Here is a 120,622-nt window from a genome sequence, read left to right as displayed (position 1 = left end):
CTTATTTAATCTTAATCTCCTAACAATAAAATCCAAAATTTCATTAGAACCAAAGTAATCATTTCATTAAGATCTAAATAGGTTTCGCATTTGGAGGCTGAACAAAATTCAGAAGCATTACTAAATATTAATCACTTGTACACCGACATTAAAAGTTTAACTTTAATTAAAAATACTAAAAATATTTATAATATTGCCTTAAAATTTTGTTCATAAGAATTTCCTAGAGTGGTTAAGTTTTAATGACCTGACAAGTGACAAAGATGTATCAAGTAACCGAAAAGATTGAACAAGATTTTGATGGGCAAAGCAGCTTAATTGGATAAAAGAGAAGCTATTTGGAGATCTTCTGACCCCACCACTGAAGCCGCACGCATTGAACTGAGAGCCCAATAACATACAACAGAACTAAACGACTTAGAAGTGATTTTGAACATGCTCTTATATCTTTTCATTTTCATTCAACTGCTTTACATGGTTATGTGCATCATTAGAAGTGATTTTCTGTAATGATTGATTTGATTGATTTATAAGTCATTTGTTCATAATTAGCTATCGCATGGTCCGGCTACTACTATATCAGATAAGAAATATCGCATCTTTTGTGTGTTTTGCCAATTGCCACGGAAAATTATCTGTTGCGATTATTATTTTTTAAATGTAAAGTGGATGGAAGAAAGGGCATAATATATAATATAGAAAAAATTTTAAAAAATTATATGAAAAGATAGATTGATGTAAAAAATCAAGACTTTTTTTTTTTATCAATCATTGTCAGGTAATATGAACAAACTCTAAATTATATAATATATTTTTATTAATTCCAGTAATAATTATATTTATATATTTGTTTAATATTTTTATTTTCTTATTACATTGTTTTTTTCGATTTTTTTTCTTTTATTTTCTCTCTTCTTTTCATTTAATACACTCTAAAATTATAAAATACGGTAAATATTATTTCAATCACAATAAACATGAAATAGTGAGTGCATACTCATGACTAATTATTATAGGAACGAAAATATTAAATACATCTTAAAAGGCTGATTGAGTAGAGTATAACAAACTCTCGCATTAAACAAATTACAAATCATCCTGTTCATCCTTTTTGAATTCAATATCTTTCTATGTCTTGAAACTGGGCACACTTTCAACTATTTGTTTACCTACTGCAATATGGGATTGTTTCAGTATAGACAAAGCATTCATATAGCTCCAGTTAAGTCTTCTGATGTTTTTCTTTTTAATCGTACTCAAATCTTTGCATTGAATGTAAGTTTAACTCGAAGAAAGAAAAGGATCGATTATATTATTTGAGATAGTTTATGTGACAAATTAATTAATCCTTATACAGATAATGTATTTGTATCCAAATTAATTAAGAAATCGGCCAAATTGTTGGAAAAGCTTAATTCCAAAAGGGAGTTCATCTTAATAAATTGAATCTCAACATTTTAAATTCTAAATATTTGTTCTTGATTAATAGCACGTTCATATGAAACTAGAATTGTTATCAAGAGCCAATTTAACACCTTGTTTTCAGGGTCATTCAAGTGATATTTAGGGAAGAAAACGGTCAGAAAGTATCAATGGTTGGATTCTTTCAAAACGTGTAAACTAATAAATGAATAACAATAAATTAAGAATCACTCAACTAACTGAGCAATTAATTGTCATTTGCATCCGAGATTAATCACTTAAGTGTGATTTGACTCACTTAAATGGTTAGGTACGTTATATATGTATATATAAACAGTGTGCATTATTTTGCTCTCCTTTTCTCTCTCTCTTGTGCATATAAAATATAATATAATGTAAAAAATTTGATCAATTGGATCTGCTTGTATAATCTTATCATGAAATGATCTAAATTTGGAGAAGTAAATTTTGCCATGTATGCGTGCGTGCATGAACAACGTCTATAAGTTAGGAATTCAAGATATTTGTCGAAATCGTGTTGTTTTTGTGAATTTCAACTAACTCACTTGAATTATTAGTATAAGCGTCACCCTAAGATTGAGAGAGAGAAAGAAAATAAAGAAATTAAGATGATATGGGAGGCAATGATGAAAAGAATATGGCTCCCTATAACAAATTAAGATTGTGGAGGTTGCTATATATGATGAATATTCATGTGGTAGAGAAAATGATATATCATAGCTAGATCTCAAGTTAACGTGATGAATCTTTAATCCAAGAGAGAGAACAAAAGTGGAGGGATCATATGATAACTGTGCGGCTACTTCGGCCTGTAGGGTAGAGACAAGTATCAAACAAAGGGCTCACAAGATATGAAAATTCGTTGTTTAGTTTTTATATATACGGAGTTATAGTAAAGTACACTTGTATTTTCTTGCTAAAGTCACTTCTCAAACGCCATAAACAAATAAAATTTAGCATTATTGATTGGAAAGCAATGAAGGTGATCTCTTTGCTGAATAATAAACACAACCCTTAACCTTTGGTTAGAATCCAGATAATAAATATAGATGACAAAAACATTATCTCTAGAGAAGAAATAATAAGATCTAGATAGTTTGTGTCTTTAACGTACTGAATAAATGGGTTTGAAATATGAAGATGGTGAAAATGACTAGTGGTCTATTGTCCTTGAAGGAAGTTTACATGACTACTTCACTTGGGCTCGTCTCCGACACAGAGTACTTTCTCCCAAGTATAGAAAATCAACGAGTACGTGAGATAGGGGATCTTTTCTTAATTGTTAACAGCTAAGAGTGTCAACTCAAAGTGAAGGCCCAAGATCATGTCACTTGATGTGAACGTTATTCACTTGAACTAATAACAACTAGAACCAAATATATTTTTAAAAAAAAATTCATGTTGCTAGCTGTTTAATTTGCTGTACATGGCCTGGCTAATTAATTAGTACGTACTATACTAAACCAAAATGTTACGTAGAAATAATATTTTTTTTTTAAGATTTCATACAATTTTGTCATAATCATAATCATACTCTTCTCTTTAATTTACTGTTTTTTATTCAGTCATTAGCATTTGTTTTGTGGGTTTTCATTTCTATAGTTTATTGAAATAAGAAATGTTCGGGAAATTAAAAATTAATATAATTAAAACAATAGAAAGGTACGTCTCACTCTACAGTGCGAAAATTCAATAAAGAAAGAGAAATAACTCCTACCAAAAATTACGTCATTTTCTCCTTAATTTCCAATTTAAAGGGACAAATTTGGGGTTGAAAAATTCAATGAGGGACCTGGAAGTCCCTCCTTCCCATGACACTCTTAACTTTAGAAAACTTCCATACACATTTTACAAATTTTGTAATGTTATCCTTCATTGTTTTATTTATATTCATTAATCCAAATAAACCTAAAATAAAAATACACAAATGCAGGAAAAAAAAAAAAAGAGAGAGAGAAGATAGCCATCTAAAAGTGATTGAAAATTTTGGTACTTTATTTAAACGTCAAATTTTTACAAAATTTATCTACATTCATATTTCTTTTACAAAAAATTAAGGTATATTGAAAATTTAACTTCTATGAATATTCTACTGTCGTGAACAAAATAACTATTAAAATTAATTTAGTTACTCGTGAAAACTTTTGAGAAGTTTTTGTATAAAATAAATGTGCGTATTATTTTTACCAAAACTAGCAATAAATCGTGTGCATTATAATGCCATTAGTAAATATACATACAAAAATTTATAATAGGAATATAAAACGTACATGCAATAAAAATTTGATTTAAAAAGATCTTAAAACATAATGTAATTAAAAATATATTATTTTAAATAATTTTAAAAGTCTTATTTAGTAATTTTCTAAATGATCGTCGATTAATATTATATATTATTAAATTTATTATAAAATATATTTTTGAAAATTTTTAAAATTAAATATGTTTTGAAAAATATACTTTTTATAGTATTAAAATAACTCAGTTTAGTCATACAAAATCTCATTTAACGTAATTTCTTTAATTACAAATGATAAACCATTTTTATTCTATTTTTAAATATTTCTACAATAAATAGTAAAAACAATACTGTTTTATTTAAATCTTTAGAAATTAAAACGATAATTTTTGGATTAAAAGTAAAACAAAAACATAAAAGATTTTTTAAAAATAAGCATTCATTATTTTATCATCAAATTAACATTTCGTTAAAGTTGAATCTAAAGCAGTGGATTAAAAGTGGTGATAAAATAGTCTTTGAAGAATTATTTTGACGATAAATTAAGCATGAGACAGCAACTAGGTGATAAATTCTTTGACTAACTATTTACTTAGTCATTTCTTAAAATAAATTGCATAGATAGTGAACTTGAATTTATTTTAATTGACCAAAAGAAGAACGTAATTTTGAATAAAAATTAGTTAGTGTGTAATAAAAATTTACATTAATTAATTAATTAATTTTTTATTAATGGGAAATAATTTCAGAATGAAAAAATATGTTAATTTGCTGGAAAAATTAAGAAAAGAAATGAAAAGATTACATAAAATTTATTTTTATAAATTTGAAAACTTACATTTTAAAAAGCTTTTGACGAAAAAAATATATCACATACTGTTTTCTAATCAACATCTAATAATTAATACTTAAAAATGAATGCAAGGCTGTCACAAAGTATGGAAAACATTAATTAAAATGGGTGTCTAATATATGACTAACGTTTGGAAAGGGAATTTTTGCAATGGTGTGTGTATCCATATGAATTAATTAAGGGCATGAATCTTCTTGGAAGATGTAGTTCCAATGGTGACACGCCATGGGGGAATCTTTGTTCTAATCATGATATGATATTATGTCTAAGAGAGAGATAAGTACAGAATATTGAGTAGGTCGAACGTTAAATACACTCACTTGCATTACCCTTAGTCATATTAATATTCAACCTTCTGTTTTTCCTTCCTCCTACCTTCCATATCCTTCCTTTTTATTCCTTTATATATATATATATATATAAATCTTTGAAGTAGTCACTCGCATATCCATTTTCATATGCTTAATTAATTTACATGCACTGCATATTCCTACCGTGTTCGTACACACGTTTTTGTGAATATAAATTATAATACCCTTTTCAAAGTCAAAGTATGGACTATGCATCTTTCTGCTCAATTAAAGAGAAAGGAAAATAAAAGTCTAAGTATGGCATTCCAATCTGCACGGACACGGACATCATTTGTCTCTGACTCTTCTGCATGTTAAAATCTCGCGTACGTACGGTGAGCTGTTTGGGAATAGCGTATACTGAATTTCTATACTCATAAATTATCTGGAAATTAGAATTTTAGAAAAAGATATACTAAAAAAATTGCATTTTAAGAATATCAAAAGAGATTAATATAAATATATATTATTTTTTAAATAATATATAATTTATTAATTACAAAATACAGAAAAATTATATAATCCATTTGTTTTATCTCAAATCTAACTTCATACATGCTTGTGTCTTCGGAAGAATTGAGTGCGCCTCCTCTTCAAGGTAATAATGTATTTCGTTCGTTTTTAAAAATCAAGGGCAGAAAAAAAGACATAAAAAACAAATTTTCTGTATTTATCTAGTTGGGTAAAAGACCAACAATACAAATCTATACCTGTGTAAAATAATGATTATTGTTTTCTATTCTCACAAAAGTTAGGTCTTTGAAATAATTTGGCAGCTTTCCATTAGTTTTCTTTGTATATGTAGGAAGAGTATTGGTTTCATTGCACTTTTAATTGTTATAGTTATTACTTGTTTTTTTTTATAAAGTTTGATTATTTAAATTAGTTGTTGCCATTTTTTAATGGTTTAGATAACTTTTTAATTTAAAATTGTCAAATAATTAATAAAAATAGAACATATACTTAATTTATATAAATTTTTTAAAAATTGTATATAAAATAATTATATATATATATATATATATATAATGTATGACACATTTATTATGTTTTTATTAATTATAAAATAAAATTTGATTAAAACTTATTTTAAATAATAAAAAACTTAAAAATTAAAAATATGAGTATATAATTAATTAATGAAAGCAAGAGTTTTCTTCTGGCGGAATCACCATTTTTTAGTCCTTCTTTCCTGCCACTACTTCGCGGTTCAAACCAAGGAAGTTCTATTTTCCAGCCACGTCCACCTCTCACCCCTTAGACATTTTTTATTTTATCTTTAACACTTGTTTTTATTTAATGAGATCTTATATATATGATCCATGCGCGCATGCGCACTTATGTGAGCATGTAAAATAGAATATTTAGTTATTAGGAGAATTAAAAAAACCTATTAAACATTAAATTAAAATATAAGCATAAGCAACTTTTGAAGAGATACGTGATAATTAATTAATTTTTAATCTAGTATGGGCATGTATGTGTATATATGATTTTTGTTTAGCTACAATATATTTTTTTTATTTTTGTGTTTTTTTATTCAGTTTAATTTAGATCCAGAATTTTATGTATATATAAAGACTCAAACTAAAAATTATGCTTAATTAATACTGATCTACTTGTTACTCAAACTAATTTAAGTTAATAACTATAATACTTTTATAATAAAAAGTTATTTTTTTATATAAGGTATATATTTTACTTTTAATTAATATTAATATTCTTTGAATAATTTTTAATATTAGTATTGTAATAAAATTGATGTTTCGTTATTTTGTCAAATAACTTATAACTGAAACCACGTAAGTTTATTAAATTTTGAATAATAAATTAGATATTAATTTGTAATTATCCAACGGACAAGAGTATGAGTATTAAAATTGTTACTACTATCTAAAGGTTTGGATCTGATTATATATGTTTTTAGGATTTTATTAATTTCAGTCCTTAAAGCGAAGCATAATCAGTTAATAATAATAGAATCTTATAAAAAAAGTATTTATTATATTTTCATATAACTTAAATATAATAATTATGTAATTTTTTTTATAAATTTTTTTATTTATAGATAATTAAAATTAGTCAGGATTAAATTTAACAAAACTCATTTTTTTAATAAAAAAATTAAATAAGCATTATGATTTTACACCTAAACTTTTCTTGCGGTATGTGTAGAATAAAGTTAATTATATGTAGTTTGAGGATATATGAGATGGAAATAAGACGAGATAATATATATAAAAGAAATAATGTAATGCAATATAAAAAGTAAAAAAAAATTATATGAATATAATTTTATCATGCATAAAATTTTATAGTAAAAATAGTTTGTTAATCTCAAAAAAAAAAAAAAAACATTTGCAGTACTAAAATTAAAATAAATGATTGAAATTAAAAGGGCCACTTAAAGGGCCGATCACGTGCCTCCTATCACCAATGTTCTCTCCAGACTGATCAATCTTTATCATGACCAAACCAAACCTAGCCTCCATATATATTTTAGTTGGAATAAAATCTTAATAAGCACTTAGCCAAAAATAAAATAAAATTAAAATCAATCAATCTATTTTCTTATAAAAAATATTTATAAAACAATTTTAAATTATAAAATATAATTTATTTTATTTTGTAACAGATATTTCATTTTGAGATATTTTTAAACTTAAGACATAGCTTGTTGCATTTCTAATATACCACTTCTTTCACCATAAGCCAATATTAAATACTAATTAATGTCTTAAAACATTAACTAAATAATTATAAATATTTCTTATTGAAATACTATTTATATATTTTCTTATGACTTTTAATGACATTTTTTAAAATTCATTCGCTAATACCTTAAAGACATTAATGAATAAGACTTTTATTTTAAGGATAAAATTCAAAGATAATTTCATATATATTGTTGCCATTGCATATACATTAAATTGAAGATATTATTTAAATTATACGATAATATAAAATACATTTTTTTATTAAAATAAAAAGTTTATATTTAATTAATAATAATACTCATAGAACAACACATATTTTTTCTCGTATTTTAAATACCTTTGATTTTTAAAGTAGAAAATGTGTTTATTAATTGGCCTACTGGGGATGTGGTAACAGTGGCGGTGTGGTACTCTTGCCGGGTCAAATCTGGGCCCATTAAAAAAACTTGATGATTTTCGAGGAAGATGCTAAATCTCTGATCTATTTTGTTTTATGTTGGCAGAGATTATTTGTGTTTTATTTAGTGATTGAAACCGTGTATCAATTACGTAACTTTCTGCCGATTTTTATTTTAAAAGGAGAGACACATTATTAAATTTTGAATAAAATATTAACCAAATTCGGGTAAATAATTATTAATAATAAAAAATTATTAAAATATAAGTATTTATTATAATTTTAATATAATAAACATGCAATTTTTTCATAAAAATTATTTATTTATAAACATTTAAACTCAAATTTAAGAACTGATGCTAAATCTTTTATAATTTTATATCTTTTTAATTTATTTTATATTTTTTAAATTAATAAATACATTTTATGTTTTTAAATATATTTAAATTATATTTTTAAATAAATTTAAGTAAACTTGTTATTAAATATTTTTATTTTAATTTAATCCTTTAAATTTTTAATTTATTTTAACTTTATTTTTTTAAAATTCGTCTAATTCTATTTTATCTTTTAAAATTTATTAATGTAGATATACATTAACGACAACAATGATAAAAAATAAAAATTGTAGACATAAATATTCAGTTGATAAGTTGACAACATAATAAAACTAAAAATAAGTATTTGGGTAAAAAATAATTAAAAATTAGTGACAGTTTAATGGTAAAATATGAAATAAAATAATTATCCACAGTTATACTATTTTAAAAGTTTTACTAAAATTAAAATATTTAATCAAGTTAAAAGATTATTTTATTTCAAAAATTAAACTCATTAAAAACATATAATTAAAATAAATAGAAATATTTTTTATTTTAAAAATATTTATTAATAAGAAACGTATTTAAAACTACAACTCTTCTCCCGAAAAACAAAAACAAATAATTTGTCGAATGATTGAGCTGAGGAGAAAACGCGGATTCTGACGCTTTACATGTATTGTTTTTTGAGTTAGTGAACTTTTCAGGGTTTCGGAGTTGGTTCTTGACGGTAGAATTATAGATTGAAAATACCTTCTTTTAATATTTTATTTTATTTTTTAAATCATAAAATATAAAATATATTATGTAATATACTTTTTAATTGTATTTTTTAGAATAAATTAATAAGTTAATTTATTCAATTTTAATTATTTAACTTTTTTTTAGTTTTATGTGAAGTATTTTGAAAGTTATATGATTAAAATAAAATTAGAGAATTAAACAAATCAAATCAAAATTCAAAGCATAAATTTATTAATTTAATCTATTTTATTATTAATTATTTAAAAAAATTTAAATAAATTTTATTGCTAATATAATAATTTCTATTCGTGTGCTTTATATTTTTAATTGATAAATAAAAAGTATTCTATTTTTTATTACTATATCATCAATAGTTAATAAGTAATGTAAACGTTAGAGTAAATATATAATTTATTTACGAAACTAATAAGCTGTATTTAATTAATTTTGAAAGGTTTGCATATATATAACTTAATTTTAATAAAAGGGGAATCGATTTCTTTAAGTTTTATTCTCTTTATTAATTGACTCTTGAATTCTAGTTTTATTTTAATTGAATCTTCAATTTCATTTCTTTTACAATTAGATACTCTTGATTTTAATTTTGATTTAATTTCACTCTTATATTTTATTAGTTTAATAAATATACACTCTAAACTTTAATTTGTTCCAACTAACCCTTAAACATACATTTTTTTTTTCAAATTACTCCTATAGATAAAATTATAGTTAAATTACTTATAAAAATTATTAACTATATTGTTATCTTAAATCTTAGCTGTTCAATTTTTTTTTTATCATACTTCATTCTTGTAAACATCAAAATTAATAAGACTTTACGTTTAAGAAAAAACAACAAAAACCAACATAAAATAAAAAATACATTGAAGAAGAATACTTAGTTAAATAATACATGCTTATGATTTTTTTAATGCTACGATGCTTATAAAAAATGAATTATAGCAATAAAAAAAATGAATGTTTAAATTAATTTCAAGGTAATATAATGGTTAATTAGAATTGACTATTTACAAAAGGTATAAAATTTAATGATTAATTAGAACAAAATTAAAGTTTTAAATATCTAATTAAAAATAGATTAATTAGGAAATTTTAAATTTGAAACGCCTATTAGAAAGGGTATTAAGATAATTGAATACTCTTTTTGGTTTTAATTTTTAAACTTGTTATTTTCATAACTACTTAGTCCTTCTAATATAAAGTTGACTTAATTTAAAAATTAAGTTTATCATAAAGTTAACATATATAAAACCTAAATTTCTATAAAATTTATAGATTTTGAGAGAAAATCGATAGAAAACGTTCCAAGTAGTCATGAAGCTGATAAATCTAACTTTAACTAAATTATTAATTTTGTAATAGTTTTCAAAATTCATCAACTGCTTGATGAAATTATTATTTGATCTTGAAGTTGACAATTTTAGAAACTAAATCTTATGCACATAAAAATTTTAAACTCATGCAACACTATACTTGTGAGATGCATGGATTTATTCTTATTTAACACGATAAGGAATAATATAGATATAATTTAAAACAATTGACTTTTACTTGAAATAATTTTTAAGTTGCAAAGTTTATAGTTTTTTTCTTGTAGATAAAAGAAAACTTAAAAAAGCAAACACTGATAGTAGGTTTTAGTAGAATTCAGGTGTATCAAAAGTGTTGATGCTTGAGATGGAACAACAAAGTCCTAATTTTCTGTAAGATTTTGTTGTGCCATTGAATCTGCACAAGAGATCGCATTTCTAAAACTATGATTCAGAGAAACATCTCAATCTCTGATAGAAGAACAAAAATCTCATTTACTATAAGCCTAGTGATTAACTAGTCTCTTAGAATTCTTATTCAAAATATACCAAGCCTCTAAACTAAATAGCCTGTTTCACAGGTGATCTTCCAATAACTTAATTTACAAATCATCAAAAGACTTTTACGAATTGCCAAAAACTTTGCCTGGTATATGTTTATAATTTTAAATTTACCCTAAAAGGTCGCAATCTAATAACCTCTATTATTTCTCATAACACCACCAAGTGAATATATAACTTTCAAAATATACAAGTTTATGATCACTAAACTAAAAACATGGAAATTTATGATCACTAAATTGTTACAGCTATCTCACAAAATAATATTTGAGGTATAATTATGAATCAATTTTTAAGATTGAGTTGGAGAAAAAAATTAGTATTTTTAAAAATATTTTATTATTTTATAATTTAATATAATAATTTTTTCAACAAAAATTATTATTTCTAGATATTTAAACTTAATTTTAACAACTGAGATTAATAGATTTATAATTGTATTTCATGTTGGATCTACTCATTTTTCAATGAAATCACATTTTCCAATTACAGAAAAATGCTTTATCCACATGCAAGATCTTTGTCCAAAAAGAAAAAGAAAACAAGAACACTAGTGTTGGATAAAGGTAAAGAAGACATTCGCTACAAACCACAAAGATCAAAAAACCGTCCGAATGAAAAATAAATAAATCTTATTTCCAATAGATTCAGCGCATTGAATGTAGTTCCTTGTATAGTGATAAAGATACAAATTTCTATGCAGGTATGGATATGACAGGTGTTGAGGAAAATGATCCTGCAAATCACTAGCACCCATACGAGCATACACAGATAGCCAACACATTTTTCTACTTTCAATAATTAATTTTACAAATTAACATATTCTCATATAGAAAGAGCAGAGATGTACAAAAAAGAGATTCGTTTAATAGTTTTGCAATAGACAGTGGATGCAAAACATGGACAATGACTCGAGCATTTTGTCATACGGGTAATGAGCAAGAACTGAAACGAAGAAAAACAATGCACTAAATAACCAGCGTATTAGCATATACTAAAGTCAAATCAGCATTTTAGAGTAGCAAAGAAGATCACTATTGTTTCAGCACGATTTTAAACTAAAAAAAAATTTAACTTCATTTTATTTTCTTTAAAAATTTAATATAAAAACATCTTATTCTTCTAACTCTATTATTCTTTGAGTTATATATTAAAAGATGTATATTCTCTCACTCTTTCTTGTCGTATTTTTGTGTTTTAATAGGCTAAACACGTTTAAGAGACACGGTTAATAAGTGTTAATTCAGCACAGAGGTTAATGGGAATTTTAGAAAACAATAACATCGCTAAAATTATCATGATTAATAATTCATAACCTTATAAAATATGTTTTCCAAACCTAAAGATTGAGAGATAAATATAATGAATCAACTATGTAAATGCTCATTACAGGTTGACTTTATAACCTATTTAAAACACAACATATTTTTTAATACACAAATTACCACCTTTAACCATTGCAGGGGTAGTTGTTGGAATGTCACAATCAATACAAGAGCAAGCTATAAACTACTAACTTTGTCCTTTAAAATAAATTTTATAACTCATATTTAGAATCTTCTTTGCTGAAATGTAGGAGTAGTCTAAAAATTTGAAAAAAAATCTCTATTAATAAGTTATGAATAAATTATATAAAAGGCTCGACATTATTTTATTTATTTTTATTTATTATAAAACTTTATTACTCATTGTTACTTATTAAGTCAAGTAAAAAAATAAAATAAAAATTCACATTGTCTAATATTATAAAAGGTGACTAGTAAATATGAAGTAGAGTTCCACTATCTATTACTTTAATGTTTTAAGGGAATGTAGTGACCTAACCCAATTGTGGTGGCTTATTCCATGAAGTATGGTGAATGCTCTTCCTTGATATATGAATATAAATCCCTTTTCGATACTCTGATACAACAGGAGGATCATAGTCAAAGTCGATCTGAGTGACAGAATTTGGGGCGATTGTTGAGTCAAATGTTATTTTTTTTCATATAAAAAAACTCCTCCAATCTTGTGTCACACTTTCTTAATCTAAATATTTAAATGAATCCATAATTAATTTTGGTGTTAATGTAAAATTTTTAATTGAAAGATTTGCTTTTGAATTTACTACTTCAACCATTAATTTATTAAAATTTGTGAAAAATATTAAATTAAAAAATACGGTATAACTACCACTTTTTAAATAAAGTTACCTGAGAGCTAAAGAAACATAATAAAAAATAGATTAACTCACTCAGACAGTAAAAATTAGAAAATAAAAAATAAACAGAATATTAAAACATCACACTTAAGAGAATTAAATTAAAATCAAACTAGTTTTAATTTAAAAATTTTAAAACTTAAAAATTGAAAATGAGTAATAAATTAAAAAAATTATGTGTGTTAAATTAATATTTTTAAATTTTTTAATAAAATTTAGGCACAATGAAGAGTGTGATGAGAGAGTGAATTCCTGTCATTCTGCCGAAAATTATCCAAATAAATCCGAATTTGGCAGGACCGAAAGTATATTCTACGCTCGAATGATCGATGATTGACGCTTACATTCGATTGCAAATCAATCACCGTAGCAACAGCTGTACTGTGCCGTACCAGGGATCGGCATGGGGTCATCACTGTGGCCCCCTAAAGTGACGATGGAGCTTCATCTCCGAAACCGAGAGAAGCTTCTCACATCGCTTCGCCAACACCTTTCTCTCTCTTCTCGTCCGCTTCATGGCTTCGTCCTCCTGCAGGTCTGCACCTCAATCTTCCCTGCTTCTTACATTCATCTCTGTACCTTCATCTTCCATTTTTCTTAAATTTTCCACATTCAATTTTTTTCTTTTTCCGTCAGGGTGGCGAAGAGCAAATTCGTCACGACACTGACCACATCGAACTCTTCAGGTACCCTATCCTTACCTAATCCCTCTATCCTCGTCATCGTTACAGTAATTGCAATTCGATGCGTAATTGATTCGAATTTGGATTTTGCAGGCAGGAGAGTTACTTTGCTTACTTGTTTGGAGTTAACGAGCCTGGATTTTATGGAGCTATTGTTCGTTCTTATGGTTTCTTTTTTTTTTTTTACTTTTTGTGATTCTCACAGATTGAGTTTTGGAAGTTAGTGGTTTTGATTTATGCGTGTTATTGGTTTTGGAAGGACCTTGGAACTGGGGATTCTATCCTATTTGCTCCTAGGTTACCTGCTGAGTATGCTGTGTGGTTGGGGGAGATAAAGTCTCTCTTCTATTATAAGGTGATTTTTCCCAAATAACAAAATTTTGATGGATTCGCATGTCGAGTGTGCAGGGTTTAGTGTTTCATGTCTATGCAACTTCCTTTGCAGGAACACTATATGGTTAGCACCGCATGCTTTATAGATGAAATTGCAAGTGTTTTGCAACAACGTTACTTGGGTTTGGGCAAACCTTTACTGTTTCTCCTGCATGGCCTTAATACAGATAGCAATAATTTCTCTAGACCAGCAGAGTTTCAGGTCCATTTAACTCTAATAATTCATTTTCTTCCCTTGTTAGAAGCATTCTTTATTGTTGTTTTGAGCAGGACAATGAGTGTTTCATTGGATATGTATTAATTCTGACCCCAAACTGCCATTGGATCGGACGCATCTCTTTAGTACAAGTACTACTGTGTTGTTTGTGATGGCATGGTGGGACTTACCAATGTCTTTCTTAGGGATCTAGATTCGCGGAATTAGTATTTTATGTTAGTATATTAAAATATGTAAAAATATTTAATTATATCATATATCTCATATTATCCTCTAGTATTGATTTTTGTGTTTCCTCGTCTTTTAAGATTAGCTATTGAATATCCTTTTCATAACTTGTTTCCTTACCTGGTTAGAATTATAATTAGTATAAGGATGCATTTAGATATATGATTTAATTAGATACTTATTTAATAAGTTATTTTTATATGATGATTTATGCTATAAATTTAACTATTAAAGTATTGAAATAAGTCTGAGAACAACTTATTTTGATAAATTATACCAAAGTAATTAATAAAAAAAAGATAAAAAAAGTGTATGAAAATTATAATTTATTTTTTGCAAGTTATTTATAAGCTCTTCTAAATAGATCTAAATAGAAGTTAGTGTTCCAAATGTAATAAAAGTATTGCATGTATCTCTCATTGCAATACATTAAAATATCAATCGATGTCTCTTTTCTCCCTATTCCTTCTCTCTATACCTAAATTTCCTTTATTCAAACATGGAATTAGAGTCACATCCTTTGTGACAAGTCTTATCTTTTGGTTTTTGTCGCTATTGTTGCTTCACTGCCAAGACAATTTTCTTCCATAATCCATGTGAAGCACTAGTTTTTCACTGCTTTCCATTCTCCTTTTGGCAATTAAAATAGCATCTTCATCCACTGTATGATAGTTTTTCACTTTGTTCATCAATGTTTCCCTTTCGTCCAACAATGCATTTTCCATAGTGCTTGTAATCAATTCTGATTCATCCCCATTGCCTCTTATTAGTTTCGTTTTATCAATTTTTTTTATATATATGGTTAGCTTCACTTGATTCTATGGCTTCTAGTCAGTTTCGCTTGATCCTTGTTTCTTATGGTCAGTTTTTTTTTATTCTTGTTGCCTGTGATTAATTTACCTAACCCCCATTGCGTCTAGTCAGTTTCACTTGGTCCTTGTTGTTTTCAATTTGTTTTGTCTTATCCTCTTTTCTTCTAGTTAGTTTTGCCTGATCCTTGTTGTCTCTTGCCTATTAACTTTGTGGTTCTAGCCATTGTAAATGGTTTTGTCCTAGATGTAGTTAGGTCCTTTCATAAAATGGTTTGGTCCAATATGCAAATTGGTTCTTCTTCATCTATTGTGCACTCTTGTAGTGATGCTTTTAGTATATTTGATCATAACAAGCTAAAAGCTTTAGCTTAAAGAGGAGCGTTAAAATATATGAAAATATCTAAAAATAATCATATCTCAGATATCTTCAATTTTAGTCTCCTTATTTTCTCATTATCTCTTAAGGTTCTCACTTTTAGTCTTGTTGACATGTTTTGCCACTACTCTATTGCCACGTCTTATCTTTTGATTTTTGTTGCTGCTGCTACTATTTTGCTAATAAGGTTGCTTTCCAAAAACCTTCTTTCAGTTAGAAGTCGTTTGAAACACCACTTCTCTACTTCCTCCATTATGTGCTCCTTTTGGCAATGAAAAAGCATCTCCACCCACCTTATGGCAGTATTTTCCTACTATTCATGGAAGTTTGACTTTTGTCCAAAAATATGTTTTCCCTCAATTCCTTGTTGCCTCCAATCACATTTTGCTTTATTCTTATTTCCTTTGGTTTGTTTCAATTGATCTCAATTGCTCCTAATTAATTAGTTCTGCTTGATTCTTGTTGTTTCTAATAAGTTTTGCCGTATCCTTGTTGCCTCCAGTTGGTTCTTCCTGATCCCTGATGCCTTTGGTCCAGTTTAGTTGATCCTTGCCTTGGATTAGTTCCAATTGATCTACATTGTTTTCGGTTGGTTTTGCAAGATCCTTATTGTTTCTATATAATTCTGCCTAATCCTCATTGCCTCTATTTAATTAGTTCTTCTTGATCACTGATGCCTCTGGTCTATTCCAGTCAATTCTTGTTGCCTCTAACTTGAGTGTTAGTCCAGCTAAAGCTTTAGTTGAAAGGGAGTGTTAAAATAAACAAAAATATTTTATCATAACATATCATATCTCAAATATCCTCTAGTATTAATTTTCCTATTTTCTCATTATCTCTTAAGATTAGCTATCATATTTCTTTATCTTGTCCTGATTTGTTTTCTTAATTGGTTAGGATAATTATTATTATTATTATAAACAAGGATTAGTGCTCTAGGTTTAATGAACACATGATATATATCACATTGTAGTACATCACAATAATATTCAGTTTCTTTTGTCTCTATTCCTTCTCCATACTTAAAACTCCTTAATTCCAACAATGTAGATTTATAAATTTTATTTATTTAGGGCATCGATAAGTTTGATAAGGATTTGACAACTTTGCATCCTATATTGACTGAATGCCGTGTCATCAAGTCAGACCTGGAGATTGCTCTTATTCAGTATGCCAATGATATAAGCTCTGAAGCTCATGTTGAGGTAACTAATATTTAACATGACAAAGGTTTACTTGTTTCTTGAGTACTTATTTTAAAATTTATGTGAAATACTCTATGAGGCGTATCCGGAATGTGTTGGAGGAAACAAGACTTATATATTGCAAGTTTTATAGTTTAATTTTTAGTATTTTCCCAATTTGAGGCAGTTCATTGTAGTTGTAAAACGAAAGGTGATTGTGGGAACTGGGAGGCATCTTTTAGCTTTCCTGTAAAAACTATTTAATAGGTAGCAAGACTATGGAAAGGAAAATAGCTTCAAGTATTGAACCGAATTGACAGAAAAGAATTCTAATGCTGAAAAATATTTATTTTTTTGTTTACTAAAAATAGTACTACTTTCCTTTACCCGGTTACCTACCCATTTTTTCACAGAAAATTTTGGTATTGTTTATTTGAGTTAGGAACAAATGAGGTACGCAGGTACATATTATCTATCAGTAGAACTATCTGTAATCGCAATGATGAAGTATGAATGGTTTTATGCATATGTTTTATGAAAATACTTACGTAATAGTTGCAATACACATTACAATAAAACAGGTTATGCGAAAAACTAAGGTGGGCATGAAGGAGTATCAGCTTGAAAGCACTTTTCTTCACCACACCTATATGTATGGTGGATGTCGGCATTGCTCCTATACATGTATTTGCGCTACTGGTGAAAATAGGTATACATTTACTTTTGGTTTAATAAATCTTTACTCAATGCCCATTTGTAAGGATGACTTCTTGGCTCCATTTTCCCCAAGAGAACTTAAACTGATTTGCGAAAAAAGATTGTCTGACCTGACTTACTGCCCGTTCTGACTTGTCTTGCAGTAGCAAGTTTGACAATAATCAGCATTTTCAACATTAAAATCTGTTAGTAATTTTATACTACCGCCATAATTTTAAATAGTAGAGCTGGCTAACATGTGTGTATTAATGCAGTGCTGTTCTTCATTACGGGCATGCAGCTGCTCCTAATGACAAGGTATGGTATAGGAGTAGCTTTTCTTGCCTTTGTAGGTCATCATCATTGCAGCTAATGTCATATAGTTTATTGGCTATCATAATGTTGCAGGATTCAGTTCCTACATCTTTCTAGATTGGTGATATGGCTTTTCTAAGTTGTTTGCTGCATTCCACCCCTGGGAAATTGAATTGGGCATAACTGCTCTTTGTTACCTATATATCTATTTATTATTTTCTACATTGATATCAATCAATACCATGGGTAATCATAAGTATTACTGGTAGGAAAACATATTTTGTTTAGGAATACATTAAAAATTATTGAAAAAAAACAATGATGAGCAATTCTTGGAAAATAGGAAAGTGTAAATTATTGGTGCTATTTGGTGACTTCGGATATGGCCAATCAACATATTAAGAATAGAAAACTTGCTTCATTTCCTTTAGGAAGAGACAAAATAAGATGAAGTTATAGTCTGAATTAGATGATCAATCTTTATTTACTTTTAGAGGTGTTTTATGTTTTCTTAAAAACATGGCTCTTTTGTAGACTTTGGAAGATGGAGACATGGCACTGTTTGATATGGGAGCCGAGTACCATTTCTATGGGTCTGACATAACTTGTTCTTTCCCTGTGAGTCTTCCCATTAATAATTAGTTTTGAAATTTTTACTTGGTTTCCCTGTTGCATACACTGTCATTTTGAGCAATGTTGCTGAATCATAAGGCATGCCTCTGCTAAAATTGCGTCACACTTGGTTCCTTTTCCTGTTGATGTATTGATTTTTTATGTTGCCATAAGCATTTTTATCTTTATTCTAACCCAGATGGGTGCCAGGTACTAGTATTTAATTAGGTAGTGCTTAGTCCAGCTTTTTTGGGCTTCTCTTCTTAAAAAGAGATGGGCCAAACAGAATTTTACATAAGCTCTCGAAAATAAAAGTAGACTTGTCAATGGAGAAAAGGTCAAAATACAGAGCTTCTATAGAAGCTAATTGGAGGCCATTTTGCATTTAAGGAGAAAAGAAACCCAAAAAAGCTCGGTCAATCATGATCTTAGTAGTATCAGTATGAGTTATCATTTTATTATTTTATAATAATCATCTTATGCTCAACTCTTTAAATCTGTGGTGCAGGTAAATGGAAAGTTTACAATTGATCAATCTTTTATATATAGTGTAAGTGATTCTAATAAAACCTTTTCTTTTCAAAGGGAAAACAAATTTATGTGTTTTACTTAATGTGCAAACTGCACTGGTACAAACATTTGCAGTGCAAATCCCCAACAAACATAAGTCGTAATTATCTCTGGATGTTCATGTATGAGTTAGTGTAGCCCAGCTAATGTACCTTTAATATAGTTCAATGACTATATTTTTATAGCATTTCTTTAACTGTTGTTTATTCTCTCTTTCCATGTTCTGCAGGCTGTGCTTGATGCTCATAATGCAGTTATATCTGCAATGAAACCTGGAGTAAACTGGGTTGATATGCACATGTACGATTGAATGCCAGTATTGATTTTTTAATGCAAATAAAATGTCTATCATACTCGATTTCAACATTTAAGTGTTTATAGCTGTGAGCAAGTTTATTATATCAGTGCTTTACTACAGAGAAGCTTCTTGACTATTTAACTTTATTGGTAGATTGGAATACAACAGAGTTGTAGCCTACGTAGTTTGTGCCTATGCAGTCTCAAGTTTTTATTTTACTGTCTGAAGCTTGATTGAGAAGTTACAGTCATTGTCTTGAATGGAAGACCTAAGAGTAAATCAAGTTTGATAGCAATCATTAGACTACATTATGAAACCAAGACCATTGGTGTCTAATATTTATGAGTTTTTTTATAGGAACAAGTGTGTGTGTGTGTGTGTGTGTGTTTGTAATATAGTATGCTGTTGTTGACCACAATTAAGGTGAAAACAATATCAAGTTATGCAGGAATAATAAGAAATCTAAATAAGTTAACCAGATGTCCTTGAGCCAACTAATTTTCGTAAAAAAAATCTTTTATTCAAACTACTAATTTACACTTTTGTCAAGGTATTTGGCATTATTTCTGCTCATTTACTCTTTAAAGTTGCAGATTAGCAGAAAAAGTGATTCTGGAGTCACTAAAGAAGGGACACGTAATTTTGGGGTAACATTATCTGTTTTTTAATTTCCGCTGGCAAACTTTAGTCTTAGTACAATCTCTAGGATCCTTTATGGAGTTGCATATTTGTGAATTTTGCTGTAGTGATGTTGATGACATGATGGCTGATCGCTTGGGTGCTGTTTTTATGCCACATGGTTTGGGGCATTTCCTTGGTATTGACACACATGACCCTGGAGGCTACCTAAAGGTAGCTGTGTTAATTTCATCAGCAGTTACACGCCCCCTCCCCCCTCCCCCCTCCCCCCACCCCCCCAATTAATGGCTTCTAAATCTTACGTGGGCAACTCCTTTTCATATAATGTCTTAGGAATTCTGTTCTGGTTTGCAGGACCTTGAAAGAAGAAAGGAACCTGGATTAAAAGCTTTGCGGACAATCAGAGATCTCCGGGAAGGAATGGTTGGTTATGGCTTTCTTCAGTAATTAGGACTTTTTATCAGTAGCAACTGATATGAAGCGTAGCAGTAATTGATGTTTTTCTCTGGGTTAACCACATTAAAATTGGAACAATTATAATGCCTCTAAAACTCCCTGATTTATATTGTGTTGATTTTTTCAGGTATTGAACCATCTAGCTGTCTTTACATGTTGCTAAGATAAAGTCCTCATTTTAGTCATTAAAATTATAAACTTCGGTCACTTTAGTTTCTTAACTTAGCAAAATGCCTTTTCACTTTACTCCTTTACCATTAGCACGACGTACTAAAGTGAATAATATTTTGCAAAGTCAAGAACTAAAGTGAGGGTGCACCGATAGCACACAGACTTAAAATTAAAAATGATGATTATTGCAATTTGTGAACCCTGGTTGCTTTGGTTGGGTTTGGAATCCTCTCCTTTGATCTCTACTAGTTAATGCTCTGCTTTATTGAACTAAAAATATGAATTTGATGATGAGGTAACCTTCTCGTTTATACACTTGTAGGTTATCACTGTGGAGCCTGGATGCTACTTTATTGATGCTTTGTTACTTCCTGCAATGAATAGTCCAGAAACTTCCAGGTTCTTAAACCAGGAAGTGATTAATAGATTTAAAGGTTTTGGTGGAGTCCGAATTGAAAGTGACGTGGTATTTCCATTTTCTGAACTTCATTAAGGATAACCCAGTTTTTAGTTTTATCATTTTTATCTTGTCATTGATGTTTTTCTCAACCTTGCAATATTTGCCCTACAATAGATATATTCAATACTATATTTTGGGGCCCTGGGGGGGGGATGCTAACGTACTTTCCTACTTGGTTTTTAAGGATTATCTGAGCAAACTACAAGTTTGAATTTGCTAAATGTTTATAAAGATATATAACTTATTCAACATGCTCTTCCTAAAAACAAGTAAAAATGTTAGTAACCCCGTATGTATGTGTTTCAAATGAACTTTCTTATTTGAGAATGAGAGAATTGAATATTAAGTATTTGATCTTATCATGAATGCTTAAGATTAACATATAAAAGTTTAGTGACTATTTTAAAAAAGTGATTTTTCAAAGTGACATGACTTTAAGAAACTTCTAATTTATATGGATTAAAAGATACTCATATAAAGTCATATAACTTTTGTATTTTCATCTTGATCATTCATAGTAAAATTTGAGGGATGGTATTTTTTCCTCCCACTCATAAATTCAACCTGTTCATTCGATATGTCTCTAGGGTGAAGAATTTTAAACTCCTCACCCATTCTAGTTATCAAACAATGTCATTAGAAGAGTGCATATATAGTTATTCTGGTAGATGAACTTATTTGATTATTGGTTTATTTCTGTGATGTACTCAGCTTGTTACTGCCGCTGGGTGCTACAACATGACCAAGTGTCCCAGAGAAATATGGGAGATAGAGGCAGTGATGGCAGGGGCACCATGGCCAGCTAAGAAGATCTCTGCTCATGTTTGAAACGGACAAGAAAGCTTAGTTTGACTTCAATCGTTCTTGATATGAACAGTTCTGCGTCTTTTTGTAACTGTTTTTAATTTATATTAGAAAATAAGCCGCCCACCCCATCCCTATAAGCATTTTATTGCAAAGCTTATCTGTAGTTACGCTGTACTTGACAAATGTTTCTACCATGTTGAGGTGGAAGTTCTCAGTTAAATTAGAAGTGCTTCAATCATGAGATTGCTTCTAGTCAGCCTATCAATCAAATATGGATCCTTTATTTTCTCGAGTATTTAGTGTACGTCCACCCTTAAACATGACGTATATAGTAGGCACCACCAAGCAACACATAAACTCAATTTGAATGCTTTATAAAGCACACCAGCGACATGAAACAAAGCAAGAGAAACATCACTGGCACTCATAAAAAAACAAAAAGGAAAGGATGTGTTGACTAAATTATGACAGCCAGACTCAATATTACAAAACAAAAAAACCACTAATATTTATGTATTTCAATGAAAGGGGACACAAAAACTGTGTACGTCAGTTGGATTTGGTTCCTTTTGGGTCTTTCCAAAATTTTCACACGAGAATACGTGGAGAGAGATAGGGGGAGACCCTACACTGACAAAATTAATGCAAGTGTAAGAATATGGCCATGTGAGGCCTGGGCAAGCTCTGTCAGTGTCCACCTCATATCTTCACACAACCTCGTGTCAATTGAAAACTCACTGAGATGTATGAACGTCAGAATGTAGTTTACCTTAGGAACAGGTGGGGGAAGTATGTTTACTGTTTAGCTATTAGAAGCCAATGTAACAAACACTTCACTGTTCTTCCACACAAAATCCACAGCAAATGCCAGGAGGAAAGACAACGGGAAAAAGAAGCATAACAATTTCAACTTATAACAAAAATTCTATTAATAACATATCATACAAGATGTAACACACATTCACGCAAACATTCTAATGTACTAAAATACAAAATCGAGGGAAATCTAGATGGGAAAAAAAAAACTTGGAAGCGATCTCTAATTGTTATGGACTCGATGATACAAATGCATGGCGACCTTCACACAGTTGGCCCTGATGTAGGGAATGTCTTCCTTCCTGCAGTTCTTGAAGCAGTTTTAGAAGGCAAGAGAGGTTATGTTTGTCGAAAGTACTCATTAACTGGTTAAAAACTGAAAAGTAATTCTTAGTTGAAAACAATTAAACTTATTAAATTAGAAAGTGTTTGATAAAATTAATTGTTTAATTAGCTGATAAATATAAAATGATATACGGGATATTTTATTAAAATAAATAACATAATGTTGAAACAAATAATGAAATTTATAATAGTGTAAAGGGAAAAAAAATAGAAAAAGAATGACAAGTCAAATACTATTTTGTATAACACGAGGTATTTATTGAACAATCAATTTTAGTCAAATAAATTTATAAATTTACTGAAATAACTTGTAGAACACATTTAAAGTTAAATATTAGAAAGTAAAACATTACCTTCTTCATCTTTCATAAACTCCTTTTTGTAACTGGAGAACGACAAAATATAGCAATGTATCACTTTTCTTAGTAAAAATTATCATAATATCAACTGAGTGATTTAACATGGAAGGCAACTAGAATCAATGCATGCGCATTTGCAATACTTTTAGTTGAGAGATGATAAGGTAGGTCTGATCTTATTTTCGATCAAGAAAATGAAAGGTAACACGTATCAAGGTTTTTGTATTTTCCTAAACCATCATGGTATTCTTTCCTCTACACCCTATTTGGGGTAACAAAAATTTTCTAAGTTATAAAATCTTATTAGAGAATATACTTTTTAAGGTGATTTTGAGAGGTTTTTCAAGTCCTTTACACCTAATACTGCTAAAAAAATAGGACTGGTAAGAAATTACGTTAATTCTACAAAACTGGAAGTTTTTTCCGAAATGTTTTGAGTAGTTTTAAATCCCTTAAGTCCAAAACTGCTCAAAAAATAAGACTAATAAGAAATTACGGTCCACAAAATTAGAAGTTTTTTTGAGGTGTTTTGAGTAGTTTCAAGCCCCTGACATCCAAAAATGCTTGAAAAACAAGAATAACAGAAAAAATATTTTAAGTTAACAGGACTGAAAGTATTTTCGAGGAGTTTTTAAGTCCTTAGCAACATGAAATTGCTCGAAAAACAAAAAATGGCCAGAAAATATTCCAAGTCCACAAACCTGACACAGCTTCAGATATTCTTTAGAATTGCTCGAAAACCAGGAAGTGTGAAATATTCTAAGTCCACAAATCTGGTTGAACTTCATATTCCCTCCAGACTTACTTGAAAAACAGGAATGATCAGAAAAAATATTATAAGTTCACGAGGCTAAGATAAGCTCTCAAACTCCAGAATTAGTCGAAAAAAAAGAAGTCAAGAGGAAAATATTTTAAGTCCATAATGCTAAGTGAGTCTCCTGGATTGCTTCCAGAAATGCTCGAAAGAGAGAAAATAAAAAGTCATGATAAGACTCAAAAGCTAATGTAAGATTCAAAAACGACCACCAACAGTTACCAGTAGTTACCACCAGACGAAGGTTCAATAACATGAAGACAGATTGTGGGCGATAAGAGTTATAGGAGAAGTCTTACTAACAGCACGATTACAAGCCATCATAGATAATGGGTATCAGCAGTTGAAGACAGTTATTAAGAAGTGTCTGTCAAAGGAGGAGAATGACGATGATCTTTGCTAATAAATACTTTAAAGTTTCATTTTTCAGGGGATGACTTTTTGGCATCCAGACACCTATATCCAAAACTTCTGCAAGTTGAAAACCTGCACTCGCTAGACACCAGCTACTAGGAGACTTACAATGTATTTATTGTTAGGAGTACGTTTCAATTTCTGCACATTTACTTTTTCGCATCTTAATTCCAGTCTGTTTGCTTACTTCTTTTCTACAATTTAGTTCTTGTTTTAGCACATTATTGTAAAATAATTCACGTTTGACTTAGTTTTACATGTTTCACATTCACCATTCTTGCTAAATTATTGATTTTGCTACGTTCATTTTATTGTTACGACTAATAACACACTTAAAAAAACCTAAAAAAGATCTAATTCAGTCTCTAGATTATTCTTAAATTATTTGTTTGCAAATTGTCATTTTTCACTGTAAACACAGCCAATAAAAAAACCTGTCATGGTAACAAGTAAGACCAAGAATTAGGTTTTGCTAACAAGTATTCCCAAGTATAAGGTATATTTTTCAGATACATACATACTATATATATAAAATAGGATACACAATGTCAATTCATTGAAGCTAAAGTAATGGAACACACGATGAAGTTAGAGGTTTAAAGCTTTGTTATGGTATATAAGTCATTGTAGGTTTGGTCACTTTGAGGTTCACTAATTAACAGATTCTGAAAATAAGATTAAATTTGTCAAGTCAAAACTCGGATCCAATCTGCTGCAAATAAATAGCGAAGTGGAAGTAGAGAATGACGTTGAATTTACCTAATCTTATCCTGTTCGATAGATACCACCACTGTAGGATGGCAATGAATAAAATAATTGATGACTACCATAAAATTTGCTTATAATAAGTATGTATATTTATATGCTGTATAAGTATTGCTATGGGTATAAATAAATACTCACAAATTTTAATAGAGATGAATACCAATACGAGTAGCTAAGTATTTGTCCTGCCTCATACCTGCATATATATATATAAATTATGCTACTTATGTAAATTTTGATTTATGTTTGAACTTTATTCTACAATTATATATTAAATTTTTGTATTATTATATTACTTATGTGAAGTTATATAAGATTAATATATTTAATAATAAAGTAACCAAAAAAATTATTTTAGTTTATAATTTTAATAAAAAAAATTATTTATTATTTTATATCGTTTAACTAGATTAATACAATTTAATTATTACATAGTTGATATAGGATTAAATTTTTTTAAAAAATTATTTATATATGACACACATAAAATATTTTTCACACGAATATTTTTTTAATAAAATCATATTGATATTTAACTTATAAAGTGAATGATAAATAATAAACATATTATAAATATTTTATAAATTTTACAATCACCTACTATTACCTTAAACTTATTATTTATTGATAATATTTAAATTTTATTTTTTATATTTTAATTTAAAATATTTTTCTATATAATATATGTATTACAAGCACAACTATAATCTATTAAATTTAAATAACATTATTCTTATTATTTATTTACATTTAAAGAAGTTTTTAAAAAGGTATAAAATATAAAAAAATATTGTTAATTTTTATTTGTTAATTTTTTCTTCAGATAAAAAAGTATAATTTTTTTATATACACGTATATTTTTTTATTATAAAATTTTATTGTGACTATTTATCTTTTATTCAAATTTTTTCTTTCAAAATATACATCATAAATATTTAATTCATTAAAATAATTTTTTAAAAATTTATATTTTTGACAAAATACTTTTGTATAGAACATGAGTTAAAATATCAATATATATATATATATATATATATATATATATATTATTAATTATATTATATTATTGTAATTAAATTCGTTATTTTTTTTACAATTACAGATTCAAAAGTAAAAAAAAAGTGTTATGTGTTCATTTCTTATTGTCATTTTATACTTGAACTTTTTTGTCCTAACCTACTCTCATTCTCAATGTTTGTCTCATTCAAACTTATTATAGCAACCATAAATTGTTATTTGTTAGAGTTAGTTATCAATGTTATCACAAGAAACCACCCATTGTGCACTATCTTGTCGTCATTCTGTTATTGTTGTTCAATTGAATCTCATATAAGACAGGATCATCACTGACAAATAACTGAAATGTTTAAGAATTTTAATTTAAAAAATTGTATTAAGATACATTTAGCATTTGTAATATTTGAATATTTGTTTTCAATCTATGATTATACTTTATTCAACAACTACGTATTGAATTTTTGTATTATTATATTACTTATATAAAATTATATAAATATATTTTTTTATATACATATTTACTTTCTCAAACAAAGATAATAAGTACCAATATTGGATATGCAAGTACTCAAACAATACAGGTACAGGAATTAATGTTCATACCCATGCAGACATAAGACTAAGTACGAGTATTTTTTTTTTAAAGTGTGTATATGAATGGATACTATAATACTCTATCCATTGTCATTCTTACACAAAGTAAGTATAGGAATAGATACTATAGTACCCTATCCATTGTCATTCCTACACAGCTACATGTGAGGAATAAAAGAAACAAAAATATTCCAATTCCAATGGTTATATGGGTAACATGTAAATAAAGGGATTATTGATTGATCATCACCATAAATAAATGGAGCCATAGTCCAAGTGAAATTTACAGATACAGCTCAATGATATTCCTTTATTGAAGACAGACTACAAATGAATCAAGGCAACTCCTCCCTATAGTTTTTATATATTCTCTCCATTCCCTTGTCTCCTATATCTACAACCCCTCCTCCAACTCTAACCAACCTCTTCTCTATCCGTCTTTAAAAAATAAAAAAATTTGAAGCAAAAAAATAATAAAAGAAAAAACTGCTTTCAATTACAAAAGTCAAAGGTTTTTTTTGTTCCCTGATATCAAACTTCCAATGAAACACGAGTCTTTATAGGCTTTAGCTTCAATCCCATGCTTTCAGGAGAAAGGAGTTCTGGAGAGATGCAAGATGGACTAAGTGGGCTCCTTGGACTGTCACTGAATTGGCATGGCCTATACAACCCATACCCCATGAAAAAGTACTCCATAGGTATCAGCATTGCATGTGGCTGTTCCTCTGTAACCATTGATCCACAAGCCTGGACCTGCAAAATAAAAACTCACTCAAACCTATTTTTGGTATGCTTATCCATCTCCTATCATCTATTATTAGGTATGCTTTCTTGACATATTCACACATGCACATGCTTAGTACACCCTTACACATACCTCAACCAAGGCACTAAATCTCCTATCAAGTTTTGAAGTCATGTATAGAGCCTCCGAATGGAAAGGAGAACTGTCACCAACAAAAATAAGCGTACGACATTTTAATCTTTTCAATCCTTCTGTAATATCAGCTCTCCTGCAATTTGGCAAAACAAAGTTGTAGCACATAAATTTTCCAATTCAAGATCAGTATTGCAACATACACAGAACGTCAAAGAAAATTAAAATGGTGGAGTAAATATGTAAAGGATTTACTGATTAATTGCTTCAAGAAACCGCAAGACATTTGTTCCCTTTCTTTCATCCAGCAGCTGCAAAAGAGACAAAACCAACACAAAGCAAGATGAATACAACAAACAAGGAAAGAGTGATAAAAGGGATAGCAATCACATTCCAGCTATAGAGCAGTACAGGGGAAAGAAACTAAATTGTCTTAGCACTGACTTTTCTGCATGCTTGAACTATCTCTGATTCTGGAACCTCAACATTGCCACGGACTTCCTGTTAAAGTTGACTAAGCAAAATCACCATATGAAATAAAATAAGGAATATGGTAGGGATACGAGCCTCGCATTACAGTACCGTGCTGAAGTATCTCTGAAGCAAACACTCCTTCAGCAATCCACACATGCCATAGAAATATAACAAATTTGACATCACCTACACATTACAAGTGGTTCTGGGTAAGTCATTAGATTATATAATTCACAAATGGACAATATGCAAGGATTTGAAAGGAACCTTGTTGTAAAACCATTCCGTCCAAGAAGGTGCTTTGCATAAGGGAGATACAAGTATTAAACCAAGAACACGCTCCCTATATTTCATCTGTAAAAACATACCGAAGAATAGCAGATCAATAAAAAAAGTGGCTTCATAAGTTAGAATTAGAACTATGGAGCATTAAATAAATAGCACAGTTTTTCCATTCAAAGAAAAACGTCAACTACATACAGCAAAAAGAGTAAGGATATAAGCACCAGCTGTCACTCCCATACACATCACTGCACCAAGCCTGGACAAGAAAATAGCTCATGCCATTAGTAAATATAGCAAAAGCATTGAATTTAACCTCAAAAAAAGGACAGTGCTCTTCAATTCCGAATTTTCAAAATCTTGGGTCATTCATGAGAGAAGCAAAGCAAGAGATCATATTAAATATTGATTTTGTTCACAAAAAAGAAAGAGTTCCAACCAATGAAAGCCAAAAATATAAATCATCAACACAATAATTATGTTCTAATTACCCAAAATAGTTGAGGACCTCAATTATTTGATCTGCTAAGTCTTCCACAGAAGGAGCAGGATCATCAGGACAAATTGCAGCTGCTCCCAACTGCAAGAACTCTTGTGGTAGTTCCAGAGGAAAAACTATGAATAATAATATTCAGTTCTAAATGCAATAAAAAAACATATTCAAATCGATCAACTTACAAACCTCATGTCCAGGAGGACTGATATGATATATGCAAAAGTTGTGAAGCAGTAAAGAAGCTGCCTCTGGACAAAAAAATAATCCTTGGAAACATGACATATCTGCCCAATACATAGAAGTGAAATATTGACTCATATTTCCAGATTAAATAAAAGGAACAGGGTTCAAACATACACATGTACAATGCAATCATTAATGTAATAGAAAGGGAACTCACACAAATTTCAATAACAGAAGGTGAAAGAAATCAGAAGCTTGAAACATTGAATTAGATAAAAGAAAATATAACTGATAGTTCTTACAATTTAGTGCTAAATCTGGATAAGTGATCAGAGCTGGTTTCTCATGATCCCCGTACACTATGACAGACACAGAACCACAGCCAGTTCGAATATGATGCTCCTGAAATGGTAATCCAAAATGAATGTAGTCCACAAAGACAAATACGACCACAAAGATGGGGAGGAAAATGAGAACCAGAATTGAAATTGGAACTTTTAGGAATGAAAAGAACCTTCACCTAAAGCAAAAGATATCCTTTATTTAGTATTTACTCCATTTGAGTATTGTTAAATTTCATAAGTGAACCTTTTTCTAACATGACTCCCCATGTGCCCTTACCCCTTTTTTAGGCAACCCAAACTAACAAGCAACAGCACATTATTATCACTATCTGAACTGAAAAGTGAAACAAGTCATCCTAGATGCCAATGATTGTATGCTCCAGAAAATTAAAAATTGAGGTGAAGGCAGTGAAAAAGTGGACAGTATCTTAGGCTTTTAAAAGAAGAATGATTGGAACTCATCCAATAACTAACTAATATGTGCATTACTTATAAACCAGAAAAAAGTAAAAATAAAAATAATAATTTCAACCCCCCCTCAATATACACAAACAAAGGAAAAAAAAACCCTGAAAAACAAAATAATGCTAAATTCACAATAAACTATTTCTATGACATACTGACAAAGTCTAATTAGAAATATAACAGTAAGCCTGCAAAACAGCTTAAAACGAAACAAAGAATCGATGAATTTTCAACAAATGAAAATGGAGGAGAATCAAGCCAAGAGCCTCACAAATGGACGGTGGAAGCGTAAAAGAATACTTGGCAAATAAGGAATGCGCAGATCCGCTATTTTACGTGTTCAAATCTTCAGAAAATAAGACATACAATACATTCCAAGAAAGAAAATAAAGAAAGAAAAGAAAATAGGCATGGAATTTTCAGAGTAAAAAAAGAGTTTTTTTTTGGGTCTATTTTCCACAAAGATCCCAACAGCAAAATACTCCCCAATCGAATTCTCCGTTGTGCAAGACACTAAAAATGCAGCATAATTAATGCAATCTTGTGAAAGAGACGATGGCAACAAAAGCCAAAAGAGGAAAACAAAAAACTTGTACCCATTAAACACCGAAAAAGACCCAATTGAGAAACACTTGAAATTGATCCATTCCCCAAAGAAAAAGCAAAAAAAGATTAAATCTTGAACCCCCTCCCCCCAATCCCCAAAAGAAAAAAAAAAAGATGAATGAAATGGTGAAGGTGGAACCTTTCCACCGAGGTAGATCTTCTCCATGTCGAGTGAAACGGAATCATTGGATTCTTGCATGGCTGTAGCTCTGGCGAATATGGAAGCGGTTCTTGTTCTTGATGAACTAAGCCTCCACCCACCAATTTCTTTTTTTATTTTTCTCTCTCTCTCTCTCTCTCAGCTCTTGTTGTTTTATGTTTATGTTTGTGGGGTTGAAGGAAGAAATATAAGGGTCTCTTCTGCTGTGTCTTCAATGGCTTATATACGAAGCCAATTTCGATTCTTTTTGTGTTGTGTTACTCTTCAATATTTTAACCTACGGTTAACATCCACCGACGCTTCCTTTCCGTACCAACTGAATTTAACCTCCCTTCTTATTTTTTTACCTTCCACGACGTCGTTTCTCTCTCTACTCTACTCTACTCTACTCTATCTACTCCTATTCTAATTTTTTTAAAAATATTTAAATAAGAGATCTCTTTGATTATTTTCTTTTATTCTATTTATAAGAGATCACTTTGATTAAATCATACTGATCAAACAAGTATTAAAATTAATTATAATATTTTAACTTTTTAAATTTAAAGTTATATTTTACTATCATATTAATTGTTGAGAAATTTAAAAGTTTTAATATTTTTAAAGAAAAATATGAAAAAAAAATTAAAATTTTGAGTGACATTACACATGCTTAATAAAATAAATAAATAAATATTGTACATATTTTAAATGTTCATTTTATTTTTTCATACTTCACTTTAAGGAACTGACATATAAATTAAGGAATAGATTTATTGTTCTTACTTTTATTAAAATTATTATTCAATTTCTTGTTATACCTCTTTACCTTTCATATTAATTAATTAGTTTTTATTTTAATTGAAAAATTAATTAATAAAATATAATGAATGCCACCTTAAATTTTTTAAAATGACACAACTAAAAAAACCTTCTGAGAAATGTGACAGATAAAAAAAATAAAAAAGAGTAAATATGAATAATATATTGTAGTTAATTTATAAATATAAATCAACTTAATTAAAGATACTTCTCAAAACTTTTATACTTGTAGTAATTGAAAGTAGAATGAATTGGATCTTGAATGAATTGAAATCTCTTATTTCTTTTTCTCTTGCCTTTTTCTCAATACAAACATGGCACCTAATCAAATAATAAAAATTCCCCTTTTTAAAACAATAATATATATATTTTTCTATCTCTGTTAATCATTTTTCTTTTTTCCTTTTACTAAAATGATTTCAGTGATGATGGATACCAAACAAGATCTAAAAGGGTCTGAAATTGTGGGGTGTTTATGGCTTTCATCACTCTGACTATAGCAGTGGCTCTGGTTGGCCCCATCATTTTCCTTTTGACTCCAAACCCTATTGTGCTTCCACACCTGTCCTCAAATGCCCCAATCAAAGGCTCCACCTTTTCTTTTCTTTTTCATTGTTCTTTTGTTTTCTAGTTTCTGTAATTACTTGCATTTTAGACGTCGACATGTATTTATCAAAGAGGGATCTTAGAAGTTAAAAAATGGTAGGTTGCTTGCCTTTCATTTGACTCCAATCATTAATCATGCCTTCCTAATCATCTTCCCACACATTGCTTTCGCCTTTTCCATTTCATTCATTCTTTATTTTCTATTTTTCTCTCACATCTTCACCAAACCTTATTACTAAACAAATTTAAAGAATATTTTCATTTAGCTTTACAGAGTATGTTCCAATTGTCAATATTCCATGTGTAGCTCTCTTTTAATATCAATCTTTGCTTTAATGTATTCAACTAAGTTCTATCTGAAATGAAAATTATCAAACAATTCAGAATGGGTATCTCTGCTTAGTTAATAATTACATAATTTGAAAATTAAAATTGACATTTATTTGAACCGGAGAAAATTAACAATCACTATCAATATTCTAAAAACCTTTGGGATGAAACGTGGTTTTTATTTTAATATTTATCAGTTAGATGGTTTTTATCAATCAGTGTGACTAATCACTCAAAATGTCAATTGCTTTTATAGGTGGGATATTTGGCAATGACATTCTTGCTGACACTGTTTTTCATTCTACCCATAGTTTATAGTCATTAAGCAAATTATTATTGTCAGTTTCCTCTTTTCTTTTCTTTTCTGGTAAAATTATTATCACTGGTTTAAGTTACATAGCTTTTGCAGCTTTTTTACTTAAAAGTTATTGAGAGTGACATGAAACACACGAGAACATTGCATAAGACATGCCTCATGCTCTCCATCTATCGTCGAATTCACGGATTTCATTCAATAGATTAAAATTCAGAGATTGACATTAACAATATTTGATTTTTTTTTTATAACAGCAATATTTTGTATTTTTAATTGTAAATGTTTGAAAAATATTAATTAAAATTACTTTCTTTAGTATTTCATTGAAAATAATTACAATTGAAATTGTAAGATCAAATTTGGACAGGTATTTCCGACAATTTCGAAATCTAAATTCTTAATGTTGTAGATAAATTTTATTTAGGTTGTTGAATAAAAAAATTATTTAGGTTATAGGTCACTTCACATTATCTATTATCTGAGAAGCAGTAAAAATATATATAAACATAATTTTTTTATCATCATTCAAAATTGTAAAAAAAAAAAAAAAGTCATCTTACAAAGTTAAAAATAAAAAATTAAAGATTAAAATGTCTAATACATATAAATTCAATAAGTAATTTAGGGATTTATTTTGAAAAAAAAAATCACATACTTCATCATCAAATATATATCCAGAGTGAATATATTATTTCGTGTTCACATCATCTCCTATCTGTATACTTGTCAATTGAGTAAACTTTAATATATATATATATATATGATATCGGAAATTTTGGTTACTTTAGTAGTGGAGATGATTAAAATTCAACATTGGTCCCCATCTTATGCCGTAAGCTCCCTTTCTCCCTGTCCATTACCAACCTTCAACAGCTTATATTGCTTCCATGAAACCTTGTAGACACCCATTCCCCTATTACACTGATTTGCCTATAAATACCCATTAGTAATAGTAATTTCCACAGTCATGTCATTATCATATTTGACCAATACATGTCTTCCATATTTGCTTCCACAATTTGTAGGTTGAATTTAATGACCACTTCACTGCATTTTCAGTGGCCTCTGTGTGTTAATTTTTATGGATTGTAGCCTTTTCTTCTTAGGGGTTATATTGTGCACACATTAGATAGATAGATACAATCATTATATTTTGAAACTAAATATTTTTATTGCATTTTATATTTGAATTTATATTTTGTTCTAGAATTATTTCTGTCAAATTGTTTGAAAATGTTTTGACTATAAATATTTTTTAAAATTTATTTATAAATATACTTTTAATCATTTTGTATTTTACATAAAATTCATCTTACTAGCTATGAATAAATCACTTTTAATCTTTTAGGATTTTTTACAGCAAGAAAATTAAATATTTGTATTTTTATTATTAGCAAAGCAATGCTTTATCACTTGAAAGGTATTCTCAGCCCCTTCGATGCACGCGTCCTTTTTTGCAATTGTTTGTACTCCTTCATATTGTTTGGGCTTGGGCCCTTTCACCCCCTTTTTGTTCATTTTTTCCATAAAAAATAAAAGAAAATAATAATAAAATTCTATAAGTGACAAAGCAAAAGCAAATAAAGAGGGAAATAAAACAGAGCATAAATTTTTTAAATATTGGATTAAATATGTCCCATTTTTTTTACTATATTAATTTTTTAGTGTCAAAGGGCTGTCTTGCTCTCTCTCTCTTTTTTTTTTTCAAGTGCATGTATATTCCAATCCTAAATTTGATGCCATTAAATGGTACCTCTATCCATGATTCAAGTTTCCTTCTTTTCTTTTATTGGTAATTTTATTTTGATAAATTCTTTGGTACCTTCGAATAGGCATAAGAAAAGGTTAAATCATACTAGGTGACAATCAAACAAGTGTAACTTGTTTAAAAGTTTTAGAGCTTGCGTTTGAAATGTTACCTAACATGGGTTATTTTTTAAAGTTAGGTTAAGCGTTTTAGAAGACTTAACATTAGTTTAAAGCTTATGGAAACATAATTCACATTGAAACTTTAAATGGGTTGATATAAAACATATCATAAAGTAGGTCAATCACAAAATATGCTATTAGGACTTATAGTAAAAAGATTAATAACTAAACAAGCTTATAACAAAATAAGTTAACTATTATTGCATAGCTGCATAGGCCATTGAGAAGAAGAGTTAATACCCTAAAGAGACGTCAACAAACTAAAATGAGGACATGAAAAGCACCATTACAGCTTTTTCATTCCACCATCATATTATAATAAATAATATTTTTATTAAAAATTATAATATTTAATATTATCAATACATTAAATTTTAAAATATTTAACAATTTTAATAAAAACTTGTCATATATAAATTCTCACACGTTTAAAAAATTAATTAACAAACACAATTAAATAGGTCTCATATTTGCTGAAAATGAAATAACTAACATATACTTTATTATATCCTATTAATTTTTATTACTTTATTAAATAAGAGTTGAATATAAAAAATATATATTCATTATTTTAAAAATCTAAAAAATATTTAATAACTTTTTATTTAATAATTAGAAAAATTAACAAATATAAAAAGTAAGAAGATTTAAAATTATTCAACTAATATGTATTAGTACTCATCATAAATGAAATTTTGTTACAAGTTATAATTTCTCCAGCACTTCGAAGCCTTAAAAGAGTTATTATTACCTTTAATAATATAAACGTCTTGCGTGAAGAATCTGAAGATAAGTCTCTAATTTTGATTTCATTGCAACGATTGCTTTATTAAATTTTTTTAAACGATTTAGTTCATTTTCACTATTCAATAAAAGTTACTTTAATTATTTTTAATATAACTTTTAAAAATAAAATAAAAAATTTATAACTAAAAACAATTTTGTTCATTACTAGATAATTTCTAATTTTTTCCCTCTCAAAAGGATGATGTAAATGAAATAAGCTGAGAATTGTTTAAATTTAATGTCATTAGATGTTGAATTAAGGATATTATTTTATAAATTAAAAGTATTTTTTGTTAATATTTTGATAATATAAACTTTGCTTTAATTTAAAAAAATAATTTCTTAATTAAAATGGAAGCATAAGCCTTTAATTATTTTTGTCTTATAATATAATTGATTATAAACTGCATGCTGAATACGCAGTGCGGTGGTGTGTCCCGGGGGCTGAGAAAAAATGTGCGGAAGCGTGGCGGCGCCGGTGGTTGTTTTCGACTTTGATAGAACGATAATCGACGACGACAGTGACCGATGGGTGGTGACTGAAATGGGTTTGACCCACCTTTTCAACGAACTGCGCCACACCATGCCGTGGACCTCTCTGATGGACAGAATGACGGAGGAGCTGCACTCTCACGGGATCACCACTCACCACATTGTAGAGTGTCTGAAAAGGGTTCCTTTGCATCCAAGCACTGTTTCAGCCATCAAATCTGCACATGCTCTTGGGTAAGCCTAATTGATTCAATTCTCTGTTTGAATTTGAGTTAATTTTGAATTGATTTGATTTGCAGGTGCGATTTGAGGATAATTAGCGATGCGAATCTGTTTTACATCCGGAACATTCTGGAACACCATGGCTTGTTAGAGTGCTTTTCTGAGCTGAATAGCAACCCAGCTTTTGTAGATGAAGAGGGACGCCTTCGTATCACACCCTTTCACCATTCTCCCCTCTCTCCTCACACTTGTCCCTTGTGCCCTTCCAATATGTGCAAGGTTACTGTTACTATTACTGTTTCTTCCATTTTTATTATTCTTCTCTTTTTCAGCTTTAACTCTTATATTTCTGGTCTAGGGAGTCAGATTTTAAAGTAAATATTTTTAAATATTAAGAGCTATACTGTTATATCATATTCATATTAAAACAAATAAATAAAATCTTGTTTAATTAAACATATTAATATTAAAAATATTTATTAAAATAAAATATTAAAGTTTTCTTTCTTCTTATTTTATCCTTTTTTTTTTTGTGGTGATTGTAGTCATCCACAGTATGATAATCCTTTTTCAGCGGTAGAATATGTGGAGGGAATCCATTGCTTCTTGCCATTTCATAACTATGGTAAAATAATTTATTTATTTTTTATTTAAACTCTAACTTGGGATATTTCGTATTTGAATAGATCAATTCAAGTAGTTGGACTAAAATAATTAATGTATCAAAACTTGCTCTTCCTATTCAGTGAGTGAAACAACAGCCATCTATGTTCTTTAAGTGAGGGAATTTGTAAGTTGTGGCATGCGACGAACTTGTGAAAGTTTGACTGTCTGATTTGTGTTTAGCCCTTTTGCAAAATATGTCGTGTGATCCTTCTTTCTGCCTTTTTTCTTTGATTTTTGGACTTCTACTGCTGTAATTTGTTCCACCTAGCGTTGGTTCTTTTGTTCTTTCTATCTTATTATAGGGATTAGTAATAGACCGAATCCGAGGTTCTTTGCCGGATAAGAAAAGAAGATTCATCTACATCGGAGATGGAACAGGGGATTATTGCCCAACTTTGAAGCTGGGGGAAGATGATTTTGTGATGCCAAGGAAGAATTATCCCCTCTGGAACCGGATTTGTAGTGACCCAAAATTAGTTAATGCAAAGGTTCATGATTGGAGCAATGGGGAGGAGTTGAAGATCATACTACTCAACCTTATCAACATAGATCAAGCGGTAGCTAGCATCCCCCACTAATGGTGAGGAATGAGAGTCACACACCCCTTCCCCATAGGTAGCGGTGTTAGCTCGTAAGACACCAAAGAAAGGAAACTTCAGTTTATTAAACTCAAATGATTGCTTTGAAGAATTTTGTACTCCAGCCAGGGTGTAATTTCTCTTCATACATTCTCTCCCGTGGAAAGCAACTAAAGGATTAATCTGATCATTTATTTCCATTTTAGTTTTTTGGATAGGAAAATGATAGAGAGTACCAAAACAATTTTTCATCTTATATTCCGATGATAATAATATTCTAAAACAGTATACTTGGATTTCAGTTGAGAAATTTAGGTAGAAAGACGTTTCTTTTAACCTTTGCCTAAATCATTGTTTGAGTTCCTATCTCAAATACATAACATGCTAAAGGTTATGTCTTCGTCAACCAGTGAAACATTAATTTAATTCTTAACATTTTGCCTAAACCATACATAACATTCTAACTTTTCCCTAAAATTTTGCTCAAATCCATGCCTATATTTGGATTTCAGTTGAGAATTTTGGGCTGAAAAATGCTTCTTGTAACTTTTGCCTAAATCATGGATTGAGTTTCTAGTTCAAACGCATAGCATGCTAAAGGTGGTGTCTTCATCAACGAGTGAAACAATAATTTGGTCCCTTAAGTTTTGCCTAAATCATACATAACATGATAGCTTTTGCCTAAAATTATGCTCAGATACATAAATGATTACCTATATTTGGGTTTCCGATGAGAAATTTGGACAAAAAACTTGTTTCATCCACCTTTTGCCTTAATTAGGGTTTGAGTCCCTATCTCAAATGCACAGCATACTAAAGGTGATGTCTTCATCAATGTCTGAATTACATAAATCAAAAGTAAAAGTAAATTTAATTGGTTTGAAATTGTACTTATCTCACAAAGTTTAATTTATTTAATCAATAATTTCAGTTGACAAAGTAAGTTTATGAGGCTAATTAAATCTTAAACTAACGTTGAACAGGTTAAATTAATATTGGGTCTTAATTAGAAGATACATTTGAAAAATGGTAGGCTTTCTGCAAAAAGAAACACTTGTCTCTGAATCCTACCGATTCTGCATTCTGATAATTGAACTTCGGCTTTTGACAGATAGACTTCTTTAAACCTATGGAAAGCGACAACCATAACAACTGCGCCATGTCCCCCATGTGTGAGTATCTTATGAGTTAATGCCTTTCATGCTGATGCTACCATGTTTTTCCAAATGCATGAATTGTGTACACGTTGTCTTATCTCTCATTTGAGGGTGGGAATAAATATTATACTCCTTTTCTTGAAAGGTTTTTGTCTTAGAAATAAATATATCTATATCTATATATATATATATATATATATTAGTAATTTTTTAAAATAGTATATTATATTTAAAATAAATATGAATAGTTAACATTTGCTATTTTTTATTTAGGATATGAATAGGTTCATGGCTATCATGAAGACGTGAGGAATGGAGATGGGAAAAAAAAATCTTGGAATAAGAATTTAGGATTGGAATGATGGATTGGTTTTGTTAGAATAATTCTTTTTGACAAAACTATATTTTACTATAGATACTTTAAATTTGTAAATTTGTGTTAACATGGTACCTACCTTTTATTCATAAAAACCTGAAACTTTTGTTCATTTAATAAATAGCACACAAATTTTATCATTTAATATTATAAATATTTTTCAAATAAAACATAAATTTATGATATATAATTACTTTTTATTGATCTTAATGTTTTAATTATTTTTTTTATAAATAAAATTAGAGGCAGTATTTAGTTACCCTATCACATGTTACATTTTTCAACCGATATTATATAAATAAAAAAAGGTCTTTTCATTTCTTTGTAATATATTAAATCTAAGGGGTAAGGGGTAGCGTTGACTCACGACACTACAGCAGTACAGCTGTTATAGTATTACCTTCGCCATGTAAACAATTAGGTGATGTTGTCCCTTCCTAACTCAAATATTATGTTCACTCATTGTATTGAAATAATGTACGCATTTTACGTCTCTAAATTTAATATAATTCATTGTTTAGAGATTCTTAGTTAGTAATGAAGTTAGATTATTTTTATTAAGGTGACTAAATAAATAATGAGCTATTGAAGAAATAAATAAATTAAAATCATTGAATTTTAAAATATATTAATATAATATAATTAAGAATAATATTTTTTTTAAAATTTAGTTAGTTTAATTTTGATTGTATTTTATTTTTATTCAAAAATTTAATCTTTTCTTAGCTTGTTTAAATATAACAATTTATTATTAAATAATTTTAATATAAATTATATTTTATTTGAAACTAAAAATTTATAAAAAATAAAATATATAATAATAATAATAATAAGACAATGAAGCAAATAATATAAAAATATAATTTTAAATAAATTATATATAATAATTTTTTTAATTTAACACATTTTTTTATTGGTATAAAAAGGAGGGTGCAGTTAAAGGGTACATATGCAGTACTCAGGGCATTATTTAGACATCAATCTTTCATTTTCAGCCAACAATTATGCTTTGCCGCCACCAAATACATAACATCAACCAAAGCAAACAAAATATTTATTGTTCAGCATATGGTCAATCGTGGGCTTTGTCCAACATTTCTGTATGCTCTACTCAAAAGTTTTCACCAGTTAATAATTATATCCATTTGGCACCATCCTACATATGAAAACAACATTTTAATGAACATTTTTTTTAATACGTGTTATATATATATAAGCCTATTAAAAATTATAATATCTAATATTGTTAATCTATTAAATTTTGTAATCTTTTGTTATTTTCAATGAATTTTATTATATATAAAATTTATCATATACTCTGTTAAAAAAATGGTTTGATCAATTTCTCAAGTCAGGCCTTCCTAGATTTGTATTTATTTCACCTTGTGCCAAATGTTGAGTGGGGATTGAATTGAGTTGAGGTGTATATATATATATATATATATATATATATATTTCCAAATTTCTTAATAGTTGGAACTTTCAGAGAGGCTTCACTTCAATGCCTTGTGACTTGCAATAGAATGGAACCTCCTCACTAAAAAAAATTTCACGTGTCATGTCATGGATTCCACGCTATTTGAGAGCTTGGTAGAGTGATTTTGAAGTGAAACCTGTGTATCATTTGCTTATATAATATGGTACTTGGTACTTTTAATATCCATTTCCCTCGGTTCAAGCGACATATTTTACACAGTTCATTCATTCATTATTTTTTTGTTCTCATAATTTTCGGTAACTTAAAAAGCCTAGAACTTTTTGTGGGTTTTAAGAAGAGAACTAACTAACTTAAGTGGTTAACATGATTAATATGACATGATCCTTTTCATTCAATTTTGGGATTAGTGAATTGGATTTGTCTTTACACTCTCACCTAAAAAACTGTCCAATTCTTCGTGTCATGACTTGTTTGAATTTATCCCTTTTTAATTTTCAATTTCCAAAGGCGCTTCTTTCTTTTGTGTGTCTCAATCATTATGCATAAACTGTTAGAAGAAAAATGCTAATAATATGAGATGGGGTACCCACTTTGGCTTAACTGGACAAGATTCTGATTACATGGCCTCACGCATTGAACATGAAATGGGCATGTTCTGTTTGTAATTTTATGTAATGTAACCAACACTGTCCTTTCTTCTGTTCCTGTAGAGTCGCTGTTACTGCAAGAATAGCGTGAATTTTAACTTGTGTGCGCTTTAACAGGAAGGTTGTTAACTAAAGTGCCTTGAAGTGTGTGTCAGTGTCTCCTTCTACTTTTCTTTTCTTTTCTTTTTTTTTCTTCTGGGTTGTCTCAAAAGAACCTTGGTTTCCGAGGGTGTTTGTTGTGACTGTTCGTTGCTGCAAAGTTGAAATATTTGGGCTGATTCATCGTTTCACTCTTTCAGATGGGTTGTGGTGGCTGATTTTCGTTGGCAACTTGAGAACTTGAGATGAATAGCCAAAAGGGTCGTTATGAAGAAGAGATGGGTACCTCAGAGGGGACCGGTAGAGTGGTCGTGGTTGCAGTTAAGGCTTCCAGAGATATTTCAAAGACTGCTTTGGTGTGGGCTTTGACTCATGTTGTTCAACCAGGGGATTGCATTAAGCTATTGGTTGTTATTCCGGCTCACTCAGCAAGTATTGGTTACTTTCATTCATTATTTTCTTTGAATCTCTCTCCAATTGCTTATGCTGTTACCTTGCTCAATCTATGTCACTTTTAATTACTTTATAAGGCTGAAAAAAGAAGAAGAAGAAGTTGCATGTAGAAAATGAGACACTAGATATACAGAGGGGAAGGTTGAATAGCAAATTTTACGCAATTGAGTTTTGAACATTTGAATATGCGAGCTTGATGACCTTCTTGAGATCTGACCAATCCAGAACCCTGTTCTTCTCATTCTGGTAGCAAGGTTTATGATTAACTATAATCTGTGCATTTTCAGGCAAGAGGGTATGGGGACTTTCAAGATTTACTACTGATTGTACCACTAGTCACTGGAGATCCAGTTTAGGAACTGTTTCAGATCAGAAAGAAGTTATTTCAAATTCCTGTTCTCAATTAGTGCTTCAACTTCATGATTTTTATGATCCAGAGAAGGTTGGAACATTAGATTGTAATAACTTAAAGATATATGTTTCCTTTTATTTATGCTTAGTGCTCAGCTTTTCGAAACTGACAAACAATAAAACATTTACACAGATAAAGATTAGAGTGAAGATTCTTTCTGGGTCTTTATGCGGAGCAGTGGCTGCTGAAGCCAAGAGAGTCCAATCAAGCTGGGTTATATTGGACAAGTAATGGATATAATGAATACTTTTGTATTTTTACATTCAATGTTTAAGGTATCTGTTTGCTGTGCTTGTTAATGTGCAAAGCCATTGGTGATTGGTAAAATTGTCAAAATTTCTTATTGACTGAAAACGATTGTTCTCATTCTTCCACAATTGCAGAAAATTGAAACATGAAAAGAAATACTGCATGGAGCAGCTGCATTGCAATATTGTAATTATGAAGCGGTCTCGCCCAAAGATTCTGCGTTTGAATTTGAATAGTTCGCCAAAGATGGATCTCAAAAGGGGTTGTTCATTGACACTGGAGCCAAATGCGTATACAAGAAACTTAAAAAACAAATGTGAATATCCAGATAGAATTAGAGGTCCAGCTGTTACTCCTGCTAGTAGTCCCGAGCAAGGGTCACCACTATTGACTGCAACAGATATTGGAACATCATCAATATCAAGCTCAGATCCTGGGACTTCACCATTTTTCCACCCCAACAATTATGAAAGACAAAGGAGAAGTTTTCCCTTTGTTCATGAGGGACTGACAAACCTGGAGGATATTGAATCTGATTCAGAGAGTGAAAAGTTAAGTATATCATCCAAAAGTTCATATTTTCAGCCATGGATTGCAAATGTAATATGCATAGATGGTGATTTCTCAAAACATGAGGACAATATGCAAAGATCCAGTGACAAGACTTTGGTTTCTACCTATGATACATTGCTTCAGAAATTCTCAAAGTTAGATCAAGATCCTATCTTAGGAATGCTTAATTGTAAAATTGATGTGAACTTAAGCAAGAGTGTTAGAGAAGCAATTTCACTAGCTAAAAGTTCACCACCTGGACCTCCCCCGTTGTGCTCTGTTTGTCAGCACAAAGCACCTGTATTTGGGAATCCACCGAGGTGGTTTACATTTGCCGAATTGCAACTTGCTACTGGTGGTTTTTCGCAAGCAAACTTCTTGGCTGAAGGTGGTTTTGGTTCTGTACACCGTGGTGTTCTACCTGATGGACAGGTCATAGCTGTTAAGCAGTATAAATTAGCCAGTACTCAAGGAGATAAAGAATTTTGCTCAGAAGTAGAGGTCTTAAGCTGCGCACAACATCGTAATGTTGTGATGCTAATTGGTTTCTGTGTGGAGGATGGAAGAAGATTGCTAGTTTATGAATATATCTGCCACGGATCATTGGATTCTCATCTGTATGGTAAATTCCTTTGAATCCTAAATATTTTTTGTTACATTTATAACCATCATTGGAGATTTCTGTTCTTCCTATTCACTTCTGGCTTTTTATATTCACTAGATCATGAGCTTTTGGTATAACAATACTAAATATCTTAATAGATGAAATAATCTGAAAAGTTAATTACCACTATAGTAGTCCCTAATGAAAATTTCCCTCTCCAGTGATTTTTATTCAACCTTGGTCAAAGGATTTAATCATAATCTTAATAAAATGCTTTTGAATTGGATGTCCTTCTGTGAAAGTGCAGCAATCATATAACTCTTTTAAGTACTAATGTCATTAAAGCTCTTATCTCATTTGTTTCTTTTTCAAATTGCTTTATGGAGTCATCTCCCACAACAAAAGTTTAAAAAAATGAGAAAGGATTTTCAAGGAATCATTTGGGTTTGCAGGACGAAAGCAGAATGTACTGGAATGGTCTGCACGGCAAAAAATCGCAGTTGGAGCAGCTCGTGGTTTGAGATATCTTCATGAAGAATGTAGAGTGGGCTGTATTGTGCACCGTGACATGCGACCTAACAATATCCTCCTTACTCATGATTTTGAAGCTTTAGTACGTCTTATTCTTCAATTTTAAAATGTACTCATGTTTAAATTATTGGTTTCATATTCTGTTTACAGCAATTACTGATTTCTATATAAACACTGCTTATCTATGAAATTCAAAAATATGCTTTTAGGCATGTTTTATAATATGAAATGTCTCAACTAAATGCCATTAGTGGATTTTAGGTGGGAGATTTTGGACTTGCTAGGTGGCAACCAGATGGAGATATGGGTGTGGAAACCAGGGTGATAGGAACATTTGGGTAGTGTCACATCAAAGCCAATTTCTATTATATAACCCCTCTCCCTCCACCCCCCAAAATTCTATTTTGATTAGTTGTAAAGTGTGATGATGAAAGCCTTGTTGATCCATAGGTATTTGGCGCCAGAATATGCTCAAAGTGGTCAAATTACTGAAAAAGCTGATGTGTACTCATTTGGAATAGTATTGCTGGAGCTTGTTACAGGAAGAAAAGCAGTGGATATAAACCGGCCCAAGGGCCAACAATGCCTAAGTGAATGGGTAAGATTTTTATGACAACCAATTTAACCTGTATCTGAAAATATTGATTACATATTCAAATATTTATCTGAGTTGAATTTAATAAGGTAGTTTTCATCCCTCTAACAATAACATAATAATTTTACCTGCCATTCTTTCAAAACAAACACTGATCTATTTAAAATTATTTCTCCATTATTGTTTATGGTTCCAATGTTTGGATAGGCGCGCCCATTGCTTGAAAAACATGCCATTCATAAGCTAGTAGATCCGAGCTTAAGGAACTGCTATGTTGATCAAGAGGTTTATCGCATGCTGCAATGCTCCTCTTTGTGCATCGGACGGGATCCTCATTTAAGGCCTCGAATGTCTCAGGTATGTAATTGTATTTGTATGTATTTACTTGTATTTCATATTAAATCATTACTCTCAGGTATGGGTGGACACGAGGTAGCATTTTTCTAATTTAGCTTATAAATTTCATTATTAACAAATTTGATCCAAAGTCTACATATACTGTGCTCGTGAATAGTAAGAAACTAATTCTTTTTAAGGGGGAGGCAGTGATGGATCATACTATGTGTTTTGAGTATGGTTCTGAACATGTTTCTAGAGAATGTAATCAAAACATTCATGTTTAGTGGTTTATTTCATCTATCCCTCAATTGTTGTTTATTTTCTCATATAGGTGCTCAGGATGCTGGAAGGTGACATTCTCATGTGATTGCTGATCACGTAGATTGCCACGTAGCGACAACGAAGAAGGATAATTCGAAGCATGTAGATTGCCATGTCATCATTATGTCTTGTGAGGACTTTCAGATGAAAAGTTGGAGGTTCTTGGGCGGGTTCGCTTACCCTTTATCTGTGGACAGTGCAGAAGTTTAAGGCTTCATGCAGATTCTTCTGAATTTTCTTTTGTAAACGGCTTCAAAATTTTTACTCGTAGATTTTTATATCAGTGTTGTAAATATTATCTTTGATTTGGTGGAGGGAAGAGAAGCATAGTTTAACCAAATTCGAACTCCTGTTAATTAATTAGTTCATTGTACATGAAAGAAATTTTGTGAAACACTTGAATTCTGTTGTGGATGTGGAGCAAATAATTGCTGGCCATGCAATTGAGTACTATTTTGAAGTAGGAATCATTGCTTCTTTCAATCACTCAATGGAGAATATCGCCTGAACTAAAAGCATTGGAGCATAACGTGGTGCGACATGAAACATGATAATCAATCCTCAGGTTAAGAAATTCTTATGGATCCTGGTTTTTGGCATTAGCAAAACATCATGTGACACTCCAGGTCAAGGCTAGTTGCAAGGTTCGGTAATTCACAAAGATTCTAGTAATTGAGGAACGGTACCCAATGACAGCGTAAGGTTAGGTACAATTCTAGTCTCCAAGCCACGCATTGTCAAGTTGTATTTCCCAAAACATTAATTTACCTTCGAATATAGTTCGAATTTTACAATTACGTGTCAACAAATTTGGTAGAATAACAAAAATAGCAAATTTTGTACATGTAAAAGCAAGGTTGGGCTCAATGAGTACAAGGAAGACATAATGAGTATTGGGCCTTTACTAACTCCTATCAATGGTGTTTAACAATATGGGTCATATTTGGACTCATGGGTGTGTGAAAGACGATTCATCCGCAAGGATCAAAACCAGGCCCATTACTATATATTAGGCTGATATTTTGTTACTTTGCCAACCAGATGCGAACTAACCGAGGTTGTCAAATTTTTAATGAAATAAATTATTGTTTAAGAAGTAAGTAATCATGAGTTAAGAAATTTGAATAATTTGATTCTAGGTTAATAATAATGAATTAGAAAATTAACCCATTCGTCAATTAAGTTTTTGTTTTTTAAATAAAATAATAATATACTATTATGTGATACCATATAAAGTAAGAAAATGAACTAATTATTGGATCAACTTTCTAACCCAACCCAAAGCAGGTCAACACAATTCCAAGCTGGGTCGAATTTGATTTTGAAAAAAATGATCTTAGATTTTGGTGGTGATCACATTTTGGTCTCTTATTGACACAGTTTTCATAGTTGAGCAACATTTGTAGTATTTTCTTTTAGGCTTGGATGATTTCTGGTATGTTTTTTAGTTTAAAATCTCCAAATTGTTAATAAGGCAAATGGTTTGAAGGACAAGCTTTTGCTCAAATTATGATTTGTAACTTGTCGCGCGGAGTTTTTCAGTGATTTATTTAAAAAAGTAATTAAATTTCTAGAAATAATTAAATCTAAAGTGTTTCCAAACAAATTATAATTTTTGTATATTTATCATTGGTTTTTTAATTTAATATTTAACAAACACTTACATGCTAAAAAATAAAGTGAAATAATAATAAAATATAATTTTATATTTATAAAAATGACTTCAAATTTAAAATAAAATAATTTTAAAAGAATTATGGTTATTTATTTAAAGTATAATGCTTAAAAATTAAAATTAAGTAAATTATATATACTATGATAATAAAATATATAAATTATATTGTTTAGATATTTAAAAAAGATTTCAAATAAATGTTGACACTTATTATGTATTTAAAAATCAAAATTGTGCATAAAAAATATATAAATCTTAATGCCTGTAACATTAGTTATATGTTATTATTTTTTATCCTGCATACTTTGGGAAAGTGACAAACATATGGCCCATTGTTGCTCGTTCCTAGTTGACATGTTGCGCATGATGTTGATCACTCAAAGAATTAATGAAAACCGTATAAATTATTGTACGTGATATTATATTTATCTCTTTTTAATTGTTAATTGTTTTATTATAATAAAATAAATTTTATATTGTTCAAGTACTTCAATTTTTAATCATATTAAAAATATTATGTAATATATTGTGATACAAAATCTATCATAAGATTATTTTTATAATTTGTTTTCATACAATTTTCTTTAGTTTCTTTCTAGCACTTGTACGTACAGTAAGCAAAGAAAATTTTATATTTTTTAAAAATGGAAGATAAACAACTAATAATAATAAAATTTTATCAGAATAAAAAGTATTTATTATATTTTTATAAGTTTAATATAATAACTGTGTATTTTTTATAAAAAAAATTATTTAAAAATTCTTAAATTCAACCTTAAGAAATGAGATTAACAATGTGTATATATATATATATATATATATATATATGTCTCGTTTTGTAAACTGTTAAATCACATGATTGTAGTAGCTTATGCTGTTGCGATCAAGACATATGAGTGTCTGTTTTACTTGTGAAAATAACAGAATTGAAATATCTTGAATCAATTGATGATTAGTTGTAGCATTGTAAACAAGTTTGATCATTGAACCAAAACGAATCACCTTATAGAAATATGCTCTTCAATCAATATATATATATATATATATGATAACAAAAAATTATATATATAAAAAAGATACGTTAAAAAAATGGAGTGCAAGGGATATTGCACCATTGAAAAAGGAGAAGACACTTTCAAACCTTTGATGTTAACAAAGATCATGATGTAGATATTATGAAGTCCATAGTTTTACTGATATCTAGCCATTAAAAAAACCAATTTTCATGAGTCGATAATATCCATACAACAATCATCCAACCAACATCCCCTAAGATTTTGCTCCTTTAACCAAATCTCTGTATTAATGAAATTATTTTTACAAACCTAAAATATACTAAACATGCATCAATACTCAGCCATGTACGTATTTGTATTTTCCAGACCTGTGCTGTTATTCTATACAAAAATAATATATAAGCGAATTGCATTTTATCACAACTAAAAAGACAAAGATGATTGTGAGAATCTTGTAAAACACCTCTTTTTTATTATAAGTTTGCTTTTGTTGGGATTCTATTCAAAATGACCAGCTAAATAAAAGCAAGAATTATGAAAGATGCATAATAATGCCAAATTATTTTAAAAAGACTTTCATCATTCTAATACTGAACAGAAAAGAGAAGAGATAATTAGAATATAACAAGACTTTATGGCCTGTTTCTTCTCACATTACTTCCTAAGATGAAAGTAAAACAAAATTTTAAGTGTATTATACATACATATATAATTAGAATTAGATATTAAAAATTAACACGAATAATTAAAATAAAAATTTAATAAAAAATAATATAAGAAAAGGTATTACACTCAAATTTTATCCGAAAGAGTAATAATCAATATAACAAGCTACTTCTAGGTTTGCCAAAAATACCTTCTTAACAATTAATTTCCTTCTTCAAAGTATAGAAAGAATCTAATGTCATTGTCTTTCAAACAGTTAAACAGACGGAGGAGGAAAGGGTTTTCTTTTTTCTATAACCGGATGAGACTGATAAGAACAACTAAATTGTCAATGATCACACAAGAAACCTAACTTGTGATATATGTTATTTCTGTAAAGAATGAACATACAAGAGAGCAAATTTATTTATTTATTTATTTTTTAAATGCTAGCTCTATCCACGCTCAAACAGCGAAGTTGGTGCCTGAAAATGATATATTTTTTATGAAAATGTCCGTACAGTATATCACAAGGTCGATTGATTCCTTCTACAAGTGGAATCTAATGGAGATTTTATTTTAAATTGTGTGGAAAAATCACAACGTGTGAAATGAAGCTCCAGAACTAGAACAGGTTGATAACAGCTGGCCTTAATTGTATACTGTTTCTGTTCTCTTATTACTTCTCTAGATAAGATTTTATGCGTTTGATAAGAGGAAACATGTATTTTCGATTTTTTTTACTCCAGACAATTTTCCATGTAAGGTGTAAAGGGGTTACATCATTTGATCGAAATTTTTTGGATGATAATCTATTAATTGCTTGTACCGGCACAAGCTGTTGGTCATTTAAATTAGAAGAGAGCGACAAATCGAATAAGAAAAGATCACTGATTTTGATATTATTATCTTTGAAACATGTGGAATCTTTTGAATAACAATAGTTAAACAGACGGAAATGTACGCGTTATATATATAATTAAGTGTTAATTTCACTAGTCAATTATATAGAGTTGTTAATTAATTTCCATCTTTCACTTTACCTATATTAATCAATATCGAATTAACCTGTGGTTGATCAGCAGATAAATTGTCAATTTAGAATGAGCTGTAATTAGTAGAAGTTTAGATATATGATGTGGAATGCGGGGACTTGTTAATTATCTACAGTGTTTTTCAATCTATCATTTCCAGTTGTCAATTTTATCTCATGTGACTTCTAATTTGTCTTTTTTAATTTGTTATTGTTTGTTGTAGCTAAAATAGGAAAATTTACTCTATGATTTTATGTTAATTTTGTTACTTCAATGATATGTGAGTTGTCATAAAATTCACCATAGTTTTTTAATATATATTTTTTTGTTAATTGTACTGATACTTCATTATCTAATTAATGCTAAGGAAAAGAGAGAACATCTATTTACTATTTATACCAAATTCATTGGTATCTTGGTGATAATTACACACTTAAATATATCATGATTCGACATGATTCAAGGTGATTAAATTGAATAATAAATGCATGCACACTCATAATAGGCGATATCAACTCGCTATAAACTATTGAAATGATTGCAACAAGTTAAGAAATTTTCAATACATATTGTATGAAATGCACAGAAATGGACTGACGAATATATATACAATACTCAGTTTCCTCATCTGCACAATCATTATTGCTTAATTTCCCATGTTGCTCAATTTTGACTTGAAGAAAGTGATTACTAGGGAGAACAGCTCTTTGAAAAATTAGAAAGCCACTTTATTGAGGAATCATGTGGTAGAAAATTGCATGATTGTCAATATAACAAATATAAAGTATACTATTGTGGTCCTTCGCCTCCACCAAGTGATGCAATTCGTTTAGAGAAAAGTTGTTGGGCTACCTCCTCTATCTCATAATCTTATGCAGCTGTTTAAATTCAATATGGCCTGGAATTATTTTTGGAGAATAAAGTGCTTTTATATTGGATATCCAGTTCAAATTTCATTCCATTAATGGCTTTTGGCCACGCAATCTATCTTTTCAGCTAAGTTGCACATTGAGCCTGTAATTTTCTATAGTTCTGTTATTTAAATTGTTAAGTGTTTATATTGTAGATGACATTGTATTCAATAATATAATATTGTTTCGAATTTTTTAACGTGTACATAAGAGTATATAATAAAAAAATTAAAAAACAATAATTTTTATTAAAAATTATAGTATTTGATCTTATAAATTCATTAAATAAATTATTTTTTGATTAAAATTTATTATATTAAGTTCTTATTGTGTGTCTTTATGCACACATTAAGCAATTGATTATTTTTATTTATTTATTTTACCTTTTTTATATACAAATGTGTAAAAATATCTCTCTAAAACAAAAGAGACACTGAAAAAAATGTCTTTCCCAAAATGCACAAACATCATTTTAGATTTTCTTTGATATAATTAACTAGAATTAATCAAAAGTGCAACTAATTGCGAGTGATTTATCATGATTTTTGAGTTTTGAAGTTGGAATCCATGTAAGTGAACTCTCTTTACAACACGAATGGGTACTCTAAGAACATTAATTAAGAAAATAAAAAACTATTCAATAAAGGAAAACCATTTTTTATATTAAAGATATAAAATTATTTAATATTTATTTTTAAAATGATTAAAAATATTTAGTATGTTAAATATTCTTAATCAACATTCTCAACGCGTTCTTTATTTCGTTGATTGATTTTGACCTGTGAACTAACCTAACCCGTTCTTTACCTTTTGTCCTCTTCCACATCCAATATACGCTTGAGATTAGTGCTTCTTTCTCCATGATACCCAAAGACTAATTATCAGTGTCAGCTGTGCCTTATGACCAAGATAGCCCAATTTGGTAAGATGAGGGGAGGTGCATCCACTGGATTGGATAAATAGTTGTATAGTGTAATATTTTAATACAAGCTATGCAAAATGATTAGTTAGTAATGTACTTTCACTAAAATTATATACTATAATGAAGTCGGAAATGTACAAAGTTCTTTTTGTACTTCAAGAAATCGTGAACCAAATTTTGATTAAACACTTTGTTACTGGATGCAACTCATTCTAGTGGTGCACTTGTGGCCATATGTTGCTCTCAATTTATATATATAAATATGTCTTTTGCCGTTTGAGTGCGACTGGAAATAATTAAAGGTATTAAGTCCTATTAAAATAATATCTACAATTAATTAGTCATTCAATAAGGCTTCAAGTCATATAATAGATCTAATAACAAGTTAGATCGTTTAAGTTAAAAGAACATAATTATTGCATTTACTGTTTAGTACTCATGAAAAGGTTTGATAAAGAGTATTTTGCATGGAGGCAAAGTATTTTTCGATTTTTAAGAATAGGTCAAAAAAGAGGAGAGAGGGACGATAAAACAAGGGACAAAACACGTTATATGATAATGAATTCAGACACTTATAATTTGGAACGAATTAACAGTTAAAAAATCTTGAAATGTGTTTTGTAAAATTCTCCAAAAATAATTAAGCATCGTAATTAATTGTATTCAAGAAGATTCCTTGCTATGATAATGCCAAATGAGTCTCAATTAGATGACCGAATAGACGTGCATGCCACAAAATTCAACAGATTAAATGATATAAAAACGCTATCTAGGTAAGTAGGAAAGAGCTAGGTGGATAAGATAATATTCCAAATTTTCTGTTTTTGACATGCAACTTAGTTAAATTAATTACCCATTGAACAGCTATATAACTTCATCTTACTTCTTTATTGAATCTCAGATTCTAATTATGGTGAAGGATTCTCACTTCCAGATCAAATTGCACGATGTTTTCAAACATGATCTGATCACATCTTAAATATAAACGTAGCGTGCCGTTCTCAAAGTAACAACCCATATTTTAATAAATCATGTATTTTTTACTATGTTATATTTCAAGTGTAGAAAACTTACATATTTTTGTCATATGCTGTTTATTGTTCAATGGATTGCAACCCATGTTCTTTCTTACTTCTATCCTTTTATTTTTCTGATGTGATATGTTTGAGAGTTACATTACTTATATACTTTTTTTCTTCATTATATTAATTATCTTATTATTTATTGAAAAAAAATGTATAAATACAAATTTTCTATAAAATATGGTTTACAACATGTGTCCTTTCTTGTTTCTACCCTTTTTGCAGCTGTTCATGGATTGAATTTTAAGCGATAATAGGAAACTTGTGGAAAATAGTTACAATACAAGAGAAATGGCTTGGTATCATATTCTGTCTTTTGAAAATCTATTTAGTGCCTGTTTGTTTTAAATTTTAGTCACCACAAACGGAAAATTTGATCACTCTAAACAGGCTGTTAATTAGTAAACCAGCAAGGAAAGTTAATAAATTGCATAATCTATATAATGAAAACCGTATTATAATACATTCTATCTTAAGAAGTTGGTCAATTCTATCACAAGTTTGAATAAAGAAAACTCACAAAAAGGTTTGGTGCCATTCAGAAGCAATATTATATATATTTTGACTTTGAACAGTGCCTTGAATATATATTGACGAGAACCGTTAAAATGTCCGCGTAATATATGCGTTAGGATAATAAAATTAAAGATAAAAAAAATTAAACATAGTTGTTTAATTTTTTATTATGAATTAAAATTTATCAATCTCAATCAAAAAATAAATTTGTTGAAAAAAACATGTTTCACAATTATGTGTAAATCTCCATAAATCTTAATTAATACTTAAAAATATATTTAAGAGTATATCAATCGAATGGTTATAGCATTTTTTTTGTTCAAAATTAAAATTTATGATTTAATTATATGAATAAATAATATAAATTAATGGATTAGTTCAAGTATCCCATGAAATAAAATCAAATTAGGCCAATAATTTTCCAATATAGACTACTTGTTTTACCTCGTTTCATACCCTGTTAGTCCTTTTCCGTTGTATTTTAAAAGATCATGTCTTATTAATAGCTTAAAAAAAACTGGGAAATATTATTTCTATAGATTTCATTAAAAGTGTGTGCTTAATTTAATTTATATAAAAAATATTTATTCATTTTATTAAATTTAAAAATAATAAACGGTGATTTAAAAAATAAGTAAATCTAAACATGCGATCAACATCCATTTGAAACATTTAATTAATCTAAAGCAGTGTGAAAGCCAAAAATCTTGCGATCTCGTCCTTTTCATGGTTTCTTTAAAAATCTTTTTAATGAAGAGACATATTAACAAAATATTAAAAGTATTTTATTAAACATTTTAAATTATAAAAAAGTATATTAAATGTTTATAATTTTAAAATAAGAAATATATTTGTAATTTTAATAAAAAGTTATTTTAAACTATTTGACGTGTATTCTTAAACATAGATTAAAAAATCATTTTTAAAGTAACATGGTGTATATATATATATGTATATATAGCAATTTCCGTTGAAAAGAATTAGATGGACACAACTTTCAAAGTCTTCCGGTCCTTCGATATTTCCTTTTTCTCGTAAGTCATGCATAGACTTACATACCTTTTCTTTCTTTCTTTCTCCAAAGCTTGAATGGATGGAAAATTCTAACCATCTTCTTTTACACTTTAATTTAATCATGTGTTTTCAGGGAACTTAAAACAGAAGCCTTGAAGGAACACAAATGTAGACAAATTTTTAACATAAAAGAAGTTAATTAAGACTAAAACATTTTTATATAAAAAATATTTTAATATTTTTAAAAAGTAATATAAGAATATATTTAATAAAAGATAATAAAAATGTTTTAATATAAAAGATTGTTCAAAATAGTTTATGAATTGCAACTAATTTTAAAATGCAAGTAATTAACTGCTTGTATATATATTGTATCCATGGAAGTTAAATAATTTGCAGGTAGGTGTACCCTGAATTGTCCCATAAGATATAAATGCTCAAAATAAGATAAGATATATCTGTCTTTATGATTTTTATTTTACAAAAGAAAAATAAATAAATAAAAATATCCAACAATAAACTACGTCCATCCAATCAACTTCCGTGGGTATGCGTCTCCATTTTCATTAACCCCACACCTTACTCCATCATCATATATACATTCAAACACATCTATTTTTCTCCCCTTTCTCTTTCTCTCTCTAGACATATAGATACACATAGTTTGTGTTTGATTTGAGGTGTTGAGAAAATCTTTGTTGGGAGTGAATATGGGGAGGAAGTGCTCACATTGTGGAAACATAGGGCATAATTCGAGGACCTGCACTTCTTTGAGAGGCACTAATTTCGTTGGACTTCGCCTCTTCGGCGTGCAACTTGACACTATCAAGAAAAGCTTTAGCATGGACTCCTTACCCTCTTCATTTTCTCCATCAAGAATATCCATTGATGATTCATCCTCTTTTGGGTATCTATCAGATGGTCTCATAGGTCGAGCCCAAGAGAGAAAGAAAGGTATATATATATAATTCAAATGAGTTCTATTTTTATCCATACTTGTGCCTTCATCAGGAATTAATATAATAATAATAATTGGATCGCTGTTTCCTTCTAATTAATTTTGTATGAATCTATACAATCAGTGTGTCTAAACATATATATAAACTGTTAACATCGGTCACTTTTTTTAGATACTATATATGACTTTGTTTTGGAAACATTAGTAATATATATGCAGTGTCTTTTACATATTCATCTTTTCTGCCATATTCTCGAAAATCTTTTATCAAAGCAGTTTGTTCAATAATTCAATTCCGATATGCCATCTCATTTTATATACCTTTGAATAGTTTAACATTGTTATGTATATTCATCTCAGGAGTTCCATGGACAGAAGACGAGCACAGAATATTCCTTATTGGACTTGAGAAGCTGGGAAAAGGAGACTGGAGGGGTATCTCAAGAAACTTTGTGACCACAAGAACCCCAACACAAGTAGCAAGCCATGCTCAAAAGTACTTTCTTCGACTTGCAACTATAAATAAGAAGAAGCGACGTTCAAGTCTCTTTGACTTGGTATGCATATATTGTTTAATTGGCTGATTGTGCACTGAATTAATGATCTTTTTCTTTATTACCGAAAAGGGATTCTCATTAATTTTTTCACCCCTTGTCATTGAATGTTGTGACAGGTTGGTAGCAACAATCCCAACGTAGCAGGTCATAATCCAATTATTAACTGTTGTAATTCAGTTTCGGGTCAAGAGAATAAGCCTAAATATGAAGTTAAGAATGATGCCACTTTGTCGTTGCTAGGGCACATAACCTACTTTCAACAAGAAACCAAATCAGATCATAAGCAAGACACTTTGGATAATTACTCTCATCACTATCATCAAGTTCAACAAGCTGCAGAACATCAAGGAGTTCCTAATCTGGAGCTCACTCTTGCAGCCCCCAAGGCAAAGGCCCTGCAGGAACAAAATAAATCATCCCCTGCTGGTCCATTTCTGCTTGGGCCAATTAGCGTGACTTAAACTGCAAAGTATTATTTATATATACATATTAATTGTCTTAGGAATGTACCCTTTTTTCTGTTGTCAAGTGTCAACTCATGTAGAAGATCATCTGATCAAAGAAACCGTTTTTCTTTGCATTAGTTGTAGTCGTTAATTAGTCCCTAGTCAATGCAATAATCAGATCCCTTATTCCTTTGAAGATGTATAATACACATAAACTAGGCTGTTGACTAATGACTACACATACATATATAATCTGGATTGCTTCTTCGAGTGTGCAATATTGGGCTAGGCTACGTGAGGGGAAAATTCAAATCGAATAATTAAATTAGTTTGAATTAATTTGATTAAAATTTGTGTATTTTAGACTTTCATGATTAAGTTTTCCTTCTTCTTTTTCCTTTTTTCAGATTAATTTAACTCCTTTACTTAGCACCCAATTATCAAGTATTTTCAGCCATGTTTACTAACTGACCTTGTCATCGTATTTAGAATAAAGAACTCAATGAAATGTTATACAACATGCATTTGAGGAATTACTTTGATAACTATCTTGATCATAAAAGAGTAAAAATTAGCATTTTATCTTGCAACAGTTCAGTGTAGTTTAAAACTAAAAAAATATATTTAAAGTATCAATAACTTGGAGAAGCTCTATGATTCCTTATACTATAATTCTTTGGTGGATATACTATTATAATACTGCGTGATTGGATGTAATTTTAATTATTTAAATTTTAATGCATCGTTGTTGTAAAAAAATTATATTGTTATATATTAATTTATTATCATATGATTTAATAAGTTAAATAATATATATTATTCAATTATTAGATAATACGACAACATTATCATTTGGTAGAATTATAACAGGGAAAACAAATTATTCTGACAAAGCAAAATTTTGTTGTGGAAGAAGATTTTGTAAATTCATTACTACTGTGATCTTAAGCCTGCGTCTGGTTAATTTTGTTCAGACATTATTCTGCCTGTGTTAGTAATTTTAAAAAGCACTTTTCAATAGTCTTGTCCCACAATTTCTTTTCCAAAAACAGAAAGGAGAGGAGAACATAAGTAACATTCACTGAATTTTGTTTAATTTCAAGGTGAATGCTAGGTTGTAGAGTAGTACTTTTCTTAATTTATTAATTATATTTAAACATGCGAAGTTGTTCGAGTGTTTCCCAATTGGTTGTGCCTGATTCCTTCAGCATTTCAAATCCTTTGCAACAATGGTGTTGCTGCTTCTTCAGTAGTTCCAAGCGATGGAGTGTGGGGTGTGAATATCTATAAAATACTTTATTAATGTTAAAGTTAGGTTGTTTTATTCAAACAAATAATATGAGAAGAGAAACATGCGCATGAATCAATTTTGAGTATCATATTTATAATTATAAGATTAGAGCGAGAGTAAATCGCAAGTATGATGTCTGTAAATTAAGCCTCATGGTGTTTCTCAACCTTCTATTGCAGATCTTAGGCATGAAATTCATTTATACAATAATACTCTAGACCCGTAACATGCAGGTATATGCCTTTGAGGTTTAGGTCAAATAGACAAGAGTATTTTGGACTTGGCAATGCATATAACAACAGTTTGTTTTAATTTCTTGCTTAAAAAGAATAGTGATTAAGAGTTGTTTTTTTTTTTATTATTATTTATGGGGTTTTAAGAATAGAATTGGAGAGCTATACAATAAAACTAGAATCTTGAACACGTACGTACCCGTAAACTTGTGGTTAAAAATTAGGTGAAGCATTTTTGGATTGTTTTTTTGCTTCAGTCATTGTGAGTATATTTATATATAAACTACGTAACAACCGTTTTTTTCGTAATTTAATTAACAATCTGCTTGAAAGTAACCAGAAGACCGATCCATTTCATGTATATTTGATTTTTCTATACCCCAAGATATCTGCATTGGCTCCGTATGCATTGCCTCCTCTCACCTCACATTCATTATGATGTGGATGTGCAGAAAGAGACTGAAACTTTTCAGAAGAAGGCATATGGCCCCCCACATAGTGAGCACTGACATTTTTGTCCTCACCTTAGAATTAGTAGCTTTTGAATAGTAATCCTGCTGGCTGAAAAGAAAATAAAGTAAAAGAAAAGGAAAACATAGTATACATGAAAAATGCCAAATAAGCCAAAATTTGGATCTGCTTTTCTTTGGAAGTAATTATTAGCTTGGCTGGATTCCTTCGAGATTGACTAATCCCTCTACTCTAATAATCATAGTACTTGATTTCTCTCCACTAATATTAATTAGTACCGAAGCTAAAAGATATTCAGAAGTATAAAAGGAAATTTATACCATGCAGCTTGTACAAGGTCTATACTGCTACATGAGCTTAATTAGTTAGTTGGACTTGGTTAATTGAAAATTCATTAATTAGTTAGTGATTACTTAATGGTGGTAATTGGTTATAGATGATTGGATAACTCCTTTAATTTGTTAGTATATGAGTGGTCCCTTGAATAAATTTTACTATAGAGAAGAGAAGAGACTTTTTCCAGCGTTTGAACTAGAACTGAAAGTTCTATCCTAATTAACAAGAAAGTAGCATTTCTTTGCAAGCAAAATTGTAGAGGGGTGGCTTTAAGTCAATATTTAGTAAAAAAAAAAATATTGATTCTTAATTTCTTATTTTATTTTTATTTTTAAAAAACGCTTTTCCATGAATTATTGTTGACTTGTATAACTCACTTATCATATATCTGATGAATGTCGTTAATTATTAGTTCTCACAAACAATTGTTGTTTGCATCGGCTGACTTTTCATTTAATTTTGATATTTTCAACCAGATGTTTTCTTGGTTTTGATAGGAAAGTGCAAAGAGCTTGGTTAATAAGTTTACTCACTAACTATACTAATATCTATATATGAAGTATATTACTATAGTCCTGTGAAAGTATGAAGTATTGTTCATGATAGAATATATATTTGTGTAGAAACTGAAGCATATCCTGGCATTTTGATTATAATATGAAGATAAGGATAGGAGGAAAATGAAGCACGTCCACAAGATTGTGAAGATAATATATCAATCAAACCCCGCTAGGACTTTCTGTCGGGAAGGTACCTATCACTTGCTTATTAGTATTTAATTTGCTAAGATTCATTCAAAGGATTGTTGAGAGAATACATTATGTCATTTAATTTCCTTTGAATGCGAATATGTTTTTCAATGGTGTACTTTTTCCTTGAATTTATCAGATTGATTCATTTGCTTAAACTATGAAAGTAATACTTCCCAAGAAGATTTATGAGAATCCAACCGAAATTTCGGGGTTTTTCATTTTTCCAATGGGTGTCACTGTTTTATGAAGTATTATGGACTATTTACAAGGTTTTGCATGTGCCACGAATGTAACTACAACAAGGTTTTACAATAGGCTTTTACGGTACTTGTTTTAATCCAAGTAGACATAAATTGCTATATAAATTACTTTTCAAAATAATAAAATAAAACCAAATCAAATCCTGGAAGAAGTGAAGGAATTTAACAAGTAGGAAGGTATGAAAGTGATGTAAGGGTGGATGAGAGAGTAAGAGACACACGAGGCTTTTTATTTATTTATTTATTTATTTATTTTACTTTTTAAAATTATAGTTTAACTTTGATGTACTTTAGAATAAAAAAATAATTACACCGTCAATTAATACATGGTAAATATAACTTTTGAATTAATTATGATAAAAATTAATAATTCTAGTAGATATGATAATTTATACTTAAATAATAGTGTTAAAATTGTGTATAGTATATTTCAATTAAAATCTTAAAGTTAATATATTTACTGTTTAATATATAATCATTTTTATTTATTTCATTAATGATGTCAATTATTCATTGTCAAATTATTTTAAAATGGGTTGATGTTTTATGATATTAGCTTCACTTGAATAACATTAGTAGTGTAATTTTCTTTACATTATCAAATCCTAAATATAATTTTTAAAATAATTATTACAAAATTATTATATAATAATTTATTGTTGAATGACTTGGTTGAAACTAGAAAGCATTTTATCCATGGACCACCATTTTCCTTGGGGGAAAATAAATGCTGTCATATTCTCCGCAGACGCCTACCTATTCGTCCTTATGTCAATGTCGTTTTGAATAGGATTTGAATTATGTTATAGTAACGATGAAGAGATCGAAATACATAATTTTAGAAAGACATAATTTTCATTAAATAAAAATTCACCATAAATTATTATAAAAATCACTAATTTTATTGATTTTTTTAAAAATATAATTGTATCATGTTAGCTAAATTCGGTATTTAACACTTTCTCCTTCACTGTCGTACATTATACTCACGATGCAGCAAATACAAACATACGAAGCTGTTATGAGATGGTCACGCTGGGTACAAAATTAGTTCAGTTATCGCTGTCGGTCGGAAATATCCATCAGAAAAGGTCACCTATGCGGTAAAATGTGAAGCATGCAAATCTGGATTAAGTTCGGCTCTTAACTTTTATAGAGAACATATCAAAGAAAGCTCTTTTACGCAAAAATAAGAAGAATAAATAATATGATAATGTTTAAAAATTATATAACTTTTAAAATTCATCATCTAACTTAAAATAATTTTAAATTTTATGGTTATTCGATCTAAATTTATTATTTTTATTCTTGTAGAAAAATAACATTGTTGTTTGATGTATGCCATATATATCCTTGTTAAAAAATAATTCAACAAAATTGTTTATATCAATTTCTTATGTAAATTTAAAAAGTTGTTCGGACTTGAAATATGAAGATATAAAAAAGAAGAGCATTGTGAGGAATTGGATCTGGAGAGTGCTACTGAGTGACGTACAAGAAGGGCCAATGGTAGGCATCCACGCTCCATGGCTTCAGGGCCCTTCTGGCTAGCATGTCCTCCTGGTTCCTGCTTCTTTTAAATGCAGGGGACCACTCGAGCGAGGATATTGACGATGCCCTTTTGGTTGATGTTGATTTCTGAGTCAGCAAAATTACATATCAGGTAACCTGCTGAATAGTTATTGGATTCGGAAGAGACCAACGTCACCGGACGCACCACCATTCATTCTTACACTGATACGACAGCACATGCTTATACTATAGATAAATACGGGATCTAAATGCAACAGTTGCCAAAAAACATTAAACCAAACCCCTTTCATCTATGGTCAAGTTCTCGCAATGCGTTTTGTCGTGTCCGTAAAATTTGAATCTGCTATGTAGTATAAAGGCTGATAACCATGCTCTCCCTGTCCCTGTGTGTTTTCCTGCACGTGCATGGGACATAAGTGTATGCCTATAGCCGGCTAAAAGTTAAAAGGTGAGCAGATAGACAACATAAAGATCTAGTCCTACTCTTAATACATGCACTTGATTTATTATCTTTACCTCCATGCATTACTCTCGTACATACAAAAAAGGATGGCAATTCTTTAAAAAAAAATTATAAAGCGACATTATATTCCTTTGAAGTGTCCCATCTCAACATTTTTCTTTTTACAAGATCATAGTATTCCCTTTTTTGCAATCAAGTAACGGAGACGTATTATTTTTAAACCAAAACGATGTTAATACATGTTTGCTTCAATCAAAACGCCCGAGAGTAATAGTAATAAACTTCGTACATATATTAAAAAGGTACAACAGAGGAATGTCTCTCAAATCACCTCAGTTAATTAAGCTGCATGACATGAATCATGAGTATGCAGATTTGCTTTTCCACACCTTGTCCGATCTAACCTCCTCATCCTCTCTACCTACCCTTATGAAGCTTATTGTAAAACTCCTGATCAAAATAAAATTTCGAGTGTGAAACAGCAAATCCACTTGAATATAATAACGGTAATTTTACATTCTATCCACACCTCTTTTATGATAAGTAAATTTAAAATTTCTCTTTCTTTGTTAACATAAAAGGAGTGTGAAGATACCAGATCACGTCCCATATTCCACGTCTTCAGTATCAGAAGAAATGAATGGCCCAATCAATTAACGTTCAGCTATCATTTAATCATTTCAATAGTTTATGAATATGATACATTTGACTTTGATGACTTACTTGCCTTGACGTCCAGACTAGTACAGGAACAACTTACACATATTCAAAAACCAATCAACCCAAAAATCTTGGATAAAATAAAAAAGGGTAGGGATTAAGAGGATTGCATCTAAAATGAATTACACTACCAACTGCAACTAAACATTACTTTATACACAAAAATAGGCCATTCAAGTTAATAACAACATGGCCCAAGTTACTCTGTTAGTGGATGGATCCGGTTTAAACTCCTGGTCCCCTTGGCCTGCTTTTGTATTTGCATTCACAATTCCAGTGCGTGTTTCGAAAGCAGACAGCTTATAAAGTTCTTTGCAATGAAAACTGTATCCGTTTAGTAAACCTTATTTGCACTGGCACCTGTCCTCTTTCGTAGAGAAGCCATCAAATAAAGCCCGCAAACTTCATTTTTGCTTAATAATATATTTTAATATCATGAATCATGAGACCCTTGAATCATCAAAGTAATACGCTTAGCACTGTCCGCCCGAAAGCTGTCCCCTTTAAATGTAACCTGGGCGTACAATCATATTCAAGATCCTTAGACAATCATATTCAAGCCTTTTAAATCCCTAGTCAGTTACCAAAGCTTAAGTTACCTCAGTTGGACTATCAGGAGGGAACCACCGCAACAACGCACCAAGATGCACAACAGCAGGAATTAGCTTGAAAAGCAAAGGTGTAGTAACCTGCACTATTCCTGTCTGCGTAAGCTTCAAATTCTCTACAAATTAACTGGCTAAATATATTTTACAATTAATACTCAACATAAGTTATCCATGAAACAGGCTACAACATTCAAAACTATGCATAATAATTTTGCACATGAAGGCCCATTGTTTTATTAGTGATACCCTGCTAAACTTCACTCAAAATTACTATTAACTTACTTGTACATGTGTATAAAAACGGGTTAACAAAAGATGGTCAATAAATAAAATTTATCAATAAAAAACACATAATATGGCTCCCTGATGCTGGCTAGTTGAATAACCTGCAAGGTTATGCTAGCATCGCACCCTTTGACAAAGTTTTCAAATGAAGTGGAATGTTTATCTTGCTTTTCATTTTGTCTCATTACAAAAGTCCCATTACAAAAGTCTCAGAAAACAAAAATTGAAAAATTAAGTTAAATGAACATAGTTTGTGAGCTTGAAACAATAGCTTTCCATTGAGTAGATGCAAATTTCAAGCAATCCACAGTGGATATAGATAGCCTAATAGCTCTAACCCATGTATCAATACCATAAAGTTGTTGTGATAACAACAAACTTAGTTGCATCATAAGCACTGTTAATAGGATCTCTCTCTTTGGTGAAGTAATTGCTAATTTGAATTCATGAAAAATGAACAGCACCACGATTGCTTAAGAGGCAAGTATTTCAACAGTGTTATATGACGGATAATTACTATGTATACTGTAAAACAGTGCATGCATACCAGACTGAGAGCTGTTGTTCCAAGGAGCAATAAATACAACTTTCCCTGAAGTAAAAATCAGACCTTCAGTTTATGCATTTTAAAGTAAATGCAGAAACAATGTGATTGTATTCACACTTCAAATCATAATAACTGCGGCCAGAAAACTACATAATTTTAAAAAAAATATATTTCCAATCTTCTTGAGTTAAAATTATTTCCTAAAATGCAAGAAATTAAATTTCAACGTCTTCCTAAGCATAACCACAAAATAGAAATAATTACTGTCTCAAAATAAAGTACATACCTCAACTAAATGAAGATTTGAAGCACGACTGAGAAGAACAAAGGCAAATTCCCCAATTTGTGCCAGGGACATCCCAACCTACGCATGTGGAAAACCTAAGGCTCCTCCGTCAATGAAATGTATGATGTAATCAACAAGCAGATGTAATTGTATGAACTATTGTCCAAATCTTACAAGAAGTGATGTCTTGTTGTTGTAACCAAAACCCTTGACAACAGACGCAGCTACGATTGTTTTTATAATGATCACCAATATAACAGCTGCCAGTAAAATGTCAACGTGGTTCCAAAGGAACTGGACATGTATAAGCATCCCAATGCTGGCCAAGAATAGAGCAGCAAAAAAGTTGCGAATTGGCTCAACCTAAAAATCAACAAACTTGAGTAAGCTCAAATAACTATGTCAAAAAGCGTGGATCATCTCACAATAAATGTGCTTGTGTTTCAAGAAGGATCCCTAAAATTCATTTAGGTGGACCGCCCTACAATACAAGCATCCATTTTAAAAGCACAAACTGTTGAGATGCTACATATGAATACTCATGAAGAAAATAAAGAACAGATAAATATTGAGCAGAAAATAATCCTCAAACCACAAGCTAATACCCAGAAAAAAAAGGGAAAAAAAAAATACATTGGGTTGAAGAGTTTATACAAACTCCACCATTGGAAAACTTTAAAAAAAATTCCTGGAACATAATATTTAGTAAAACTCGCAACCACACAGAACATGTATCCTAGGAAAATGTGTTACTTGCTCAAGCGTATGTTGACCAAGATCTGTCGTTGATATCATCACTCCCGCAGCAAAGGAACCTAGTTCAAGGCTTAAACCCAACTTATCACTACACTGAAATGAAAAAAAAAAAAAAAACAGTTTGTTAAAGGTACCCAAGTTGTTGGGACTTTAAAAATGATATAAAGAAGTGTTGAACATGCATGCATTCAAGCTACCATTTAGATGTAGGGAAATAAAGTTGGGTGCATATTACACAATGACAAACTTATCCATGACTAAGGGGATTATACAGTGTAGATAACAAAACAGACTACTCTACATTAAGAAGAAAGTATAGTTGCCAGGTAATGAAGATTAAGAATTGATGGAAGACACACCCAAGCAACAAGTAGGCAGAATGCCACTGAAGCCAGTTGATAAAGTTCATTGGTCTGCACAAGAAAAAGTCAGCCAAAAACTAACACATGAAACAAATATTTAACAACAAAGCAAAAGGTCTATCTTCACCTGAGATGATAAGCTTATCATAAGCTTAAGGAACCATGGTACACAAGTGCGAGATAATATTGACAACACAGCCAAAAATGCAATTAAGATCACCAACCTGAAACGATAAAATTAGTAAACTAGAAGGAATAAGTAACTAAAACAAGCCTACAATCAAGCAGGATGAATAAAGTTAATATCATCAGCATATCAAATCAAGCAGACTGCCTTAGCAAATTCAAACTACGTTATGGAGTATATACGTTGTTATTTATGCTTAAAAGTATTTTATTTGAATTTAGATTGGTTTTGGTATAGAATACGATTTTTTAATGACCATCTGACCACCTTCTCATGGGGTCTCTTCGAGAAAGTCTCCATGCAAAGAATGCAAAAAGAATGAAGAGCTTTATTCTTCATGACCTTGTTCTTTCTTTTTGACTTTTGTTGTTGTGGCTTTGCTAGGTACAAATTTCTTGTCCTCTTTTATATGTACTCCTCTTTAATAGTTTTTTTTTAATTATAATAATTGTAGATGTTTTATACGAGAAAAGATAAATACAAAATGATAATATATGAGAAAATATTGGGATAGCACTTATAGTAGAAAAGATGATTGAAAATCATCTAAGATAAAAAAGACCTTTTGATTAACCAAATTTCTGAATATTTAGTTTTTGACTACGCACAATGGCATTGTGTGATCCATATAGCCGATTTTACCTAGTGAGATAAAGCTTGGTTGTAGTTATTGTAATTATAGATGTTTTATAAAATTTTTGTAATAGTTTTATCATAACAGTGATATTAAAATAAGAAACACCTGGGTAATACATGCACCACAATCTTTCTTTTGATAAAATTTAGAAATGAAAGCATTCAAGAAAGTGCAGTGGAGCATTATGTTTGGACAGCATGCTAGTAATGGCCCAAAGGGAGTCAAGCACACCAATATTTCTCAACTTGGATCAACATCTTCAAATCTCTTAACAAGCAAAGAATAAAAACAATGAACATATCTTTCATTGATCCACAAAATATATGTTAAATTGGACACAATGGAAATGCAGGACCATAAATTAAGCAGTGATAGCATAAATGAGGGACAATCCACCTATAATTAACTTACGATTTCATCATGGACACTACTCCCTGAAGAACCCCTGATGTTCCACCCAACACAGGAAGCAACGCAAAGAGCAAACCAACAGCACAATCCTGAAAGGAACTAATAATTTTGTTTGAATATTGCATTAAAAGATATAAAATCTTAAAAATGAATATCCCAATCACTGATAGCATTATTCTCCACTCTTTTTTCATGATCAGCAGCAGCAATGTTTCAGTCATACACATTCATAAACACTAAAATAGTAGTACAAACCTGCAAAATCAGAGTTCCAATTGTAACCTGACCATGAAGGGCATTGACACTATTCCTTTCCATTAAGAATTTCAAGACCTATGGATCAAAGAAGAATAAAACAAATTTTAAGTAACATAACTGTAATGAGGAAATAAAATCATGTGAAAATAATGCTTTGTTTAGGCCTGAAAACAAGGAAGAAAACATGTACAATGGAAGTGATTAAAGAAAGAGCTCATTATTATATTTTTCATCATGAAGAAAACTTCACTCAATTACACCAAGCCAACTACCATTAGTGCATGACACATAAATTTCTCCTTCTCAATCAGACACTAACAACAAGTATATCTATCACCACCTTCTTGCGATAATCTATTTCCTTTTTGATGTAATAGAAACTTACAGGAAAAGAAAGAAATAAAATAAAGCTGACAGATCCCCCTAAACAAAAAAATAAGAGCAAAAAGCCTCAAAGATGTAATAATCAGTCTATTTGCATCAGTAATCAATATTCCTTTAAACAAATGATGAACAAAGCACGATAGAGAAGCCATAAACATGATCCCATACCATAACACATGTAAGGGTAAAAGGACTTAGGACCCTTGGCCTTGGTAATGCAAGCATTCCTCTCCAACCTAATACTCCCAATAAACATATACATCTCAGTGCCCCACATTCACCCAAAATACTAATATTAATAATAATGGAAAAAGATTTTTATCAATTCTTAAGAGTTGAGTTTTTCTTTCAATCTTCTGCCCTTGTCAGTGAGATTACTATCCTATTTTGTCCTTAAACTTTTACTTGTTTGATCAAGTACCTAAGCATATTGCAATTCACACTGTGACCCTTAAGACTTCACAGGACCAGTACCTCAAACAAAAACACCTTTATTTCTCATATTTTCCATTGTCCAGTAATTTAATTAGCACCTGGTTGAAGCATTGTGATGGCTGTGTAGAATACAGAAATATCAACTGCCATCAAGTCAAATACAAGTGCAACCAAGCAATGATTACAATAGTATATCACATTAAAGTGCAGCCATAGGTTACTTCAGATACGTCATGCCCACAGTTAAACATGAACAACATAAAATGTTCATTATCCAACAAAGTTGTAGACCTACTTGAGATGTATAATGTAGAGAAGGGATACAGAAAACATATGATAAGGTGATCAAGAAGTTACCACAGCTGTTGAAGACATGGATAGAAATGCACCAACAAAAATCCCTTCAGATGATTTACCACCACATAACTGCAGGTAGGATTAGGTGCATTTATATTCACTGCCACTAAAGTGGAGAATTTTTTAAATAAATGAGTAGAAGACAACATCACTTGTTCCACTCAATAAGATGCCACAAAATCAACCCATGTTCTAAGTAAACTATTTTAAGAGCATCTTATGGCCCTGTATCAAACTAAATTTGATAACAGAATCAACTAACCCATAATAAAATAAACGAATAAATGCAACTCATTGATATACCAAAGTTTCAAACCTGTGTGTGTGTGTGCATGAATTGATATACCAAAGTTTCAAACCTGTGTGTGTGTGTGTGTGTGTGTGCGCGCGCGCATGAATGCAAGCGCGCGCGTGTGTGTGTGTGAGAGAGAGAGAGCAGAACAAAATTTTCATGTATATCTGGAAAAAGTGAACCATGACAATATCAAAGTCCCAGCATGATATCGATCAATCCAATGTGTAACTAAAACTTCAATGCAATTAAGAGGGAAATGGAGAAAGAAGTTCTTGATATATAACTAAATTTAAACAGTAAGATTAGTGTATCGACTTAGGAACCTTTTACATGCTGTCCCATCAAATCTCAAATCTAGTTTGATCTTATATACTATGATGGCAGCATTTTTTAGCATAATAACAAGACAACTTTTCTTGCATATTCTCACAATGTTCCCTCTAAGATAGGCAGATGTAAAGAGGGGCAGTACAAGAAAAATTTATAACCTTGTAACTATAAATGCAACCATATATGTTAGACACTACATGAAATGCTTCAAATATTTCTAGCTACATTTCATAATTTTACTTCTGCTGTTAAAGTCTTATATTAATCCCAATTAGAATATCACAATAATTAGATAAACTATAGCATTTTATTATGTCTACAATGACTCATGCTTATTTTTAAAATACAAATTCTCCCTTGTGATTTTAATTTTTATTGTATTTAATTCAAGCTTAGATGTTCTGCGGTATATTATAGCCATGTTGTGTTTTATGATATTTAAAATTTGTGGTATCTTCATGCCATATCATACTTTATCTACATGCCTTGTTGTATCCATGCTTTCTAATTAAAATTTATTTACTTTTGGCACCTCGCTTAAAACATTTCCTGGATTCACCCCTGGCTCTGATATTTCAATCAAAGCTTAGAGTTCAGGATGGTCTCGTATTAGGAGAAAGCTATATTAATTCATCCCACTCAACACATAAATCAGTAAATCATTTCAGAACTGAGCAAAAAACTAAACATAATGAGTGTCATGGGTGGGTTCATGGCATACTGGATAACAAGATATTTTGAAGAATACAGGTTGCAAACTGGGCATGCATATTTATAAGGAATTAAATTATCACCTAAAATATTTATAGAAGTAACAGACATACCGAAGCTGTTATTCCAGACAAGCACATAAATAAGAAAATTTGTAGTAGACCTCCAAGAATAGCCACTGCTCGAACAACTCGAAGCTGTAAACATGAAAAGAAATATTTATATCATACATGGATGAGCTAAAATGTAAAAGTTTAAGCTAAAAACAATAAATGAGAATCCAAACCAACCTTTGTCGTTGAAAACTCTAAGCCCAATGCAAAAAGCAAAAAGATAACGCCAAATTGAGCAACTGTTTCAACCTACATGGAATGGAAGCAATGTGTGAGATTACTAGGAGATAAAATTGATTACATTTTAATTATCACTCTATTGGTCTATTTCAATATGTCATATACAAATAGACTTCGGCATCCCATTCACATTATGATCTCTTTTCTGGAAAGAATGACAGTGAACAAAAGAAAGGGAAAAAAAATATTAGAGTATATAAATAAAGAAACTAGAAGGAAAACATACTTGGACCATTTCACTAACAAAACTCAAACCTCCAGGTCCAATGAGTGATCCTGCTAGCAGATATCCAGTCATAACCTGCAAATTTGAATGTATGGATGACCCCACTTTTAAGAGGTATATGGTAGAGATATCAACTGGAAACAACAAAGCAATGTTTGTGATCATACTGGTTGTCCAGCACAAGCAAAGGCAATGCCACCACAGGTTGCAGAGACAATGACAACCACAAGATCTGATATCAATCTGCAAATATGGCATATCAAAAAGTATAAGCAGCCTGACTAGATAGTAGTGGCAACCGCTCACACATGTAATGCCACTTGAAAAAGAAAGAAAACAAAAAGGATAGGAACATTCAGTAAACCTCAAGTCTAATTGAAGAACAGGATACTTTGACTTGGGATTGGATATGATAAAGACATTGTCCTGAAGATGAAACAACAAGAAAAATATAAAAAATTCAATCCACTACTGAGAAGAGTTGTAAAATTGAATTTTTCATGCATATCATGATGATGTGGAGGTAATGGAATATTATTGCACTCTCTACATTTGAAAGACCTAATCTTCATGAGCTTGAACTAGACATACCTTTCGATCAATTAAAGTTGGCATATCCTCTGCTCGGTTTTCGTTATCCAAATTGAAAACATCATGAAACTGAAATGACCTGATAAAAACTTACCAAATGTCATAAATACTGAAAATAGGTAATGCGTTTGCATTAAATTTTTATAACTCAGCTCCCTCTTGAAGAAAAGCCAATAATACATTCGATTCTACAAGAAAGAGGTGCATACTTTTCCTCTTTGCTCTCATTTTTCTTGGACTTAACTCTGGCGACAGTTTCCAAAACAGCCTGATGCATTTAACATATCATGAGAAGGGAAGGACATTAGACATTGAGTCTATTCACGGGCAAATAATAAGTCACACACATAAAAACCCTTAAAAATCAGAAGAATCAGGATTTACAAAAATGGAAGGTAAAATTCATTATCCCAGAGATAATCTAAAACATAAATTTCACGTGTCATAAATCACATCTGAACGAGTCATCATCTATTGTGGTTTTTTGTCTTTGATCAGCTTAGTGTTCTTCTAATGAATTATCATCCACAGACTTAAATCCCAACCAGATTGAGTTCTAGCCTAATGCTAAATACCCATAATAGCGGAATTAGATTGCTAGAATGCCACACCCTGTTCCCGCCAGGGCTGCTTCACATCGAGAAAAATAAAAAAATTCGGGAGGCAATTAAATATATCATGAAAAGCAAATCAATGCATACCTGCTGTTCAGCAACGCTGTTGTTGAAACTACCAGGATCAGTACCTGTAAAAGAGTCAGGATTATTCAATAAGTGCATTCATTTGAAGAAACCTTTCCACAATGCTACACGTGGTTAGTGAAAGATTCAACAAGCTCGTGGCAACGTATCCACGTAAAAATATTTGGAAGTTGGTAGCATTCATTGATTTTCCATCACAAAGGCAAAAAATGGAGCGAAATTTAGTTATCACATATCTTTTTCCTCACACGTATCACGCAAATTTCCAATCACAGTTCACGCGTTACTGAGAGAAAAATTTACATAGAAGAGAAGTTAAATTCAATCTCACAAGGCATATAATGAAATTGCAGAAAAACGCATCCAGAGAAGTGAAATGAAACTCCAATTGAACGGCATTTTCGAAGATTCATATTTCATAGGCAAATCTCAAAACCACGATCCAACGAGTTCTGGCAACCAAATTAAACGAGAAAAATCGAAATGTCGGAGCAATAAAAAGACGAAGTGAGAAGCTAGATCTGCGAACCTTCATTCTGCTCATTCTCGGGAAACTCTCTTTCAAGAGCCCGATCAATCATGTTAGCGAAGCTATCCTCGTCGGATCTCACAAGCGAGGCATTACCAACGATGGTTGCGTTGGTTTCCGCGACGAGAAGCTCCTGCTCCCCCTCGGAGTTCGCAGCGAGGAGAGAGAAAGAGAATGAGGGATGACAGAGAAGCAGATCGCAGAAAATGAGAAGGTTGAGAAACGCGGGTAATGTTAACCTCATCTCCCAGGCTCAGAGAGAGAGAGAGCAATGGAGAAGTGTTGAAACGACACCGCCGGAAGTTAGCAGCAACGTCGCGTTTGGCGCGCGAACTCTTTGTCTCTTTCTTTCACTCTTAAGAGCAGAAAGATGCGAGAGTGAGAGATTGTTTGTTAAGCTTGAGAGAGAAAGAGAAAGGGGTAGAGTGCAAGTGGGAAAGTACGAAATGGTCCTCGATATTCGGAGTAGTGAAAATTGAGAAAGGAAGTTCGGGGTGGAAGCACGTCCGAACGCGAGGGTGGCCAAGTGCTATGCACAATGAGGCGCGTGTGTGTCACTGCGAAATTAAGATGCTTACTTGCGTCGTAACTTATGCAAAGCTTTACAGCAACCAATGTTGCCAACAATATACGGACACCGCCCAAAAACTTTTGCTCACCGATCATATTTTTATTTCTGGATATTCAATTTTTTTTCCTTCAAATGTTCAATTGTTAACGCGGTCTAGGTGGATTCGAACAAGTCAATTTGTTCAATCGATCAGCAATCTTCTTGTTTAAAAATTTGAATTTACCGGAAAAGATGAATAGATCTCACGGTCATTAAATTATTTGACGCGTGAAAATTTAAAAAAAAATAAAGGTAAAAAAACTCAAATTCATTTTCTGAAAAAGGTACACATTGATGCAAAATTAATTATGTTTATTGGTTATTAAATTAAACTTTCAATCATAGAAAAAATAAACTTACAAAGCTTACTTTTATGTCATTATTATAAGGAAAATGCAACTTTTCACTTCTTATAATTGAAATTAACCATCTAAAAATATTGTATAAATAAACACATAATATTTATTATATTTTTAGTAAATAGTTTTTTTAATATAATGGCTTTGTCTCTTTTTTTCATCCTTCACAGACTTTTATCCATTTATTTGGTACATTATATTTAATATTCATCTCTCATTAACATTGAGCTCCCCTAATTTCTTATAATGTTATATAAAACAAGAGAGGTTGGTGTGATGTCAAAAGTGGAAGGTAAGTATAATGTACAATTTACTTTTACTTTATTTATATGTGATAATGATATTTTAAATAATTGAAAAACACATTTGATAAAAAAAAAAATTAAATGAATAACGTAGTGATATTGTAATTTTTTAAAGAACCCATCAAACATTAATTAATTTATGGGAAATTAATACTTAATTGAGATTCCTTTACCTTGTTCACATGTGCGTTCAAGGTTGTTCGCTAATCAATTAATTATTGAAAGTAATTATTTAAAAAAAAACTATTGAATTTTTTTTTTCAAAACAGTATATTTTTCGAAAGAAGTTTTCTTTTTCTTATTTTCATTACATGACAGAGACCTTTTGGGCTTTCATTTACTGGATCGTCCTCCAAAAGGCTCTGTAGAGACCTTTTGTTCAATACCTTGCTAGGTTTATTACAAAAAAAAGGCCCGAAACGGCCCGCTGGGGAGTCTCGCTTATTCATAGCTCATTAGCTTTGTTTTGTTGAAAAGAATAAAAAAAAAAACTTAGTTTGGTTTTTCAGGACCCAGTCTCTCTTCTCTCTTGCTTATAAAAGAAACTTGCGACAAAAAATCATTATCGCATTTAAGTAATAAATTATAAATTATCTTGTATACAGTATAAATATTTTAAAATTTGAGTAAAGTTTCAAGAAATATTTAATAAAAATCAAGTTCACAGTATAATCGAAAAAATTAGATTAAGTAAATAAGCTATGACAAAAAATGCATAAAAATAGTTAATTAACTAAATTTTAGAATGAAAAACTAAAATAGTTAAAGTTGAAAGTTAAGAAGAAAACATCTTATCATAAAATAGATAAATATGAAAATAATGCATAATTTTTAAATTTTAAAAAAAATATAAATAAATACAAATAGTAATAAAGGTTGGAGATGTTTGTCCAAATAGATTTTGTCTTTTAAACGGTGGAATATTAAGCACTTATATGTTACGAGAGTTATAATTTTATTCACTCAATTATTACAAGGGTAAGAGTTTATAATTTTATTTGAGAAAAGTTATAAAAAAATAAAATTACATCAAGAGTGTGTAAATATAAAAAAGAGGACAAATCATATCATTACTATTATTATTTGTGATGCTTTGAGAGAGGTATAAAAAATGTAGGAAGATTTACTTAACTCACCAAAAAAATCTCCAAATCAACAAATACTTTTTAAATATAAAACTATTGCTGAATAGATATACTTTTTTAATCAGCTGGGATCATAAACACTGTATAAATCCAAACACAGTAACAGTTGAAAGAATAAATTTGCAATTTGCATCGGATAAGTGAGGTTAGAGAGAGGGTGGAAACATCGACATCTTCTTCTCTCATTCACACTCACACTCACACAAGAACCAAAAGCAATGGGTGTAAGCAACAACATAACCGCAGTGCTGAACTTCATAGCCATCCTCGCTTCAATTCCCATCATAGCCTCTGGCATTTGGCTGGCATCAAAACCAGACAACGAGTGCATAGCCAACTTCCGCTGGCCAATCGTCATCATCGGCATCCTCATCCTCCTCGTATCACTGGCTGGCTTTGTCGGTGCTTACTGGAACAAACAGGGTCTCTTGGCCCTTTACCTCTTCTCTATGGCACTCCTCATCGCTCTCCTCCTCATCCTCCTCGTCTTCGCTTTCGTCGTCACAAGACCCGACGGAAGCTACTATGTTCCCGGAAGAGCCTACAAGGAGTACCGCCTCGACGGCTTCTCTTCCTGGTTGAGAAACCACGTCACCGGTTCCGGTAGTTGGCAGAAGATAAGGCCCTGCTTGGCTGCTTCTGATGTCTGCATTAAACTCAACCAGAATTACATCACTGCCGATCAATTCTTCAACTCTCATATCTCTCCCTTACAGGTACACACCTCCTCTGTTCCCCTTCTTTTTGGTTGTTTTACCTCTGCTTCTGGGGAACAAGCAAGATGTCATTAAATTATTGTTTCCGAAAAGAATTTTATTTTTAAAGGCATTTTTATTCCTTAATTGTCTTTGCTCACACCCACATCACATGACTCCATGTTATGTGTTTAACATTCAACAACGCTTTTAATTGATACTTGAATTTTAGATTTTTGTTTTTTTGGGTACGAAAAATGGAATATTCGAGGGTCTTGAATTAGAAAAGGAAAAAGGGTTGTTTGAACCTGGTATCATCGTACAGTGGATCTACAAGCTTTGATTTCATGGATTTTTATTAAATTGTTTGAATCTTCCATATATGTGCGTGGTTCTGATAAAAGTGGGATTCCTTGAGAGTGAGGTTGGTACTAACAGTGTCAATGAAGCTGATAACCTTCTTACTCTTCCAGTGGACTATGTCCCCTGTGTTAGTTGTGAAGCCACTCGATTATGACGGTAGTTGGGAAAGGATGATGCCCGTGACTTTTTAAATGGGACCAATAGATCGAGTATGTTGAAATTCTGCACTATTCTATAGTATTCATATATATAAAGCATGCATTAGGTAAATAAAATCTGTTTGTGGGATAAATTTGTCAAAACAATTATTATGATTTATTGTTGGTAATAAGCTTGTTGTCACATCATGTATAAACTTTCCAGCCTAGTGTTCCGTCTTATTCTTAACTCCATCCACAACATAGGTCGTGGATTAAATTTGAGGTTAGCAACACAACACTGAACAGGCACCCCCACGCCATAGTCTGACCTACCGGCAACGTACTCTGGTCCATGTAATCTACCTGCCTAGTCCCTTTTAAATAAATTTCAATGTACTAAAAATCAGCATGGCTTGATAATGCATCATTAATAGAAGACATTAGACACATGGATAACCACACATTAGTGCTGTGTGGGGCCTTTTCGATCATCTATGGCTAGAATGATTGAGCCCTGGAAAGGTCTATGCTGCTGAAATTTTGAAATAGCTATTGATTGATTCACATGTAGAGAAATTATGCTCACTTAGACCATATAAAATTAATCAGCATTATTGTTGCACAAGAAGATAAAAAGTTATATTATATGGTTTGATAGTTGTTTGCCCTCTCTTTTCTGTATTAGACTATTATTAATTTAAATAATAATAAGAAGAAGAAAATAAATATTTTTCAAATACTGCAGTCAGGATGTTGCAAACCTCCCACTGTTTGCGGATACAATTATGTGAGCCCGATATTGTGGACAAACCCTGTGAATCCAATGGGTGATCCAGATTGCCAATTGTGGAACAATGACCAGAGTCAGCTATGCTATAGCTGCAATGCTTGCAAGGCTGGTTTACTTGGGAACCTCAGAAAAGAATGGAGGAAAGCAAATATCATTCTTATTGTAGCTGTGGTGGTTCTTATATGGGTCTATATCATTGCTTGTAGCGCCTTCAGGAATGCCCAAACAGAAGACCTCTTCAACCGTTACAAACAGGGTTGGGTTTGATCTTTGTTCCCTCCCAGCACTTTCAAGTTTTTAAGATCCTTCTTTCTCGTCCCTGTTAGAGTATCTTCTTTAGTGTATATATTCCTTTTTCTGTTTTCTTTCTTGGCGTTATTGGAAGTAATGCGAGACAAATAATTTGATACCAGTCTCATTGCTCAGGGAAACCTGAGAGTAGAATATTCCAATTACCTTTCCTCTCAGCGAGCCATTACATTAATTCTATATTCGTTTGTTATTGCGTTTTTCTTTTAAAAAAATATTGGTACATCATGCAGCAATCCACAATCTTAACCTACATGCATTCACACTTTCAAGTTTTTTAATACTTAATTTGGTAAATGACAAAACTAAATGGGGCACCGACACCACCCATTGTAAAGAAATGAGTGCTTCTGAATTTTGATGGCCCGAGATCTCTCATCGAAGGACGCATAAATATATCTACTATTGTAAGTAGTAGTAGTTTTCTTTGCATGATTGCTAGTACAATACAGCTTTATTTGTATCTTTTAGTATTTCCATTAAGTGAAACGAAAGAACATAAGAGGACAAAAAAGACTTATTTAAAATTGTAAATGTGTAATGACTTCTTTAAATTTTATACAGAACCTTCAATAAGATTATTTTGAAATGGAAAGAAATTTAGTTTATATAAATTCAACAGTTTTCGTCGTCTTCATCTCTGCTATACAAGAGTGCACGATGAATGAATTTTGAAGACTTCCATGAAATTCTGAAACGCTGCCGAACATGTAGAGATTAGAGGAAATGGAGATCACCCTTATAGTACGTAAATAACTCATTTTTCAAATATATTTAAATATAAAAAATTAAAAAAAACAAAGAGCCTCATATGCAACATGCACGTGAAATAATACCTAGATAGCACTTTTATTTACTTCTCTTCCCTTTAAAAGGACTCCAAGACTACTCCAATGTTTTGTTTGGATTCAAGGGTGAAATAGAGAAGAATAAAATTTAAATGAAATATAATGTTTGGATAAATTAAAATGTAGAAGAAAATAGTACACTTAAAAGATTAATTTATCTTACAAAACTCTTGGGATCCACTGCAGTGACGAGGAATGATCGATGGTTGCTAGAGTTAAAATTCTACAAAATAATAACTTTCGTCAAAGGCGTCCAATCCAAGCTAATTTGCTCTAGGAAAACAATACTCTTCTATAAGAGTGTCTACGGTTCAATTTCATTTGGTTTCTAGAGAGCCAAAAATTAAAACAATAATCAAAATGAACCAGTTCGGTGTTACAAATCTTTCTTCTCAGACTTGAATTTTATGAAGAAATTTGTGAGGATAAAGAATGTAAAAGTATCTGTATTGTTAAGACAGAACAGAGCCCAGCCCAACACAAATGAAGTAATGGTAGGCTTTAAAAAACCACCAAATATAAGGGAGCCAACAAAACCATAAAAACACTACCAAATAATATATCTTCACCATTAATTATGACCAAACAAACACCCTTCCAGATTTAGAGACACCCACCTATACAGCAGTATCTTCACTCTATTGTACTCGTTAACACGTCTTCGTTGACCAAACTCTCCTGTACTTCGTGTCTTAATTGGAAATTATATTTTGACACTCAAGTAAGAAGTGTGATTTGGGGGGGGGGGGGGGGGGGGGGGAATGAGAAAAACAATAAATAAATAATTTAATAGACAACATAACGTAAAAAAGAAAAAATGTGCATAAATTAATCAAATATAAAAAAATATTCTAAAAATATTATTACTGTAATTAACTTTTCATGAATACTAATGTCTAGTTGGGACTCGTAGTAAAATATATTTCCAGCCCTACACGCACATCTTTCGTCATGTGATGATGACAATGACGAAAAAGAAATATAACTAATCACAAAACCAAGCTTCTATTCCAAGGAAGAAATGGAAGAAAATTGTGATAATAATAATGTCAAAGACCACTAGTTATGAAATGTGTGTGATGTTATGTTCGAGGAAACTCAAAGTCCATGGGAAACCAATTTTAGTTTGCACTATGGGAAATTTACAGGACCTTAGCAAAAAATTGACTTCAGGCTAGGGGTATTCATGGATTGAATTTTTAAAAAACCAATCTAAATTCATTTATAATCTAATTATATAGATTGAATTATAAACCAATCTATTTTAATTTTTTTAAAACCGGTTTAAATTTGGTTTTAAAATTTGAATTTGGTTTAAAACCAGTTTTAAACTATTTTACATATATTAAAAATATACTATAATTTTTTTATATTATTATTATATTAAAACATATTTAAATTTTATAATAAATAAAATAACATTATGTTTATATATATATATATATATATATTTGTTAAACATCAATATTTATTAAAAATAAAATATAAATACAATAGGTACTTTAATCTATTACATTTCTAAAAAAAATTAACAATACATGTCAAAAAAATATTCACGTATATTTTAATTTATTAATAATATTTTTAATATTTTATTAAAGTAATAAATAGTTAGATATATTCTAGTTTTTATCATCTATTCATCATACAAATTAATTATATAAATTAAATTTTAAACTATTTTATTTTATTTTATTTTTTTAATTAGTTCAAAAATAATTTTAAATTTTAAATTTAATTTTTATTGAAACTAGTTTTAAATTTAATTTTTAACGTAAAACTGATTTTCAATACATTTATAAATTTTATTTTTAAGATAAAACTAATTTGTTATATAAAACATTGTATTAAATCAGTACATTTCAAAAAAATTTGAACAATATTTATCAATATATTATATTTTATAGAAGTGTATAAAATATTTATTATTATTTTTAATTTATTTTTAATAAATAAAGTTTATAGTGAAAGTTTAAATTAAAACCTATAAAAATAAAAATTAATAATATAAATAATAATAAAATTATTATAATATTTTAAAAATTAAAAAGTAAACATAAATATAAAAAAAGTAGTATTTAAAAATATTTTTTATATTTTAATATCTTTAATTATTTTGAATATTTTAATTTTAATTATAAGAATTAATAAAAAAAATATTAGTGGTAAAATATAGTTATAATAAAATTTTGTAAACTAATATAACACAGAAATTTAATAAATAAATATATAACGTAATAGTTTTATACATATACATATAGATTTGGATAACTAAAAAAAAATCTAGTTTTAGAAAATGGATTTGGATACTAAACCAGTTATATAAATATAGTTAATAAAAAAACCAGTTTAATATGAATCTAGATTTTTAAAACTAATTTAATATTAGTTATAGATTGGATTTGTAAAATCAGATTTTTTGAACACCCCTACTTTAGGCAACATAGCTAGCGAAGCTGATTAACACAACAATTAAAAACATACATAAATATGAAGAGTAGTTTCATTAATCTTTCAACCTTCCAATTTTAAAGTGGACAAAATTTATCTGCAATTTTTTAAATGTTTTATGTTATTTTTAATCAAAATTAAAATTAAAGAAATAAGAAAGTTAAAAAAAAAAAAAACCTCCATTCAATTGTTATTATATTAATCTAAAAAAATTAGCTTACAAAATAAAATGTTTTACAAATCTTAAACATCATCATATGATTGTTTAAATTATTAAAAGTTCTAAAATGTCATCTATTTGTATTTACGAAAGACCAAATTTAGGTTAAAAGTTTCAAACATGACTAATCAGTTTTAGAATATGAAACTTAGAATGGAATATCATGATTTGTGAATATAACTATTTTATTATTATACTAAAAAATTCGTACTAACCTTTAAATTTTGATATACAATGCTGAGTCGCTAACAAAATAATTAAGTTTCTTTAAAAAAATTGCAGTATAGAGCTCAATCTAAGTTGATTCATAGAGACACATTTTCTATTAAATTTAATTTTAGATTTTTTAAAGAATGAAAATAAGGTTTGGACATAACACCTTAATTAATTTCAAAATAATCATTTTTAAATAAATTATATTTTTGCAAATTAGAAAGAAGATAATAATGAAATTTCCTTTCAAATAACTTCAAATACATCGTTTCAATAAAGTATTTCAAAATATAAAATGAGTTACAAGTTTGAAATCAAACTAAATGCTACAAGACCTATCTAGTACACCACAAGTTTTAAAATGATTTTCTAAGTCCTATAGTAGTATCATTCATTCCTTCACTGAGCTTGATGCTGATAGTCTTAGTCACCTGAAAAATAAATGTAAGGATAAGTCCTCTACACTATTACACACACAAACATTGAGACTTACCTTGTCTATTTCATAACAGTTCCTAATATAACAAAATTACACTTTAAATGAGCATCAATTTATTCTTTCTAATAACATACACTCATATTTGCACATCAATTCATACACAAGTGTGCTCACTGCACCTTCAATCATTCCACACATCCACATGCGCTTACTACACGTTAGTCACGCTCAATGTGACACTGTGATCACAGTTTCCTAACGTCTTCAACCTCAAAGACTTATTCAGTTTCATACCATAGATGCTCGTCGGTTAGCCCCCGCTTCATGGATACAACGTGTGCAGTCACGGGCCCCTTAGTAAAAATATTGTTCAGAGGCCGAGTTAGGAGAAGATTGTGTAGCCTGTGGTGCACCCACACTTACCATTAGTGTTATCATCACCCTCTTTTTCTCAGAATATTTCTATTGTCTCCATTTTGTACACCCCAAGTGTATTGCTGTAACCATTCATAGTTTCAACCAATTTCAAACATGTCTCAATCACAATCAACAAGTCTTTCACACATATTCTACCACATTTTTATCACACACATTCACTCCTCAATGTCAATCACGCTATACTCCACACAATATTTTCATCACAACCTATTGTAATCAAATCATTTTCATCAAAACACACATCTTTCTACGTTCTATATCAATCACATTCCAATACATAACAATACAAACGAATTCTAACACCAAAAGATAGGGTAGAGTCCCTTTTACCTCAGAATGAAGACCTACTACAAAATCGATGGTAGAACTGCTCCCTATACAGATTTTCTTCCTAAATACTTGGAAAACATCATAAGAAACCAAGGAGAATGAAGAGAGGGTGAAAACAAAAACCCTAACTCATAAAATTTATCTCCAAACACCCAAAACATTATCACAATCTTCAATTTAGGGTACAAACGGTCTTAGAGGAAATTTAATCAGTGAAATAGGGTGAATTGTTGAAAGAATCGAAAGAGAGTTTAAGGGAAAGAGTGAGAAATGTGTTTCCTGAACCCTAAACCCCTCCAATATCCCAAGAGTTGCGATATTCTTGTTACAACGAGACATCTCTCATTACAACGAGACCCCTTCTCGCTACATGAAAATATTAGACAAAATTGCTCTTTGTTTTCTGCATAATCTCGCTACAATGAGATCCTCTCACTACAGCGAGACTATACCTAGAAAACTACCCCTTCATCACCTGCACCCTTCTCGCTACAGCGAGAGACACACGAGTTTGCCTAGGACCTTATCGCTACAGCGAGAATCCTCTCGCTTTAGCGAGAATGGCCCTACAACACAACTTCAGCCTATATTTTCAACCAATTCAGTCCAACCATAAGTCAACATTCACATTTTAAATCACTACACACATACATACTTATATGTTTATATATATATATATATATATATATATATACACAGACACATACACACACACATTCACATTATCACATAAATCAAAACGTACATTCAAATAACAATCTACGTACTTATATTAATAATCAAAACGGGTTACAAAACTTGGACCATTACATTAGGAGTTTGAAAATTTTGAATTAATTAAATCAAGATTACGAATGAAATTAAATTCAGTAAAAATAAATTAAGAAATATCAATCCACATAACCTTAAATGCATGTAATTTCAATTATCACAGTATTAATTTGAGTTTGAACAATTACTCAATTCAATTATTAATTCAATCAAATAACCTAATTAAACTAGATAACAAATTAAATCAAATTATCATTTAACCTAATTTAAATTAATTATCAAATTAGAATATCAATCAAATCTTAATTTGAATTCTAACCACATAAAAATTAATTACGATCGCAATATACAAATTTGAGACAAGAGAAAAAGAGAATAAATTTAGAGCAATTTGGCCCAAAACTCAAATTGAATTGACATTATCTGAATTCCGTGGATTAAACGGGAAGTTTAGCCTTCCATCGAAGCACTTAACCTAAGCGAGAATGAGAGAATTTGAGAGAAAGTAAAAATAATGATTCTTATTAACAGGAAAATCTAAAAAACTCAAAGTGTCTAATCGCACATCCTAATTCGGAACCTTATTAGTCTATTTATAGGTTATAATTAGGGTAAATTAAGTGACCAAAATTTAGGCCTCAATAATATCTAAAATCTCAAGTACAATTATAAATCCAGCGATCTATATATATATTTTGAAGTTCTTGATGTGTAGGATCCAATGCAACTATAATCAGCTAAAAACGATATTTATATAAAAGTTATGACCAAAAAAGTTGTCAGAGGTCAGAATAACAAAAAATATAAAATTAAAATATTTATTTGCAACAAACTTAATTTATTCAAATAACTAAAAAATAATAAAAACACTAAAAATAAAGTATATAAAAAAATGTTTATAAATCAAAATAAAACTATAAATATAAATTTAAAATATATTACATCAAACTCCAACTTACACCAACCCTTGACAATTAAGATATTAATTATTAAGTTCATGAATCATTTTGGACTATCCTAAGTATATGATAAAGTGGACCAAATACGTCTACGATCATGGATTACTTATTTTATTATTACTATTATTCATATTCAAATGTTAACTGTAGTCTTAAAGATAAAAATTTGAAAGCAAAATTTTATTAAAAATAATATTAACATACCTTAAAATTAGTTTAAGAGATAAATTAATGATATTTTAAATAAAAATATATTTATATTTTAAATTTCAATTAGTATTTTAACATTTGACAATTTTTCCTTAAGTTAACGTATATCTCTTGTAGAGGTGATTCATTTCTGTTTTTTCAGATTTTTGAGGGAAGAAAATGATATTTTATTTCAGGACAGGAAAGCTATTGAGTTCCAAAAGCATTTATAAATAACTTACATTTACTTTATTAAATATATATATATTATAGACATGAAAATAGATTTCAGATTAAGTTGTTTTTTTTTTACATAATTTTTAGATTGAGTTTGTATTCATATGAAGTTTATTTTTTCAGATTATGCGATTTCATCTTCTGAATGTCTAAAATTCCCAAAAGAAATAAAAATAATCACCTTTTATTACCGTGAACTTCTACGGCAATATTGAATATTAGGTAGGTAATAGTCTTCGACTCTTTGTTTTTATTATGGGTAATTAATTAGTAATATTTTGTATTCATTCAAACTGTAAGATCTACGAAATATCGCTTGATGTGTATCTATCTGAAAGAAGATTCACGTCGAAGGACTTATTGAATAGTCGTAACTAGAAAATTTTGTATGGTTTAGACAAATGCAATAATCCTCTAAACTGAGTCTTTGTTGGTCTCTTAATTTAACATATCAATATCGCCCTATTTAATAAGATTGAATGTGTCACCTCCTTAGTAGAACTCTTGATATTCTCTTTATTGGACAATGCTTAATGTGCATGTGCTAATGTAAAATAAAAATTATACTATTTTTTATTCAATGATAAAAAAAATAATTGTTAATGTCCAGTGCATGTACTAAGATATACTTTTAGATAAAGTCGTACTATCAATCAGGGGAACTTTAAAAATATTAATCTTGTCCAAATAGCTTTATTGGGATTAACGTTTGATTCCATCGTGTAAGTACATGAATACTTCCTCTAAGATTTCTTCAATTACTATACGAAATATATGTCAACTCCACTTAATTAAATTCAAAAAACTTTTAAAATATCAAATGATATTTTAGTACATCACAAACATAAATAATTTGTTTTTATCTTTTAACTCGTTGAACTGTACACCAAATGCATACGATAAAAACATTATTAGTACATTGAATTTTATCCATTTTAACTTTGAAAATTGATTTTAAATTTATAAAATTTTAATATAATAAATATTTTATAAAATAATATTAACTTAATAAATTAAAATTGTCTTTAAAAACCGAAGGTGTTAACATTTTCTTGAATACTATATTAATCGTAAGTTTATTCGGATAATCACCTGTTCCTGTCGTTTTCATGAGCACTTCCTCTAAGATTTCTTTACAGCTTTTAACTCAACACATGGAATGAGTGGAAGCTCCACTCAACCGAGTCAACAGTGAGTTAAATGCATGTGGTAAACGCATTGGAGTGGCACGTCCTTCGTCAACATCACAATATATAGTTTTTTAATTCAAAGGGAGATTCACAGTAGATGTCGTAAAGAAGGACAAAAAAACAAATAAAAAAATAGAAAAATGAGAAAATTATATCAAATTTGTGTACTCAGAATTCGCATTATGCATAGTATAACATATTTTCATAATCTCTCATTTTTAATTTACAATATGACAATCATATTAATTGTCAAAAATATTTGAATCACAACCACTATTAATTTTTTTAATAATGCACCAATATATATTTAAGCTCTGATGCACCAATGTGATTTTAATATAAAATTTTCTATTAAAATCATTTTAATATTATAATTAATATTTTCATTTTTCCATTGTTAAACAGCAATAAGAAATAATCGCTACAAACGAGAAAGTTGTTTGCATTATTTGATAGTCGGATCATAAACCATTTAATATTATTAATTAATGATATCTCATCAATATTGTTCAATCAAACAGGCTAGGAACAAAATTATTGTAGGATATCATAAAAGAATAATAAATATTACGCATAGTAATGAAAAAATACGATAAAATCCACATTAAAATTATTTGAATGCAATAAATGACGATAAAAAATCAAGAAATAAAAATGTAAAAAAAAATGGTCAAAATCAAACCCAAAGACGATCATATTCCTATATGAGAATTAACAATCAATGAAATGAGAATTGAAAACCAATAAAAAGAATTATCTAGTTTAAATTTATTATAAATTTTGATTGTTTTTTCTATTTCTAAACTTGTGTTATTTTTAAAATTTAGGACCTAAATGTGTTTACATTTTTTTTGGGTCTCTCAATGGTGATTGGTATCCCCATTTAATAATCATAATATTTGGCATATTTATTTGATGCGAGGGGTGTGTGTAACCTCTCCTTGTCGGTAGCAAAAGGATCGGAATCGCACAATCATTATAATTGATTGATGAATGAATGAATGAATGAATGAATGAATGAATGAGATGAGATCCAGTGATCCACCACCCTCCTTCTATAAATAAAGCCAACAACCACTCTTCAATCTTCACTCTCATAAAAATGGATCCACCCAGATTCGTAATAGAAGCATCCTCGGCCCAATCCATGGCCCAATCCTCCGCCCTCACCCTCCCCCAACTCCTCCCCACCCTCGTCCCCGCCGCCCAATCCCTCGCCCGCCCCCCAATCTCCAACTTTGCCGTCGCCGCCGTCGGACTCGGCTCCTCCGGCCGCATCTTCGTCGGCGTCAACCTGGAGTTCCCAGGCCTCCCTCTCCACCACGCCGTCCACGCCGAACAATTCCTCCTCACCAACCTCTCCCTCAATGCGGAACCCCACCTACTCTCCCTCGCCGTCTCCGCCGCTCCCTGCGGCCACTGCCGGCAATTCCTCCAAGAACTCCGCTCTGCCAACGACACGCAACTTCTCATTACATCCGAACCCACACAACAATTCACTCCTCTCTCTCACTTCCTCCCCCACCCATTCAGACCCCACGACCTTCTCCCCCTTCACTCTCCACTCCTCTTGGAACCCCATCACAACGCTTTAACGCTTCATCCCCATTCCCCGTCCAATAATATTAACGCCGTTTCTTCCAACGGCCACGTGGCAACTCACAAGCTCAAGATTGCGGCTCTTGAAGCCGCTAACGAATCCCACGCGCCATACAGTGGGTCCCCCTCTGGCGTGGCTTTGGAAGATCGCCGTGGCAACATCTACAAAGGGTCTTACGTGGAATCGGCGGCGTTTAACCCAAGCTTGGGACCCGTGCAGGCGGCGCTGGTGGCGTTTGTTGCCGGCGGCGGAGGGGACTACGAAGAGATTGTGTGTGCAGTGTTGGTGGAGAAGGAAGGTGCTGTCGTTAAACAGGAACACACTGCGAGGTTGTTGCTTCAATCCATTTCGCCCAATTGCCCCTTCACCACGTTCCTTTCCTCCTCTCTCTCTCACCCTTCGCTACCCTAAATCTGATGGTCATGCCATGGATATGTCGACTCATGAATCATATCATGGATGCTCTTTTGTGGTTCCAAATTTCCAATATTATAATCAAACTGTTTAATCCTCGTCTACGTCTTTATCCGACTAATATATATATATATATGTTTTCAAGTGTTTTTTAGTTCAAATCGATCAGATTCACATCTTTGATCTTCTTTTTAGTAATTTTTTTATATAAACGACGAGTACATCTCACATGTGCTGACATATAAGTTCCTAATTATGTCGTATTTTTAACATTGTGGATTACTGTTTTTTTTGTTTTATTGATTCTTCAATCACACTTTTTTAAGCTTTTCTTTGGCAATGAAATATTTAAAACAATTATGCTATTTAAATCATTAAAAATTAATGTTTTTTATAATAAAATTAATATTATGTTTAGTATCATATTATATATATATATATATATTACAAAAGAGTATACGTAAAAATAATATAAATTTATTTCAAACGTAACTCTTCAGGAAATACAACTGTCATTGCGGTCATAACCATAGAAGACTCGCGTAAAGCCAACTCTGATATTCTTTTGTTAGGTTACCTACTTATGTTCATATCAAACTAATTAAACAAAAGAAGTTGCGACTTTGATTTAGCAATTAGTCAAATCAAATGCTTTGCTAAAACAGAATAATTTATAAACATATCAGTATGTGTATATACATGTAAAGAGTGAGAACGAATAATAAGAAAAGTAATAGACGTAATAAGAAAAGAAAAATAGATCATGAGAGATGTTGATATTTTTTTAGAGCATTTATAAATTAAAAATATTTTGCTGATTCCACAAAACAGCGTAGCTGCATATGAGTTACGCAAAAAACAAGGCCAGGGATGAATTTCTTTAATTTAAACCCTTTTAAATGGCACTCTTGCGAAATATTTGATATCAGTGTCATCCTCTCAAAAGCATGCATGGTGTTTTATCCTCTATATGGGGCATCCACGTACGTCTTTGTATTGGGGGCTGGTGGAGTATGATTTAGTAGATCACCCTCTAACATTGGAACCATTTTAAGACCCCTTAAGCTTAATGAAAGAGCGTCAAAACCCCCATGTCATAGAATGAATAATTTCGTAGAAGTTCCCATGGTTCGTTCATTCACATCGAACCCAACTTTTTCTCTTATAAAGTGTACTTCTTTTATGGGCCTACTATGATGGCACAATATATGTGAAAATCAAAGTGGAAAGGTTGTGCATGTTTATCTGCTACCTACAAAATAGTTCTTAACAGGGGGCAGTTTTTTCAATGAACTGCCTACTGCCCCCACCTAAGCCACTTTTAATAGTGCCAAAATTAGCATTGTATGATGCCAAACTTGCTCTTGAATAGGTGAAGGGTCGAGTTTCTTTAACCATGTAATACTTTTACATGTGTGGACGGGCCACAAGAGTTTCAATTAGGACGCAACTGTTAGAATCAGGAAATCACTGTCTTTAGAAAATTACAAAATGCTTTGAATCACCATCAGGCCATTTTAATTCTTATTTTGGCCGCTACAAAGGAAAATCATATTCTCAATTACCCACACGCAGCTGCATTAAAAGTTTGAACCAAGAAAAAAGAATAAAGAATATACACTGAGAGACTAGATTCTAAGACAGAAAATGTTTTATGTACAGCTTTTGGGATGATTTTTTTTAATTATATTTTTAAAATATATCATAAAAAATAACATATATATAATACCATATAATGTCAATTTTTAATTGTCCAAATAAAAAAAATATTATAAAAGAAAAAAAAAACATATATATATAGTCCCTAAAAATTGTGACAAATATGTATCTCGAGGTGGGACAGTTCTGAATGCAACACAGAGACAAGTTAAAGAAAAGGACAAGAGATATATATTTCATTATTTCTTGTAACGTGCCATGCTTCTTCATGACTTCATCCATGGTGAACAGATACTCTGTCTCTATGATTACAGCATGGACCAACACAATCATTAGCCTAACACAGACACCTACTGTCACATTATACGTTACAATGTTACATTGGTGAGGATAGGAGCAACTATATGATGTCCGACAAAAAACTATTATAGCCAACAAATGCTCAAAGTAGGGAAGAGGAAGATCATTCTTGGGAAAAAATAAAAAATAAAAAAACGGATGAGGAATATCTTCAACACATTTTTCTGACTTTTTTAAAAAAAATTCCAAATACACTCTTTATAATTATAATTAAGAGAATTTTTATTCAATAAGTAGTGAACTTAAATTTTTAAATGAGATTCACAAAATTCACCAATATATTTTTTACTAAAATAATGTCAAGTTTAATCCATGCTGAGTATAGAATATTGGCACTGTCACTACAAGAAAAAAAAAGTACGAAGACACTAAATAATGTTAACCAAACATTACTCAAAAAGATATTATTATTCCTTTTATATCTTTTATAAATTTTTATAATAAAAAATAGAAAAAGAGAAAAAAATGTAAAATAAAATAATGATGTAATTAAAAAAATTTAAGTATATTGAAAAAATAATTATTCTTACTCAAATAATATAATATATCAACCTGCCATTTCTGGTTGGTTGACAAGTCTGTACCTTTCTTTAGAATCCAAATGTATGAATTGCTGACCTCTCATTTTTGTGGTACAGAATACAGATTGTGAAATCAACCCTCAAACATGATGTTAAAAGAGAGCAGCTGTAATTTGATTTCATCGTAATAATAGATGATCCTTCTACAAACACGTGATGCACATGTTAAGAGTAGACAAGTACGAGTAAATTAATGTATGATGGTTATCATTTACATAACAGTAATTAAACAATTTGTACCAGCATAAATATAGCAAACATTTTGGTCCATTATATGATAATAAAAAACTTTAATTTTAATCACTATCAATGTATATATGTTTTTGTATTGTATCGTACATTTATATTTGATCAGGTATAAGTATCTTATTACTGTGGCTTAATTAATATTTGACATATGTGTTCTATTAATCTCTATTAATATTAGACCCTGGACCAAAACCTGTGAAAATAGAAAGGACAATGGAGTCCAGAAGCACTAAAATACTAATGAAATGATAGGGTTTTAAAAGCAGTTACTTTCCGTGTAGTATGTCTTTTATCTTATGAAGGTTATGGAATGGCAAATACATATTTATATGGAAATGGAATATGAGTGAGAAAGAAAAAGAGATTGGAAAGGTTCTGATATGGTAAAATTTTGGAGATCCATACAAGCACATCAAATATTAATTGATCCATATAATCAGGAAGATGTTTACAAGGATCATTGCGTAAAAAAACTGTTTTACATAGATATATTTGAAAATAATTAGTGACAGACTCGCATGAAATAGTAATTGATCCATACAAGCAAGAAATCCAAACCCATTCAAATGCGAATATACTACAGTAATCACCCTAGTTTGGGATCTGGATCTTCTGCAATTTTAATGAAAAATGCTCCTTGTAGTATATTTTTATTTAAGCAAATTTTATTTTGTTTAAGCGTATTTAACAAAAAATAATTTTGGCTCAAATAAAAAAAAATTGCTTAAGTGAACTTAGTAAAAAAGTAATTTTTGCTTAATACAAAATTACAAAAAATTTCAAAACTTTATCTTCTTCCTCTATAAATCATAGAAAATTCAAGAAATTTTTGTGCAAAATCATGTGGTCACACTTTATGATCATACAATAAATACTTAAGTGTTTCAAAACATATAATATCACAATTATTTCTCAATCAATTTCTCAAAATTATCATTTCTATAATCTTTATCATTATTCTCAACAATTTAACTTGATTCTAAATTGTTCTACCTCACTAATGTTTAGTTCAAATAGTACACTAGACAATATATTTAGAAATATTTGTACAAGATCATGTAATCACACTTTATAGTCATAATACAAAAATAAGTGTTTTAAACATGTAATAATGCAACTATCTCTCAATCAATTTCTTAAAGTTATCATTCCTATAATTCTTATTACCATTCTCAACAATTTAACTTGATTTCAAGTTATTCTATCTCATTTATGTTTAGCACAAGTAACACACTAGACAATATATTTAAAATATTCAGTGAGATAAATATGTAAGAGTTTTTAATAACTAAGTAGTCATTAGTGAGAAATAAAAATTTCTTGAATTTTTTGGCTTAAATGAAAAATACTTTTTTACTAAATTCACTTAAACGAATTTTTTTTGTTTAAACCAAAATTACTTTTTGTTAAATTCATTTAAGAAAATGCAGGGCGCAATTTCTGCCAAAACTGCAGAGGATCCAAATCTCTTAGTTTGTCATTTTAACAACTGTCGTAATTATTGAGTAATTAATTTAGTTTTTAACACTAAAAATTAAATTGATTAATAATTGTCAAAGTTAGGAATCAGGTTAATTAACTTAATAATTTAAGAATTGAACTAATCAATAATACTAATTCTAAAGACCAAATGGGATGCTAGTTGTGAAAGTTGAGGTGAAATTGACCAATACTATCAATTTCTAAATTGATGTTTTACATTAAACTTCACATAACTTTGGACCTGATTGTACTTAAGAAACATATTGTACGGTAATGACTTTGATAATAACTCTTTATATTCCGTAACAATTCATCAACCTTTCTATGTTAAACCATCTACTCGGCAATCAATGCAATCGAACCTAAGTCATGTCATGCACTTTACGTCCGAGATCTGCATTCCAAGTTATGAAATATTTAACTGAACTAGAAAGTATGTTCTATTGTTCGGTGAGATGCTAAAATTAGAAACAATATTGTTGAACAAATGCCAAAGTTGAACACATGATTCTTAGTCTCACAACTCTCAACCAAGAATGGCTCAACAGCCTTACATGTTGGGAGACAATAACGAGCTTTACACTCATTTTAATTGCTAAAAAAAATATGGGGTATTGTAATATTGTCAAATAGTGCTCCCAAAAGAGGAAGGGACGGCACCTGAAAAATAGCTAAAAATAAAAATACCATGCGTGTGCATCTAACTATTAGAGACGAGTTAAACTTAATCACGATAAGATGACAAAAAAATCAGCTAAAGTGATCTGGATATGAATAAAGTAGGCCACTAAAGACTAACCCTGTGAGTAAAAAGAACTAAAAATGAACCTTAAAAAAATTTATAAGAGATTTCATGATAAATAATACAATCCTGCCTAACTGAACTGTTCTCTCATTTTCTATTTGGTGACTAGCATGGAAATACATGTGTGGTTGGAAAACAACACGGATGATGTATGGTGGAAACAAACATACGATTCTGTAATAATTCAAATGAGTAAAGAGAAATCGATTCTCGGGCTAAAGTAGCTATAATTGAATTGAAGTTTTACACATTCTTGTTTAGCTACCAGAGCTTCGCCTATTCTGGAATAAAGACAGAACTGACTGAATTTTAAACTTAATAAAGACAATAGCAGTGATATACAAATGAAGTTATGAGACGAATATACGAATTGTGAGATTAAAAGAATTGAAAGAGGAAACAGTTTTGGGTTCAAATCCATCGATCCTTGTTTGTAGGTAATCTGTAACTAGAGATCCAAATGGGGATCTCACTCTATCTCAAGTAACATTAAATTCCTGTGATTCTATATTACTTACAGACCCAAAATAACATTTTTTTAAAGCTAAGCTTTCCCTCTACCTATGCAGCTCATTTCAAACAAAATTGGAACCAAATAGATAGGAGTACCTTTATTACAGATACTAATTCAGGGATCATACGCAATTCTGCATGTTCCTATTTCTGACCTGAGCATCTCACCCGTAGAACACATTTTCATGCAGCTCAACGATCAAATATTCTAGTGCTCCATAACTTCAACAATGTCAAACAACAAGATCTCACTTAGTTTTATGCACCAGGAAGAAGCACAGACTCTGCAAATGAGGCAGAGCCATTGTTAGGTGCTCCCTTTATCTTAAGAATAGAAGTAATCAAATTATAAATCTGAACATTCTCGAATGAAGGTATCTTCCTCCCTCTAGCAAACTGAGGACCGTGTCCAATGAAAATGGTCCTCATGGAGAAAATTGCATTGTCATAACCATGTGAACCGCCACACTCTTGGCGCTTTGTTTTCTTCTGCTCAACCTTAAAACCTTCTTCAAGCAAACCAATTATCGGTGGAATCCGGTCGCTTGCTGCATAATGAAGCCGGCTAGGCAGATCCTCCTTCAAATACACCCTCAAGTTCTTCCCATTCTCAACTTTCCCTGAGCTCAATCCTTCATTCATCTTAGCAACAACATCTGAAGGAGCAAAACCAGGAGGTGGACGAATTGCAAGCACAGGACTATGTGTCAAGACCCAATCTTTCGGAACATCAATCCAAGGACCCAAATCATCAAGAAAAATCAACTTCTTATCACATGTACCAACCATTCCATGATCACCAACCATGATAATACTAACATCCTCAAAAATCCCTCTTTGCTCCAAACCCTTAATCAACCTCCCCATCATGCTATCAATCCTAGCAACAGCCTCAGTGATCTCAGGATCATCAGCACCAACACGATGACCCTGATGATCAGGGTCCTCAAAATAAAGTGTCATAAAATCAGGAATTTCATCACTTGGCAAATCAAAATAGTTCAAAACTGAATCGACCCTTTCCTCAAAAGAAACAGAACCATTATAATGCCTACAATAATTAACAGGACAAGTCCAAGGACCCTTCTTTACCTCAGAACCAGGCCAGAAATAGGTAGCAGCCTTCAACCCATTATTGACCACAGTCTCCCAAAGGGGTTCCCCAAGCCACCACTTGGGATCATGGCTACCCATGTAAAACGCTTCCCCAGAATGTGGATCCAAAAAATGGTTATTGATTATGCCATGATATGCAGGGTAGAGCCCAGTAACAATGGAATAATGATTGGGGAAAGTAAGAGATGGAAAAACCGGAATCAAACCGGTTTCAGCTTCGGTTCCATTTGCGATCAAACGAGCAATGTTGGGTGTGAAGGTCTTGAATTGGTACCCGAATCGAAACCCATCTGAGGAAACCAGAAGAACCACGGGGCGTTTGAGTTTGGTGAGAGAACGAGCAAGAGAAGAAGGGGTGTGAGCAGTTGAAGTGGGTGGTGGCGGTGATGATGAGGAAGAGAAAAACAGAAAGGCGAAGGCAAAGGTTGCTGAGAGAGCAATGCAGGTGATTAGGATGAGAGAGAAGAAGAGGGCTTTGTGGGAAGAGGAAGAGGGAGAAGAAGAAGAAGAAGACGAGTCAGTGTTGAAAGAGAGAAGAGTCTGTGTTGATGAAGGTGAGTCTTGTTCTTCTCGGTCTTGTGTTGGTATTGGTGAAGGCTTTGTTGAAGTCAATGCAGAGAGAGGATTGGAACCCATGTTTTCTTTTTTTGGTGTTGCTGGTTCGTCTTCTTGTTGTTCCAAGGTTATGGATCAATGATGATGGATTTGGGTTTAGGAAGAGAGAGAGAGAAAGGGAACATGTTTAGGATGAACCAGTGAAGTTTGAGTGAGATCGAAGGATTAAAGATGGGTTGAGTAATTGAGTTGGGTTGGAGAAGGATCGCTGTCAAAGTCAAAGACAATGTTTATGGGGATTGGTCGTTGGTGGACTCATTGGAAGATGCCGAATACCAAAGGAAGAAGAAGATGCTGCAGCTGCCAATAGGTGACGTGGCACAACAAAGACAACTAATTTCATTTTTTTTATTATTTTAATTTTTAAATGCTCGAATTTTCATAATATTTATTTATGTCTTTTTTTAATTAATTTTATTTTTAAATCACAAAAATATGATTTTTTATAAAATTATAAATTTCAAAAAAATGTCGACTTTTGAAAAACTTGTCAGCAAATTTCAATACTTTTAAAATGTTTTATTATTATTTTAAAAATTATTGTGGATGAATTTTAATTTTTAATATTTTTTAAAAGATCGTTATTATTGATGATTTTTAATACTTTATAAATTTTTTATTTTTTAATTTAAATTTTTGTTCACTAAATTGCCAGATGTGCATTTTAAAATTCTAAATTTTTTTCACTTTTTTCAAAAATATTATATTTTTTCATATATTATTTCTAAATATCATATATAAAAACTAATTATTTATTTATCACTCTTTATTTTCACAAAGTATAGATATATTTTTTAAAAAAAATTTACCAACTATTCTTTATTTTTTAACTGTTCATTAATGTCACACTTAAGTTTATAATTAAAAAATAAGGAAAAAAATCAAGAATGAAAGAGAATAATCGATCTTTCATTTTGGATATAATAAATATTTATTATAATTTTATGTTTTTATATCCTTAAAGATTAACATTTGCTTTAACAAAATAAATTTTTAATTTTAGTTTTAGTTGTTTTTATTTTTTCAAATCATCATATCATAATATTAAATAAAGAACAATTTTATTCTGCACATTTTTGTAAACAGCAACATTAAATTTAATATTTAACAAATAAAGCTAATGAAAGGTGCATTTGGACAAGGTTTTTAATCTTGTGTGAAGTTGAAGCCTTGAAGGGAAGGGTACCTGTCAACCATGTTTTTTTGGCTTAATATTCATCAATGATCGTTCCCTTCAGTATAATCTGTATCTTTTGGACAGCTATTATACCTAATTAAGTATAACTTATATATACAGTAACTGGTTGCGGAAAAGTGATTTTTTTCTTCTTCTTTACTGCTTAACATTATTTTTTTTCTCTGCAAAATGCTTTATTTGTTTTCAGGAACTGCTAATTGAATTTAGGTGGCACTAAGCCAACTTAATTATTCCTCATTTTGGCAGTGTGAAGTGCAAGAAGATGAAAACGATTTGTTGTCTAATAACTTCATTATTTTCAATTATGTATATCGATGATATTAAACTAAATAGTTTCTTTCTTTTTTTTAGCTTTGATTAAGGTAATGATAAACAAAATTACATTTTGAAAATTAAAAAAGGCATTATGATTCGTTAAATTTAAATCTTTTAGGTACATTTCTTGTGCACAAATAATTGTTTTTGCAACGAACAAACTGATTATGCCTTGTTTTGTTTTACATGAATTGGCTTTATTTTCATCTTATTTACTCAAACACCAGTGCTTGACAGCACATGCAGAGTATTGATGTTTATTTATTTTAAATAATTTTGTTAACCTTAATCTTAAAATTAATTTTAAATATTCAAAAATAAATTTTATTAAAATAAATTTTTGTATAATAAATACTTTTAAAAATTACACAATTAATGGATATTAACATCTCCATTTATCAAGCTGCATGCAATGATCAAATTGAAATTACCGTTCCTTTTTTCACGAGGAAATTAACTTGTCATTATTTACTCTCCTTTGCTAATCGTTTTATGAGGACGAAAATATTATTTTTCATTTTAAACATAGATGATTTTAGAGAGTTTGTCACAATCATTTATATAATTATAAGTTATTTTTTAATAAAAATATTTTTAGTAAAAATGAGACAATTTATTAAGTAAAATAAAATAAAAGAATCGGTTCCAATACAAATAATAACAATAACTAAGTTATATTTCACTGATTAAAGTCGATTGCATGGATTATACGATAACATTAAGTTCTGTCAAAACAAAATGTTCCATTTATTTTAAAAAATATATCTAAATTATTCAATATCATTAATAAAGTTAACTGTAAAATAATTAAAATGATCATATATTTAAGACGAGATAATAATAAGATCTCAAGCCCTTCTTTCCTCAGCTTTCTGTCATTATCTAAGCTAATTGCAAACCTCTATTATTAATTGTTGGACTTGAGCAAATTCTTTTGGGGAGACCAGAAATTAATTGTCCCATCTCATGAACAGCATTGTAGGAGATGAGGATCATGGGAATATGGAACAAACTTTGAAGCAAAATGAAAGAAATAAAATATGAAACTCTACCTCAGGCCCTCATTTTATAGAAGAATGAAACATCACTTTGTACTCTCTAGCTAGCTAGCTAGGGCTTGTGCAACACTCTTCCAGCCAGTAGAGCGGCTTCCATCACAACATTAATAACTTCAATTACATCATCCAATTCACATGTGTTTCCCTTGAATGTAGGACCTTTTGAGTTCTTAAACTTTTTCATGCAGTTGATGAATGTTTGGCTGCACTCTTGACTTAGGTAGTCATCTGCATAACACCATCATTAATTTGCTAATTACTTTCATAACCATAACCATAGAAATGAATGTACGTCTTTAATTATATTCCCCTTCATTATTTTTCCAAATATCATTCTCTGAAATTCACTTTGCTCCTCTCATTTTCAATCAAAATGCTATTTCTTTATTTTTCCAACAGCTATATCTAACTAAATGGTTCAAGTTGAGTTTAAAAAGAACCAGAAGCATTATTAAAGAACCAAATTGAAGATGTAGCCTGAAAGGAACTTCACAATCCATCCTGTAAGATCCAACAGAATCTGAAACAGTACAACTATTCAAGCCATAGAATAAAATGTTTGAATCAAAGCATTAATGATGTGTAGAACTCACTGTTTTTGGCTTGCACACATTTATCATGATTCATACAACAAGCATCAAGGCCATCACAAGGTCTCTCCCCAGGGCACCCACTATACAAAAGTCCACAGTACTTGCCATACCTCAATAATGGAGGCACTGCCATTCCAAAGTTGCATTTTTGTTTGTCCCAGAAACATCATAAACAAATTAAAACCTTAATCCAATCAGCTAAATTTTCAATTGTAAAAAAAAAAAGGGGGAAATTATATTATTAGTACCTGAACAGAAGCTTGATTCACAATTTCTGCTACACTCTTTGCTCTGATCATGAGAAAAAAAAGGAGTCAGAGAAGAATTAGGCACTGTTTCTTTGTGTTAAATGTTAGAAATTGAAAATATGAAGGAAGAAGCAAACCACAGAGACAGTGATTCCAGTGGTTTCAACTCCAATGTTGAGGGCAGAGATGGGAATGAATAAGAAGTTGAGAACAAAGGTGCAAGAAAAGAAGAGGAGAGCATACTTGGGTGACAAGATTGGAACCATTTTTGTGGAAAGGAAAGCTAAGTAAATTGTGAGATTGATGTAAGTTTTTGAAGGTTTTGTTGGGTTTGCTTAAAGGCTCTGACTTGTATGAGAAGAGAAGCTAACAGAGAGAGGGTGAGGAGAGATGTTGGAATCCTGAACAAAATCTGTAGTTGGCAGAACTCAGAAACAAATATTGTTTTGGAGTAGCACGTGACTTTAATATCATTATTTTTTCTGGCCCTATTCTTGCTATAATTTGCCGCGTTAATTTTTTTTCCTTCTCTACCAAAAAATATAGAGAGAAATTTTCTCCCACGATTTTTTTTATAATTAAGAGAAAAAATGAACAATAAGATGAATAATGTAATAAAAAAATAAATTATTAAAAGTTTTATAAAAATAATATAACTTAATTTAAAGTGTATTTATTAAGATATCTTAACTAACAAAAAAGGTTATTGGGTAAAAATAACACTGTTGGATTAGTAATTTTTTAATTTTTAACTAATTTATTAACTAAACTTGTCAAACGCATTCTTAATAACCAGAAACCGTCGCGTTTCTTGCGTACTTTATGCACGTTTCTCTCCCTTAACTCCTAAATATTACCGTACATATGAAAGGCCAAGTGGCGATTTTTACAGTTAGTGAAAGATTATCAAATCGTCTTAACGGGTAATACAAGTTGAATAAACTAAAAGTGAGTTATAGTATAAAAAAGTTAAAATGATATCTGTTAGGCAGGAACTTATCAAAATTAAGCCTTTTATTTCACAAATGCATGAAATGAAAGATAAATATATAAAGATAATTAATTCTAATTAAAACTAATGTCCTTTCATTGTTGTGGCATTACATTAATTAAATAACATTGCCTAAGAAAGTGGAGGGTGCATTTTAGAAAGTAAAATATATAACTATAACCGTTAATTAAAAATTATGATAAATTATATGCACATATATAATAAACTATGAAGTTGTTATAATCTATTACATTGAATTTATAATCAATAAATTAACCATAACTTTTACATTTTTTAAAAAATTGATTGCAACCATTGTTTCGTCAACATTTCTTTCCTATATATATCATTCCTCCAAGAAGATTTTTCCTTTGGTAAGTGATGATATTTGAGTCTTCTAAAATGGAGGGTGCATGTTAAAAAATAAAAAAATACAAATATAACTGTTAATTAAAAATTATGATAAAATAAATGCACATATATAATAAACTATGAAGTTGTTAAAATCCATCACATTGAATTTATAATCAACTATTATAATTCTACATTGTACCTTACAAAATACACCTCTTTAGAAGATCCAAGGTAATGGGCTTATCCCAAAGTCCATGAGAAGAATGAAAAAATACAGAAGATTTGATCAACTACAGTAAGCTTGACAGCTAAGATTGCTGTCACAAGAATGATACACTAGAAATAATGACAAAAATATTGTTCAAATTACACGTGCACAATCACCAGGTTCACATATTACAACCATGTCATTGCCAATTTGGCTAGAGAACTCAGGCTGGACCTTGAGATATTCTTTCCTGACAAATGTTGCAGCTTCAGTTGCAAGGTGAGCCTCCACAAATGCTACGCAGCATCCTCTAAACCCAGCACCACTGAAGCGTGCCCCCAATACACCGGGAGCCCTCAAAAGGATCTCATACAGTTGAATCATTGGTTCAGCACCTTGGATGGCACAGCATTTTCACATGATCATCAATAGTTACTCAGACATCAAATTACATAAGGACAACATGTAAGTTTCATTCCTTGTAAATATTAGGTAAAATACTTTTAAAGCCCACATGCACGAAAATCAAAATGCAACCGTATTAAATACATGACATCAGAAGCGGAAGTGTTTTGTTTAATTAAATTCAAAGGGCAGTCTTGTGCTATAAAGCTACCACCATGCACAGGCTCCAAATGAATTTAATAAAGTCAAATGTTTGACTATTTTAACTAACCACAAGAAAAAAATGGGACTGGACGGAGATTTTGCATTTTCATGAAAGGGATCAAGTCAAGAAAAAAATTTGTCTGCTAGCTGAAACCGTGCTGGTTAAGAACTAAACCTCGAGACTTGAGTATGCAAAGCCGCAATATAGCAATGCTTTTGTACACAACCATCAGTAAAGCTTCCAACCTGAATGATTTGCAGCTCTTGAAGATTTTTAACAAGGTTTTTAAGCAATTAATTTGTTCTAATTAGCAGCTATACGAATATCATCTACGCCCACCAATGTTACACATTAAAATTTTCAAGTTATTTAAATCAAAGCTTGTGAAAAAGTATTCATGATATGTTTGAGTAAATTATTTGAAAGTTCCAAACAATTCATCTAAAAAGCTGTATTTGGTCTTTTGTTTACCAATAAATTCCAGATATATTGCGACTGATATGAGACCAAAACCCCAATCTAATGGTGATACACGAAAAAAACAAATTTAGAAAATAGATAGAAAATAGTACAGATTGCTTTGCGGAGAATTTGGAGTTTCACTTGTGAACACTCCATCATGTACTAAGGGCTTCGAAGAAAGCTTAGGAAAGCTACAAAGAAAAAGTTTAGAGGAAAATATAGAACAGTAGAGGAGCCACATGTTCAGAAGTACCAAAAGGGAACAACACAATTTTAAAATCCAACACTTTCATCTAAAATGTTTTAGGTGTTTCCAGGCACAAATTTTAATTTTTGCATAGGATTATGTATTTAGAAAGACGGGCAACTAGATTTTAAAAAGTTGAAAACTGGGTAAGAAACGTTTTTTCAACACATATTGGTTTCCTGTATTTCGAGTCACTTTCATACTAGAGCAGCAAATTTCAGAACATTCCAAATTTGGGGATTTAGGTTATACCGCATTCATAATTTTGAATGGAACTCCGACCAGAAGCAGAAATAAGCATTCCAAAATCTTTTAACTTGCCCATTGACCAAGCCTCAACTCCTGGGTAAAAAATTAAATAAATTACTTGAAAGCACAAAAGGTGAAATGAGCAAGAAATGCACCTATGAAGTTTAGATTTATCAAAGCAATTTGAGTGACGGTACCTTTCATAACACGCATGTTCTCTGAGAAATAATGTTCTGCTCTTTTGACTAGATCTGGTTCTAATTTGCACTGCACAAACAAATGTAGGATTGCTAGATTATGTGAAGATCAGAATTTGGATTCAAATTATACATGACACATGAAAGAAGGCATTAAACACCAGTAAATAAGCCGGAACAAGTAAATCGATTAAACTAACTAGCATAGAAGGAAACCCACAATACTTTTTTGCAAATGTCAATATAACATGCATAATTTTATCAGCATTTTGAACATTCAAAATGGCAAGATTTTAGAGTGCGAGAACCATTAAACTTCAGCATATGAAATACGCCATTTCTACCTTGGAAAACATTTAAAATCCTGTTTTGAGCTTGAATGCATGAAAGACTGCTCACATTAGATGCAAACTATTCAAAGTTTGACTTCCCATATAACTCTTATTACAGTTTGTACTCTGAAGGAACTCCAATACAGTGATTGATGAATTTCATATCTCCAATCAACACATTTTTTTACAGATCCAATGTTGACGAAGTAAAACATTGCAGAACCTTTATATCTTCACATAACATTACATGATTGATGAACTTTGATATGTTAGTGCATAGAAAGGGAACTGTTTAAGCACATTTCTTACTTTTCTTTAGTTCTACAATCTTCAAAATTGTATTCCTAGAATGAACCTATTTATTTATCATGTGTTTCATGTTTGTTGAACACTTATGCCATGCTATATCACAAATTAACCTGGATACGGAAAAATCTGTATAGTTATGGATTCAAGTCAATTCGTTATACCTTGTGAGTCTCATAAACTTCTGGTTCAACTGCTCAGTGGAAAAGCCAAAAAATAACTTAGATCAGCAAGCTATGTGATAAAAGATTTAACTATGTTCAAATATGAGAAGTCAAGATACTGGCCATTAGATAGGATGGGCTCTGCTTTATATTCCCCAGATGCTCTGCAGAATAACAAAAACAATATAAACTTCCTGGGCATTGATTATCTTGTCAAATAATACATCAACTTAGTTCTTATTGTAAATCAGTTTCAAAGGGACCAAGATTTTAATATTACGAAACTATATGGACATATAGCTTAGGGGGGAAAAATACAGGAATAAAAAAAGAAATGAATAAAAACTATAACAACAGAATTTAAAGCCCAAGTTTGACTTGATGAAAAAAATTGATTCTCAAACTAGACTCATTTATCTAAATGTTTCAAATTGAAGTTTGGGCTAGGCTTGTTTTAAAAAATATTATGTTTAAGCCCATCTTGTTTAGCTCATCTTCCACTTGATTATTTTCTCTATACCAAATCTCTTCTTGAAATATTAATCACAATAAGTACTAGCTTAACTATACATGAATTTAGCTGTCATTGTGATTAAAATTTACCTCGATCATCTTATAATAAAACTAAAAAAAGTAACCCAATGAACATTGTGGGGTCCAGGGAAAGTAGATGAACAAAACCTTGCCACACAAAAACGAGGCGCCAACATTACCGTTGCAACAAGGCTCACCCTCGTCCTATAAAAAAACTAGATGCAAACTTAGACTATTGCAAAAATTGATTCACGAGAGATCTAATTGAGATTAGTGAGGAGTACAAAGGCATTTTATCCAGTTTAGCAGTTAACTGCTTCCATCCTCTCAAAACAGTATATTGACTACCTTTTGGACTTAAAAAGGTAAAGTTGACCGATCTTTGATGGCAACAGCTCTTAAGACGATAAAATTGAGAAATTTCCTCAATATTTTGCAATGCATGTAAAGTGAACACAAGTTCTTATAAATACAAATGAAAACAGTAAAAAAGTTTCAAGGGAAGAAAAAATAAAATAAAACTTACTTAAGAAGAATTTGTGCAGCCTCTTGACACTCTACAACTCGCTTATTATATCCAGGGTTATTAGTCAAAGCTTGCTTCAACCCTGAAAGTGCCAACAATATTTTGGTCGCTCTTGGTTGCTCACTCTCTTTGCATTCTAGTACTTTTGGTCGGTAAACAAGTTGATAATCTTTGGTCTGCATATGCCATACTAACACATGAAACAGTGGAATGATGATTATAAGAGCAACAACAATGTTATGTAAAGTTACAATGCTCTTTTTTACAGGATTTTTACAACTTATTAATCTGACAGTAGAAATTCAGAGCAAGTGATCCAACCAAAGAAGCCACTTATACAAGAAATAAGAAAGAATGAGAAGATAAATAAGTTTGAGTGCCAGAAGGGCACATGATCAACATGCCATATGTCAAATCTGATTCCATAACTGATGGATATGCTTCAAAAAATAAAAACACATTAAGAACTTGAGACAACACATTGATCCAGGTATTACCTTGCAATTCATGCACATCAAACAGCCACTAGCTGACAGTAATATAGCTGATTGGTCCATTATGCCATTTTTCAGACCCAAATATTCATTCTCAATCAACCTATAATGAGAAAATTAACATTTAGGAGTGCTAATCTAATATCACCAGACAATTAAGAAATGACTTAGTAGCATATCTATAACCACAATGACTGAAAGGATGAGATTCTAATCCTTGTCCAAAGTTGATGGTAACATTTTAGAAGCAGTTTTTACTTTCCAGCATGGTGTGATGAACAAAAGCATAAAATACGGAGGTTTGAAGAAAAACATTGCTCTTTTCCTAACAAACAAAAGCCCATTCATAACAGGTAGTTAAAAGCAAAAGGTGTTAGGGGGTTTAGACTTTAGACCCTTGAGCTGAAAGGTGTAAAGCCTTGCTAAAACAAATACGTTAACATTAGGGCGAAAAATAAAGACTGTCAAAACATTTGAATATTTCACATTGATTTTCCATATAAATTAATTTCCAAGACATGACATTGAAAGTAAAAATAAAAGGTGTCCCACAATTGTTAATCATCCTACCTTTTATGCTTATAAGTTATACATTTTCTTAATTTCTAAATGAAAAAACTATTCAATGTTTTTTTATGTTTTCAAGATAATAAATGCATATACCTTTTCATCTACTACTTCATAAAGTAGTAGGAAGATATAGCAAAACTCTTGTTTAAAATATGTTATGTCTTTGACTGCACTGATTCACACATTTGCCCATGGCAAAAGAATGCATTATGCCAAGGATTTGGATAAACTTACCTATCATATTCAATATTTTCTGTGGGAGATATTACTAAATTATTTGCATATTCCAAAGCCAAGAGGTAAGCCACTCCAACCTGTTAAACAATGAAAGTTGGAATCCCTCAGAAAAAATCAGAAAACATGAGCAGTTGCCAAAACGTCAGTACTCAGTTAGTAGTAACTAGTAAGAGGTCTATCATGGTGTTTTTAAAAAATAGGCAGGGAGAAATCATTATTGTACCGCAGCAGAAGAGCTTAAGCCTGAACTGTCCAGACCTTCAGAACCACATATGTATCCTGTGATACCCTGTAATATTGTGACAAGGATGGGTAGGCATATATTTCTAAATAATAGGAATAACTAGCAAGCAGTGATATTCATTGCAAGAAAACCAGAAATGCAGCATGTTGTAAATGCAGCCCACCAAAACACCATAAACAGTAATGCTGCAATGAAATCATGCTTGTTTACATCTTATGCTGATGTTTATATGAAACATATTTTAACCCACTTATTACATGCTCCAGGATTTACAATTTTCTCCATTTGTTCTTAGGACAATTTTGGAATTGAGTGTCGTTTTCTAGTGCATTTGCTTATACATGAAAAAAAAATCAGCCTCCTGATTCCAGTACTTTGCTGATTATTGCAAATCTTGGCAATGCTTTTTGTTATTTCAAGCTATTTTCTTTCATTTATATAGTTCTGTTGGCCTGTATGTTCACTGCATCAACTTCCAAGTATTGTGGTGTATTCACATGTCATCACTCAAAGAAGAAAAGGCAACCTCACACCAAAATACAAATTATAATCTTTAACTCATTAGCTTCTTATACTTATTCTGATAAATATAAGCTTCTTTTTTTTTTGTTGTACCCATGAAAATTCAAAAGTTGTTGAAAGTCAACATCAATATTCAGGAATGTGACAACCATAGTAATTAACTCAAAAATATATAATTAGTCAGGATCATATTGTACAGGCCTATCCAAAGTTTCATAGCTGAATTGATTATAAAAACTATGATAAGGAAATTTTAAAATTGTAAGGAGAGGAAAAAAATGGCTTCAATTTGATTTGGTAATAGATTTTCGTGTTTCACAAAAAACTCATTGAAGTTGACAATAACCTCTTGCTACTCAGGTTCATCCTAAGATAACACCAATGTAAAACAGATCGATATCTTTCCGCAAAGTGCACAGTACATCGAACATAGGCATAAGTATGCCTTTTACTATAGAATTTTTAAGGCGTAAGTAAACTACACTGCAGAGTCTAAATATTCAATTGAAATAATTTGTCGTGTTACCGTCCGTCTGATGTATGTATAACACAAGTGTAGCATAGTCAAGTGATCAACAGAAAGGTGAACCTGCATGGCATTATATCTTACCTTAGAAAGATTATTTCCTCTGCTCTGGAGTGCATATACAGCTCCTCTAGCATAACGCCCCCAGTTACATTGCTCCTGAAGCCTAGATGAGTCCTTTTCTGAATTCTCATCTTTTGTCCTAGTGATTTGCCTTGGCTTTTGGATCTCATTAACTCTATCAAATATCAATCATTTTATAATTCAACATTGGGAAAATTACGTAGTGTTGTTTAGGAAGTTCAAGATAACAAAATTATGCAACAAAGACAAGAATAACCAAGATCAGAATGACACAAATGCATGTAAATAGCTCAATTGGCACTGGCCCAAAGTGTTGAAGATTTGGGCGTGATGATGATGTCAGAGGTTTGATCCTCTGCCAGGCCAGCTATCCCCTCCCCAACCCACCTGCATGCACCTCCTATGTAACCAAAAAAGAAATAAAGAATGAAAATCGAAATCATATGCCAATTACTGCTTAGAGAGCCCATCATTCAGCCATATGTGTAAGGATAGTCGGTGAAGCTTAACAATAACATCATTTGTCAATTCGTAAGAGTTAGCAATTATATTTCATCTTCACTAACTATTATGTAGCATGTCTTATAAACCTAATGATTTGCTCAGAGGTAGCACACATCTAAATGCAAGCATCTGGAATACATCACCCAGGATAACTTTATAAGCAAAGGAAAAGAACTTAAAGAAATATATAAATAAATAAGAAATAGCAAGCCTTATATCACTGACCACAGACCTGAACTTAACTTCTCCCTGAAACTGTCCAGAACGAATTACAACCTAAAAGAAAAGCCCCAGGGATCATTCATCAAACAAATGAAAGCATCACGAATAACAAGTTCGTGTGCATAGGGAGCGTATCAATCGAGAATGTGAGAGAAGCTAATCTTAACTATACAACTCATACATATCCTTAGCAGCTGTTAATTGAACAAAAGAAATCTCCAGATGTTTTCTCATATTATGTTGAAGATTATAAATTGAGAACAGGATCAAATTCTACCTGATTACTGTCAGAAGGAGCAAACCCCAGAAGTATTCCCCTATCGATTGTCATAGCTAAAACAGTCCCACCCTGAAAATACCAGAGCAAATTACAAGAGAACTCATTCGAACTTCAAATGAAATTTGGGAGAATATTGCCCAGTAACTGGACAGGTGAAATTTATCTGCCCAGAACCACTGTTCTAGTACGTATGCTCAAGATCAATCAATGAGTTTCATTTTACTATAACAGAATGATATATTAAAGTACCTGATGATCAATGTGAGCCCCCAAAGGACAAATTCGATAGGGAGATACCACAACTCGAACTTCCTCTTTATTCACATGCGCCATTTTAGAAACTTTCTCTCTCATTTCATTTAGCTGCAGAACACATGCAGATTAAGCGCTGGGTATTGAAGAGTACTGGAATGAGGAAAGGCTGATCAAAAGGCAATTCTTCTTCCACTCCCACTTTTAGTTCAGGTACTCTTAACGTTTTTTAATTATTTTCCACTTCTATTGCAACATTCCATTCCTCAATTTTCCAAAGGCTAAAAAATCTCAACAATGAGAAATATTCAAAGTCATATTATGAATTAAGAAGTTGCTGCGCTGAACATTATCCACAGATTGAACCACATTGGAGAAGATTCACCAGATATTCCTTGCTCACAATCAATCAATTTTATTATTAGAATAATCATATCCAAAACTCATATTTATCCTTCCTACTTCACAACGCATTATTTTAAAAAATGCGAAAATGATGTTCAGTTACCGATCCCTATGCAACTAAAGTAATATTCAAAAACAGAGAGAGAGAGAAACTAGTAGTACGTTACTTTCTTCTCATTGAATTTTCAAATCAAACAACGACATACAAAAAAATTCTCAAACATTAAATGATCTCCGTTAAGAATATGTTGCGAATTCTTTAAAAAAATCAGTATCATTGATTGATTTGAAAACTTTATGTAAGTTTAGTAGAATATGCAATGCAAATATCAGCTTCGAACTAAACCAATGCAACATCGTTTCTGAAATAGAGTCGTTTGAACAAACTGTTTCGAAACATAGAATGCGCCACCGCTAATAAAGTCGAAACAGCAATGTGGCCAAACGGTGAAGCAAGAAATCAAATTAAGCGACGAAAATGTGAAGGAGAAATAGCGAGTAGATCTGAATATATACGTATATATATAATTACCTCGGCAACGGAAGGCCAAGAACACAGGTCAGCCATCTCCGGAATTACAAGTGCAAGATTGTTTCTGAGCGACGAAATGCGAGGGACAATTCAGAAATGCAGAGGAGATTGGGAAACTAACCAAAGCACACACAGACACAGTGGTTCGGATGGGGATGCAGTTCTGCTATTCACATCAAAATAAAAATGAATGTGATGAACGGTTGGTGATGCAAAAAACCAACACGCAATAAATTAAATTTGGTGGTATTCCATGATGTGATGTCAATGCATCATATGATAATTAATTATCTATCATCATGCCGTGTGTTTCTACTAATTCTTCTTATACCCTGTTAAATAAAACTACGAATGTATTTAAATTTTTCTTTATTTAGTAAGAATTGTATTTTATTATCTCACTTATCATCATCTTAATTATCTTTCTATATATTTTATAAAATACGTATCAAATAAAAATATGTATTTATTATTTTAAAAATATAAAACGTAGTATTTAATATTTTTTACATTTAATAATTAATAAGATTTAGAAGAATATAGGCAATAATATTTAGAATTATTCATTTAACAAAACTATTTGTAAGAAAATGCTACATTGAGATAAAAAAAAATTATTCATCATATGATAAGGTTTAAGAAAAACCAAAATACATTTTTATTAAAAAATATGAAATACATTTATCCTTAATTTATAATGTATATAATTTTAATAAAAAAGCATTGTGTATTAAAACATTGGTTAGTGAGATGCTTAACTAAATTACACTACCCTCTCTAACTCATGTGATACCTTGTTTGAGCGTTTTTTCTTAAATTATTTTAAATTATTCGTTACTTTCAAATATTAAAAAATATTTTTTATCAAGAATAAATTTTGCGAACTAGTTACTACAATAACTCTAGTATTATTTTAGGAATAACTCTGACCAACTAATTACTACAATAACTTCAATAGTTTCTATAAAAGTATTTGAATGAAATAAATTTTTACTATGAAAATTGATAAAGTTAATTGTTTTTCTAAAATGCGTACATTGATATTAAGTAGCACCTAAAAAATACAAAACTAATAAAAAAAATTAATTTTTATTATAATAAAATAATTTTATCTTTATTTAATATTATCAAACCTAATATCATTGTTAATATTTATATTTATTAATGTTAACTTAAGCTTTTACCAACTCTATTTGCAAGAATAAATATAAATATAATAAGTAATTGATAAAAACTTCTAAAATCCTTTAAAAAATTATTTTAAAAAAACAGGAGAATAAATTGTAGTTAATTCAATGATAAAATAGCGCGTGCAAGCTTTTGACACCTAACTTTCAATTCATTATTGTTCAATTTCACATAAAAGCACAAATGTTATCGATTGCAGCAGATACCCATGATTACTGTGATTGCAGTTGGTATTTGATCATTTACCACCCTGATGATTCATAAATTCATTTTTTGACCTCAAAGATAATGCGTTATTAATTTATCAAAAATTTATATATGAAAAGTAATATGTGAATATTAATATGTAAAATAAGAGATAAAATTAAGTTTATAATATCATTATTAAATAAAACACTGTTTCAAGTAATATACTTTATTTTTCAAATAATATAATAAAAGTTGTTAGAAAGTTAACTCCACCATAAATATTTTCCAGAAAGTTTCTTTAAAAGAAAAATACGGGTTTTACTCATAACCTTCGTTATTTTATTCAACCTACAAAATTAGTCTATGTCTAAACTTGAAATTAGGCTTAACCATATTTGACAAGACTGCCAACCACGGTGATTTGTCCTTTAAGTTTCATCTGTACGACAATGATAACAATGGTTTGGTGCTTCTGGTTCAAATTTTTTTTTCAGTTCTTTAATTAGATATACTATATTTAAGAAGAATGAAATTCTTTATCATTAAAATTATTCAGTATTAATAAATGTGAATAATTATTTATGTCTGTACATGTTTACTATATTAATCTTAAAAATAATCAAATTTAATAAATATATTTTTTAACTTTTGATTTAATCTGATTTTAGCTTTATTGGCCAAACTGAATTAAAATGGGTTATGTAAATTGTACTATATTAAACTCGTATAATCTTGAATAACAGCTAGAGGGGATGGATAATTGCTTCGTATATACAATTTGATTATAATTATACTCGTTATTGTAATTAACTAAGCAAATGCTTTAGTTAATTAATTACACAATTGATTTTTATTTTTAAAGCTGATTCAATTTTTTTATGTGAAAATAAATAAAATAAAACAATTAATTGTAATCATACTGCTATGAAAATAATGCCTTTCGTTTTAGTAAAACGAGGCTAAAATCTAAAGAACAAAATATTATATCACAATATTTCAAAGAGTATGAATGTAATTTGCTCAAATAAACTCATTTAATTATTCTCACAATATTAAACTCAACATGTCATTAAAATTGTCCTTGTGACTGAAACATGAATCACTTATCATAGATGGTCTAAGCACATCTTAACAACGTTTCTCAAACAATAAATTAAACATGAGTAATTTTAATAACATGTTGAACTTTTTGTTGGTGAGACAAGGAAAAGAGACACATGATCGTGATCCTGTATGCATGAGCGACAAGTGTTAATTTTTCTTCAAAATATCATTTAATATTGGTAAGTGTTCTTATATCTTTAAAAATTCATTTTTTTTTAAAATTGACGTGTGTATTTTTATGATCATTCCACCCTAACACAAAACGTTAATACCAGCTGCACTGAATAAAAAATACAAATATTTTTAAGAGTTTAATTTATATTATTAATATAAAATTTATATCATTATGTAAATATTATTATAAATATAACTTTTAAAGTTTTAATCACAAAACTAAATAATTTTAATAACATAACAATTCATAATTAAATAATAGTATAACTTTGTTATATATCAGTTTATTTGAATTAAACTGTAACTTTAAACTATTTTTTTTCATAACATATACAAATAGTTATTATCCAAGTTAAGGAAATTAGAAAAAATTTAATGCGCTTATCACAAATTTCTTATTTTAAACTATTCCTCACATAGACCGATGAACCAGCGTTACCAAAATTGTGCTACTATGTAACAGGAATTAAATGGTCACTCTTCAATTATTACTTCAAACAACCAAAATTAAATGTCAACAAAACCACAGTAATTATTAACAAAATAACTACAGAAACACAGCAACTACAGTAATCATTGGAGACTGATAGGAATTCGGCAAGAAATTCATTTTTGAAATAGTATGACACAGATGGAATTTAAAGCAGGGTTCAGACAGAGAGAATAGAATTCAGGGAGAGAGAAGATTCATACCACGAGCTATTTTTCTCGTATGAAATCACGCCATTTAACGTTCTCCCTCCTTTCACGTGAACTCTTGCGCAATCTCATGCTCCTTTCTTCGTTTGACACCATTTTACTCAACAAACTCTTCCAACATTATAAAACCTTCCTTCACGTGTGTTACATTACTCCCCCTTTGACAACAACCTTGTCCTCAAGGTTGAATTATGGATAAGCTCGCTTCATCTCATCGATATCTTCCCAAGAATTGTCAGCGTCAAACAATGAATCCCACTGCACCAAGACCTCCGAAACCTCCTTTCCATTTCTGTTAATCACACAAGCATCAAGGATCTTGTATGGCAACATTACTAGACTAAATTCATTTGTTGTCAATGATAGAGGGAAATATTGCTATTTAGGATCACCCTGGAACTTCTTAAGCAAGGAGATGTGAAACACCGGATATATCTTTGCAAAATCCGGTAAAACCAATTTATAAGCAACATGCTCAATCTTCTCAATGATCTTAAACAGACCAAAATACCTAAGACTCAATTTTTGGTTCTTTTTTAAAATAACGGAATGTTGTCTATATGGTTGTAATTTTACCAAGGCAAGATCACCTACCTCCAACTGGACATCCCTTCTCTTTTTATCCGCCTGCAACTTCATATAGTTCTGAGAATGATGTAGTTTACCTTTCAGCTTAGTTAACAAAGTATCACAAGCCTTCAAACAATCTTGGAGATCTGCTGGGTCATGCTCATTATGTTTGTATCTGATTATGGTTGGTGGTAATTTTCCAAACACAGCCTAGTAAGGAGACATGCCAATGTTGTGATGAAATGAAGAGTTATACCAGCACTGAGCCCATGGCAACATATCCAACCAATCTTTAGGATGATCAAAGACAAAGCACCTTAAGTACATTTCTAAAGTTTTGTTTAAATTCTCAGTTTGACCATCGGATTGTGGATGGTAAGCTGAGGTCATAGCTAGAGTAGTGCCCTGAGACTTAAATAGTTGTTTCCAAAAATTGCTGATAAACACCCTATCCCTATCAGACACAATGGATTTTGGGAACCCATACAACTTGACAATGTTCTGAATGAATGCTTCTATGACTGACTTGCTATTAAAACCAGACTTCAATGGAATAAAATGAGCAAACTTTGATAATCTGTCAATTACCACCATGATATTAGAGTATCCATGAGATAAGGGCAGGGAAGTGATGAAATTCATAGCAATATTCTCCCAAATGAGGTCTCGAATGGGAAGTGGTTGAAGGAGTCCAGCAGGTAAGGATTGAGTGACTTTCGCTTACTGACAAATAGCACATTCTTGAACAAACCTTCTTATATCGTCTCTCATTCTGTGCCAGTAAAATTGAGCACTAATTCTAGCAATTGTTCTAGTAGTTCCAGCATGATCTCCTACTTTAGATGAATGAAATTCATTCATGATCATCTTTATTAAGGTATCATCCCTTGGCAACATAATTCTCCCTTTCCATGTGATAACATCTTGCTGCAATGAATAATCTCCACACCTTCCTGCATTGTTAAGACAATCTTGATAAATTTTCCTCAATGACTCATCATTTCTGGTTGCAACAGCTACTGTTTAAAGCCAAGTGTTTGAAGGTTCTGACCAAGCCATTGCAAGGCTCCTAGACAAGGCATCAGCAAGTATATTTTCCTTTCCTAGAAAGTACTGAATTGTGAAGTCATACCCTATAAATTTGGTTAACCATTGCTGTTGCTCCGGGGTTTGAAGTGTTTGATCAAGAAGCTCTTTCAAGCTTTGTTGGTCAGTCTTAATAATGAACTTGTGACCCAACAAGTAGTGTCTGAATTTGGACAAAGATTCTGTGATTGCATAGAACTCTATAGCATAAGCAGATTGCTTTTGCATCCTCAAGGATAACTTCTTTGAAAAATAAGCAATAGGGTGCCTATGTTGGCTTAAAATAGCCCCTATGCTTGAACCCGAAGCATCTGTCTCCAACACAAAAGGTTCAGCAAAATTAGGAATAGCTAGCGCAGGAGCAGTTGTAAAGGCTGACTTTAAATCTTCAAAAGCCTTTTTTGCTGATGTAGACCATTTGAAGGAATCTTTCTTCAGTAGGTCTGTGAGTGGTGCAACAATATGCGCATAACCTTTTACAAAACGTCTATAATACCCTGTTAATCCTAAAAATCCCCTTAGCTGCTTCAAGGTTGTAGGCTACGGCCACTTGTTAACTGCCTCAAGTTTCTCAGTGTCCATTGCCACTTCGTCTTCGGACAATGTGTGGCCTAAATATCCAATCTGCTTGACTCTAAATGTACACTTAGAAAATTTAGCAAAGAGCTGGTTCTGTTTTAGAATATTGAGCACTATCTCAAGATGTCGTAGGTGATCCTTCCAATTAGTGCTATACACTAAAATGTCATCAAAAAATACTAACACAAACTTCCTCAAGAAACCACTGAAAATTTGATTCATTAAGCTTTGAAAGGTTGCAGGTGCATTGGACAGTCCAAATGGCATTATCAACCACTCATACAAACCTTGATTAGTTCTAAAAGCAGTTTTATGTATATCAACCTAATTTAATAGGATTTGGTGATAGCCCGACCTTAAATCAAGTTTTAAAAAGTAACAAGCTCCATACAGCTCATTAATTAGTTCATCCACTGTAGGAATAAGGAAACTATCCTTAATAGTGATGACATTTAGTGCTCTATAGTCAGTGCATACCCTCCAAGTCCCATCCTTCTTCTTGACCAGAATAATTGGAGAAGAGAATGGACTATTGCTAGGTTGGATGATGCCCTCTTGCAGTATGCCTTCCACCAACATTTCAATTTCCTCTTTTTGGCTGTGCGGATATCGTATGGCTTCACTTTGACGGGGTTTGACCTGTCTAACAGTGGAATTGAATGGACATGAGATCTGGGTGGAGGTAAACCACTGGGAGTATTGAAAACGATGTTGTAAGTGTGCAGTAAGAGGCCTAATTCTGGTTCCATGTCATCAGGCAATTCTAACAAGGGAAATGAGTGAGTATCTTCCTGTATAACTTGCATGCTATACACTTCAGCAATGGCATCCATATGCACCATTCGTCTAATATGATGTAATTGAGCTGTGGTAGGTAAGATGTCACTATCACCTTGCAAGGTAGTGAATCTTTCTTCATGCAAGAATTTGATTTGCAGTGACGCATAATTAGCCAAATGAGGGCCAATTGTCTTAAGCCAACTTGCACCAAGAATGAGATCAGCACCGGAGATGGGAAGTAAAAACACTGGCAGTGTAAATACATTCTCCTGGGCCTGCAGTGTCAACTGCTGAATCAAACCTTCCGATTCCATATAGTTACCATTGCCTACCATCACTTTAAACATTGGGGCCTTCTCAATTGGAAGTTTCATAAATTTAGCCACTCGAGGCTGTAGGAAGTTATCAGAGCTACCACCATCAATCAACACTTTTACAGGCATGGTTCCCCATGAGCCATGAATTTAATAGTACCAACTCCGAAGCCTCCTTTAAAGGCATTGAGGGACAAATGATGATCATCAAGCAGTGGTGATTGCAGTTTTGGAAACTCCTCAGTATGATTTTCAACGTGGATAGAATCCTCATCTCCTAATTGTAATACATACAACTATCTGTTATGGCACTTATGATTGAAGGAAAACTTCTCATCACAGAAGTAACATAGACCTTTCTCTCGTCTCAATTGCATTTCTGCTGGACTTATCCTTTTCACATTCGAATGTCTCAGTTGGGGTCCTGAAAGGTTAGGTAATAAAGGTGGTAGGGTGGTCTTTGTGTTTGGTAAGGTGTTTTTGGGCATCAATTTGGAGGTTGAAGTGGTAAATGAGCTAATGAAGGGTGAATGGCTATATTTGGTTGGGTAATTAACATTGGATTTCTAACTAGGCGTGTATTTTTCTTCATAAAGCTTAGCTAAAGCAACCGCTCGTAAAATATTTGGTGGTGAAAATGCAATCACATCATGCTTAATATCAACATTTAAACCACTTATAAAACAATTCAGTATTGCTTCCTCAGTCAATCCTTCTGATATGTTAGCAAGAGACATGAACTTTAGATAATAATTTGATACTGACCCGTTTTGTTGTAGTTTAAACAAATCTGCCATTGGACAATCAAAGGGAGAAGGGCCAAATTGAGATTCTAATGCCCGTGTTAGTGTTGACCAAGTTGTAACTGCCTCGATCTTCTGTAACATCTGGAACCACAGCACTACATCCTTTTCAAAATGCATAGATGCAATATCAACACGCTCTGCATCTAGTGTATTGTGATAATTAAAGAATTTGTCAGCCTTGAATATCCATTCCAATACCAAAGAAAAGCCATCGTAATGTGGAAAACCAATGAAAATGTCCTTAATCGGTGAAAATGAGTGAGAAGAATTTTGCAACAATTGCTATAACGACAACTTGATCTCCTCCATTGTAGCTTCTTGAGCATGAGTCTTAGCTTCCATCGTTTTTTGAAGTTTTTCCATCGTCGTGGCCAAACGGCGAATATCATCTGCGTTGGTGCGAATCTCCGCATGCATTTCCTTCATTCTGGTGTTCTCCGCCATGGAAGTCAATGAAAGCACCAATGTAACAGTGCTAAGAATTTATGGAATTAAATGGTCACTCTTCAATTATTACTCCAAACAACCAAAATTAAATGTCAACAAAACCACAACAATTATTAACGAAATAACTATAGAAACACAACAACTACGATAATCATTGAAGACTGGTAGGAATTTGGCAAGAGATCCATTCCTAAAATAGCGTGACATAGATAGGATTTAAAGTAGGGTTCAGATCAGAGAGACGACAGAGAGAATAGAATTCAGGGAGAGAGAAGATTCATACCACAAGCTATTTTTCTCGTATGAAATCATGCCATTTAACATTCTCCCTTCTTTCACATAAACTCTTGCGCAATTCCATGCTCCATTCTTCGTTTGACACGTGGCTATTTTGCTCAACAAATTCTTTCGCCACTATAGAACCTTCCTTGGCGCGTGTTACAGACTCCCTTATGAACTACAAATTCACTGCCACTTGTGGATTAGGACGAAGCCATTAACGTTCCATGACACAAGTAGTGTTTCGTAAAGGCCCTTGATATTCAAACACCATAGCACGAAACATGGCGTTTTGGGAAACATATTATATTATCAGGATACAAGACAAGATCATGGAAAAGAACGTAGGTGAGGGAAAGCGATAGAGAGGTTTTGGGGTTCTTCTTCATTTCCAGAACAGGCGAAGAAGAAAGAAATGAAGCTGAGAAAAACATTATCAGAAATGTTAATAACATAATATCTTTCAAGCATATTAATTCTTAATGTATTAAATTTTGATTAATTTTAAAAATAATTTATTTATCTTATAATTTTTTTTATCCGGTTTAATTTAGATATGATTCGGGTCGCGCGCATCTGAATGTGGTGGGTGAGTCTACCACTGAATATTTCTTACATCCTAATATCTTACAATATTGAGCCATTCGCCACTTGCATCAACCTTGATTGGTATTTTTAAAATTATTTTAACTTTTTAAAAAATAATCAAACATATAAAATATATTAAAGAGTGTATTATTATTAAATAAAAAATTAATCTCAAATAAAAAATTATAAAAAAATACATAATTATTATATTAAAGTTATAAAAATATAATAAATATTTCTCTTTTTAATAAAATTTTATTATTATTAACTATTTATCCTCAACTTTAAAAATATATGTTAACAAAACTTTATTATTAATAATAAAATATTATTAATATTTCTCAAAATATTAACGGACACGTTTGGAGTCCAGACATACTTTGTGGAAAGAAAAACATTTATAAATTTTATATTCGTGATTTATGTGGATCCTCTCATGTTTATAAGTAAAATTAAACTTAAGTGTAATCAGTAATTTTAGTATTGTTTTTCTAATTAAAACTAGACTGTATTTAATTATCATGTATGATAAAAGTCAACATTACAAATCCTTACATTAAATAAATTTTTTAATTATAATTAAAAATAACATTAAAAGTACTAATGCCTCCAAATTTTATTCTTACAAGCAATGTAACATATTCATATTAGTAAAAAAAATATTTTTATTAAACAATGGCCCACCTTAATTGACTGTGTTCCACTAATTAAAATTAATAAACGTTTTTTTTTTATCTACGTTGTGATATCAGGTTACGTAACGTGAGAAAATATAAATATGAATTAGATGTTTGTAATTTTTAATAATTACAGGTGCATTGTCAAACATATATATTTAAATGTAATTATTTAAATATTATAAAAAAATATCAAGAACATGTTAATTAATATTTGAGTTTTTTTTTGTTTCTATATTCTAATATATGTATAATTTTTAATTTTTTAATTATAATTACTTATGTTTAATCCCTCTAATTTTTAAATATTTAAATTAAGTTATTCAATTTAAAAATAAATTTTTTATATTTATATTTTATTTTATTTTATAATTTTTTAAATTATTGTATAAATCAATAACTATCATACATGTTTTTATTATTTATTAGATAAAATTTTAGAGTGAAGAAAATAATTTAAACATTTAAAAAACTAGAACAACTAAATATGAACGATTAAAATTAAGAAAACTAAAACTATACATACTTTAAAATATAAAAATCAAAAGTGTAATTAAACTTTAATATTTTAAAGAATTGAAATAAATATTTTACAATGCACTCAAAAATTTATAATAAAAGTATACTAGTTAATATTTTAAAACCTACCAAATAATTACACATTGAATAATTATACATTAAGAGACGAAGATAATTCAAATTAGGCTAAGTTTTGCCTAAGTAAATTAACTTATTTAATATTTTAAAGTTTAAATTAAATTTATTATCTATCGTATGTTTTTATATTAAGTTTAACATATTATTTTTAAAAGTCTAATTTAATTTATTAATATTTTTTAATCTTATATTGAGACCTTTAACAGATCATTAAACATATTTATAAATAGGTTATCAAAACATCGTATATTTTTATAAAAATATAAAATTTATATTTAAATAAGATATAAAAATATGTGTTATACAAGTATTTATTGATGATTGTTCATTTGACTTTTAAAAAATAAATGGACAAGAAATATTATATTGGCAAATTTATATTTGAAATTTGTTTGAATAAAATAATTGTTTTAATTAAAGGAAGATTTATAACAACAATTATGGGATATTCTATAAGGTAAGAGACCGACAAAAAAATGTGATTGTCATGTTAATGTGAAAGTGTGATGGTAATAAGAAATATAGTGTACAATCTGTTTATCACTATATTAATCATTTCTTCACTTTAGGTAGCAGTTTGAAACTATGTCTATTAGAAACCTTATGCAAAGAAGATAGTAGTATTTGTTTGATGTTTTCTAATAAATCTCGTTATTGAAAGTGACTTGCAACTAGGTCGTTTAGTATGATCAATTGTATATATGAATTTAATAGATTATCCCTTAACTACATTATTAATTCTCCCTCAATTTGTAACATGTTATAATATTCTTTATACTTTAAATTTGTTCTTAATAAAATAATATTTTTAAAAAGAATAGTTTCACATATTAAATATTTATAATACAATTACATATTATTATTTATCATTCTTAAATTATATATTTAATTTAAATAAATAAATTACTAAAAAAAATGTAAATTAGTATTTATATGCAAGATATATCAAATAACAATAACACAAAAGAGTATAATAAACAACATTTTCTTTTTTATAGATACGTAGTAAAAATACTTTTTAAATTCAACAAAATATTAGTATTTTTAATTTAAGATGTTATTTATGTTAAATTTTAATTTATTTAATATATTATTATAATTTTTAAAAAAATTTAATTATGTTATTATATCAATTATAATAATTTTTTTAAATTTAAAATTAACTTATTTAATTAATTAAATATTTTAAAAAATTTATACTAAAACTATTATTTAAATAAGTTATGTTAAAGTAGACTTTAAAAAATTTAAGTTGTAGTTTTCAATCAAATAACACGTTTTTATTCTTATATTCAATGAAATTTTATTAACTTACTTTAAAAAACAATCTTTCTTATAATAATATTTATGTTGCTATTAATTGGATTTCACTACCAAATATTTTTAGTGTTTTGACTTAAACATTTTAAAATGAAATGTTAATATTAAAAACTATGATTAAAAACCACACAACACATGCATTAATGAATTTTTTAATATTTAAAAAAGTTATTTAAGGCACTTCTGTAATTGGCTTTCAAACATTTGAAGTATACGACATGTTGAGGAAGAAAACATTTGTGAAAAAAAATTTGAAAAGTGAATCTTTAAGGAATGTAAAAAAATTTATAAATGTTATCTATAATTTTCACGCTCATATTATGTACGTCTATGTATGTACATGCAATTCTTTTAAATGCTTTAAAATATTTTATCGAGAACATATCATTTAACATTTTAAAAATATTATGAGTTAAATCTTTATAATATATTATTTAAGACAAATTACAAAAAGAAAAACACATACCGGTCAATATTCTAAATTATATCATGAACTTAAATAACACATCATTCTCGTATATCTCTATATATAATGTATTTTATACGTCCACGTACTGCGTATGATCATCTGTATGAAAAGAATTGTGTGTTGAGTAACTATGGAAATAATAATATTAGTCAATATTCATATTCACATTTGTCTCGCAAGCAATTTTCGTCTCCTTTTCAAGCTGACGATATGTTATTTACACTATTATTTAATTATAAATTATTATGCAAGTAAAAATTATTATTATTCATTTAATATAATATTATACATATTATGTTTTATAATTAGTCGGTAATAAATAAATATATCAATAATATATTAAAATCAAATTTTATTATTTTTGGTTTAAAAAACTTCTCCCTTTTCTTGTAAATTAACTCACGAATTGGATAGTAAATTAGAAATAAAAAGGAAAGCAACATCCCACTCTCACGTGTCAGAAGTTCATATTAAATTTTATCCATGTTAGCAACCGCGTCAAAACAAAAAGGAAATTATCTTGAATTGGACTGTTATGAATTGGATATTGTATTTTAATAGCTTTTTATTGTCATGTAAAAATGTTTATCATTTTTATTTAATTATTATTATTATCATTAATTTAACTAGTCAATAAAAAAATTATAAATTTTGTTTAACAAGTGTGGCAATAGATAATTTACGGTGGTAGTAAACTCAATCCTTTAAGTTTAGTTTGGAAATGTTCAAAAGATTAATAAAATAGTCTATGATTGTTATAGTTTGTTTCAGTCTATTTTAATAAGATATTCAATATAATTTATTTGAATAAACTATTTTTTAAAATATTATAGTCAAATATAGAATATAAGAACTTGTGTAATAAAAGTTTACTTAATATACACTTAATTAAATTATATTATATTTCTAAACATACACCCTTAGTCGTAGATAGAAACCTCTTTTAGAGATTTTTTTTATACTCTTTATAAGTTATTTTTGGGCATTAATTATTTTTTATAAAAATATCTTCAATAAAACAAACTATTCAGTTAGGTAAAAAAATATATATATAAGACAACGTGTCTCAATGATTATATATATTTCTCACGAAGTAATTAAAAAAATACAAGACAAATTGCTGATAAATACAACATGATTAATAAAATTAAATATACTTCATATTTTTCCA

The 120,622-nt window shown here is 30.3% G+C and overlaps 10 protein-coding genes across 16 annotated transcripts; 6 read left to right on the top strand and 4 right to left on the bottom strand.

Moving 5' to 3' along the window:
• Positions 1 to 13,424: 13,424 nt before the first annotated feature.
• Positions 13,425 to 22,408, top strand: LOC113854456 (xaa-Pro dipeptidase). Of its 3 annotated transcripts, none has more exons than XM_027485438.1 (16): positions 13,425 to 13,690; positions 13,792 to 13,841; positions 13,932 to 13,992; positions 14,098 to 14,193; positions 14,284 to 14,433; positions 16,938 to 17,069; positions 17,630 to 17,757; positions 18,020 to 18,062; positions 18,594 to 18,677; positions 19,180 to 19,221; positions 19,471 to 19,541; positions 20,133 to 20,186; positions 20,286 to 20,391; positions 20,533 to 20,601; positions 21,128 to 21,204; positions 21,977 to 22,408. In XM_027485438.1, the coding sequence occupies exons 1-16, from the start codon at positions 13,559 to 13,561 to the stop codon at positions 22,005 to 22,007; spliced, it is 1,326 nt and encodes a 441-aa protein (XP_027341239.1). In that variant the 5' UTR covers positions 13,425 to 13,558; the 3' UTR covers positions 22,008 to 22,408. The 3 variants fall into 3 exon arrangements, with proteins under 3 accessions (XP_027341239.1, XP_027341237.1, XP_027341238.1); XM_027485436.1 differs by having other exon boundaries at positions 21,128 to 21,271; positions 21,977 to 22,332; XM_027485437.1 differs by lacking the exon at positions 14,284 to 14,433 and having other exon boundaries at positions 13,546 to 13,690; positions 21,128 to 21,271; positions 21,977 to 22,321.
• A 4,954-nt stretch (positions 22,409 to 27,362) lies between these two features.
• Positions 27,363 to 31,251, bottom strand: LOC113854162 (protein NDL1). 2 transcript variants are annotated; one of them, XM_027485045.1, is made up of 11 exons: positions 31,063 to 31,251; positions 29,811 to 29,910; positions 29,512 to 29,609; positions 29,321 to 29,409; positions 29,028 to 29,088; positions 28,815 to 28,901; positions 28,656 to 28,733; positions 28,518 to 28,574; positions 28,329 to 28,384; positions 28,074 to 28,209; positions 27,363 to 27,949 (listed from the first exon to the last, which is right to left on the bottom strand). In XM_027485045.1, exons 1-11 carry the CDS (start codon positions 31,120 to 31,122, stop codon positions 27,728 to 27,730), a joined length of 1,044 nt encoding a protein of 347 aa, XP_027340846.1. In that variant the 5' UTR covers positions 31,123 to 31,251; the 3' UTR covers positions 27,363 to 27,727. The 2 variants fall into 2 exon arrangements, with proteins under 2 accessions (XP_027340846.1, XP_027340847.1); XM_027485046.1 differs by lacking the exon at positions 31,063 to 31,251 and adding an exon at positions 30,589 to 31,021 and having other exon boundaries at positions 27,420 to 27,949.
• Positions 31,252 to 36,286: 5,035 nt separating this feature from the next.
• Positions 36,287 to 37,923, top strand: LOC113855007 (thiamine phosphate phosphatase-like protein). Its single transcript, XM_027486421.1, has 3 exons — positions 36,287 to 36,577; positions 36,643 to 36,844; positions 37,534 to 37,923. The coding sequence occupies exons 1-3, from the start codon at positions 36,306 to 36,308 to the stop codon at positions 37,807 to 37,809; spliced, it is 750 nt and encodes a 249-aa protein (XP_027342222.1). The 5' UTR covers positions 36,287 to 36,305; the 3' UTR covers positions 37,810 to 37,923.
• Positions 37,924 to 41,364: 3,441 nt separating this feature from the next.
• On the top strand, positions 41,365 to 46,371 carry LOC113855006 (inactive protein kinase SELMODRAFT_444075-like). Its single transcript, XM_027486420.1, has 9 exons — positions 41,365 to 41,958; positions 42,267 to 42,421; positions 42,524 to 42,618; positions 42,775 to 43,814; positions 44,249 to 44,409; positions 44,589 to 44,665; positions 44,778 to 44,925; positions 45,130 to 45,279; positions 45,593 to 46,371. Exons 1-9 carry the CDS (start codon positions 41,772 to 41,774, stop codon positions 45,626 to 45,628), a joined length of 2,049 nt encoding a protein of 682 aa, XP_027342221.1. The 5' UTR covers positions 41,365 to 41,771; the 3' UTR covers positions 45,629 to 46,371.
• Positions 46,372 to 54,989: 8,618 nt separating this feature from the next.
• On the top strand, positions 54,990 to 56,620 carry LOC113855379 (transcription factor KUA1-like). Its single transcript, XM_027487001.1, has 3 exons — positions 54,990 to 55,351; positions 55,716 to 55,912; positions 56,029 to 56,620. The coding sequence occupies exons 1-3, from the start codon at positions 55,108 to 55,110 to the stop codon at positions 56,371 to 56,373; spliced, it is 786 nt and encodes a 261-aa protein (XP_027342802.1). The 5' UTR covers positions 54,990 to 55,107; the 3' UTR covers positions 56,374 to 56,620.
• A 5,794-nt stretch (positions 56,621 to 62,414) lies between these two features.
• LOC113854603 (K(+) efflux antiporter 4) lies at positions 62,415 to 72,064 on the bottom strand. 4 transcript variants are annotated; one of them, XM_027485703.1, is made up of 20 exons: positions 71,667 to 72,064; positions 71,138 to 71,181; positions 70,646 to 70,704; positions 70,437 to 70,518; positions 70,210 to 70,271; positions 70,013 to 70,088; positions 69,846 to 69,920; positions 69,557 to 69,628; positions 69,380 to 69,463; positions 67,931 to 67,999; positions 66,752 to 66,829; positions 66,497 to 66,585; positions 65,389 to 65,485; positions 65,259 to 65,312; positions 64,897 to 64,992; positions 64,318 to 64,506; positions 64,144 to 64,221; positions 63,858 to 63,902; positions 63,017 to 63,106; positions 62,415 to 62,931 (listed from the first exon to the last, which is right to left on the bottom strand). In XM_027485703.1, the coding sequence occupies exons 1-20, from the start codon at positions 71,908 to 71,910 to the stop codon at positions 62,851 to 62,853; spliced, it is 1,764 nt and encodes a 587-aa protein (XP_027341504.1). In that variant the 5' UTR covers positions 71,911 to 72,064; the 3' UTR covers positions 62,415 to 62,850. The 4 variants fall into 4 exon arrangements, with proteins under 4 accessions (XP_027341504.1, XP_027341505.1, XP_027341507.1 ...); XM_027485704.1 differs by having other exon boundaries at positions 70,437 to 70,515; XM_027485706.1 differs by lacking the exon at positions 62,415 to 62,931 and having other exon boundaries at positions 63,033 to 63,141.
• A 2,170-nt stretch (positions 72,065 to 74,234) lies between these two features.
• Positions 74,235 to 76,537, top strand: LOC113856175 (tetraspanin-2-like). The gene is made up of 2 exons (XM_027487893.1): positions 74,235 to 74,801; positions 76,029 to 76,537. The coding sequence occupies exons 1-2, from the start codon at positions 74,304 to 74,306 to the stop codon at positions 76,338 to 76,340; spliced, it is 810 nt and encodes a 269-aa protein (XP_027343694.1). The 5' UTR covers positions 74,235 to 74,303; the 3' UTR covers positions 76,341 to 76,537.
• A 9,204-nt stretch (positions 76,538 to 85,741) lies between these two features.
• On the top strand, positions 85,742 to 86,694 carry LOC113855392 (cytidine deaminase 1-like). Its single transcript, XM_027487019.1, has one exon. The coding sequence runs from the start codon at positions 85,770 to 85,772 to the stop codon at positions 86,676 to 86,678; it is 909 nt and encodes a 302-aa protein (XP_027342820.1). The 5' UTR covers positions 85,742 to 85,769; the 3' UTR covers positions 86,679 to 86,694.
• A 5,775-nt stretch (positions 86,695 to 92,469) lies between these two features.
• LOC113855768 lies at positions 92,470 to 107,655 on the bottom strand. The gene is made up of 15 exons (XM_027487400.1): positions 107,526 to 107,655; positions 106,586 to 106,699; positions 106,334 to 106,405; positions 106,067 to 106,110; positions 105,331 to 105,484; positions 104,178 to 104,243; positions 103,952 to 104,031; positions 103,151 to 103,250; positions 102,654 to 102,829; positions 101,717 to 101,757; positions 101,594 to 101,622; positions 100,792 to 100,861; positions 100,598 to 100,687; positions 99,189 to 99,421; positions 92,470 to 94,133 (listed from the first exon to the last, which is right to left on the bottom strand). Exons 1-15 carry the CDS (start codon positions 107,559 to 107,561, stop codon positions 92,589 to 92,591), a joined length of 2,850 nt encoding a protein of 949 aa, XP_027343201.1. The 5' UTR covers positions 107,562 to 107,655; the 3' UTR covers positions 92,470 to 92,588.
• On the bottom strand, positions 96,685 to 97,834 carry LOC113853973 (phospholipase A2-alpha-like). Its single transcript, XM_027484723.1, has 4 exons — positions 97,611 to 97,834; positions 97,474 to 97,516; positions 97,226 to 97,351; positions 96,685 to 96,860 (listed from the first exon to the last, which is right to left on the bottom strand). Exons 1-4 carry the CDS (start codon positions 97,737 to 97,739, stop codon positions 96,685 to 96,687), a joined length of 474 nt encoding a protein of 157 aa, XP_027340524.1. The 5' UTR covers positions 97,740 to 97,834.
• Positions 107,656 to 120,622: the final 12,967 nt, after the last annotated feature.

The sequence above is a fragment of the Abrus precatorius genome, unplaced genomic scaffold, assembly GCF_003935025.1.
Source record: "Abrus precatorius isolate BTA unplaced genomic scaffold, Abrus_2018 Scaffold11, whole genome shotgun sequence".
Lineage (NCBI taxonomy): Eukaryota > Viridiplantae > Streptophyta > Magnoliopsida > Fabales > Fabaceae > Abrus > Abrus precatorius.
Note: the sequence above shows the minus strand (reverse complement) of the source record. Positions and strands in the feature narration are given on the sequence as shown.

What these genes read in the sequence shown, in the direction of transcription:
- LOC113854456 (XM_027485436.1), top strand. Translation starts at nt 13,559, where the DNA reads ATGGGGTCATCACTGTGGCCCCCTAAAGTGACGATGGAGCTTCATCTC. An exon ending in AAGGGACACGTAATTTTGGG is followed by an intron (nt 20,187 to 20,285) that starts GTAACATTATCT and finishes ATTTTGCTGTAG; the next exon opens with TGATGTTGATGACATGATGG. An exon ending in ACCCTGGAGGCTACCTAAAG is followed by an intron (nt 20,392 to 20,532) that starts GTAGCTGTGTTA and finishes TCTGGTTTGCAG; the next exon opens with GACCTTGAAAGAAGAAAGGA.
- LOC113854162 (XM_027485045.1), bottom strand. Translation starts at nt 31,122, where the DNA reads ATGCAAGAATCCAATGATTCCGTTTCACTCGACATGGAGAAGATCTAC. An exon ending in ATATCCTTACTCTTTTTGCT is followed by an intron (nt 28,902 to 29,027) that starts GTATGTAGTTGA and finishes ATGTTTTTACAG; the next exon opens with ATGAAATATAGGGAGCGTGT. An exon ending in TTCAGAGATACTTCAGCACG is followed by an intron (nt 28,575 to 28,655) that starts GTACTGTAATGC and finishes CAACTTTAACAG; the next exon opens with GAAGTCCGTGGCAATGTTGA.
- LOC113855007 (XM_027486421.1), top strand. Translation starts at nt 36,306, where the DNA reads ATGTGCGGAAGCGTGGCGGCGCCGGTGGTTGTTTTCGACTTTGATAGA. An exon ending in AAATCTGCACATGCTCTTGG is followed by an intron (nt 36,578 to 36,642) that starts GTAAGCCTAATT and finishes TTTGATTTGCAG; the next exon opens with GTGCGATTTGAGGATAATTA. An exon ending in GCCCTTCCAATATGTGCAAG is followed by an intron (nt 36,845 to 37,533) that starts GTTACTGTTACT and finishes ATCTTATTATAG; the next exon opens with GGATTAGTAATAGACCGAAT.
- LOC113855006 (XM_027486420.1), top strand. Translation starts at nt 41,772, where the DNA reads ATGAATAGCCAAAAGGGTCGTTATGAAGAAGAGATGGGTACCTCAGAG. An exon ending in AGCTGGGTTATATTGGACAA is followed by an intron (nt 42,619 to 42,774) that starts GTAATGGATATA and finishes CCACAATTGCAG; the next exon opens with AAAATTGAAACATGAAAAGA. An exon ending in CTCATGATTTTGAAGCTTTA is followed by an intron (nt 44,410 to 44,588) that starts GTACGTCTTATT and finishes AGTGGATTTTAG; the next exon opens with GTGGGAGATTTTGGACTTGC.
- LOC113855379 (XM_027487001.1), top strand. Translation starts at nt 55,108, where the DNA reads ATGGGGAGGAAGTGCTCACATTGTGGAAACATAGGGCATAATTCGAGG. An exon ending in AGCCCAAGAGAGAAAGAAAG is followed by an intron (nt 55,352 to 55,715) that starts GTATATATATAT and finishes TATTCATCTCAG; the next exon opens with GAGTTCCATGGACAGAAGAC. An exon ending in GTTCAAGTCTCTTTGACTTG is followed by an intron (nt 55,913 to 56,028) that starts GTATGCATATAT and finishes ATGTTGTGACAG; the next exon opens with GTTGGTAGCAACAATCCCAA.
- LOC113854603 (XM_027485703.1), bottom strand. Translation starts at nt 71,910, where the DNA reads ATGAGGTTAACATTACCCGCGTTTCTCAACCTTCTCATTTTCTGCGAT. An exon ending in GTTCTTCAATTAGACTTGAG is followed by an intron (nt 70,089 to 70,209) that starts GTTTACTGAATG and finishes CCATATTTGCAG; the next exon opens with ATTGATATCAGATCTTGTGG. An exon ending in TTGGAACTCTGATTTTGCAG is followed by an intron (nt 66,586 to 66,751) that starts GTTTGTACTACT and finishes AGTTCCTTTCAG; the next exon opens with GATTGTGCTGTTGGTTTGCT.
- LOC113856175 (XM_027487893.1), top strand. Translation starts at nt 74,304, where the DNA reads ATGGGTGTAAGCAACAACATAACCGCAGTGCTGAACTTCATAGCCATC. An exon ending in CTCATATCTCTCCCTTACAG is followed by an intron (nt 74,802 to 76,028) that starts GTACACACCTCC and finishes CAAATACTGCAG; the next exon opens with TCAGGATGTTGCAAACCTCC.
- LOC113855392 (XM_027487019.1), top strand. Translation starts at nt 85,770, where the DNA reads ATGGATCCACCCAGATTCGTAATAGAAGCATCCTCGGCCCAATCCATG.
- LOC113853973 (XM_027484723.1), bottom strand. Translation starts at nt 97,739, where the DNA reads ATGGTTCCAATCTTGTCACCCAAGTATGCTCTCCTCTTCTTTTCTTGC. An exon ending in CTGGAATCACTGTCTCTGTG is followed by an intron (nt 97,517 to 97,610) that starts GTTTGCTTCTTC and finishes TCTCATGATCAG; the next exon opens with AGCAAAGAGTGTAGCAGAAA. An exon ending in TGAATCAAGCTTCTGTTCAG is followed by an intron (nt 97,352 to 97,473) that starts GTACTAATAATA and finishes TTGGAATGGCAG; the next exon opens with TGCCTCCATTATTGAGGTAT.
- LOC113855768 (XM_027487400.1), bottom strand. Translation starts at nt 107,561, where the DNA reads ATGGCTGACCTGTGTTCTTGGCCTTCCGTTGCCGAG. An exon ending in CAGGGAGAAGTTAAGTTCAG is followed by an intron (nt 105,485 to 106,066) that starts GTCTGTGGTCAG and finishes GATATTTGATAG; the next exon opens with AGTTAATGAGATCCAAAAGC. An exon ending in GAACATGCGTGTTATGAAAG is followed by an intron (nt 100,688 to 100,791) that starts GTACCGTCACTC and finishes TTTTTTACCCAG; the next exon opens with GAGTTGAGGCTTGGTCAATG.